Source organism: Sorex fumeus, unplaced genomic scaffold (assembly GCF_029834395.1).
Source record: "Sorex fumeus unplaced genomic scaffold, SorFum_2.1 ptg000061l, whole genome shotgun sequence".
Taxonomy (NCBI): domain Eukaryota; kingdom Metazoa; phylum Chordata; class Mammalia; order Eulipotyphla; family Soricidae; genus Sorex; species Sorex fumeus.
The window spans coordinates 4,253,783-4,394,307 of NW_026606118.1; the positions used below are offsets into that span (position 1 = coordinate 4,253,783).

Below are 140,525 nucleotides of genomic sequence, written 5' to 3' on the forward strand. Positions count from 1 at the left end.
CAATTATGGACTCTCAGCGGGTTTCCAGGTCCAGCGTCACCGACTGAGGATGATGCCAAGCTCACAGCGCCCCTTTCCCCATGGCAACCCGGCAGGCGAGCTGTGAGAAGCCCTCCCTGCCCCCGTGCCTCCCTCACACTGGGACCCCAGTGGGCAACAGGGGATCTGGCACCTGAATTTCTGCTCTCCGATTTGCAAATCTAAGACCCCCCAATGAATGCCTCACTTGGTTTTAGCCTCGTGTTTTTCTTGGCTGACATCCTCGGTCTGATGTTTGTTTCCAAACACACTTTTCCCAAAGAAACCTCTTTTTGGAATTGCCAGGAAGCAAATCCTTGGTGCCGTCTAGCTGGGCACAAAGCCCAGTCACGACGGTGATGACCCAACCCTTTCCAGCAGGGCACGAGCAAAGGGGTGGGCGTCACCCACTTCCCCGAGACCCCTAAATGCTCCTGCCTCATCTCCTCAGGAATAAAGCCTCTGGGGTCTCAGACATCCCTTGTGATCTTGGCCTTTGTGTCCACACTGGCCAAAGACGGGAGATGTGGCCCATTTCACGGGGCAGGGGGAGGGTCTAGGGGAGTGGGGTGCCGTGGCCAAGGGAAGGAACCTGCAGCCGGGGCTGACACAGTATCTCCGGGTCCCTGCTGCCCAGCCAGCCCTTCCGTGAGGAGTGCAGCTCCCATGCCCCCGATTTTAACAAATCTGAGAGACCTGGGTGTGGACTCAGGCAGAGAGGGAGGCCCCTGCTCCCGAGGTGCGTTTTGGAATCTTCCCTCCTGCACCCTGGACATGAGTGCATCCGAGGGGGCCCTGCGAGGCGACCCACTTGCTCCAGCTGCCTGGGGCCCTTCTCATCCGCCCCCCCAGAACCCAAGTTCCATGAAGCAAGAACGTCCCTGCACTGCCCTCTGCTGGCGTGGAGGGCCCGGGCAGTGCAGGTGCGCGAAGGCACCAGCAAAGTTCCCTGGCGGGGAATGAACGCTCCTCCTCCAAGCTGAGGTGGGTGGCTGAAGGCCAGAGCAGCCGAGCCCTGGGGTGCACGTCCCTCTGTCCAGGGAAGAGCTCAGGCCTGCTCAGCCATCGTGCTGCCCCCTGCTGGTCCCGCCTGTGTGTGGCAGCAGAGAGTCCCCAGACAGGCAGGTGGGAGGAAGCCAGGGAGACCTTGGCTCAAAGGCCCCGCCCGAGCCCCTGCCTCTCCCCGTCCTTAGTCCTTGTCCCCCAAAGTCCGGCTTCCTTGCCCGCCCTGACTCAGTCCCCTGCTGCTCAGCATAGCCTGGGCACTGAGAGTCCAGCCTCCAGAAAGGCTCCCCCAGCTTGTGCCCCGCGGCCTCAGTGACAGGCCAAACCTGCCTCCTGCCCATTCTCCCCATTTCTCTTTCTGTTTTTGTTTTGGGGCCACAGCCCGCGGTGCTCAGGGCTGACTCCTGGCTCTGCTCTCTCTGGAATCACGCCTGCAGGCTCAAGGGACCGTATGGGATGTTGGGGGCCGAGCGCGGGTCAGCTGCATACAAGGCAAGCGCTCTACCCACTGTATTATCTCTCCGGCCCCTGTACATCCCCATTTCTGACGCGGTGGAGGATCCCAGAAAGAAAGAAAGAAAGAAAGAAAGAAAGAAAGAAAGAAAGAAAGAAAGAAAGAAAGAAGGGAGGGAGGGAGGGAGGGAGGGAGGGAGGGAGGGAGGGGAAGAAGGAAGGAAGAAAGAAAGAGAAAGAAAGAGAAGGAAAGAGAGAGAAGGAAAGAAAGAAAGAAAGAAAGAAAGAGAGAGAGAGAAGGAAAGAAAGAAAGAAAGAAAGAAAGAGAGAAGGAATGAAAGAAAGAAAGAAAGAAAGAAAGAGAGAGAGAAGGAAGGAAAGAAAGAAAGAAAGAAGGAAGGAAGGAAGGGAAAGAAAGAAGGAAGGAAGGAAGAAAGAAAGAGAAGGAAAGAGAGAGAAGGAAAGAAAGAAAGAAAGAGAGAGAGAAGGAAGGAAAGAAAGAAAGAAAGAAAGAAAGAAAGAAAGAAAGAAAAAGAGAGAGAAGGAAAGAAAGAGAAGAAAAGAAAGAAAGAAAGAAAAAAAGAAAGAGAAGGAAAGAAAGAGAAGAAAAGAAAGAAAGAAAGAAAAAAAGAAAGAGAAGGAAAGAAAGAAAGAAAGAGAGAGAAGGAAGGAAAGAAGGAAGGAAGGAAGGAAGGAAGGAAAGAGAGAGAAGAAATAAAGAGAGGGAAGAAATGAAAGAAGAAAGAAACCCTGTGAAAAGGTCACCCCGCAGGGCTATTTCCATAGCCTTGAAATCAGTTTTGCAAAGGAGCGTGAGAGGAGCTTCTTTAAGGACAAGACAGACTTCTCAGCACGTTGCCATAGAGAATGACACACACTCATATATATGGCTGCCCTGCAGTAGAAGAGAGAGGTCTGTTTATGCCTAACTAGCTGTAGCACTGTCCTCCCATTGTTCATTGATCTGCTCGAGCAGGCTCGAGTAACGTCTCCATTGTGAGACTTGTTACTGTTTTTGGCATATCAAATACGCCATGGGGAGCTTGCCAGGCTCGGCCATGCGGGCGGGATACCCTCTGTAGCTTGCCGGGCTCTCCGAGAGGGACAAAGGAATCGAACCTGGGTTGGCCATGTGCAAGGTAAACGCCCTACCCACTGTGCTATTGCTCTGCCCTAACTTGCTAGAAGATTTTATACTTTTTTAATAATGAACTAATGTTTCATTAAATTGGGATGCTTTGTGTCTATTCAGGTGTTTTTTTACACCTATAGGGATTTATTGTAATCTTTCGCTTATTAATGCAGATACTTAAATATCTATAGCACAGCGGGTAGGGCGTTCGCCTTACAAGCGGCCAACATGGCCGACCCGAGTTCGATTCCTCCGCCCCTCTCGGAGAGCCCAGCAAGCTACCGAGAGTATTGGATATGCCAGACACAGTAACAACAAAGTCTCCAATGGAGACGTTACTGGGCCCGCTCGAGCAAATCGACGATCAACGGGAGGGCCTTTACCTTTTTTTTACCTTTACCTTTTCTAATGAATTGGCACGTGGTGAATTCACCGTCCAGCCCTCACAGCCACGGGAAGTCACAGTGGCTCAGTACCCCCGCCCTGCAGGTGCAAGCCCTCGAGTCTGACTCCGGGTGTCCCACGTATCCTGATCATGGTCCTGACAATGCGATCAATGCAGCCACTCCCTGCCAACTTCAGCAAGTCCCATGGCCACGCGTGCAGACTCTGTGCCAGCTGTGAGCCCAGAGAGAACCACGCAACATGCAAGCCCCACAGTGGGGGTGAGAGCTGTAAAGGAAGGAGGAAAAAAGTCCTAAAGAATTCCACATTGCAGGGCTGGAGAGATAGCACAACGGGTAGGGCATTTGCCTTGCACGTGGCCGACCCAGGTCCGATTCCCAGCATCCCATATGGCCCCCTGAGCACTGCCAGGAGTAACTCCTGAGTGCAGAGCCAGGAGCAACCCCTGTGCATTGCCGGGTGTGACCCCCCCTCCCGCAAAAAAAAAGCAAAAAAAAAAAAAAAGAATTCTCATTGCAGGGAACCAGAGAGGTAGCACAGTGGCCAGGGCACTTGCCCTGCCCACAGCCAACCTCGATGCCATCCCCAGCTCCCCCGATGGTCCCTCGGTTCCACCAGGAGTGACCCCTGAGCGCAGAGCCAGGAATAAGCCCTGAGCACCACCCGCTGTGGCCCCCACACCAGCCAAAAAGACTTCATGCCGTAAATTACGTGTCTGTGACATCTCAGCTTGGTGTCTTCAAGTCCCATCTGTGGAGACTCGGCGACAGGCACGGGTCACTCACCGTGGGCGAGCACCATGAAGAAGCAGGCAGCGCCGGACACCAGGCTGCAGCCGGCCAGCAGGTGGCGGCGGCCCACGCGGTCGATGACCCCCAGGATGATGAAGCTGGCGGGGAACTCCACGAGCGCCGAGTAGAGGAAGTCCAGGTAGAGGTGGCCGCCCGTGGCGCCCACGTGCATGATGACACCCTGGTAGAGCACGGAGCTGGTGAACCTGCCGAGAGACACAGGCCTGGTGACGGGCGCGCTCTGCAGCATCACAGCCCACGGCGCCTGCTCTCACAGGGAGCACTGCGCCCGTCCTCCCTCCCCAGCAGGTGGGGGGTCGGGGGGGCATCTGCTGGGCGAGCTGGGTGACCTTCAGCCAGTGAACGACCTCCCTGGGCCCCGAGCTTCTCCTCAGGCCTCCCAGCACTCTGGTTTGTCTCAGGGAGTATTTGAATGCCTGCACAGAGCTCTGACTGTCGTCGGCGCGAGTCAAGGGGAGCAGACGAGCAGAGTGGGTGCAATTGCTGGCCAGTCTCTGCAAGGCTGCATCGCGGTTCCCCAACTCCCCACGGCACAGCCCAGCACTGGCCGTCCACCCTGTCCCAGGAATAACAGCAACACGGCCAGGGCCCAGGTGGGTTCCTACTGGGCCCACTTAGGTGTCACTGGTGAGAAACGATCTCACACTGAAGGCCAGAACCCATACTGATACTGACCCTGGAGGAGAGAGTCCATTCCCCAGGAACCCCTGCCCTATCCCGGAACCCCAGCCCTGTCCTGAGACCCCTGCCCTGTCCCGGAACCCTGCCCTATCCCAGAACCCTGCCTATCACAGAATCCCTGCCCTGTTCCAGAACCCTGTCCTATCACAGAACCCCTGTCCTATCCCAAAACCCGGCCCTATCCTGAAACCCTGCCCCGGCCCGGAACCCTGCCTATCACAGAACCCCTGCCCTGTCCCAGAACCCTGCCCTGTCCTGGAATCCATGCCCTGACCTGGAGCCACTGCCTCGCCCTGAGGGGAGCATGGGGACTCACAGTGCAGCCCCCCAGGGGAGCTGCGAGTTGGGTTTCTAGAATCAAAGTATTCTTGGAGGGGCAGCAAGGTGGCATTGGTGAGTTGAGACCAGCCAGGGGGCCCCCTCCTTGTGCTTTGACGCTATGGGGGGAACTGTGGATGGATTTGTCCTTACTGCTGTGGCCACCCCGGCCGGCCTGTCCAGTGTTAACCCACGCCGTGCTGCCACCTGCTGGCAGATCCTATGAATTGCATGGACCGTGAGCCCAGTGTTCACTGGGGCCCCTTCTGAGCCCCTTAAAGCACATACTCCATCTTTAATGCCCCTGAGCCTTACAATGTAGGCATTTCATTACCCGCCACTTGCTGACGAAGAGATCAAGTCACGGAAGAGGTGAGGAGGTGGGTAGGAGGAGGGAGCACCCCCTCCCCAGCACTCACTGCAGTGAAATAGGGAGTTGCCAACAGATGTGCCGGCCACATGGGGGGGTTGAAGGGGGCCCTTCTGGGACCGGTGTGGGATTCCCAGCCAGGCACAGTGATGTGGAGGAATCGGTGAGCGAGGAAAGCCGGCTCTGGCGCCCTGGGCAGTGAGGAGTCACTCAGCCTGCCCCCCATGAGCTCCTATGTGCCCGTGCAGGCCCACTCCTCCGTGCCCTTCATCCCCAAAGCACACAAACCAGGGAGTGATTCCAACCCCACTGCGGGAGCTTCATGGCTTTCCCTGGCCAGGAGCTGAGCCCGCGACCCACACCTCCTTTTGAGGACTGCCAGGCCGGAGGACACATGCCAGCTTCCCCATCCCGGGCAGTGCCTGCCGCAGGCAGCCCCCAGGGAAGCCCGGCAGCCCCTGAACTCTCGCTTCTCCAGGCGGAGATGAAGGCAGAGGTGCAGGTGGCGAGCAGAGACCCTTTAGCTCAGGGCAGAAAAGGCTGTTTCTGCTGAAAGGTGCTTCTCTGATGCCAAGGGGAAATAGGGTCTTTTAGAGTTAGAGACTGTTAGATTTTGACCTCTGGAAAACCCAGTTAAATATATTTCCCTACTTGGGCTGGAGCGACAGCACAGCGGGTAGGGCATCTGCCTTGCACACGGCTGACCATGTTCAATTCCTCCGCCCCTCTCAGAGAGCCCGGCAAGCTACCAAGAGTATCTTGCCCACACGGCAAAGCCTGGCAAGCTCCCCGTGGCGTACTCGATATGTCAAACACAGTAACAACAAGTCTCACAAGTTACTGGGCCCGCTCAAGCAAATCGATGAACAACGGGAGGACAGTGCTACCGTGCTATAAAAGATGAAATTAGATTCAAGGCGGCAGTGGGGGGTGGGTCAGGGACTGCAGTGGGGGGTCAGGGGCCAGGGGCCGCAGTGGGTGTGGGTCAGGGGTCAGGGGCCGCAGTGGGGGTGGGTCAGGGGTCAGGGGTCAGGGACCGCAGTGGGGGTGGGTCAGGGACTGCAGTGAGGATGGGTTGGGGCCCACAGTGTCAGGGGCGAGTCAGGGCAGAGGTGGGAGCCTGGCGGTGGGTGTAGACACATTGGGGACTCAGTTCTGGACCAACAATGAAATCATAAACCTAGGTGTTTCCCTGGCACAGAGCCAGGAGTGAGCCCTGAGCACAGCTGGGGGTACGGCTCTCCCACAAAACAGTAAAATTTTAAAAACCACGTGTTTGGGGGCTGGGTGGCGTACGTCAGTTTGGAGGCCACCGCCTGGTCCCCAGGGGTCACTCGTAGCTCTGCTCAGGGGCCCGTGCAGGGCTAAGCCTGAGCCCACGAAGCGGCCCTGTCCCGGCGCTGTGCCCGTCTGCGGGGCCTTACCACAGGTACATGAGGATGAGGCTGTGTCGCCGCAGACGCCCCGTGCGAAACAGGTCCATGCAGGACGGCCGTGGCGCCTCTGCGTCCCCATCCCGGTCCAGGGACAGGAGCTGAGAGGGGGAGGAAATCAGCCACAGGGAGCGGGCAGGGACCACCTTGGGGCCCTCCCCGCCTCCGCCAGCCTCTCCCCGTACCCCAGCTCCACCAGCTGTGCAGCCCCAGAGTCACGTGCAGGCCCCCAGAGCCACCCGTGCAGTGACATGTCCTGCACCCCCACCCCAACCAGGCACCTTGAAGCCTGCAGGAAGCAGCTTCCCATTCTTCTGGGCGATGTGTTCCAGAACCTTCCGGGCTTGAGAGTTTTTCTTCTGGGACAGCAGCCACCGCGGAGACTCAGGCAGACGCCTGCAGACACACCACCCCACTGGGCATCGCCCCAGAGCTTGGGGGGAGGGGGCTCACTCCCGAGCCGAGTGGCGCAGAGGCTCAGGGATGCCCACCCTCAGCCGGGGCTCCCGGTTCTGAAGCAGAGATCTGGGGGTGCACAGGCCCAGGGAGGAAGCACATGGGAGCTCCATGGGCCCCTCACACTCAGCACCTCAGGGCCTTCCTCACGGGCAACAGGCTGCCCTGTCCTGTGGCCGGCCATGCCTCCCCACACCCAGCCCCTGCATTCTGGAGAGATGTCGGCATGCAACACCGGAATGAGTCTGCTTGCCCCTATCTTCCGCAGACACCCCGCTGTCCGTGCCAGGGAAGACCCCCATTCTGGGAAGCTCTGGCAGAAGACCCGAGGCTGCTTGAACCACCAAACCCAGACGGAACCCCCCAGTCCTGGAGGCCCTGTCTCACCCTGATGAGGGGAGCCCAGCAGGGCCCAATGTTGGGGTCGAGACGGAGACACCGCCCTCCCCTTGAGGCACTGGAGCAGCAAGAGGAAGCCCTAGTCAGTGCCCACTAGGGTGATTACCAACGTGAAGGGGGAGTAGGAGGAACTTCTGCTTTTAAAGGGGCCACGCCCTGGTGTTTGGGGAGCCCAGGGTCATCCTGAGGTGCACAGCCCAGCAGCCGAGGCTTACAATGGGTGCTCAGGGCCAGTGGCATCGGGACCCAGGACCTCACACACGCATGCCGGCTGCCTCCACTCCAGCCTGGTAGAGGGGCTACAGGTGGCAGGGGGACCCTGACACGTTGGTGGCGGGTGCAGGGACTCCTAAGGGATAGGTGGGTGTTCAGCTCTATCTCTGATGCTCTGTAGGGATGGAAGCCAGTAGAGACCAACTTTTCATGGGAAAATGATGTCTTTGTTTCTCTTTGCTTAAACAAAGAGGCGACCTCTTTGTTTGATCTCTGCAGGCATGGGGCTTCTTGGGGCTTCTCTGCCCCACACCACTCCCACAGTGCAAAGGACTGTCTGGCCGCCACATGCTCACATCCGCCATCAGACTTGGTTCCGTTTCCTAATGGCTCAGTGTGCATCCCCTGGGAATGTCCACTCACTCATTCTAGCAGGGCAGTGGCCACACGAGCCCTACTGCTGAGTTGGACCCACCATATTGTGTCCAGAAGGACATCCATCCCTTTTAGGGGCTCTGTCAATGAGGACCTCTGCGCTCATAGGGAGGGCCGGCTTGTGATGTCATAACACCCCGAAGCAGTGAGGGTGGCCAGGCCGGGGTGCTGAAGCAGCCTTACACCGAAACCTCGCCACAGGGAAGAAGTGACCAAGGTCTGCTCGGTGGGCGTGGTCCCAGAGGGATGGGGAGAAGCCTCGGCTTGAGGTGGAGGGGGTGTGGTCTAGGGAGGGGCACTGGCGGTGGGCGTGGTCATGGGAGGGGCCTGTTGAAGGGCGTGGTCAGAGCCGGGATTCGGCGAAGGCGTGCTCAGCCCGAGGGGGCGTGGTCAGATGACAAGGCGGGTGTGGGCGTGGCCAGGGGAGGGGCCTGATGAAGGGCGTGGACAGGGCCAGGGTTCCGTGAAGGCGGACTCAGCCCACGGGGGCGTGGTCAGATGAAGAGGGAGGGGCGGTGTGGGCGTGGCCGCGGGAGGGGCCTATTCTGGTGGGCGGGGCGGGGCCCTGGGTGGGCGGGGCCTTGGGTGGGGCCGGCCGCGGGCGCTCCCTACCAGCAGCAGAGCAGGAAGAGCAGCGCGGGCAGGGACACGGCCAGCTGCAGCCACCGCCAGTGCGGAAGGACGTAGGCCAGGCCGGGCAGCAGCACCAGCCCCACGGTGAAGGCCGCCTGGTACAGGATGGCCACGGTCCTTCTGTAGCCCGAGCCCACGAACTCTGTGACTGAGACGGGAGACGGGTCGCTTCTGGGGTTCCCGGGGGGGAAACGGGGCACGCCACCCCTGCCTCGCCCCCTGGGGACCCCCCAACCTCCTGGGCCCCCAGCTGGCAGCCGTGACCCGGGTGCCTGCTGTCCCCACTGGTCTTGAGGCGGGCCGGGCACGTGGGGAGATGCGCCAGCCGGGGAACCGCCACAGGCAGGGGAGCAGGGACCCCGGCCAGACGCAAGGACCTGGGGTCTGGGGTCTGATCAGCCATCAGGGACCCGACCCAGGGTATGCCCGGTGCTCGGGGACCCGACCCAGGGTGTGCCCGGCCCTTGGGACCCCGACCCAGGGTGTGGCAGGCCCTCGGGGACCCGACCCAGGGTGTGCCCTGCACTTACTCAGGGTGTAGCCGGCCGTCCAACTCCCCTTGCTCACCAGTCCCTGCAGCAGGCGGAGGAGCAGCAGGGACGGGTAGTTGGGGACCCCGGCCATGAGCGCGCCCGCCACAGCCGCCACCAGGGAGGTGATCAGGAGACAGAACTTGCGGCCGAACCTGTGGAACAGAGAGGAAGGGGGTGAGACCAGGCCCTGCAGGCCACAGGGCTGCCTTCCGGGAGGCCAGGGGTCCTCGGACAGCACCGGCACCTCTCAGCCCCACCTCAGCCCATAGCGACCCTCCTGGACTCAAGGGGTCACACAAAGGGGTGTTCCCACAGTGTCCTGAGGCAGCATCTGTCACCCCCATACCCTGAGTGACCGCGCATGACAGGCCCTGGCGCCAGGCTCTGCGTCTCGTTCCCCAACGTCTGCAGCACCTGGTATGAAGCCAAGGCCTGTCCCACGCGTAAGGCTCGAAGGCCCCCAAACAGGGTTTCCTCAGCCCCACTGAGAAGCTCTGGAACCGCTCAGGCCAGAGGTGAGCTGGCAAAGGATGGCAACGGACCCCAGACCCGGGACCCCACGCCTGAGGTCATATCTGGAACCCCACAAAAGGCCACACCTCACCCCACACCCAAGACAACAGACTCCAACCCACACCCAGGACCCCACACCGCACCCACTCCTCACCCGCATGTCACCCCACTCTCAGGATATCATCCCCAGGCCACCCTCCACCATGAAGCCCAACCCATGACCCCAGCCTTTCTCTGAGCCCAGCCCTCACCCGCACCCCCAGCCACCCCGGCCCCTAGCATTGTCCTTGCAGGCCCCAGAGGCCCACACTGGTGTCTGTTCGCCTCTGCCGTGAGCGCCCCAAGCATCCTCCAGAGACGTACCTGTCCGCGACGTAGCCGACAGCCAGGGAGCCCAGGAGGAAGCCCACGTTAACGCTGGCCTGGAACAGGTCCAGCTTCCAGGCTGTGTCACACACCAGGTCGAACTGCGGGGACGTGGGGAGGCAGGTGAGACGGCAGCCTGTGGCATCTGGGGCGGGGGCGGGGGACCTGTGGGCCGGCATGGGGCACCCGCGGGTGAATGAGGGTCTGGGGTGAAGGTGGGGTCCTGGGTAGGGGGCAGGGTCCGGGGTGGGGGTACGGCTGCCTGCGACCTGCCTGGCTGCCTCCTGCCACCTCCTCTGCCCTCACAGCCTCCTCCTTCCAGAATCGGGCAGGTCCCTTCCCCGTCGGGGGGGCCTCTCTCGGGGTGACAGCTGGGGGCGGGAGGCCAGGCCGGCGACAGCAGCGCAGGGGCCCAGACAGCGTGTCCGGGTCGGGGTCATGCACAGCCCCAGCCGGGGGCCACGGGTGGCCTCTCTCAGCCCCCGTCAGCAAGTTCCTGGGCACGGTTAAAGGTCGCCTGTGCAGCATGACAGCTAAGGGATTCCAGAGAGAGCACTGGGGTGGGGAGCCCCAACACCCGGCTCTTCTTTCCCAGGAGGCTTCCGCGGGGCTGTGCAGATGCCCCCTCCCCAGAACCTCCTCCCACAGTGCTCAGGACCCAGCGCCCCCTTGGGCTCCCCCGTGCCCCACCCCCCCTGAGGCCGGCGCTTCTGGGGAGGGAGGGGCCACCCAGCTGCTCTTCCCAGCCAGAACCTACAGTGTCACCAGGGAGCCAGGTTGGCACTAAAGAGGATAGGGCTCAGGGTGGTGGCGCTTGCGGCCGACGTGTACCACGCAGAGAACCTGAGCACTGTCGGGACGTCGGGGGGTGCCGCACCCCATCCCTGTCAGCTGAGAATCAGCACAGGGGCTCTGGGCCCCCACAACAGCTTACTATGAATAAAAAATTGTAACTAAACATGGCACCGGAAAGAGAGTTTGGGGCTGATGGCACTTGCTTTGCCTGTGGCCAGCCCCAGTTTCATCCCCAGCACCAAGGGCCCTGAGCACCTCAGGGAGGAAGTCCTGAGCACAGCTAAATGTGGGATAAAGAAATAAAAAGAATAATCATTGTAAGTTTTAAAAAGTCCCTCTCGGAGACCCCAGCAAGCTACCAAGAGTGTCCTGCCCACACAGCAGAGCCTGGCAAGCTCCCCATGGCATATTTGATATGCCAAACACAGTAACAACAAGTCTCACAATGGAGACGTTACTGGGCCTGCTCGAGAAAAATGATGAACAAAACGGGAGGACAGTGCTACAGTGCTCAGTTTAAAAAAAGAGAAAACCCAGATAGAGAAGGGAGCACCAAATAAAGGGTGTTTGGAGGATCCTCCCAGGATGGGAGATGCATGCTGAAAGTAGACTATAGACCAAACAAGATTGCCACTCAATGCCTCTTTTTCAAATCTCAGCACCCAAAAGGAGAGAGAGAACAAAAGGGAGTGCCATGCCACAGAGGCAGGGTGGGGTGGGAGGATGGGGGGTGGGAGGGATGCTGGGATCCATGGTGGTAGAAAATGGGCACTGGTGGAGGGATGGGTATTTGATCATTGTATAATCGAAACCCAAGCACAAAAATTTGTAAGTCTACAACTGTACCTCATGGTGTTTCACTAATAAAAATTAATTTAAAAAAATAGAGAAAGAAAAGAAAAAAAGAGAAAACCAAGGGGCTGGAGCAATAGCACAGTGGGGAGGGCACTTGCCTGGCATGCTGCTGACCTGGGTTTGATCCCTGACAGCCCACACGGTTCCCCGAGCCCCACCAGGAATGATCCCTGAGCACAAAGCCAGGAGTCAGCCCTGAGCACAGCGGGGTGCGGTCCCCAAACAAAACAGATGAAACAAAACTGGACCTAGCGCCATGGAAGGCGGCTGTCGGATCTCAGACGCGTCCCGGCCCTTCCTCCGGCGCGTGCCAAGGAGCTCAGCGTCAGCATCCCCGTCCCTGGAAGCTGTTGTTTGTCCAGGATGAGACCTGACCAGAGTCCAGGTCAAAATCTGCAACTGAGTGTGAGCACCCCTGCCGGCCAACCACGTCCTCCCCGCCTTTCCCTGTCCCTGTGTGGCCCCGGTCCACGCAGAAGGGACCCTGACTAGCAGATCTTGAGGTCCCAGCCACGTGACCGGGAAGGGACGCCTCTGTGCCCTTGGAGGTCTGGCCGCCTTTGACAGCCCGTGATCAAGGCGCACCCCAGCCGCTTCTCTGCACCCCAGCACCCCAACTCATTGGTCAGGAGCAGAGAGGTCCTCGGGCTCTGAACACTGACCCCAGACCATCAGCCACCTCTGGCTTCCGGTGAGCAGTGCCCTCACCCAAGACCCTCCAGCAGGGGGTGGCGCTGATGCCAGCCCAGCAGCTGTGACCCAACCCTTCCAAAAGGGACGGGGGCATATTTGGCGGCGTCTTACTCAGGTCTCCGTTCAGCGCCCACTCGTCCACCCGGGAAGAAGCCACAGCACGACCTGTCACTCACTTCCCTGCCACGCTGGAGGCGCCGACGAACTGAATCCCTTGGTGGTGTGCGGTCAGGGCTGATCGACCCCAGACCAGGCAGGGCCGAGACCCGGGCCCAGGACACACCGGGGGGCAGGTGCGGGGGTGCGGGGTCGCGGGGGATGGGGGCTGGGGGGAGGGAAGGGGACACGTCTCACTTGTGATGGTGGAGAAAAGGGTCCCCAGATGAGTTGTGCGGGGGGCAGACAGCAGGGAGGAGGGGGGAGGGTTCACGGGCAGGAGAGGGGGACCGCGGGCAGAGTCCAACTCGGCCATGCCTGTCCTCTGGGTCCGCCACCCCCCACCGCATCTCCGAGTCACTGCAAAGGGGAGAACGGTGAGCCCCAAGCCAGTCTGCCAGGCATCGAAGAGAACCCTGACTGCCCCCAGGAAGGAGACTCCGGGGACTCACTGTCCCCTCCTGCCCCCCACGCTGTGTCCACTCTACCTCGGTGACGATGGACGAGCCGGGCGTGTCATACTCCCAGCCGTGCATGCAGGGCCCCAGCGGCAGCTGGCTCCTGTTGGGGGCCAGGCCGGCCAGCGGGTCCACGCAGCCCAGGCTGCTGCGGTTCCAGTCCACGAGGAAACTGAGGCACTGGCGGGGGTAGGGATCCCCCGTGGGCCCCAGGCCCGGCACGGTGAAGTTGAGCACCTCGGCCGGGCTCCATCCACAGCGGGCGCTCAGCTCGGCCGCCCCGGGACTCCGGCAGTGGTGGTCGGGGGTGAAGCCCAGGAAGACGACGCCCACGTAGATGGGGGCGAAGGTGGCCGAGAGCAGAGACAGGGTCGTGAAGGCCTCTTTCTGGAAGCGGCCAAAGGCCCCCGCCTGCTCCAGGAGCTGGTCCAGGGAGGGCATCTCCGGGCAGCGGCCAGGCCAGACGCCGTCTGGATTCACACGGCCCACACATAGCACCGCTGGGAGCTGACCAGCTCAGCGACCTTTCCCCCCCAGGTGCTGACGCAGGGTGAGGAGGGCGGCACAGGGCTTCGCCGGGCGGGGGCCAACCCGGACAGGGACAGTGGGGCCCCAGCCTCTCCAGCGGTACACACTTCCCGCAAAGGTTCGCTGCGGGCGGGCGCACACCTGGGTGCCACCAGGGCCACGTCCTGGAGCTCACTGAGCCCCGCAGTGGCGGCTCCAACCCAGGACCTCAGCCACCCGGCCTGGGCCATGCTGCAGCGATCACACCACTGTCCCCAGGGTGCCCTGTGTCCCCTCTGACCCTGGCCCAGACGCCAGCACCTGAACGCTTCCAGACCCCACTTCTCGTCACATGGGGGCAGGAAAAGGGATCCAGAGGGGCTCAGAACAGAGAGAGGCCAAGGTTCAGGGGACAGGAGACCACGGGGGGGCAGCGGGGTCCGAGGTCAGAGCCACGACCAACAGCTTTGTCGGCTGACAGATGGCCCCGGGACGCCTCGCAGGGAGGAGTGCGGGTCACATACGGAGACCCCAAGTTCTATCCCCAACACCGCATGCCCTCACGCCCGTCGGCCGTGGCCGTGGTCCCCGCCCCACTGAGCACCGAGGGCTGAGCATAGCTCTGGAAGCATCTATAAGAGAAAATGAATTGGAAGTCAGTGTCCTCTCAGGAACTGCAGCTCACCTCACCCGGACACACACACACACACACACACATGCACACATGCATGTTCAATGTGCACACATGAATACATGCACACTTATACATGTGCATGCTCACATGTGCACACATTTACAGGCTCACACATGTGTATGCACACATGCACCCGCATAAATATACATGCACACACTCACATGTACACACACACACGCACACACACACACACACACACCGTGTGTCCCTCTGGATCTGAGGGCCTATTGGCCTGGATGCTGGCTGGGGTGAAGGCCCGTCCCCTGTGCGCAGAGAAGCCATGCGAGACTGGGTGCGGGCCCCCGACTCTGGCCGGAAGCCCTGGACACCAGCCCTCCGAGGCCAGGAGCCGAACTGTGGCTCCCCGCGCCCCCCAGGAATCTGCGATGGCTCCCCAGAAGCCTCTGCTGCGGGCCTGGGACCCAGACCCAGACCCCGCCACTCTGCGCCCAGCTTGCAGGCCTCAGCAGGGGGCAAGAAGCACAGTGCAGGCACTGTGTAGGGGAGAGACGTGCCCGCTGCCCTCATACTGCCCCCCCATGCTGCCCCCTGCACCTCTCCCAGACTGAGTGCATTTGCCAGGGGAAAACGTGGGGGGGAACCAAGGCAGCCAGCCCTGGGAAGGGACGCAGGACCCTGGGCTGCGGCTGGGCAGCGACTTGAAGGTGCTCAGACCCGAGCAAGTCCCCACGGGTGATGCACTGGCCCTGGGTGGGGGCCCAGGCTCACAGGGGTACCCCCTGATACTGAGTGTTCCTAGAAGCCTGACCCGAACAGACACCTGGACCCAGCACCTCATCCATCCCTGCATGAACTATGCCCCTGAACCCAGGCGCCCCGAGTGCCCTTACTGGGAGGTGGGGTGTGAGCAGGGACCCACGGGGAGCCGGACTCAGCAGCGTCTCAGCGAGGCCCACCCCGTCCCCGCCCCGCCAGGTGCTCTGGGGGCCACCAGCACCAGGGACCAACTCAGACCCTCCACATGCTGCCCATGTGCCCGACTCCTCAGCGGGAGCCTGGGACTCACCAGCCCACCAGCCGTGTCCCAAGGCCTTGGGGACACACACAAGAAGCCTCCTGCCAGCACAGGCAGGGCACTGGCGCCCACTACCAGCCTTGCCCTCGAGGCATGAGAAAGGGCATTTCTGTGTGCACCCCGGGTGGCCTTTGTCCAGGATCTCAGCAGATTACTGGGTCCCCGAAGGCCCTTGTCCTGTGCCCTGGCTGGAGCGGGGGGCTCAGCCTCTCTTCCAGGGGTCCCACGGTAGCCCCTGAGTGCAGACCCCACCCAGTTGACCCCCTCCACGCCCAGCCTTGCCTCCCAGGACACTGCAGGGGGTGCTGGACTGTGAGAACCCGACCCCTGGGTGGGGGCAGTGAGGAGATAAGGGGGCACAGGCAAGGGCTAAGTACACAGCACCCAGGGCAGCACCAGGGAGCCCCACAACCAGCTCACACAGCTTCGTGGTGCTGAGGACAGGCAGGCAGCTGATGGCCAGTACAGCAGCTGCCCCGAGCGTTGGCGGAGGGGATGCGGCACCCCTATAACCCGGGGTGGCCCCAGAGTGCCAGTCACGACAGAGCCAGAGGGGACCTTAGGTATCGAGGTTGCCATGGATCTTTCCAGATGGAAACTACAGAAATGGCAATAATGCCCACCGTGACTGGGATCGGGCCCTTTGTCTGAGCACTGGGGACCCCTGGGTCCCTGCTGGCACTAGGCCGTGGGCACCTCCAGTTCGCGAGCTCCATCTGGACTCTGGGGAACAAGGCCCTGGGGACATTGTCACTTGCTGTCCCATTGTCAGTGGGTGTGACCCGGCTTGCCCCAGGGCTGTGCCCACTGTCGCCCACAGTACCAGGCTCCACTTGGTGCTCTGGGCAATGCCCAGGGTGTCGGGAGCCAGCACTGCCCTGGCTGAAAGCAGGCGAGAGCTCAGCTCAGTGCTGCCAGGGAAACGGAAGACAGCCCCGCCAATCCTCATCCACCCGCTTCCACTGGAATCCTGTGCAACCTGGTTGAAACAGGAAACTGTGGAAGAGGTACTGGGTGCCGAGAGGGCCCGGGACGTGCCCCAGCTTCTGCGCCAGGAACTATGCGATCCTTGAGGGCTGAACCGGCGTTAATGAGGAATTGGGAGAGACCTCCAGGCCAAGTGCCCGAGGCTTACACCAGGACCTGGACAGACACACACAGACACACACATGTACACACACACAAACACACTGACACACACACAGAGACACAGATACACACACATAGACACACATAGACACACAGAACCAGAAAAGCATACAGACAGACCCACAAACACAGATACATACAGACACACAGAGATATACACACAAAACACACAGACACAGACACACACATATAGACACACACATAGACACACAGAGATGCACAGAGACACACAGACACAAACACAGACACACACACAGACACATCGACAGACACACAAACACAGACATACACACACCACACAAACATATAGACAGAGAGCACACACTCATACAGACGCACACAGATACACACATATACACAGACACAAACACATACACAGACACACAGCACAGATACACACACAGACACACAAAAACACATAGACACACAGACACAGACGCACACACATAGACACAGAGACACACAAACACAGATGCACACAGACAGACCCACAGACACATAGACACAGACACACAGAGACATACACACAAAACACAGACACATAGAGACACACAGACACACAGAGATGCACAAAGACAGACACACTGCCACACACAGACACATCGACAGAGACACACAAAGATACACACGACAGACATATAGACACACAGAGAGCACATAGACACACATACAGACGCACACACAAATACACACACAGCAGACACACACACACATACAGACACAGACACACACACACACACACACACACGCGCGCGCGCGCACGCGTAACTCAGTCTGAAGCAACGCACTTTCCCAGGCCACCGTGAGCACAGTGGGTGGAGTCGAGAGCTTGCTGGTGCCCACAAGCGGCGATGGCCTTGGTGGGCACCTCCCCCCCGTCCCGTCCCACCTCATCCCCATCAGCAGAGAACAGTGATCGGGGCTGGGCAGGACCTAGGGCAGTCAGTCAAGGTGACGCATCGGAGCCCGCCCGCATTTCAAATAGGCGGACGACAGGGGGCTGGGGCTGGGGCGAGTGTGATGTCCTCCCGTCTCAAGGTGCGCTGCTCGGTGCTCAGTGACCCGCGCTCTCGCCCACCCGCCGCCCAGCCCTGGGCCCGCGAGTGTGATGTCCTCATGCTGCTTGGTGCTCCCCGGCTCTCGATGGGAATTCCCACCATGGCCAGGAAAGGGCAGCAAGGCTACGTGCCAAGGGGCTCTGACACCAGGCGCTGTCAGACGGGCACAGCGGCCGGACCCATGCACTACCTTCCAGAGAGCACGTCAGAATACTCTAGAACTCTGCGTCAGCTTAGTTTGCCTATTTTTTTTCTGCCTGGCATCCCTGACCGTAACTCATGTACACAGTTGTTCACTTTCACGCAATTATCATTTTACACGTAAAAAACAGCTGGCAAGGGCCCTTGCTGATTTCCTTTTTTAGGTTTCAGGGTCGAGATAAGGAGAGCAGAGGCAAAGCAACTGCGCATGACATGCACACATGTGTACAAGCATGTATGTATCACTGGGCTGTGTTCTGAGTACTCGAGGCCTGAAGACCAAGTGCCCAGAATGGAGCCGCCCCGGGAGCACCCAGAGAGCCGCATAGGAGAAAGTGTCTGATGGGATGCGGCGACGGGCTGAAGGGCATCGACTTTCTGCTCTTACTCCAGAAAGCTCTAGCGCCCAGGCAGGCTGCATACCCAGGGCACTGGGCGTCCTGGGGACTTAGGGCAGCCCCAACACAGGGCCCGAGGCTTTGGGAGACGCTCGTGTTCATGGGACCCGTCAAACAGGGGCCCGCCCAGCCCCCCACCCCCGCCCCCGTGCTGCGCCGCCCGGCGGGGAACAAAATGCACACCGAATCTATAATTTATTTATTTTTTATTGAAATTGTTGAATACTTCATAATACAGTAAATTTGATTGGAAAAAAAATGAGGAAAGAAATCAATTTTTAAAAATACACTCATGTTGAAAATCGAGTATGCTGAACCGAGCGCGAACCCGGGTATCTGTAGGAGGGTCGCGACTCAGGTCTATGTACAAGTCTATAATGCGAGAAGGAACCACCGCCGCCGGGTGGGCAGGACCTCGGTCCCACCTCCCTGCACGGCTGTGCCCGGCCCGCCCCCTGCCCCCCCCATAGGGCGTGGGGACCGAGTCCGGGGCGCGGGTGGCCCACCTGCGGCCACAGCGCCTGTACGCGCGCGCTGTGCAAATTAAGGCTTCTTATAGGTCACGCGGTTGATAAACACAGTAAAAGTTGGTATGGCGAGAAGCATGAGAGAGAGCACCTGGTTCCAGGGCCGGCGTAGGCGCCGCCAGGACGGGACTCACCTCCGTTCTCTGATACACACAGATTAAAAAAAATTCAAAAAACGATAAAAGAGGAACAATAACAATCAAAAAAAAAAAAGACTCAATCTTTGGGTGGATCGTATGAGTTCACCGCCTGGTGAGGAAATACTGATACATGTGCTCTGGGCACGTAGGGTCGGAAGAGGTCATGCAAAAGGCGCAGCCGTTAACTCACTAAAGGCAAGGAGCAGGTGAGCCCTGGCCCCCCCACGCCCCCCCGCGGGGCCTGAGCCATGGGCGGGACCAGGTGCGGCAGGCCGCGCGCTCCCTGCGAAAGAAAGCGAAAGAGGAAAAAAAAAAAGAGACAGAACCGAGTATTCTAACTTAGAGGCTACATTATTGACCAGGTCCGAACTTCATATGCTCGTCGGAATCCATCCTGGCAACCCCAGCTCCCTCTCCTGCCCGTGGACGAACGGTACCTCCCCCTGCTGCTGTAGGCAGAGCCTGGTGTGTCTGTGCGTGCGTCTGTCTGTGTGTGTGTGTGTGTGCGCGCGTGCACGTCGTGTATGTCTGGGTGTATGTCTGGGTGTGTGTATGTCTGGGTGTGTGTGTGTGCACGTGTGTGTAGGTGTGTGTGCACGCGTCGTTTGTGTGCATGTGCGTTTCCTTTTCTGCAGACCTGAGTAATTGACAACGTCGGTTGGCGGGAGGGCGGGAAACGCGGCCACTTTCGAGGTCAGAGGCCGCCAAGCAAGAGGCCGTCGAAGGGCCTTGGCTCTGAGGGCAGCCCCCAGCCGGGGGCGATGCCTCACCTGATGGTCACGCTCGGGGCGCACCCGAGCGGCATTGGCCTCCCCCTGTCCCCTCCCCGCACGAAAGCTCTTCCCTTTGGAGACGGTTTCTGTTAAAGGCAAAAAACTGATGGGCGTCGCGGTGAAAGTCTTATTTGGTTGGAGGTGCCTGGCGCGGGGTGGCGAGGCCGGCCGGCCGGGCGGAGGCGCGGGGCTTAGATGTGCAGGAGATCTTCGTCGCTGTCGTCGTGGAAGGCGGCGGCCGGGTGGGCGCTGCGGGGCCGGGCCCGGCGCACCCGCTCGCCCTGCACCAGGCCCAGGCGGTCGGACGCCGGCACCGGGCGGGGTGGCATGGCCTCGGCGCCGGCCGCGGGCCCGCGGACCACCGCATGCACCTTCACCTCAGGGATGGTCAGCACCTCGTCCTCGCTGTCCTGGTCGTCCCCGCGCAGGGAGGAGAGCGCCGCGGCCGTCACGGGCTTGGCGGTGATGTGGCCATTCTCCGGGGCGTCGCGGGCGGGCTGGGGGGTGGTCACCTGGATCTCTTCCATCAGCCATTCGGTCTCGTTCTCGTCGGCCTCCTCCTCCTTGTTCACCTGCACGGCCCGAAGTCGACCCCATGGGAGCCTCCCCTGCGCCCAGGCGCCCCCTCCACCCGCACAACCCCCACCCCCCCACTCCAGCCCCGTCAGCCCCATGCTCACGGGCCGCCCCCCCAACCACACCGCCCAGCCGTGGCCGCAGGGGCGGGCAGGCTCCCAGCTCAGGCCGCATGGAAAGTTCTAGAAACAGTCCAGACCGGCCCAGCCACACGGCTCTGCCCGCGTCAGGCCGGGCACCATGCTGCCTCCACTCGGGCCGAGGGCCACCACGCGGACGCAGAAGCCCCTGACATGCCCAACGTTCCCAGGCCAGGTGGCACCGCCCACGGGGAGCCCAGAGGCGGTTAAAAACTCCAAACGACGGCAACCGAGACGGGAGGGAAAAAAACTGAAACCCCAAACGCAAAAGGCGCGGCAGGAGGAGAGGCCAGGCCCCTCTGTCTGCACGACTCGCTCCCGGCGGCGTCTTCTGCCCCACGGCCCCGTGACACGCCAACAGCGACAGAGCCCTACCTGGGGGACGGGAGGCGGCCACCCCGAGGCGTCGGCGCCGAGCTTTACCTTGGAGTATTTGTAGGACACGTTTGTGCTTCTCCGGCAGCAGGCCGCCAGCTTGCTGATCACCGTTTCCCTACAGGGGGAATCCCGTTACCCGGCGTGGCGGCGCGGGGCACCCAGGCACCCGCGCCCCACGACCACGCAGACCCCACGCGGCCGCGAGCCACTTCCAGGAGGGCCTGGCTGGCGGCTCGGGGACAGCAGCCAGCAGGGGGGTCTCCGTTGGGCGCTACTCACCACCAGTCCGCGGGGAAAGAAGTGGGCCTGGCAGGGCCGGGGAGCTAAGGGGACCCCCGGGGCGGGGATGGCCCCTGGCTCTGTCTGCCTCCCCCAGGCACTGGGCCTGCCACAGCCACGCGGGAGATGGCAAGGGCACGGCGGGGGCAGCTGGTGCTGGGGCACTCAGACTCGTGTTCATGGGACCGAACATGGCCAGACTCACACGAGGGGATGGGGCCTGGGCAGCAAGTGCCCATAGGTGTGTGGGAGGGGCCCGGGCGGGCATGCAAGTAGGTGCCCATATGTGTGGGACAGGCTCGGGCGGGCACACAGATGCCCATAGATGCATGGGAGGGGCCCAGGCGGACACAGAGGTGCCCATAGGTGTGCGGGAGGGGTCCGGGCGGGCACGCAGGTAGGTGCCCATATGTGTGGGACAGGCTCGGGCGGGCATACAGGTGCCCATAGATGTATGGGAGGGGCCCGACGGGCACACAGGTGCCCACACTGCATGGGACGGGTCCACAGGCGCTGGCCAGCATGCACTTCTGCCCGGGCGGGCATGGGTAACTGGACTCTGTCCATCTGAGGGGCAGCAGGGGCAGAAGGGCTAGACCTGGGCGGCCGCCCCCGGCCCGTCAGGCCACTGTGGAAACACAGACGCCAACACGGGGGCCGCAGGGAGCTGGAATAAAGGGGCCGGGCACAGGGGCCCAGCAGAGGGGGAAGCCGGGCAGAGACGGGGCCCGGGTCAGGCCCGCCCGGGGTGCGGGGTGCAGGCCCGAGGCTCCACTCTCACCGGCGCTCCTTCTTGTAGAGCAGCAGGCCCAGCAGGCAGGCGGTGAGCGCCACGAGCAGCAGGCTGAGCACGGCGCCCACGGCCTGGCTGCGCTCCGACAGCCCCCGGCGCTGCGGCTCCTCCCCTGCCGCGCTGCCGTCGATGGCGCCCCTGGAAGGCAGCAGAGCGGGCGAGTGAGCCGTGGCTCCCCAAGCGGGTGGGAGGGGGTGGGGGCAGCGGGAGCCCAGGAAGGGGCCGCCCCCAGGGCCCTAGAAGGGCGCGTAGAGCCGCAGCACGTCCCCGACGGGGCAGGTTCTAGCTTTCCGGCTCTGCGCTCAGGGGCCACTCCTGGCAGTGCCCGGGGGACCCCTATGGGACGCCGGGGACTGAACCTGGGTCGGCCACATGCGAGGCCAATGCCCTGCCCGCTGCACTATTGCTCCAGCCAGAGGGGCTTCTAGTTTTCAGCCCCGCACGCGGCCGACAGTGCAAGGGGGTGCAGGTAACCCGGGAGCACAGAGAGCCCCGAGGCCGAACCCGGCACTTCCTGGACTCCTGCTCATTTCCCGGGCGCCCGGGAACACCCCCAGAACACCACCCCCAGAGCACTGGTGAACGAGTCGGGGGATCTGGACTGAAAGCCGAGCCTGGTGCCCAGCAAAGCACCAGGCACGGCAGGCCTACACATCACAGATGACCTGGTCCTAGCCAAGGTCATAGCCTGGGTCTGGGAAGCACCCCCGCAGCTGGTCAAGGGCCGCCATGGCCATGCATGGCCCTCACGCACTACACCCAAGACTCTGAGACGACTCCCACAGTGGGACAGAAAAAAGCGTTAGAGCGAGCCACTCACCCTAGGGGGCACACGGCAGAGGTGTACCAGGAGAAGAGGTACTGGCAATCGGCAGTCTCGTGGCTGAACTCGGGGGTCCCCTCCTTCACCAGGGGGTCACAGTGGAAGAAGATGGTGGAGGAGACAGACTTGCTCCGGTCTTTGCCGCACTTGGAGTTGGAGGTAAACACAGCATCGAGATCGCCATCTGTGGAGAAGGGGACGGGGCTCAGGACACACCCACCACTCCCCCAAGCCTGGGGTCCAGTCCCACACCCCAGGAAGTCAGCACGGACTGACCCCTGGTGAGACATTCCCAGTGTGAGCGTGCGGGAGAGAAGGAAGACCAGCCCAGATGGGGCCTGGTCTCTGCCCCGGCTGGTAATGCGATCCGGAAGGAGAGTGAGCTGCCTGGGATTGACCCACAGGAGACCAAGACTGACCACATCCACAGCCAAGCAGGCAGACGACCAGCCAAGCTATGATCTGATGGACCAATCAATCAACCAAGCCATCAGCTGATGAGCCAATCAATCAACAAACCCATCAGTCTGAACCAGTCAATCAATCCACCCATCAGCTGATGAGCAAACCAACCAACCAGCTGATGCACTGATTAACCCATCACCAACCAATCAACTGAAGAGCAATCAGCCCACTGAGGCATCACTCATCAACTGCACCGCCCAGCCAGCCTGCATAATGGCACCCAGTGACCCCACGGCCCGGGGTGCAGGAGAGCTCCCCGGTCACGGCTCTGTGTGGTCGCTAACTGTGGCCAGGACCATCATGTGACCTGGTTCCACAGACAAGGGCCAAGGTGGCTGCTGCCCCTTCCAGGCTCTGGCACTCGGCACTGCAGGTTCCGCAAGCTCATGCCTCAGGGTCAGGGCAGGGACTCACCGCACCCTTCACTGCCAGGGTGCCACAGAGTTGGGGAGAGGCCTGTGCTCTCACGTGCACCGGCCATGGCTACAGCCACGCAAGGATGTGGCACCTTTGTGGGAGCCAACGGCAGCTCCGCGCTCAGCCCCAGGCGGGCCCCAGCTTTCTGGTCCCGGCTATCCAGGGAAGGAAAGGCCCCAGGAACCTCAGAGAAAGCTGGAACAGCATCTCTGAAGGGAACTGACCACTGGGGCTGGTGAGTGAAGGGGCCTCGGGGACATGATGGAGCAGAGTAAGATCTGTCCACTGTGCGCATGCACCAACACACACACTAGGTCAGACATGCACACACACGCCAACACACACTCACACTACAACAGACGTGCCCTCACATACCAACACACACACAACAGACATGCACTCACACGCCAACAAACACTAGCAGACATGCACATTCCAACGCACACACACATACACACTCGCCCCACACACACTCACAGATGTAGACTTACATCAACGTGTGCACACGCTCAACTCCCACACACACTGGCACACAATCACCCACCACCCACACAACACACACGCGCACACTAAACCTGACAAGCGTCTGGTTGGCCGTGGACGGCACTGGCAGAACCTGGGTACGAGTGGGCCGTGCTTGTCCGAGGAGGAACCCCAGGGCTAGGTTCTCGGGGAGCAGTGGGTGTCAGTGGCTCCCAGGACTGGCCTAAGCCCAGCGTCACCACGTCCAGAAGGGGACAGGAAAGGCCCGAGCACTTGGGGCTGCCCTGGCCACGTCTGCCCGACAGCAGCGGCCTCACCCTGCCAGCCCACAGGCGGCAGGTGTGTGTGGCTCCACGGGCCGTGGGGCTGCATCTCCTCCCACATACACTCCGCTTTTTGTGTAAATGACACATTTTTTTCTCACAACGTCAAGGCCTTGTCCACGGGCAGCATTTGCCGAGCGAGTGGTTTAAAATCGAAGCACGCCAGCTCAGGTAGGACTGGAGGTGCCCATCTGAGCCAGGAGACCCCACGGGCCAGCACGGGCCCAGGCCGTCCTCCACTAGAGGCCCAGCCGGCAGTGCTCGGGGCTGCTCCTGGCACAGTGCTCATGGAACATGTGGTGCCAGAGAGCACACAGGTCCCCCTAGGCTCAAGGTCAGTTCCTTGGGTGTCCCGGTGGATTGGTGCACCCACCCATTCCGGGCACGATCCCCCGCCCCCCGCCGGCCCAGAGAAGGTTGGGGAGAAGCCGGGGGCCGTGAAGTACACAGGCACCTTGGAGGTAGTACTTGGTGTTGGCGGGCAGCCCCACTTTGCGGCTGAAGCGCTTCTCGCCCAGCTTCAACTGGCACACGCTGGCCCCCACACAGTCAGGGCTGGAGGAGTTCTGGATGGTGGACAGCTGGATCTCGTACAGGTACTTGTCCCCGTTGGGCCGGATGTCGCCAGAGGCACTGAAGGGCCTGCAGGGTGGGAGGGAAGGGGGGCTCAGTCCTGCACCCCAAGGATGGCCTTGGTTCCTCAGACCCCGCATCCCCCCACTGCCCAGGTGGCCGCTGAGATGGGCCTTCCCGGGGCCGCCACGCCACCACGGCACAGGTCTGGGGGCTTCCAGCCCAGGGGAGGGCCGGGGGAAGGGGGGAGGAGGCAGCGCCCCGGCGCTCACTTGAAGTAGATGTCCTCAAGGCTGACAGTCTTGCCAGTGCTCGGGTGGGTCAGGGTCCCATTGGTCATGGTCACCTCCCGCGGCTTCACGGCGCAGGCCGCACGCGAGTCCCAACTGAAGTGGTAGGTGCAGTTATCCGCGTCGAACCTGTGGGGGAGAGGATGGGGAACCCCTCAGCGGCCACCGCCTACGCCACCACCGGCCAGAGACGTGGCTGCAAAGCCAGGGCTGGCCCGGTGCCCTGTGGACCCCCACTGAGGCCCTTTCACTCCACGATGTCCACTCAGCCCGTGGCCGCTATGGCTGTGCACAGCAAGAGACCCCGGGACACTCAGTACCCGCCCATTCCACGCACGGCCTACCCCCCCCCACCGGCCCCCCGGGATGCCCCAACCCCCAACTCTCACCTCTTAAAGGCCGGCTTGCCCACTGTGCCCGCACAGGCCAGCTCGATGACGGTGGACGCCGTCCTGTTCTCACCACACGGGTGACCCCGCGAGTAAGTCACCATGATCTTGTCGTCTGAAAGCAGCGAGGACGCCGCCCATGTCACGGGCAGCCCCGCAGCCCCTGATCACACGCAGAGAACCGGGTGCCCCAGCGAAGGCGTGACCCCAGAACCCCAACCGGGAGAAGCATCTGCCAAACGTAGGGCAGCCCGCCTGGCATCCCGCCCCCGGCCCGGGCCTCACCCACGACGTCCAGCCTCTGGGTGTGAATGAGCCCCAGGACCTCTACGCGCCCCACGGGGGTCTTCCTGCACACACTGGCCCGCTCCGAGCAGCCCGGGGGGCCCCGGAACACCTCGCGGCACAGGTTGACGTAGTATCTGGGAGAGAGTGGGCACGGGCGGCGGTCAGGCTGGTCACAGGGCAGCACCCCCCTCCCCCGACCCCAAGGACCCAGGCAGGGCAGCCAAAACAGACTTTCAGGGAGAGCAGGGCCCGAGTGTGGCGGCTGGCGGAGGGGGCAGCGCGGACCGCGCCCCATGGCAGCGCCCCAGGGCTGGCACCACAGGACCTGGCCCCAAGCCCTGGACGCCGCCGCTCGGGCCAACGGCGGGCACTGGGCACGCGGACGCGGGACTCACGCGGTGCCCTCGTAGTTGAAGAGCCAGGAGCCGGTGAGCGAGGACAGCGGGCGCAGGTCGTAGGTGTGGTGCTGCAGCGCGAACTGGCACTCCATCTTGCGCGGCGGGCACACCACCTTGGTCTTCCACTCGAACGTCACCTCGCAGCCACGCGTCTCGCTCATTACCTGCGGCCGCCCGATGTCCTCGTCCTCGTCGCACTTGAAGATGATGGCCGACGTGCGGTGGCTGGTGACTGGGGGGGGGGGGGGGGGGGGGGGGTGTCAGTGTGGGCCACACAGACAGCCAGGACCGCCCCCCCAGCCCCGGGCAGTCCCTCCCAGCCCACTCACGGTGTCTGCAGAAGCCCCATTCGCGGTCGCGGTCGTAGTTGGCGGTGGTGGCGCACCAGAGCTTGGCCCGGCCCTCCACCACGCACTGGTCGTAGCTCTTCCCGTTGAAGATGAAGGGGAACACACACGGCTCCCCGTCTTCCGTCTCTGCGGGCGGAGGGCGCAGTCACGTGACCCCGGCGCCCAGGGCCCCCCCCGCCCCCGCCACCCCGATATCGGGCACCGCTGCCAGGCGGTCCCCCGCAGCCCCGCGCAGCATGCTACCTGGGGGGCAGGTGTCCCCGTTGACGTAGCTCAGAATGACCGCCTCGTCCTGGTGCCGGTAGTCCAGCCGCATGGACGCCAGGCGCCCGAAGGACGCGCCCTTGTTCCCCGAGAGCAGGCACACACCGCCATCCTTGCAGCCCCCCTGCTCGGGGCCAGCCGCTGCCGTGCACACCCCCACGCTGTACGTGCGCGAGTCCCGCGTCACCTGCAGGGACACCTGCGTCACTGGCTGGCTGGGGGTCCCCTGGGCGCCTCTGCACCCTTCCCCGCCTCAGCTCCTGCGCCCCCTCCTGGTGGCAGCACATACTGCAGCGTCCAGGGGACTTCAGCAGCCCAGGAGTCAAGCCCCACCTGTATCTTGGTCCCCCGGGCCGCCCAGCGGGTAGCCCAGGAGAGGTGAGGAGGGGGCGGCCAGCGGGCACTGGAGGACTCCGGACACCACCATGGCCCCTCCCTGTGCTGCAGGGTTCATGCCCTGCACCTATCAGGAGCTGGGATGGGCTCTCCCAGCTGTGCCCATGAGCCCCAGTCAGTGGACATAGCCCTGGGGGCTCTGGGGGCTTCTGTCCAGCTCTGACCTCAAGACACCTCACCCGTCCAAAGTGCTGAGAGCCAGGGGCACAGCGCGGGTGACCCCAGAAACAGGGAACACGACCCCCCAGCATGGTGCAGGGGTGCCCCCTGGTGGCCTCCCAGCACAGTGCAGCAGCGGCCCCTGGTGGCCCCCTAGTGCAGTGCAGCAGTGTCCCTGGTGGCCCCCAGCACAGTATATAGCACCACCCCCTGGTGGCCTCCCAGCACAGTGCAGCAGCGCCACTGGTGGTCGCACACGGGCACACACCTTGAAGATGTTCTTGGACAGGCTGCTCAGGTTGAAGCTGTAGAAGAGCTGCTCGTCCGTCAGGGCACAGCCATCTGTCCTCACCTCGTCGGGGCATACCAGCGGCGTGTCCCACTGGAACACGAAGTCGCAGTCGCTGTTTCTCAGCAGCTTTGGGGTGCCCTGCGGAAGGAACACGGAGGTCTGGGCGGGCGTCTCCCGCTCCGCTCCCAGGCTCTCAGGAGCCACCAGGAGCTCCAGGCAACGTCCAGGGGGGCACCCAACACCATCCTCCAGCTCGTCGGTGGTCCCTTCCCGGCTGGGAAGGAGCCGGCTACAGTACAGCAGGGCACCACCCTGACAGGCGACGTGGGGCAGGAAGCCACGTCCTGCGGTGGCTGTGAGACTCTGGGACGCTGAGTCCCACAGTGCCAGGTAGACGGGCCCGCAGTAAGGAGGGTAGCAGCAGGGCAGCCGGAGCCCCTGGCAGGGCAGGGCCAGGCCCCAGCCCACCCACCCCCACCCCAGCAGGGCAGCTGCCTGGTGGTCCCCGAGTTCTACGAGCCAAGGAAAAGCGCTTCCCCCAAAGCCAGAAAAGGCCAAGCCAAGTGTCTGCCCACCTGCGTGTCTGCCTGACTTAACCTGACCACACCAGGGCCACCAGAGCCCGTCATGCGCTCCAGTCATGGGCTTACCAGAGAAGCCTTTAAAGGAACTTTCTGGAAAAGAAGCCACGTACAGACCAAGTCCCGGGGCCGATCAGCGACTGTGTGAGTGTGCAGACGGAGGGCGGGGCAGATACAGCACCCCTTCTGGCTGGAGCACACCGGGGCTCTGTCACCCTCATCACACTCTGTCACGTTGGGCCAGCAGCTGCCGGCCCACCCTTGAGGGCAGGGATCGCAGAGGGCCGGCGGCACTACGTTTTCTCTCCCTCCCATTCGGCACTCACCCCCACAGGCACCCCTGACCGCAGCAGGACACCCTGTTTCAGCTCCCAGTGGGCGCCACGACCACTTACCATGCTCACACCCCGCTTACAGTGGAAGGCGATGAGGGAGGTGTAGTTGGAGGAGGGGTCCGCGGCACAGGGCGTGCTGCTCTCGAAGTTCAGGTAGACCTCGTTGGCTATGGGGTTGAGGATTGGGGGGCCTGTGACACGGCCGATATCCTGAAAGACAGGCAAAAAGCCAACGGCGTTTTGGGGACAGACTGCTCCTGAGGACAGACAGCAGGGCTCGGGAGCTCCGAAGGGGAGCAGCAGCAGCTACGGAAACGGGGTCGCCTGAGCACAGACACGAATGCCATGCACACGCACACACACGCGCACACACGCGCGCGCGCGCGCACACTCACACACAGACACAAGCACACAGCAGCTTGTACGTCAACAGTGAGCAGCTCTAAGCCTTCTGAAAAGGGACAAAGTTCTATTTCAAACACAAAGCCCGGAACTCAGAGCACCACAAATTTCTCTCCAATCGTGTCGAGAAGGTTCTAGGGTCTTCCTCTCAGCTGGGCCCATGTGACATGCCCTGTCAGCCCTAGTCTCGGCCCAGGACATGAACTCTCATTCAAGAACTCAGCAGACGAGGGTGGGAACGCGGCAGCACGGACACTCACGATGGGGTCACCGTCCACGGGCACTTTGCAGATGGCGGAGCCGGCGGGACACGCCACGCGGTGCATGGGATTGAGCGGCTGGCAGATGTTGATGTAGAAGTCGGGGTACCCCTCGGAGTGCTCCTCATCCTCGCTTTCATCGTACGCCTCGTAGCCCCCGGTGCGGTGGATGAGGGGGGTCAGGTCGATGATGGAGCTGCCGTTCCGCACGAAACACTCGGTCTGCGGAAAGCAGGAGTCTGTGGGGAGCGGCTCCCGGGCCCGCGGGCTCCCCGAACAGCGGGTGACGGGGGGCCCGGCAGGGGCTCCCACGGCTGAGCACAGGCACTGTACGTGCAGCTCCAGGACTCGCCCCCGTGACCATCATCAAGGAAAGGCAGCGAGGGCGGCTGCGCATCCCCGGACGCTCCCAGCATGCAGGTGGCCAAGGTCGGCAGGACGCGGAGACTCGGGGTCTCGCCAGGTGAGGCCGGGCCGACTCACCACCTGCTCGCAGGCCAGGGGCGTATGCCAAGAGAAGAAGAGCGTGCACGTCTGCTTGTCCAGCGAGATGAGCATGGGCCGGTTGGTGGGCCCCGCCTCGGGCCGGCACACGAAGCTGATGATGCTCTTGTAGGTCTGGCCTGTCTTGGACGGGCACGGGGAGCCGCCCTCGTACGTCAACTGCAGCACCTGGTCTGAGTAGGTCAGCCGCTGGTTGGCCTTGCCCACGCTGATCCGGGTCTGCCCAAAGCAGGCGCCTGTGGCATGTGGAGGGGACGGGGACCGTGGTTAGGGCACCAGCCACCCAGCGACTCGTGGCCCAGAACTTTCTGGAGCACCAGCCTTGCAAAAAAGAGGCGCGCTGTGTGTGTGTGTGTGTGTGTGTGTGTGTGTGTGTGTGTGTGTGTGTGTTCTCTCCACCATACATGTCCACATCTGCCCCAGCCCACCCAGGCCCTGCCCACTTTCCCTGTCACAGACCACAGCCAGCTGGGACAGGCTGGGACTGACTGGGACAGGCTGAGACCAGAACGGGTTGAGGTTGGCTAGGACCAGCAAAGAGACTCGTTGGGACTGGCTGAGACACTAGCTGATACTAACCAGTACTGGCTAAGACTAGCTGGAACTGGCTGAGACTAGCTGAGAATAGCTGGGACCGGCAGGGACTAGCTGGGGCGAGTTTAGACCAGTTGGGATCGGCTGAGAGCAAGTGAAAGCGACCAAAACCGGCTGGTAATGCTTGAGATTAGCGGAGACTAGCTGGGACCAGTTGAGGCTAGCTGGGACCGGCTGAGACCAGCTGGGTGTGTGGGTTCCGGGTAGCACTCACCCACGCCGGGGGCGCAGTTCTCGTTCTCCCCACAGATGCTGAGATACACGAGCCCCTTCTCGCTGTAGGCAGCCGTGTGGCCCGCTTTCCCGCTGAGGGAGGTCAGGTCAAATAGATGTCCTGTGGAGACAGACTGGGTGACTCCAGGGCGACACGTGTCGCACGGGAACGTGGCCACCATCGAGGCCTCACGCAGCCTCTTGACCATGCACGCGGGTCACAGCACCAGAGTGGCCGGCTGGGTGCAGGTTGAGTGTCCCCACAAGAATGGCCACAGTGCCCCCAGGCCCAGAAGGCTCCTGTCCCATTGGAGGACCCACGTGAATGCAGGAGAATGTGTCACCAATGCCACCACCAGTCAGAGCAGCAGGACAGCACAGAAATGGGCGTCACCACCAGCCTGGGGAGGCCAAGTGTCTCCTACAGGGACAGCCTGGCCAGGCCAGTGTGAGAGGTCAGCGCCCGCACTGTGGGGCCAGGGTGGCTGTGTCCCCGAGAGTGTGTCAGGCGTCACTGACAGTCGGTTGGAGTCTCTGTGGGTGTTGGTTGTCATGGGTGTTGTCAGGTGTCAGCATGAGTGTGCAGGGCGTCGCTATGGGTGATTTCAGTGTCACCTGTCACCTTGGTTGTGTCGGTGAGTCTCTGTGGGTCCTGTGGATAAGTCAGGTATCACTGTGTGTGTGTCCTCATGGCGTCAGTGTCACCTGGGTGTGTGTGTCCTGTGGGCAGGTTGGGTGTCACCCGGGTGTGTATCCCTGTGGGCCTGTCAGGGTTACCAAGTGTGTGTGTTCCGTAGACGTGTCAGGTATCACTGTCTGTGTGTGTGTGTGTGTCGGGGTCATCTGGTGTATCCAGTGGACATGTCAACTATCAACCTCTGCTTGAGTGTGTGTGTAGGTGTCCCATGGGCATGTCAGGTATCACCGTGTGTGTGTGTCAGAGAGTCTCCCCGTGGGCATGGCACAGCACAGGTCGGCCGTGCGGCTCACCTGTGATGGGGTTGGAGACCTGGCAGTTGTCGTGCACGTTGCTCCTGACGGGGCAGGCGACGGGCGTGGGCCAGGAGAAGGTGTACTCGCAGTCCTCCACGGCGCTGATGAACAGGGGCCTGGAGCTCTGCAAGCAGAGGCGTGTGGCTGCAGCCCCAGGTCCCCAACGCCCCCGGGGAAGGTGAGGGCTGGACACGCCTAGAGCTGGGGCGGGACCAGCAGGGTCTGCCCACGAACGGGCAGGGAGAAGGTTCTGGAGACAAACAGACTAGACCCGGGGCTGGGAGACAGAGTGTTGGGGGTCCCCCTCCCCCCTGCCGGGAGCACCTCTGGGCACACCCCTGGGTCCCGGCAGCTGCACAGTGGCAGGAGATGCTGGGGAGTGGCGGCTCCAGCCTGGCACTGCCCTGAACGGATCCGGACCCCTGAAACTACTCAGACCAGGGGTGGAGGGGGGAGGGGGAGGACCCCTGGCATTCAGGAGCTCAGAGCAGCCCAGAGGCTGGGGGAAGGTGCTACGTGGACCCAGGCAGAGGGCGCTCACCACGGGGCCATTGGTGCAAGTGAAGCGGATGATGGTGGACTTCTTCCGGATCTTGTCTGGACACAGGTCGCCGTCCACGTACTTGATGATCGTGGCGCCATTGTCCCACTGTGGCCCGTCCCGCACCCGGCCCAGGTTCACGGGCCGCGAGTCGCTGATGAGGCAGGCGGCGGCTTCAGGTGGGCAGGGCTCTGCAGAGGAAGGGTTGAGCAGCTGCTCAGAGCAGCTGTGGACGGGGGTCACCCCAGACCCGGGCCCTTCCTGAGCCCCCGACAGACCCAAGACCGTGCATTAAGCCCATTTCCACGAGCCGGCATTTGTGCAGGGGTGGAGTTGGAAGATTCCAGAAGCCAGTTTCTGGCCCACTGTGCACTTGCTCAGGCAGTCTGGACCAGCTGGGTGGCCACGGGCACCCCACAGGGAGGAGAACCCCAACTGTAGGTGGCTGAGGACAAAACTTGTCTCTGTAGGGGCCGCACTAAGAGTCCAGCGGACAGGGCATTTGCCTTGCACGATGCCGACCTAGGTTCGATCCCCGTATGGTTCCCCGAGCACCGCCAGGATTAATTCCTGAGTGTAGAGGCAGGAGGAACCCCTGAGCATCGCTGGGTGTAACCCAAAATGAAAAAAATAAAAATAAAAAGTTGTCTCTGCATCTGCAGCCGAAAGCCAGAACCCTAAAGCCACCCCGCCGGCACATGGGGGAGGGGGGTGCTGCTTGGAAGGCCACCAGAACCCAAGGCTTCCTCCCACGGCCTGGGGCCAGAGCAGGGGTCCCCGCCCGCCCGGGCACCCGCACCAGAGCCGGCCTGTGGAGACAGGGACTTGCAGACGTTGATGAGGTAGTGCTCGGTGGAGCCCGTCCCCGTCACGGCCTCCCAGTTGTCGCTGTACTTGGATAGGGACGAGAGGTCGTAGGTGCTGCCGTCCTTGTCCCTGCAGGAGAGGTGACAGGACGGGGTCAGGGCCGGCACACGACAGCCCCCTCAGGAGGCCTCCCCACACTTACGGGCGCCCCCTGCGGCAAGGGTGGGGGACACAGGGCCCTGCAGGACAAGTGTCATCCCCCTGGGAGCAGGCCAGGTGACGAGCAGAGCTCACTCCTTCACAAGGGGCAGGAGAAGGAGAGGGACCACGAAAACCAGACACAGACACAGCCAGGCTGGGCAGAGCACCGGCCCGTAGACAGCGCGGGCCATGAGCAGGACGCGGGGGTCGGGGCCACAGGGCCACACCCCATGGGGTTCAAGGGACACACACGACAACATGGCACAGGGGAAAAGCATTGCTGGAAGCTAACAGCCCTCGCGCATGCCCCAGGTCCCGAGCTGTACCGGCCCCGGCTCGGGACTCCCTAACAACGTCCGGCAACTTACTTGAAGGAGCACTGGGTGAGGTCGAAGGGCGGGCAGGCGTACTGCGTGCGCCACTCGAACAGGTAGGAGCAGTCGGTCGTCTCCCTGAGGAACATGGGCTGCGGGGCCAGGGGCGTGGGGTCAGAGCTGGGCAGGCGGTGCCCGCCCCCCCCCCACCACCACCCTCCCCTTCCCCGGCGGGCAGGCCGTGGGCTCACCCGCTGAGTGGTGCGGTCGCAGTGGAAGTAGATGGCTGTGGAGCGCCGGTACACCTTGTGGCACGGCTCGCCCCCGGTCAGGTTCATCTTCAACAGCCCGTTCTCGTAGGTCAGCTTCTGCGAGACGAGGCCTGCGCACGGGCCAGCTGGTCAGCCGGACCCGCCTCGTGCCCACGGCAGCGGCAGCATTGGCACAGAGTGGCCGCACGAGAGAAGGCCCCGGGCACCTCCCCAGGCAGCCCCCACCCAGCCTGAGGGTCTTCCCCAAAGGGGGGAGAGGTGTGAGCAGACGGGGGAGCCGGCTCTGGGTGGGCGCACGGCTTCCTGCTCCGTTCTAGAAAGGGGGAAGGAAGAGGGGGCCCAGCTCCTGGGCGTGGGGAGGCCACCCACCTGCCACCTTGTGGAAGCCCAGTGGGCCCGGCTTCTCCTGGCAGGAGGCGATGGCCTTGGACGTGTCCCTGTCCGTGTCGGAGCCATCCACGGGGCACAGGCCGGGGCTCAGCTGCCCGCACACGCGGAAGTAGTAGTTGTACTCGCCGGCGCGCACCATGGTGTCATTGAGGGACAGCGGGCGAAGGCTGTACAGGTTCCCGTGCCGCGGGTCGCGCACCTCACAGTTGTCACCTGGGGAGCGGCAGAGCAAGCGGGCGCCTGGCTCAGCATGGGAGAGCCCCCGGGTCCAGCGGAACTGGTTCCCACTGGACCGGGCCATTTCCGGTCTGGGCTCTCGGGGAGCCCCGGGAAACGTCTCAGGGTCTCCGCAACAACCAGCGGGTTTATGTCTGCATCTGCAGAACCGCTCCCCTTTACGGGCACAGGGGTGGGGGCGTGGGGGGCGAGGCAGCCTCTCACCTTCCGCCCTGACCACGGGGCAGGCCTCCACCGTCCTCCAGACAAAGACGTACTCGCACTCGTCCCGCATCTGGAACGTGGGTGAGCCCTGCAGAGAGAAGGGGCCTGAGTGAGCACGGCCGGGCCAGGGGACCCTCGGAGGGGGGAGCCGGATGGGCCATGCTGAGGGGCTCCCACATCCGTCCCCGGCCCCGTCTGGCTCCCCAAGACCACCAGGAGCCACCGGCCCAGGACTTTCTCTTCTGGCTTTGGGGCCACCCTGACAGCACACTCAGGGATCACCCGGGGGCCTGCGGACCACCAGTGGTGTCAGGGATGGAACTGGGGCTGGCCACCGCTGTGGCTGGGGGGAAGGGGGCTGCGAGGGGCCATGGGGGGGGGGCGGGGGGGCGCTCACCGAGATCTGCGAGCACTCCAGCGTCAGCCGGGTGGAGAAGCGCTGGTTCCCGCACTTGTCCCCGTTGACATAGACAAGGCTCAGGGAGCCGTTGGCCGTGACCTGGGGGCTGACCTGGACCACGCCAAGGTTCCAGCTGCTCTCATCCGACACCAGGCACGAGCCCACGGCACTACCTGCAAGGAACGGCGAGACGTGGCTCGTGGGCGCACAGGGGTGCAGGGGAGGAGGGGAGCAGGAGCACGGGGGGAGGGGAGGCCCTCGCACCGTGGCAGCCGGGGATGTAGGGCAGAGGGTTGCACACGCTGAGGTAGAACGTCCGCCTTCCCGAGCCGTCCGAGGTGTCCACGGCCGTCCAGGGCTTCCTCACTCTGCTCAGGCCACTGAGGTCATACTCGTTCCCCGCCGAGTCTAGGGCGCGGGAAAAAGGGGCTCAGGGCCTGCCGGGCTGCACTGGAGGCCGCCACGGACCCAGGCTGGGGTGAGCCTACAGCACGGTGCGGGGCGCGGGGCCCGGCCTGCAGGTTGCCTTCCTCGGGCACGGGGGGCTCAGGGCTGCACCCGGGGTGGGCGGAGGCCTGCAGGACACTGTCGGGCCTTTGAAGGCTCATGTCAGGGGGCTGGAGCGATACCACAGCAGGGAGGGCGTTTGCCTTGCATGTGGCCGACCCGGGTTCGATTCCCAGCATCCCATATGGTCCCCCGAGCACGGCCAGGAGTAATTCCTGAGTGCAGAGTCGGGGTGACCCCTGAGCATCACCGGGTGTAACCCAAAAAGAAAAAAAAAAAAGAACACACATGATGTCAGGGCGGCTGTCCCGTGGCCCCGAGAAAACCCTGCTCAGCAAGGCCCGAGTGCACCTGCATGAAGGGCGCCAGTCTCCTGTGCAGACGGACCCCCACCCCGCTAGTTCCCTGCACCCCTCCCGCCTGACCCTGCCCTCAGCGCCCGCCTGGGCAGTGCCCCAAAACCTGCTGCCCCCCAGACCCGCCTTCAGAGAAAGGCAGCGTGCACGTGGCTGGCAGAGCATGTGGGCCTGTGACCCGCCCGCACACACAGCGGACGTCCCCTCCTGCCCGCACCTGTGACCTGACAGTCCACCGGGGACGGGACGCAGGCCAGCGCCGTCTCGAACTCAAAGTAGGTGTTGCGCATCTCCAGGTGGGAGTCGATGTCCTGGTGCAGGAACTTGGGGCTGCCCGGGTAGACGTCGGGGTTGCACACGAAGCGGATGACGAAGGTGTCAGAGGTCCCTGCGGGGCGAGGGGCGGGACAGGGGGTTAGAACCGTGCGCCCGGAAGGGGGGGGCGGTGATTTCCACGACCGTGTTCACAGGGATGAGCGGGTGAGCGAGCGCCCTCCGAGAGCGTCAGGACCAGCTCGGGAGTCTCCGTGGCAGAGACGGGAGGGCGAGGGGCCACGTCCTTCTGGGTGCAGACGGGGCCTGAGAGGCAGCTCATGCCAACTGAGGCGAGGCGGGCTGCAGCAAGCAGGGCGCCGGCCAGTGCAAGTGGCCAACACGGGTTCACTCCCCAGCACCAGGCGGCCCCGGAGTGAGCCCTGGGCACTGCTGGGTGTGGCCTCCTGCCAGAAAAAAATTTTAAAAGGCTGCCAAGGGCACGCTCCACGGACGCCACAGCCGTGTGCCTGAGTCTGTCCCAGGGGCCGCCCCTGCAGGGGGCCACAGCCTCCAGCCCCGGGTCTTGGGACCACAGTCCACAGGACGCCACCAGGGCACTGTCCCTGCCCTACCCGCCCTCTGGCTTGCGGGGAGGATGCAGGGTGGAGTGTCCACTCGGAGACGAACCATGCCGATGCCCCTTGCTCCCTAGGGAGCCTGGGTCAGGGGGACGCAGGGGCTCACCTTGGCCAGGGTGGGGGGGCCCCGTGTAGGTGAGGGACAGGAAGCCCTCGGGGGACAGCTGCAGACTCTTCTCCTGCCCCACAGGCCGCACGGGCTTCAGGTTCTTCAGCTCGTCCGTGGGCGTCTCGGCCTCGCAGCCGGAGGCCGGCTTGCCGTCAAAGGAGCCGCACACGGCCATGGTACCGCACACATTGAGCTGTGGGCGAACGGGGCGCTCAGGCCGGGCACCTGCACCCACCCCGCCACCCCCTGCCAGGCACACGGCACCCTGGGTAAGCGACTACGGTCACGAGGCCACCAGCCGCGGCTCTCAGTGCCCACCTGAGGCTCCACGGGTGGGTGGTGGCGAGGGCAGGGGACACAGAGCTCCCAGAGAGCAGAGGCGTCAGGCCATGTGTCCCTCCCCCAGCTGCTGTCCACAGGGCTCCGCGTCCTCCTCTCCGTCTCCCCACTCCCCCCACATGGGGCGGCCACCCAGACGCCACCCCGGGCTGTGACAATGCTGCCTGGCATCGCCGTTCACAGGGCAACGAGGATGCTACTTCCTCACCAGTGGTCCTCAAGGACCCAGAGACATTGCTCTAGCTAGAGGACTTGTTAAGGACACTACTGGCCGGACCCCCCAACCCTGCCTTCCTCTTCCCAGGCACCTCCCCCACCCCGCCCTTCCCGAACCGCAGTCTCGACCCACACAGCTCCCCTGGGTCACCAGCTGCCACCCGCCCAGCCAAGTCTCACCAGAAACGTCTTCCCGATGCCCGAGACGACGTATCCCTGGGTGTTGTTGAGGGGATTCAGGTCAAACACGAACCCGCTGCTGGGGTCCCTGATGGAGCAGGCCTGCGGGGAGCAGAGGGGCCGGAAGCACCGTCACGCAGGCGCCCCGGGGGAAGCCGGCCCGTGTGACAGTGCCACCACCAGACCCATCCACGGTGCCCCGAGCAAGGTCATGTCGGACCCCAGAGGGGGCGCCACAGCCGCCAAGGCTGCTGCTAGGCCGCCCTGCTTCCCGCATCCAGAGCAGCCGAGCCAGGGCAGAGGGAACCGAAGGCCACGGAGGGCACACGGGTGTGTGTAGCCAGCACTGAGCGGACAGGCGCTCAGAGCATGGGCTCAACCCGCATGCTAAAGCCCGTCCCCGTGTCCACAGATGGTGTCACCCTGGAACACGGGACCTGCTAGGACACACGTGAGCCCATCCACATGGGACGCACTAGGACATACATGGGCCCAGCTACACGGGACCGGCTAGGACATAAACGGGGGCTGGTGCACACGGTCCCTACCCTAGAAACACTGGCCAACGCGCCTTAGGGCGGCAGCAATGCCAGGGCTCAGCCAGACTGGACAGAGACAGAGCGGGCCACCACCCACAGAGCCATGGCCACGTCGGAAGACTCGGGTGAAAGCTCCATGGGCGGGCTGGGCAGCACGGCACAGAACGTCCACGAGGTGGGTGCCCAGGGACAGGCTGGGAGGCAGAGCAGGGAGCGAAGGGAGCCCCAAGACGTGCACGCCCGCCCCAGCCCCACACACGCACCTGGTCGATGTCTGTGGCGACCTGGATGGGGCAGGCGGCCTCCGTGTGCCACAGGAAGCTGACCACGCACTCCCAATTGAGGGAGAAGATGGGGTGAGTGACCTGAAGCGTGAGGACAGGGCAGCGAGCGTCAGCAGACCGCGGGGATGGACGGGACCCGGGGCCTCTGCACGGAGGAGGGGCCTAAGGCCATCATCTGCTCACGGCTGGTGCGCCCACGGCCACATGGATGACGCCTGCTCACAGCTCTGGCCACAGAGGGCCACAGGAAGTGGACAAAGGGATTCAAGAGAATTCCCAGAACTATCCAGAACATCCACAGCAACAGGCAGAGGGAACATGGGGGGGCTAGGAGCGCCCTGGGCATGCTGGAGCCCCGCCCAGGGAGCAGGGGCAAAAGCAGCCAGCCGCACTTACCGGGCCGCCCCGGGAGCAGACGAGGTGGATGCGGGTGGTGTAGGTGGTGAGCCTCCCGTCACTGGTGATGCAGGCCGAGCCGTTGACGTACTCTAGCAGGAGGCTGCCGCTCTCCTCCACCAAGGGCCCCTCTGAGGCCGAGCCCAGGTTGCTGATGGACGCCACCTCCGTGTACGTGCCCTGCGCACACACATATCGTCAGCGCCACCCGCTGGAGCTCGCTGCACATACCCAGACAGCTCCATCCCGGGGACCCCACGTCACGGGGACGCGCGCCCATAGAGCCTGGTCTTTCTCCACTTCAAATTTACGAAAGGAAAAGACAGGACCCAGAGTTGTGGCCCGGGGCGGGGGGGGGGGGTGTCGTGGGGAGACCAGGATAACGTGTCCTCCCGTCACCCACGGCCTGGGGGGTCCCGGATGGCAGCGGGTTTGCAGACAGAACCAGGAGTCAGGAGAGCCGGTTCTGCCCTGGGCTTCCGGCACCCGCCCACTGGCTCGGGAAGGGCACTGTCCACCAGGGGGCGCGCGCCGGCCTGCCGCGGCCACCTCAAGCCCAGTCCTGACTTGCTGTGTGAGACACAGGGAAAACGCTAAGACCCTCCCCACAGGGCCCAGAGCAGGGGGAGACCCCAAGGCCTGGGCAGTGGAGCGCTCAGTCGTCGGATGACGGGACACGCTCGGCGACGAGGTCACCGGTGCTGGGCCTTTCTCAGTCCAGTCACAGGGGCTTCCCCAGCGGGGACGGCCGGGCTGGGTGTCTGCGGGGCTCACCTGCTCGATGACGTATTTCATCTGGCACACGGCGGCGTAGCGGTCGCAGCCGGGCACGGGGTTGAGGGGCCTGCACACGTTGATGTAGTACTTCCTCCAGGAGCTGTGGGAGCCCGCGCTGTCCATGGCGAACCAGTTGCCCGCGGCGCCACCCTCGGACTTCGCCAGGCTGCAGGCACAGGGGCGGCGCTGAGAGGCCGGGAACGGGGCCAGGTGGGAGCCCCTGACCCCACATGGGTGCGCCTCGGGGTCCATCCCCGAGCAAGGTGAAAGGGGCAACGAGGGGACACACGTCACGCCTGTTTCTGTGTCATCAGAGAAACACGGACGTCCCGGGAAGGAGCCACCCCTGAGCCCCGTGCACTCGGTCAGTCCCAGGGTGAGCAGCCAGCACAAAACCGGGGCACTGGCCCATCCGGAACTGGCCCTGCAGCTCTACTAGTCCCAGTGGCTTCAAATCAGCGGTGCCCACGTGACGGCCCACAGACCCCCACACGCCAGATGCCAGGATGACCAAGAGGCACCAGAGACGCAAATATTCCTATTACAGACTCTGCCTTTTGTTTGGGGGCCATACCCAGCGATGCTGGACTCTGTGCCCAGGACCACTCCTGGCGGTGCTCAGGGGGCCACGTGGGCTTGGCGGAGACGGAACCCGGGTCCACCCTAAGCAAGGCCAGTGCCCTCCCTGCTGTGCTGTTGCTCCCAACACTGTCTCTCGCTTCTGCCCCAGAGGCTCAAGAACTAACTTCCCGGACACCCCTGCTCTGTGGGAGCTAAAGAAGGGGGGGAGCCAGAACTAGCCTCGGCCCAGACGGGGCTCCCACCGACACGGCCCCCTCATGAGGCCTGCGCACTCAGCCAGGCTCACCTAGACAGATCGTACTGCTCCATCGTGGTGGGGTCGGTCACCAGGCACTCCATGGGCTCCTCGGGGCACGCGAAACTGGTGTACCAGCGGAAGTTGTAGGCAGAGTCGTCCTCATCCTGGGGGACATGGGAGAGGTGGGGGGTGGGAGAGACCGAAAGGGCTTGCTGAGAAGGTAGGAGGCGGCCCGCTGCCCAGCACTCAACGAGGAAACCCACGGCCTGTGCCCCCCGACTCCTGACAAGCCGACGGGGTCCAGAGCTGCCCCTAAGCCGGGCACTGAGCCCAGGACAGGCCTGCACCAGGCACAGCATACGGGGAGGGGAGGATGCGCCGGGAAGGCCAGCGGAACAGCGGCTGTATGCCCCGGTGCCCGACCCACCGGGGTATTGGCCCCCCTCGCCCTTCCTCCCGGCCCACCTGGTACTCGGGGGCACCCACGCCCACGTCCCGGTCGCACAGGAAGGTGATGAGCGTGCTGCGTGCCGCGGCCCGGCCGTCGCTGTAGGGCGTGCCGTTCTTGTAGCTGAGCTGGATCATGCCGTCGTAGTAGGACAGCTTGGAGTTGCTCATGCCCAGGTTCCACACCTTCTTCTCACTGCAAAGCCACAGGCGCTCGGCACGGGCCCCACGCGGAGAGGGAAGAGGCCCGCCCCACCGACACCCCGACCCTCGGCAGCCCCATAAACCGGCCCCGCGCCCAGACAGACGCAAAGTCAGTGGCAGCAGGGCGGAGGGCGGTGCCAACCCTTGTCTGAGACACCCTCCGCTCCCCCCGCCCCCCGCCCACCACCCTCCCCGAGAGGCGGCTCGGCCAGAGACACCCCGCTGTCCCGCCCCACCCCCGGGCCTCCTGAAAGGCGGCTCAGCCCCGGGCAGCGCCACTTACTTCTTTGCGACCTGGCAGGCGCCCCAGCCGGCCTGGCAGGCCCCGGCGGTCACCGGCCCACACACGTTGATGTAGAAGTCGTACTTGGACGTTTCTACTTTGTAGCTGCCATTCTTCTTCTTGAGGGAGGACAAGTCGAAAGAAAAACCTGCCAGGGAGAGGTGAGGCCGGCGGCACGGTCAGGGCGGGGACCCGGGAGCTGCCCGGCCGGAGCCTCCATGGACACGGCCCCAGCAGCGGGTGGGGAGCAGGGGCCACGCCTGCCCCCAGCACTCTAGGGCAAATGACCAAAGAAGGCCACTCCAAAGGCCATTTCCAGCCGCACGCCGTTCCCCACCCCGGCCGCTGCAGAGCCCAGGGCTGCCCCACCCATCTCAGACCCCTGAGAAGACACATCCACGTTGCAGGGCTGAGGCCGAGCACCCACCTGCCTCGGGGTCAAAGACGGTGCAGTTGTCCCCCTGGGTGCGGGACAGTACGCAGGCCGCGGCCGTGTGCCACTCGAACTCGTAGAAGCAGCCGTCCTCCTCGACGGAGCGCAGCACGGGGGCGCTCTCCAGCTCTCCTGCGGGGAGACGGTGCCGTTACATGCCATTACACACGTGCACGGGCCTTAGGGCCCCAGCAGGACGCTGGCGGGCAGCCTCGTGCCAGGACGAGGGAGCCTTTCAGACTCTGGCACGCACCGGCCCTCCCGTTCGGTGGCCTGCTTTCTACTGTATCCCAAAATGGGAGCCTTAACGTTGAAGTTTTAATAACACCCTCAACTGTGCTGGGGCTTTCTCCAGAGCCAACAGCCCGGGCAGAGGGGCGAGGGGGCAGGAGGCAGTGGACACACCCCCTCCACACGCTATCCAGAAAGGGTCGTGGGCCAGTTTCTGAGCCCTGATGGAGGCCAAGGAACGGGGGACCCACTCCCACCCCCAGCTGCGTCCGGAGGGGCAGGGACACAGGGACCCTCTGAGAACCAGAGTCTATAAGGTGAGGTCACGGGACCCCCATCTGGCCCCCAAGTCCAGCACGGCTACCCACCACGCCCTCCCCGACTCTGAAGCCCGGAGCCTGGCGGCCGTGGACACAGCCGAGTGTCCGCCTGCCCCCGCCCTGCACGGCCACTCTACCTGGCTTGCACACGAGGGTGATGTTGGAGCTGATGGTCCTGCCCTGCCCGCAGCTGTCCCCGTCCGAGTAGGAGAGGACGATGTTCCTCTTCTCCTTTATGGGAGAGGACAGGAATCGGCCCAGATTCTTACTTCCAGTTTTATCTGGGAAAGAGAAACGGAGAAGAATGAGGGCAAGGGACAGGGGGCCAGGAGATGGCGCCTGATCACCAACGGTCAACACCCCCCGCAAGGGACACAAACACATAAACTCGGCCTCCCGCAAGCCCTTTCCTAAGGGTGGGGGGCAAGCGGGTAGCCCCAAGAACTCCCAGAGGATGCGTCAAAGAAGAAAAAAAGCAGAGGGGTGCTGGGGAACGCATGCAGTGGGCAGAACTCTTGCCTTACTTACACATGGTGGGCTGGGGCTCAACCCCCAGCACCCCAGAGCCCCCCCAGCCCCGCCAGGAGTGATCCCTGGGCACCGCCAAGTGTGGCTCAAAAACCAAAAAATGAAGCAAAACAGAAAAACCATGGGCGGGTGGACACAGTGACAAGGGCCGTCAGGACACCCGGCGGCCCAGTCCTCCGGACACCAGGAAGAAGCTGGTCTCTCTGGGGGAGAAGGAAGCTCCTGGCTGAGGTCAGACCCCCAGGGCTATTCCCTTAGTGGATGGGAGCCGGGGAGATGGTGCCAGGCAGCGCCCCGGCCTCTGCACCCCCCCGGGCCTGTCTCTCCGGTCACCTCCAGCCAAGGGCACGAGGACACGGGCCTTTGAAAGCTCATGTCGGGGCGGCTGTCCCGGGACCCCGAGGAAACCCTGTTCGGCACGCCCCGTCTGTGAGGTGGTCCCAATGTCCTGTGCAGACCCCACCCTGCTAGCTCCCCATGTCCCTCCCGCCTGACCCTGCAGAAGGCCGGGCTCCGTCTGCTGCACACCCCAGCAGGACGGGGACTCAAGCAGACTCAGTGCGTCCCGGGAGTCACCCGCCTCAGGGACCCCCACACTGTCCCCAGGAGGCACCAAGCCGATGGCCTCCGGGCTTTTCTTTACTCCCGACTCAAGCATGGCTCGGAAAATGTGCTCCTGGATCTGGGGTCGGAGGCCAGCGCGGGCCATGCGCCCACCCCATCCCTGAGATGACCAGGTGACCGGCCCCACCTGAGCCCCACCCGAGCCCCACCCATCTGATTTCAGAGGTTCCGGCACCCAGACTCCTCCCGGGCTGGGCCCCGGCAGGGAGGGCAGGGAGCCCCAAGCGCCTGTCTGGCCACTCACCCACAGAACACGCAGCCGCCTCGCCAGGACAGCCCCTGGCCTTGCCCCGCTGCAGCACCCGGTGACAGATATTCACGAAGTAATGCTTCTTCTCGGCCTCCCGCTGGCTGTCGTCCACGGCCTCCCAATTCTGCTCGGGATCTGCGTGTTGGAAGGGAGAGGAAGCAGCTCCGTCAGCCCCGGGGCCGGGATTGCTCCTGCGTGAGTCACCCACGGCCGCGGCACGAGCCCTGGCACGGAGTGGCGCTCCTCCGCCACGGCGACGGCGACCGGGAGCAGGGCGGGTGGTGGGAGGGGGGAGGCAGAGCCAACAGCAGGACTCTCCCAGCCCCAAACCCAGGGGGCAGCCGGACCTCACGGCCCGCCCCCGGGCGTGGGCAGCCTGCCGGGCCTGGAGGGGGCACGCAGCTGAGAGCCAAGGGAAGGGCGGGAGGGGCACGGGAGTGGGAAAAACACCCCGACCCGGGGCCAGGGGCTGAGGGAACCACAGGAGACGCCAGCTCTCACCCGGGGTTCACAGCACAGCAGCACAGCTGGGCCCCCCCCAAATCGAAAGACAGCTGCCCTGGGCACCAACACCCCTCTGGCCCCACAGAGCCCAACAGACAAACGTCTGGATGGCGTCTCGCATCCCCCACGCCCCCACCTGGCGCCAGGCGCACCCCCAGTCTCCCCACCTGCAGGGCAGCCGCACCCCCAGTGCTCAGACCTGCACGCCAGCTGCACCCCGTCTCCCCACCTGCATGCCAGACCACACCCTCGGCTCCCCCTGGTGCCAGACCATGCCCCCTGCTCCCCACCTGCGTGCCCGACCACGCCCCTGGGTCCCCGGGAGTGCCAGACCACGCCCCCGACCCCACCCCCAGTGTTAGGCCACACCCCCGGCTCCACCCCCAGTGCCAAACCACGCCCCCAGCTCCCCACCTGCATTCCGAACCAAGGCAGACAGGTCAAAGCGCTGCTTCTTGCCGTCGCTGACGCTGCACGGCAGCTCCTCCTTCTCCTTGACGCAGGCGTGCTTGGTCTCCCAGGTGAAGAAGTAGGTGCAGTCCACCTCACCCGTGTACACAGGGGCACCTCGCCCGTTGTTGCCTGCACCGTCGGGGAAGAACAGGAGAAACGCCATTTAGGTGCGCAGGGAGAGAGGCGGAGGGTCCCAGCACACCCCAAGCCCGCCCCTTCCGTGCATTCTAGTGAAGCTCTGGGAGCCACAGCTGGAGGGGTGACATCAGGGCCGCAGAGGGCTGGCGCAGGGGCGGGCAGGGCTCCAGGCACGGTCAGCCCAGGCTCTGGCCAGAAGGTGGATGGGGACCAGGCCAGGGTGCCCACCCCACAGGTCAGCTCCGAGTGGGCCCCTTCCCTGGGCGCCACCAGCCTCCACTGACTTCCCCTTTGTGGAAACACTATCCTGCTCACAGCGGGCTGGCGCGCTCTGGCTGCCAGCGCCTGTTTCCACCCCTGGATGGTTTCACAGTCCTTGGGAGGGACTTCCCCAGCTTCCCTTTCTTGCGGTCGCGTGTCCCCGAATTGCACAATGTTCACAGGGAAAGGGAAATGATACTTTTGTATCAAAGGCAAGTGATGTTTCAACTGCAATGTCCATTAAACCCTTCAGATCCCAGACCTTCCAAGTGCCAGCGCAGCAGCACAACTGGCCCAGCGCCCACCGGCCCGGAGCCCTGGAACCAGAGGCGCTTCTCGGGCTGGCTGGCAGCAAAGGCAGACCGGGGAGACTGTGCGGGACAGGGACACTCAGCGCCCCGTGGCACGGGCAAGACTTGGCCCCTCTGGTCTCTCCCAGGGTGGAGGGAGAGTCTGCTCAAAGATTCTTTGCAAGGAAGGAGAGCGCGTGCCAGGCCCCTCCCTGGGTACCCTTTCTCCCTTGCCTTTGTGAGAGCCTCTCCTCAGGGCTGCTCCTTGCATCGGGGGCAGAGCTGCCAGCAACCTAGGGTACCACCAAGGGCTCACCCTCCACACACCAGCCGCCGGCTCCTCTGCCTCTTTCCAAGCACATACTCACACACACGCACGCTCGAATGCACAAACAGACGCACACACGAACACACATGTGGACACACACAAGGACGGACGCACACATGGATGGACACACAATGACAGGCACACACATACCACAAGCACAGACAGCCACACACGGGCATGAACACATGGATAGATGCACACATGGAAGGACGCACACACACACAGCCAGTAACACACACGCAGAAATGCACATACATCACACGCACAGACAAAACACGCACACACAGACACGCATGCACGGGCAGATACACACACGGACAAGCACTCATGCACACAATGGCAGACATACACAAACCAGCAGACGTGCGCGCGCGCACACACACACACACACACACACACAGAGACGCATGCACACACTGCCAGGCAAAAGCACATACACATCAACAGACACACGCATGCACACACTGGCAGATACACACACACAAACACATGCACACACACAGAGGCAGGCAGACACACACACGCACACATGCGCACACACAGGCAGGAAGGTACACGCACACACATACACACACAGGCAAGCAGACACAGGCGCACGCACACACACACAGGCAGGCAGACATACACACACAGGCAGGCAGGCAGACATGCACACACACACACAGGCAGGCAGGCAGACATATGCAGGCACACACACACACACACACAAAGGCAGGCAGACACACGCACGCACACACACACGCACGCACGCAGGCACGGATAGACAAGCACACGCACATACAGACAGGCGCACGCACTGATGGACACTCAGACAGAAGGCCATCCACATACATGCACACGCTCGTCTCCAGTCCCAGCCCCGGGTCACGTTCACCAGCAGGGCCAGGTGACCCAGGGGCCCCTGCCAGCTCCCAGCGCCGGCCGGGGGCTGCACTGCTCCCAAGGTCCCACGTGCCCGCCTGTACCCCGACATCCAAGGGGCTCCCGGGCCTGTCGGGGCCAAGGTGCAACCCACCCTTCTCTGGGCCTCACTCGGGGCGGCGCCTCAGTAACAGTCCGGCTAGCGGGTGACACTGGCGACCCAACAGTCAGCCTGGGAACCAGCGTGAGGGCCGCACCCGCCCACCAGCTCCCCGGGATGGAATCACGGCCTGTTGGGTTTCACCAAGAATGGAGCGAGCCTGTTAGCACCAATTAACCTTTTTTTTTAAACTGCTTACCTCAACTTCCTCTTTTTCCCTCCATAAAAAACCCTATATTTTGTCCCTCCCGAGGGAGCATTTTGGGTTTCTACCCGATTCTCTGCTCTCGGAACTCTGAACTCTGGTCCCAGCAAACGTGCTCTGCCTTTCAATTGCCTCCCTAGTTTTCGGTTAACAGCCTTGAAAATGCATGAGCTCCAGATTCACAACCCTCAATAATTCCTTGAGAGGTGAGTTAAACTACAAACCACACAAGCCCTGGTTACTGTAACACCCACCCGGGCACGAAAGCCCGCCTCTGCGTCCATCTGACCAGCACTGACCCACGTAGGGCAGCCTCCGAGAATCTCGGCCTCAAACCTTAAGCCCAGGTGCGATCAGGCGGAGTGTGGACGGCAACAGAGTGCGGGAAGTCCACTTCAAGTGACCGCAGGGCGCTCGACACCCCCACCCCCCACCCCAGCATTTTTTGAGCCTGTCTCTGCCCTCACCCGATGACAGACCCGCATGGGAAAGAGACACCTGGGGCTCACTGGGACGGACCCTAACAAGGGGCCTGACCCTGGCTCAGGCCGTGGACACCCTGCTGGACAAGAGGCAAGGGCATGGGAAAGGTTTGGAAGGAGGCAGACCGGGCAGGCCTTGAACTGCATGAAACCCAAGTGGGAACGGCACGTGCATTTTCACAGCACATGGAATGCTCCTCCCGCTTATGTGCCTGGGGGAAAAAAAATGTAGAAGGAAGGAAAGGGGAGGGCGTGAGAGGGAACGGCCTTGAGGAAATTCTGCAGGCTGCAGCTCATCTGGGCTTTCGCTCTCCAGAACTCTTGGCTGTGCCACGCACGTCTTCCCTGAGTCCCTGCCTCACAGCCCTTCCCAGGATCCTCCTGGTCTGCTGGGATCTTTCTGGAATGTTCCATCTCCCAGCATGCCCAAATGAGATCAGCACACTTGCGAAGGTCTCGGCCAAGTCGTTCGCGGAAAGCCCAGAGCAGAGTGGGGCCCGGGGAGGTAACGACAGGGTCGGGGGGGAGGCCAGCCGCCCAGCTGCACTTCTGGGAGAGGGTGGGGCGGGCAGAGGGGTCGCCTGGAGGCGCCCCGAAAGTGGGCTGGGAGGGGTGAGGCAGGAAGGGCGGTCAGCAGAGGGGGCCAACGGCCTCGCCCCTCGCCTTCGCTGCCCGCGGCTGCTGCTCCCACTCCAGCCCAGGCCCCTGCAGGGTGCCCTGCTGGACCCGCTCTGCCCTGCCCCGTGTGCGCCCCCCGCCCCCGGTCCAGGAAACGCCTCTTCTCCCCTCAACTGCCTCGATCCCACCACCCACCCCAAGAGCGCAGCCCAGACGCGGCGCATGATGGCCGCCAGTCTCGCTCCGTGTCAGCACTGCCCCCTCTCCTCACGAGTGTCGGCCTCGGGGGGTCTGGTCCACGTGCACACGGGGGCAGAGAACAGACATGGGGACAGTCTGGTCTCAGGCTCACTGGCACAGACAGCAGAGGGTCCCGCCGCCCCCCGGCCACACACACTCCGGGCAGCAACAGGCACTGGGTGTCCACTCCTTTCCCTGCCCGGGGTGACCAGAGCACACCGCCCCCACCGAGCCCGGACGGGAGACCCAGCACACAGAAGGGACTGTGACACTCACCCCAGCGGCCAGCCTGCACCCGTCTCTGGGGCGGGCGAACTCTGAATCCCCCCTTCCCATTTTGAGTCTGAGGACCCACCATTAGAACCAAGTCGACGCAGAACCCAACGGGGCTGGGGGTGACCCCCGGGATGGGAGGGGGCATAGGTCTGGGGGTCACAGTCCCCCCTGGAGCCACATGACTCACTCAGCAGCTTCCCCAGAATAGGTGCTCAGGGTTCGGCCCTAGCAACTCACCCAACAAATGGCGAAGGGGAGGGGGACCTGGGGGTGTCGGGTAGGGGGGGTCATGGCGACAGGGATAGGAGCCGAGCCCCTCCCCCCAGAAGCCAAGGGCCCCCCAGGAAAGGCTGGAGCCACAGAATAACAGAGGGACATCCCTTCTCACTCGGGCCAGCGAGCACCCCACTCCAGCCCGCCCTCTGACCCACTGAGACGCATGTCCCCCACCCGCTTCGAGCCCGGGGCTGCACAAATGACCTCCCGAAAGGATGTGCCGGCCGCAGCCCAGTGGGTGAACAGTGCCGGCCTGGCGGGGCCGGACGCAAGACAGAAACTCATTCCCAGCCAGCCCGGGACTGGGCCCCTGCCCAAAACAAACAGGCCAGCAGAGGAAAATGGAAACAGGATGTGGCGTCACCGGCAGCCCGGTGGGCTGGGGGCGGAGGGGTCCCCTACCCGCCCCACAGCCAGAGCCAGCCAGGCCCGAGGGAGGGCACCTCCCCCCTCCGTCCCACGACCCGAGCCCCAGGCGCCCCCGGGCCCCCCCGCTCACCCGCAGTCTTGTTGCACTCCAGGTTGATGACGGTCATGCGCTGAAAGCCCGAGCTGCACTCGTCGCCCCCGCGGTAGATCAGGGTGAGGTCCCCGTCCGAGTAGCTGCGGGCGAAGAAGGCAGAGGCGGCCCACGGGTCAGCGGGCCAGGAGAGGAACGGGCTTGCAACCACAACGGACAACGCGAGCGAGCCCTTGGGCGGCTCATCGACGAATCGGCCATCACGCGAGAGCAGCAGCAGCTCTCCAGCCAGCTCGGGGGTGGCCGGGGGGGCGGGGGGCGCAGGGCATCGTGACACAAGACCCCACCGGCCGGGAGGGGTCTTCAGAGTCAGACCTGGCAGGGGTGCGGGGCACATTCCCCCGGACGCAGGAAGACCCTCGTGTGTGGAGTCTCGCATCGCGTACAGAACAAATAAGGCTGGAGGGGCCCAAGAAGCACCCCAACAGATCTTAGCAGGGTAGTCTGGAACGTCTGGGGCGCTGACAAAACTTCCAGAATCTCCGACTACAAGGGGTTGGGGGATCAACACCCTCCCTGCAAAATGCGACTGCAAACACTGGAAACCTCATCCACGGTGTGCCCACTTAAGGGCTTTGCCCAGCAGGGGTGGGGGCAGCCTCTGAAACATCATGCAGAGCAGAGTGCCCGGCCCACCTCAGACTCCAGCACCCCGGGCGCAACCCACAGTGACGGGGCAGGAGAGGCCGGTGCGGGCGGCTACCCACCGGAGCGTCTGGTTCTGGAATCTGCCGGCGATCTTGGTTTGCTTGCGGTCGGCATTTTTCACCTGGCAGACGGCGGCGTCCTTCTTGCCACAGACCCCCACGCTGGTGTCCCCGCAGACGCTCAGGAAGAAGGTGTACTCCCTGCCGCCGGGGGCCGAGTAGAACGGGAGGGGGACCGCTAAGGGGGAAGGAGCAGAGGGCCCGTCACTCCCACGCACGCCGTCCCTGCAGCCCTCGGGAGCACCCGAGTCACCCTCATGACAGACACGCGTGCGGCCCCCCTCCCAAGCCCCAGGCCCAAGGGGCGTGCCGTCCCCGCCCGCACCGCCATGCTGGCTGAGGGGCCGCAGGTCCACACTGATGTCGTGCTGCTCGCTGTTGAGGGTGCAGCCGTCACTCTGCAGGTAGTCCCGCGTGCAGGCGTACTCGGTGAGCCACTCCACCTCATAGCGGCAGTTGGATTTCGCTGTCAGCCTAGGGGTGGTGCCCTGCGGGGGGTGGGGGGGCGGTCACAACGTGACATCTGTCACTGCCCAGACGCACAGCCGAGCTCACGCAGGCTGCCGTGTTTCCCGCAGTCTCCCACTGCGTGCGTGCGGCTCTTAGGCTTCCCACGCCATGCCCCACGGTCCCCGTCCCGGCCTGCGGGGGCTGGGGTTGCTCCTCTCGGCCCCGGGGAGCCAGGAGTGCGTGGGCATCCCGGCCCACGCCAGGAGGGGCCCCCTCCCTGCCGGGTGAAGCTCAGAGTCCACCAACGGCAACGCCGGCTGCCTCTTGCGCAGACGCACACGCCCTTTACAAACAGGGCTCCTGGCGCGCGCAGGCTCGCGGCCGCGGCTGTCGGCAGCAGGAGAAACTCGGTGTCATTTTTTCCCTCTTAGAGGAGACGTGGGGGAGCTGTGGCGGGTAATGGGGGAAGCTGTAGGTACAGGGGCGGCCAGGGGACCCCCCAGGTCCCACCGCCCCTGCAGATGTTGGCCGGATGCGCTCGACGTCCCGTGGGAGCACATCACATGGCCCCAAGGTGCCAAGCGGGTCAGAACCCACGTTTCTCGTGACTGGGCTCGGGTGCCCACGGGCTGAGTGCAGGGGAAGGAGCTGACACACAGGATTCACTCGGGAAACTGCGAGCAGCGGGAGAAGGGCAAAGCCACGGAGCTGGAGAGACACGCCATGGCTGGGGTGAGGTGTGGCGTGGGCAGTGCGCGAGGCCGCCCATGCCGCTGCTGCTTCCCCACGCACACCGGGGGCCCCTGAGCCACAGGCCACGGCCATGGCACACCAGCGCAGAGATGCGCACCTGGGAGCACGTTCCGCAGCCCCCCCGCCCCCCCACCCCCGGCAGCCACCAAGCCGTGCCCCACCGGACACGAGCCACACATGGACACGCGCCAGCAACAGACTTAGCCAGAAGAAACGACAGTCACTGGTCAGTCTGGGGACCCCAGGAGGGAGAAGCCGTGAGGAGGGGGCCAGCGTCCTGACCACGCAGCCTGAGGAGGGGAGGGGAGGCCCCTGGCCGCAGCCAGGACTCCCAGGGCCGTGAGCGGACAGAGAACTGTGGGGTCGGGAAGCCGCTCCCACCACGTGGCAGTCCAGGCTGCAGACAGGAGCGGGGGGTGGGTGGGAGAAAGAGTCGATGGCACTCTTGTCTCCCGGCTACACACACACACACACACACACACACACACACACACACACACACGCACACGCACACGCGCGCGCATACACACACGCACACGCACACACACGCAGTCACTCACTCTCTCACACTCTCTCTTACACGCACACACTCACTCACTCTCTCTCACACTCACACACAAAACGGGCCCACTGCCAGCCCCAAACAGAGCACAGAGCACATTCCGAGCTGGTTTGGAGGAAGGGGAGGGCTGCCTGGCAAAGGAATTCGGCTCCTCCTCCTTCATTCTAGTAGAAGAAGGCGAGGGGGGGACCCCAAAGGAAAACCCTACGCCCTCCCCCCAGCACCCCCCTGCAGCAGCACCCCACACCTGCTAAAACACGTAACCAGCACGGGACACGTGCAGGGCCCGGGCAGGGGCCCAAGGACAAAGAAAACTGCAAGCTTAGACCCTGCCCTCCAGGAGTTTATGACTCTGCGGAGCAGCGAATAAATAGCCAGAGGCCAGAGCAATAAATCAGGGGAGTGGGGAGGGGGAGGCGGCAGGGAGGGGCCCCCTCCCCCACCAGCCATAATTCTCCCAGCCTTTCCCCACCCCCCCTGCCCGGCCCGCCAGGCCTGCACACCATCTGCAGACTCACTCCTTCCTCGCCCTGCACCAATTAGCTCTGGGCTACCTTGTCCCCTTCCACCAAACTGAGCAATCAAGGGACCCGGGGCTTGACACAGGGTGCCCACGGTTGCTGCTTTAATATTCCTTCTAACCAGCGACACCCTAGAAAACTTTCTGGAATCTGCCCGTGGAGTTCGGGCCTCGGTCCCTCCCCGCCCAGCTCCCCAAAGCCTACCTCTCTCCTCTCCGAGGGACACAGGAAAGTGACGGTCACCGCCGGGCTGCGGCCATTGCAGAAGTCTGGCTTCCCGGCCCCTTCTTTCACGTAGGTCAGGGTAAGCCTGGACGAGCCACTAAGCGCGCAGCGAAAGGGGGAGAGAGACGGGCGGGCGGGTGAGCCGGCCACCTCACACAGGGAGCACCCGCCTGCTCTGCTCTCAACGTGCTCTCTCGGGGTGCGGAAGAGACAAAGGCCACCGCACCCGCCCACCCGCAGAAACCGATTCCCGCCATCAGAAAGAAGGGAAAAAACATTTAAGTCAACTCCAATGAGTGTCCTTCCTTAAAAAAGGGTAAAATAAATAAAGCCGACCAACATGTAAATTCGAAACGCTAACAAGAACTGCTGGAGTAAAACAAACAAAAAAACAATTATAAAGGATCTAACAAAACAAACGCCGCACAGCTGGGCAGCAGCTTCTGGGGGCCAGGCGCCACTTCCTGCCCCCAGGGAGCCCGCGGGGGTGGGGGTGCCTGCTCCAGGCAGGAGAGGAGAAGGGTGCCCCCAGCACACACACTCCTCAGCAACCTGCCCGTAGGAAGGGGCAGCTGCCTCACGCACCCCGAATTCCTCCTCCCCAGAACCCCCAAACTAGGCTCTCGAAAGAGGAGATGAAGTGGAAGGGGGGCAGCTCGGGTGGGGGGTTGGGGGGGCAGCAGACAAGCCCTCGGGGCTCCCTCCCCCCAGGAGGGCGCTGCTGCCGGACAGTAACCAGGACACAGCAATGACCAGAACACCAGTGAGTGGCCACCAGCCCCGACCCGGGTGTCCGGGACGTGTCATGGTGCCGACTGGTGGGGCCCGATCCCCCATTTCACAAAGAGCGTCTGGGATGGGGCTCCCGCCACGCACACCCACCTGTCCTTGCCCCAGAATCTCAGGCCATCCTTGGGCTGGCCCACGTCGAACGCCTGGTCCCCACGCAGCAGGCAGGCGGCGGTGCCCGTGGGGCAGGCGCGCAGCTGAGGGCTGGGGTCCCGCAGGGCATCTGGAAGGGGCGGGCAACAGTCAGGCCCGGCTGCCTTCCTCGGCAGCAGGCAGCACCCGTCGGCCTCGCTCTGGTTTGTTTCTGTGTCTGGTTTTTTGGTGTTTTTTTTTCCCCGTCTCGTTTTGTTTCTACATCTCCTTAAGGAACATGAAGTAGGATGACTCTGGGGCCGGGGTTGCCCTGCAGGAGGCAGGCTGGCAGCACACCCTAGAGCCCCGCGAGGCTATTCATAGAGGAGAATGTCCCCCTGCTCCGTGCTCCCCTCCAGGACTATAAATAGCTGGGAAAGAGGGCTGCTCCCTGCTGGGAGGTGGTGGCACTCTGGGGGCGGCCCCCAACCCTGCTGGTCTGCCTCCATACCGGTTGGCTCTGATGACCCAACTGAACCCACTGGCTGCCTGCAAGTCAGTCTTGGGGAAGCAGAAAAGGCACGAAATGTGCCCGCCAGCCCGGTCACCACACGGCTGAAACGGACTTGGTGAGAGTCGGCAGCCTGAGTGCCTGGCCGGCTCCGGGGCTCTCCAGGGCGCCCCTCCTGGCCGGCTGTGGGACTCGCCAGGGCGCGCCTCCTGCCCTGGGCTTCTCTGAGAGCCTTCTCAGTGGGGGCAGGGTGAGCAGGCACCAGAGTACCAGGCGGGTGGGGCCCTGCCTCCCCGGGATGAAAAGGCAGAGCACCTTCACACCACAGAAGGGGCTTCCGGCCCCCAGCAGCCTCTGCCCTGCGTCTGCGGGGCTTGGGGAAGAGGCAAGCAGTCAGGGCTGAAGCCAGGAGCTCTGGCTCCAAACTGGGTCTGAGGCTCCCGCGGGGAGCAGAGGGTGTGGGCACGAAACACAGTCCCGGGGCGCAGATGCCCCGGAGCCCGACTCCGGCTACCAGAGGGGCAGAGGAAACAGTTCCGTGAAAACATACCCGAGAATTCGGGTCGTCTTCGAAACAACTTGGAAAAAAGGAAAATAAATTAAGGGAACCATGGTTTCCCCAACCAACAGGGTCTTTTCATTTCCGAAGCCGTTCCTTCTCTACGTGTCCTCAAGTTAGAGCGACGGCGTAAAACTAAGCTGCGGACCCACGAGGGTCAAAGACTGTCTGCTCACCTTTCTCCCAAAAGAATGTTAAAAGCTGTTCTGGAGAATAAAGGAACATGTTCCTTTGTCAATAACAGTCTGAATTTTCTTTTTCTTTTTTAAATATGAAATTATCACGGGTCACTTGTAGCTGAACACGTAGGTGGGATATTCACTTTATAAAATGAATAAATTTTTTAAATGAATAAACTGAAACAAAACTCGTAGCAAAATGCCAGTGACCCCTCCCCCCCACCCCGGGGAAGAATATCCACACGGCTGGATGGGGGCCTGGAGCCACTCACCGGCTGCCCAGGAAAATTCTCCCACCCTGATATATTCTTTTCTTTCTTTTTTTTTTTGCTTTTTGGGTCATACTCAGTGATGCTCAGGGGTTACTCCTGGCTCATGCACTCAGAAATCACTCCTGGCGGTGCTCGGGGGACCATATGGGATGCTGGGAATTGAACCCAGGTCAGCCGTGTGCAAGGCAAATGCCCTTACCGCCGTGCTATCGTGGTAAGATTTGAGATTTTCTTTCTTTCCCTTTGGGGTAGATGGGAACTGAAGGTCTCATTTGGAGAGAGCCTTGCTCGACCACTGAGCCACACCCTCAAGACTTGAGAGTGGGATAGAGTGGGGGATTTTAAAAAAAAAAAAATTCCCAAACTGTGTCAGACCAAACTCCTATGTAGCAAGTGGGAAAGGGAAGCTGAGCGGGTGGGGAGAACCACCACTAAAAAAAAACGCTCTTAGTAGACGATCACTGCAGAACGCTCTGGGGGTGCTGGCTGTTAAGGGCAGAGGGAAGGGCCTGGCTTGACGATTCCCAGATCTCAGGGGGAGGGAGGGAGGCGGGAAGGTGTCAGCGACCCGTGATAAACCCACAGGCGCAGCTAGACTTGCGAGGGGCTTCGAGTCGGGCAGCCTCTGGCCTCCACGGTCCCTTCAACAAAGAGGCCGGAATCACGGCGGCCCCGCCCTCTCACAGAGACCGAGATGGAGAGACGGAGAGACCGACCCTCGTCACTGGGACCCTCCCAGAGACCAGGAGGCAGCATCCCGCTACTCCTGTGGGCCCAGTCAGTGCCACAGACGTGCAGACGACAAAGATCGGGCGGGTGAGGGGTACGGGCTCCCCAACAACCCCCACGCTCCCACTGACCGATATCTCTGCACACATTGATGATCAGGGAGGTGTCAGGGTCCGAGTCGTCCACCAGGTAGCCGCCACTCAACTTAATAAGCGGGTTCAAGTCGTGCTTCTTGTACTCGCTGTCGAATGCGTAACATGGCACCTACGGCGACAAGTGGGCGGTGAGTCCCCGGCCGGCGCCCCCACACTGCTCTCTGCTGCCCGTGACGGCCCCCGAGATAGGATGGCGCCAGGCCGCTCTCGCTTCCTCTCCCCAGCTGCTCCGGGTCTGGTCCCTGCACCCCGGCCAGCCAGTGCTCCTTCCCCGCCTGAGTCGCTCCGTGCAGGGCTCTGCAACTACCCCCGGGCCTCTCGCCTCCTGCTCCAGCCACCTGGGTCCTGCCGCTGGACGCCCCCAGAGCCTCCAACCTTGCTCTCTCCCCTGTGTGCCATTCCCAGGAACCCACCGCCGGGGCCGGGGTCAGGCCAGGCCTTCCTTCCTTCCTGCCACACTGGCCTGGGACTTGCTACCCACGCACCTTCCCGGCACAAGCTTCCCTGGTCTGTCAGAAGCCCCTGAACAAAAGCTGGAGGGCTTCGCTTTCGACTTCCGGCTCTTTTTCAGAAAAGAAAGGTCTGGGGAGCAGGGGAGATGGCGCGAAGGGCAGGCGTGCATGCCGGACCCGTGAGCCCTGGGGTCCATCCCTGGCACCGCGGAGGCAGCCCCCACCCCCAGAAGAAAAAAAAAAAAGATGATGTAGGACGCACAGGAATGCGCCGCGTCCCTCTTCTTCCGCCCCGTCCTGGCCGGTTTCCTCTTTTTCCCCTCGGAGATTCCACAGAGCTTCTGGATTAACTCAGGCACCAGCCCTCCTCGGAGCCCGGGGGCAACACGCTCGGCCGAGCACGCCTGCCTTTGTCTACACGGCTGACCGGCCTCCCCGCTGGTGTGTGTGGACACCGGGGCATGGGAACTCGGGATGACGATGGGAGACATCGCCCGAGGCGGGTTCAGGCGGGTCCCCCTCAGAAAAACAGAGCCAGAGCACAGAACGACTGTGGCTTGGGGGCTGAAGAAGTGACCGCGGCGTCCAAAGCCTGTCCACACAGCCTGAAACTCAGGCAGCGAGGGATCGATAGCACAGAGCCGGGTGGGAAGATTCTGAGGACCCCGGGAAGGGGAGAGGCGCGTGGAGGGGAGTGGGAGGGCCGGGACACGGCAAGAGTGAGGAAGACGGGGTACACCTGAAGAACCCGAGGGCCGAAACCGGCTCGGGGAGTCACGCCAACCAACCGGGAGAGCGGCGAGCGCCTGGCCGCGTCCCCCCTGCAGGAAGGACAGGAAGACACACCTCACACAGCATCCCCCCCAACCCCAGCGCCCACCAAATTGGAGCGTGCATGGGAAAAAAACAGTCCAGGCTCCTGGGGAAAATCTCCCACTTCCTGCTCCGCCGGCCGAGCAATGGAGACATTCATAAGGGCAGGAATGCGGCGGCGGGAGGGGGAGGGCGGCCACGGCCCCACACCACACACTGAATCAACCTTGGCAGGGGGAATGCGCCGAGCGCCGAGGAGCCCTGGGCGGCGCAGGGCAGCGTGGGGCCCTGCGCTCGCAGCCCCCCGAGAAGCAGCGGGGGGGGGGGGGGGGGCAAGGAAGGAAAAGCGGGGCGGGAGTGTCGAGGAATGCGGGTCCTCTCCCCACAGAGGCTGGGGGTCAGACCCCCCACCGAGCCCAGCAAAATTAGCACCAGGAGGCGGAGAGAGGATGAGGTGTGGGAAGCGGGAAACAGGGCCCATGGACACACGTGGGGGGCTGGGGGGCAGCGGCTGATGTCTGGCCGGGAAACCAGGGGACTTCGGGAGCTGCACCGCGGGCAGTGCGGACAAAGGAAGGCGTGTGCTGGGGGGGCGGGCAGGAGGTGCCGGGGCGCCCCTCCTTGCTGGGCAGCCATCACACCACACTCCCTGCGTGCCCGGGGACCCAGGTCTCGGGCCTCTTCCACTCACGCGTGGGGGCTTCCCTGGCACGGAAACGCTTTCCGATCCCAGCGGCATCCTCAGTGCTCACCCCGCAGCCCCAAATCCCGGGTGAGAGAGAAACGGGATGAGCGGAGTCCCGGCCGCCAACCGTCCCCGGAGAGATCGGGGCTGACGGCACACTGCAAACGTTTCTCAGGCAGCTTCAGCTCGGCCCCAAAAGGGGTGCTGGTACCCGGGTCCCCCTCCACCGCCCCGGCCCCGAGCCCCCCCCTTCGTCCAAACTGAGGCTGAACTGCAGTTTCAAGCCCTCCCAGGAATGTTATCTTAACCAGTCAGTCAGAAATTTCTCAACTACACTAGCCAGGCACGCAAAAACCCACCCGCCCCCCACCTCCCCCAAAGGGGGCCTCCCAGGAACAAGCCTCTCTCTTATCTGCAGGCCCTCCTGTCAACTTTCTTCTCTCCTGCCCCAGGGAGCGCCTCTCCACTCGCTGGCGGGGGGCGGCGGGGCACGAGCCCCCGCAGGAAAGGCTAGGGCCCACGCAAAGCACGGCCTCTGCAAAGCACGAAGGCTGCGGCAGCTCTGCGGGTCTATTTTTCCTGTTCTCGTTGGCCATGATTTAAAATAAAAATGGGGGGAAAAAAAAAACATGGAAACCCAGGTTTCAGTTCGAGGGGCTACACTCGGAGGCCCAGGCAGGGGCTGGTCCCTGCATTTCTTTACACAGGAAAGTGAAATGTCTCTGGTCAAACTGGGGGAAAAGGACAGAGGAGCAAAGACCCTTCCAGGTGGACCATCGAAGACCCTGAGAGGACGAGGGTGTGCTGGAGTCTAGGAGGGACTCAGTGCTGTCCGTTGCCCATGAGGCCCAGCGTGTCCCCAGCCCCGGCCACCCCCACCCTCGGCGGCGCACACGGGCTCTTTCTGGGGGGACAGCCTTCTGCCTCTCCCCCTGGCCCGACGTGCTGTCTTTCCTTTCGCAGACTGTCATGTTTGAAAACTCGGCGATCATTTATCACGCGTAACTTCATCTGGCTGCGTTTCTTAAACACAAACATCTCTCCCTGCCCTTCTGGAAGGGCCCGGCCCTCCCTCTCGGGGGAAAGTGACTGATTACGGCCATTTGTCAGGTCCCAGCACCTGAGAGGGGCTTTGAACTCAATCCTTCCAAACAGAAAACTAATGGAGAAAAGTGAGACTAATCCGCCATGAGGCCGCTGTCTCGGGGAACACAGAAAACCAGACGTGGAGAGCGGGCAGGGGCAGGGGGCCCGCGGGAGGGGGGCAGAGTGAGGCGGGGTGGGCTCCTGGGGGCCGGCCGCGGGGAGAAGTCCAGCTCTGAGCCCTGAGCCCGGGCTCCAGGCTCCGAAGGGGATGCCTCATTAATCACCAGGCAAGATTTGACCCAGATAACGGAGAAAGAGCAGAAGCATGAAGCACGGGCCACGTAGGCGCTGAGGTGCGCCAGCAAGGAATGTCGCGGCGGGAACACTCAGGGGCCCGCAGCCACGCGGCGCCTGCCGGCCACGGCGGCGATGGGAACTGCGGGCAGCGACGGCCGGAGGCGTTAGGTGCTGGGGCTCCAGAAACCGTGACCTGATATGCTTGGCGGGGTGACCATGTAAGGGCAATCGCACCCGCCGCTATTTTGAATGTGCGGTCCTAAAAATAGGAACCGCTTAAGCCGCACTTTCAACAATGAAGCCACGTGGCTCCCGGCGTGGCGCGACTGGGACTCCGAAAAGGAAGGGGGGGGGGACATTTCACCCCAATAGGTTGAATGTCCTTCTTTCCGCTCAATCTTCAAGAAGCAGGAAACGCACCTATTTTTGCAAAAGGGTTTTCCAAACAACAACCTGTTACCTCTTTGTTAGCTTTAAAAATATCCTTCTTGCAGGCAGCCGAAGTCCTCCACTCAAAGTAATGGACGCAGCCTGTGGTCATGACAAACTCCGGGGTTCCCTGTGAAAAAACACAGCGGTCACCCGAGCAGCGGGGGGGGGGGTGTGGGGGGGGAGTGACACATGTTCATTGTTTCACGGTGACAGTGAAGGCGAGTGTGAAATTTGAAGGGAGCAAAAGGAAGCTGGGGTGGGAGCCCAGTGGTTTTGTTAAACAAGGTCATCGAGAAACTCTCCACCCCAGAAGTTCAGAGACAAAAGCTTCATGAAATCATGCTGGAATCTGGGGGAATGACCGATCCAAACTGTTCTACTGCCCCAGCTATGCGAACACAGTGAGCTCATGGGAAGGGTTCCTCCGAGCCGCTCTGCTCCCAAAACTCCAAATGTTCTCTCCACCCCATGCCAACAGAATCCCGCCAGAAAGGGTGACCTCATGCTTCCTGTAAGCCTGAGGGAGGAGGCCCATCTGGACCGATCGGGCTCGCTCCAGACGCCCCCACACGCCAGGGAAGCCCCTCCTGACCCAGGGCGGACTCCAAATGGGTCGCCCACAGGATCCCAGCAGGATTCTAACTCCTCGCGTCCAGGTGCAAATCCCAGGCTGCTTCTCCCCAGTTCCGCTTCTGGGGCGGGAGTGCAGAACAGCTGAAGGCATCCGGCACTGGGGGAAGGGGGCTGTGATGGCGAGTCCGTCCTGCAGACCTCCAGGATCCGGGGGGCTGAGCACGCCACCGGGGTGTTGGGGTCACGTACAGCCTCGCCTGGTGCCCAAGGAACCCTATGAAACCCATTTTTCGAGTTCTTCAGATGAGACAACACGAGCCCAAGGGCGGGTGCAGCACCAAAACAGTCTTTAGGAGCAATTTTTAAAACAGTCTTTGAAAGCAATCTGGGGCTTCCCCCGAAACTCAATTTTCCCCAACACTCAGTTTCTACCTTCCTCTGAACAGCGAAGATTCACAGGATCTACACAGCCGTGGCTTTTGCTGAAAGCTAACAGCTGCTTCCTAAAAGTCCTTTTCTAAATGCTAAAGATTAAAATTCCCCACAGAAAAAAATACACACACACCCCAAAAATAAAATCACGAAATTCACAGGGTGAGAACAAACGTGGGGTGCACTTTCAACACTTGTGTTTAATAGGGCTGGAAACCCCATTACCCTCACAATAAGCTTCCTCCTTACTTACCTCTACTTATGTCAGTTTCTCTGATTTAATGGGGAAAAATGAAGAGAACCATTAAAAACCCAAGCACTGACCTGAAAAGTATGGAAATGAAAAAGCTGCAAGAACCGGCTTTAGAACTACTGGGACGCGCACTTGCAACAGTGATTTAAAAAAATCTATCGAGACTTAAACTGCTTTGAGTTTACACACATCCATCACCTTGAGCTACGGTTTCACACAGATGCAGTTCAAGTTTCTCCCGAAACGTGTGACTTTAGGCTCAGGGCTTGTTTGCGGACGGTTCTTCGTGGCGACGGTGATTTAATGGGGCTTCTGTTTGTGTGTTCAAGACTGCGCTCACCCCGAATCCCCGGAGCCGTGCGCGAGCGAACAAAGCTGAGACCACGTGGGCTCTGCCCGACTCACCAGAGTTTTCCCGCACAGAAAGGCAATGCTACTCTGCAGCCTCAGATTGGGGTTCTGAACGCCGCAGCTCAGCGTGGTGTTGAACTCCATCAGCGATCTGGTTGCGCTCTTCAGAGTGGGGTCACCTGTTTGGAGAACGAACGCACGTGAGCCAGTGGGGAATAAAGCCAGACCTCTCCACACCCCTCTCTGCCGTGCACAACTCAAAATCCATTCAAGGGCAAATGTCCTTAAGCTCTTCCAAAGTCAGAGGTCTTTTTTTTTTTTTTATGTAGGAGTATTGCTATTTATTCAGCCATTGATTAGGCTGAACCTTTGAGATCTTAATACAGAAAAAAACTAGGATTTCTTAAAACTCAATAGCATTCATTACAAAAAGAAATTTTTTTTTTCAATTCATTCGACTTACTGAATTTTAAAGATTTCTATTTTGGGAAAAGATAAAATAGAAACGTGTGACACAATGGAAATACAGAATAAGGAAACAGGAGCAAAAAACAAGCATACTTGTATGTGTTACACATCCTCACAAATAAATAAGAATAAATTATTTTATGAAGCTTTGAAATTCAGGCCCTCTAGCTAGGAAAAAAAAAAAGACGCAAAGGACACAGTTACTTTATGGTGAATTTACTGTCAAAAGCAAAGAGAAAAACCCAAACGTTTCTAGAGAAAAAGAACAGGGCACGTGGAATGGAAAGTCAAGAGATAACAGCCACGGCCCAGTCAGACAGACAAACACGTGTCAATGAATTCAGGGGGAGATGTTCAACAGCTCTGGTGCTCAAGGCCTGCAAATCAAGGCTACCTACACGTGGATCACAGCCGTCCTGCTGACGAAAATGAGAGCTGGGCGAGAGGATTGCAGAGTGCCCACGTGCCAGGAGTATGGCTCCACTAAAGCCAGGTCCCCTCCGGAGACCCCGGAGGCTCCCGGTCCCCCTCCTGGCTATTCCACTCTCCAGACACCCACAGAACACAGCCCCCCGCATATGCACATTCTCAGGAGCCCACAGGGAAGAGAACATCCCCCGTTCATTACATTAGCAAGAACCCTGGAAACATCCCAAGAACGCCTGGATTAACTTTGATAGGGTCTGGATTTGAAGTTTTATCTGGGAGTTGTAACAACCCTGATGACCATCACAGTGAGGGTCTTTGAGCAACTGGGCAATTTGAGCAATTCGCTCACTCTTGTAGGTGCTGAAAGATCACCCCGAATGTGATACTTTCTACATATTTGTCCAGCACCATATATACCACGTGTAAAAAGACTCTGGGCCAAAATAATAGTTATTACTGTATATAATTATACGTATAATGATTAATATCTCCAGGTTGTAGAGTGATGATTATTTCCAACAAAGGGAAGGGAAACAGGGAAAGTAGGGAACACAGAGATCATGGTTACTGACTAGTTCTGAGATGAAGCTTATCACTTTTATTTCAAACAACTAATTAAAAAACAAAAAAGGTTAGCCCACGGCCTAAGGACAAGCGTGTATCCCGACCTGGGGCAGCCTTGCTCCAACCCACCATACGCCCTAGTGGTAGCTGCTGCGTTTGGGGGTTTTCATTTCTGTTTTGTTTTTTGTTTTTTTAATGGGGATGGGGAGGAAGGAATGGAGTGCAAGACGTTCCAGGGACCGGTGGGGAGTCGCGGCACTGCTACCGCAACGCCAGGCGGGCCACAGGATGGTTCTCCCGGCGGCCCGCCAGCGCAAAGGTCTTCGGGAACCGGGCACCTCCGCTGGAACGCAGCAGAGATTCTGGGACCGAGGACAGCAACGTGACCGGCGTCGTGGCCAGCGCCCGCGCTTTGCGCACCGAGGACAGCGACGTGGCCAGCGCCCGCGCTTTGCGCACCGAGGACAGCGACGTGGCCAGCGCCCGCGCTTTGCGCACCGAGGACAGCGATGTGGCCAGCGGACGCGCTTTGCGCACCGAGGACAGCGACGTGGCCAGTGCCCGCGCTTTGCGCACCGAGGACAGCGCCGTGGCCAGCGGACGCGCTTTGCGCACCGAGGACAGCGACGTGGCCAGCGCCCGCGCTTTGCGCACCGAGGACAGCGACGTGGCCAGCGATCGCGCTTTGCGCACCGAGGACAGCGACGTGGCCAGTGCCCGCGCTTTGCGCACCGAGGACAGCGCAGTGCCGTGGCCCGCGCCCACGGCTTTGCGCACCGTGGACAGCGCCGGAGGCCCAGCCTCACAGCAGGTGCAGCGGGAGTCGGGGCTGCACCCCCAATTGCGCGCTAAGGGGCGCTCGAGCGCACGCGCGCACCGGACCGGCGCAAGGCGGTGCGCTCGGCGACCGCAAGAGGGCGCGCACGGGCCACGCCCCCCCCCACGTCAAAGACCCTCCCCCAAGCGCGTCCCCCCCAAAAGGCGGCCACTTCCGGCCCGGTGCGGAGCGTTCCCGGGGGCTCGCCGCAACCGCGGACTCCGCGCGCGCGGCCGACCCCCGCCGCCGCCTGCACGGGCAGTTGCCATCGGCCTCGCGCCCACGATCCAGCGGCCCGTCCACCACCTCCGCCGGGCAGATCACCCCGGCCCCCGGCCACCGCGGGGCCGTGGCCAGCACGCCAGGCCGGCGGCCAGCTCCCGAGGACGGCGCCAAATGGGCCGGGCCGCGCTCGGCGGACCCGCCAGACCGCGCCGGGTCCTGCAGAGCGCGCGCCGCCGCCGCCGCCGCCGCCGCTGCTGCAGCCGCCGCCGCCGCCTCTGCTGCCGCCGCCGCCGCCGCCGCCAGGCCCGCCAGACCTCGCTCGCCGGGCGAGCTCCGCCAGCTCCGCCAGCCCTGAGCGCCCCGCCGGGGCCCCGGAACCTCCAGGCCGCGCTCGCCGGGCTGGGTGGTCCCGACCAGGCTGCGCGCGCCAGGCCCGCCCGCCCGAGCCGCAGTGCGCGCCGAGTCCGCCAGCCCAGGCCCGCCGCGCCCGCGCCGCGCCGGGCCCGCCAGCGCGCGCGCCCCAGACCGGGTTCGCCGGGCCGCGCTGGGTTCTGCAGACTGCGCGCTGGGCCCGCCGCACGGCACGCTGGGTCCGCCAGACCGCGCGCTGGGTCCGCCGCACCGCGCCGGGCCCGCCGTACCCGCCGGACCTCGGGCCCCAGGCCCTGCCGACCGCGCTCTCCAGGCCAGCTCCGCCTGACCGCGCCGCGTTCGCCGGGCCCGCCCGACTGGGCCGCGTTCGCCGAGCCCGCCAGATCGCGCCGAGTCCTCCGGACTGCGCCGCGCCGGGGTTGCCGGACCCGAATCGGCCGGCGGAGTCCTCCCGGCCAGACCTCGAGCACCGCGCCCAGCAGACGGCGCTCTCCAGGCCGGGGCCGCCAGACCGGGCCACACTCTCCGGGCCAGACCTGGCCGGGTCCTACAGACCCAGCGTGCCCGGCCAGCCCGGCCGCGTTCATCGGGCCCCTCCAGGCCCCGCCGTGTCCTCCAGACCGCGCTCTCCAGGCTGGGTCCGCAAGACCCGGCCGAGTTTGTACGCCCCCATCCGACGAGACCGCTCTGGCGGGACCCCACCAGACTAGACGGCACCGGGACCCTCTGGCCGCGCACGCCAAACCCGGTCACCCGGACCAGGCAGCGCGCGCCGAGTCCGCCTGACGCTCTCCAGGCTCGGCCCGTCCGGCCACACCGAGCTCGCCTGGGCCCGCTGGACCCTCCAGTGCTTCCCCGGCGGAGGCGCATCCGCCGGACCGCGGCATCCAGGCCAGGGCCACCCGCCCGCGCCGGGGCCGCCCAAGAGCGCTCGCCAGGCCACACCTTGTGGGCCGTGCTCGTCCGGGTCCGCCAGACCGGACCGCGCTCACCAGTACCCGCCCGTCCCGGCCGCACCGGGTCATCCCAAGCCTGCGTCCCCGAGGGGCGGCCCGGGTGCGCTCGCCCATCTCCAGCGGGCCCGGCCACGCTCTGCGGCTCCGGGCGCGCCGGGTCCTGCCGACCCTGCGCGTCCGACCCGCCAGGCCGCGCTCGCCCGTCCCCACTGGATCCAGCCACGCTGCTCCGCCGCTGCAGCCGCTGCGCCGGGTAGCGCAGACGCAGCGCGCTCACCCGAGCCCGCCTGAGCCCGCGCGAGCCCGCGCGAGCCCACCGCGCTCCGAGCCTAGCCGGCCTCGCCTGCCGCCCTCGGCGGACCCCGGCCGAGCCCAGCCGAGCTCGCGGCAACCCGACCTCGCCGAGGCTGCAGCGCCCGGCTCTCCCCGCGCCGCCCGCCGCCTCCGAGTCTCCGCCGGGCACAGGGGCCGCTCCGTGCAAGGCACCAGGGTGCCAGGCGGCCCCACCACCCACCCCGGACCGCATCGTGTGCTCCAGCCTGCCAGCACGTGCTGTGTCACCACGTTCCAACAGAAGCCTGTCGGCCTGATTTTTCCCTCCAGCTACTGCGTCCTCTTTCTGCTCCTCTTTATAGTAACACTCTATAAAAGAAATTTCTATTCTTGCTACCACCGGCTCCCCCGACCCCCGGAAAGGGACAACTCCCCCCCCCCCCCCAACCCAGCCCCGTGCTGCTCTAGAACTGCCTCAGCTCCAAGTCTTCGCTTTGGTGTCACTCTGCGAGGAGGTCGGGGGGAGAGGCTCTGACCCCCCCACCCGAACACACACCATGAAACCCCAGCACTCCTCACCCCACCCCCACACCCCTTCCCTGATTTTTCTACAGTGTTGGTCACGTCCTAACCCAACTACTATCCGCTGTTGTTTCTGTCTCCAGATGTTAAACTCCAGGAGAAAAGGGATTTTTTTTTCTTTTGGGTCTGTTTTGTGATTGATTCAAGTATTTGTTACAGATAAATAAATGGGCATTAAGTGTTAACTGTATCAAAACATAATTTATATCTTTTAAGAACTGGTTCAACCAAGTAAATGAGAACAAAAGCGTGCTACAATGTCTCGAACTACGCCCATGCAGTTAGATTTTCCAGCTTATGTGCTACAATGAGCCACGGCTGCCAAAGAAACATTTTTTCCTCTGCACAGAAATCTGTGCACGGTACTAATCTGTCTCTCAGTGAGATTTACCAAGGTAAGTTATGGGAAGAGAGACTTTGAGATTTAACAGGCCCTGCCAGAGTATCAGCAGAGACAATAAATGAGACAAAGACATGACTCATACCCCGAATTCAACCAGATCTCATCTTAAATATCCAACAGAAATATATGGCTTTAAGAAAATGAAAGACTAACAGGACTTAAGAAGAAAAGACTTTAAAAAAAAATCTTGAAGCCAGAGGCACAAAATGCAATCCAGGGAGCGGCTGGGATGGCAGCGGCCGATTGTGGGGGCTGCCCACAAGAGTGAGGGCCAGGCTCCTGCAGGCCAAAGAAGCCACTTGGCACAGCACCGGCCTTACAGTTCTCCTCATCCTCCCCAGGTCACCAACCGGAAGCCGCTCCAGTCCCAAGCGTTAGTGGGGACGGTAAGAAGCTCAACTCACACTGCTCCTGGTGGGAGGGCCCCGTGTCCATCCGCCTGGAAACAGGTTTCCCAAGGTGCACAGATTTTTAACCCTCTGACTCATTCCCTGGAAACCAGAGTATTCGTCAGGGCTGCCCAGAGGCACATGAACACGTTCAGTTATTTACACATATTCATGACACTTGAATTCAGAAAGCTGTAACTGACCATCTGATCTCGGCTCAGGACAAAATTAGAACAAGGCAACTACAGGCTTACTACATTTATAAGTTTAATATTAAATTTGTTAAAAAAAATATTGTTGTACTTAAGTTTTCAATGTGAGATCAGACAGCTGAAATACTTAAAAAAGGAAATCAAGTACATAAAATGTATAAATCATTTTAAAACGCAGGGATACTTCCACTAGGTTGTAAATGGAACCAAATGTTGTTCCCAGGCCCCGTAAAAATGTTCAACTCTGCTACATTTACATATGGAACAGCCTCATTTCCCTAAGGAAGAACCAGTGTTGTTGTTGTTGTTGTTTTGTGTGTGTGTGTGTGTGTGTAAGTCAAAATGATGCAATACGGCTTGAACCAAAGCTGACGTCTGAAAAATCATTTCTAAGTGTGAAAATGGCCCTTGGGCACTATGAAACTCACATCAACAATTATCTTCCCAAAGGGTTCTCTAGAAAACCATCTTCCTTTTTGTAAGCAACAGACAAATGCGCCCGTTTCCAGGCTCCTTGCTGGCACTCTATGATTCAACCATTTCCACTTCTGCTGATTTGATGAAAGAGAAATGAGATGGCACATTTCTTAGGCGTTGCGCCTGGGTACTGCCGGCGTAGCAACGGCCATCTGGATCACCTCCTCTGTGACCTTTAACCTATTCCTCCTGTGCTGTTTGTCTTTCTTATCATTTATTCAGAGACACTCTCAGCTCTCCCGAATCCAGTTATATATTTTACTTGCTAGGGTCCTCCCCCACCCAATGTTCTATTATCTTTTTTGGCTCTTTTCTGTTTGCTATTTGGGGGTTGGGGGGGCCTGACCCCCAATAGTGCAGTTGCGCCTGGAGGACTAACTTGGTGCCCTGACTTCGGCCTATGCTCCAGGCCTCTGCGCACTCTCTGGGCCTTAGAGTTCCTCTTGAACTCGAATTGCTCCCCAAGTTCTGTGTTAGGCTTCCACAGGGAGGGCTAACCTTGTTTCTTACTAAAGGGTCTAATTACAACCAGTTTTTGTCGTTTTTCCTCCACGTTCACTGTCACGTATTTTGAGATCTCTGTTCGATCCTCAGTTCCCCTCTTCTGCTAAGAGTCTGTTCTTTGTGAATGTTCTCAGAACACACCCCACCCTACCCTTCCCCCCCCCCACACACACACCCGTCTTTCTAGCAAGTTCATGAGAAGTTTCAGCTGCCTTCTCAGAATCAGGAGTTCAGATTTCCCATCTCAGTTCCCATTTTAGCTCTGCCCCGTCTGGTGTGACCCAGTGACTCACAACACACAGCCCTGGAGAAGAACCCGGACTCTGGAGTCGGCACCTCAGTACCCAAAGCCTTAACCACGCCACCGCCCCTGGCAAAGCCGCAGACCCTCGGAAGACAAGGGGAAATGGGATCTCCGAGTTCCGAAGTGGCTGAATGAATTTAAACAGCGCCAAAGCAGAACACCTGGCACAGAAGTGCATGACAAATCTCGTTATTAAGTTACAAAACTAAATTTACAGTAACAAATTTGGTGCTTTTGCTGGAGAGCAGAAACCGGCCCAAGTAGGGGACCCAGGCAGGCTCTCAGTGTGATGCTGATGTCTGGCTCTTGCGGGCTTTGCTGCTCTCCTGAGTGACAGCGGAAGGTCAGAGGTCAGAGCGCGTTCTCGCAGACCACCCTTCTCTCCCCATTCGGGAGGTCGGATGCTTGGGGGAAGTATCCGCCACATGCATCTTTGAGTAAAAATCAGACTGGACTGACAGTGCTGGCTTCCAGCCTCACCCAGGACTCAGCCCGTGACTTGGCGTTTAACTCCTCTGGTTAGCTCTCTGCCTCTACCCTTTCTCCATCCTCTCCCGACCCACCCGCGGGACTCAGGCTTCCAGAAACCAGTCTGGACACGCAATGACCCTCCCAGGACCTATCAAGCATGAACCCCTGAAGGGTGACCCACGTCCATCAACTCCACGAACTGGCTTTCCACGCCGACTGGTTGGTCCCCGCAACTGTCTGTCTGGGGGGCCCTGGGGGCCTCACCGCCCAGGCTCCACAACCCCACACCGGCCACTCCCGGCACCCACAAGAAGACTCGCTTTTCATCAGAAAATATTATCAAAGTCGACAAGGAAACCAAGGAGAAAATGACTTTTCCTTTTCCTGAAAACCGGAGTGAAGACTGCCAACAAGCCTCTTGCGGCCTCGCTCTGAGGATTGTCGAAAAGATCCCAACCAGGAAACTGGCGATCTCATTTGCAAAGTTTCTCAGAATCATAAAACATGTCTGAGCCGAGAGTTCAGCGCACCTGCCGCTTCCTCGGATGGCTACCCGGGGCCTCAAATCCGTCTGGCCACCTTCACCCGTCTAGACAGGGCTCTCTCGGGGCGGGCGGAAAACCAAACAGGAGTTCGGCCCGCAGACCTCCCGGGCCCGACTCCGAGGAGGCGAAACCCGACTTTTCTAAAAAGCCCTTTGAACCGTGAGCTCAGGAATTCCCACTCGGAACTGTGGCCTCGCTGCCCATCGGCGGCTGCTGAGCCCCTGGGCTCCCTGTATGCCCTCCCAGCGCCATGCCATTGGCCTGGCCGTGGGGGGGTGGGGGGGAACGGCCCGCAGCCGCCCTGCTGCTCCCTTGCAGGCCTAGAGGTAACACTGAGCAGAGCTGCGGGGGGAACGGGGCCCAAGTGGGGGTGAACATGAGAGCAACACACAGGGAGGGCTGAAGAGCCACGGGAGAAGAACACAGCCCTGTGGGGTTGTACCCTGCCGAAACTTCCAGAGCCCCAGAAATGGGAGGAATGGTTCTGGGGCTGCCGGGGGCGGCCTGAGCACCCCTGTTCCGGAGGTCTTCCAGGGAGGTGGGTTCAGACCTCACGTGGGATATTTTGAAATATTTCCAGGTGCACCAACGTGTCTCGGGGACCTTGCGCCAGACACGTCCCTGTCCACAGAGCCAGGGGGTCACGGGGCGAAGCCGGGCTGCCTGGGTACTCTGACTCACCCACGGAGCGGTAGGTCTTTGTCTTCCAGTTATACATACAAATGGCACTGGAGGAGCCGCACTGGGCAATGTTCACATTTCCGCAGACGCTGATCTTATAAAGTATGTTATTTTTGGTATCAACAGCTTCCCACGTAGCACTAGAAAGGAAGAAAAACAATTTGTCACTGTCATTGATCCGCCAATAATTAAGCTTCTCTCCAGTTTTACATTCGAGCCACATTAGCTTAAGACTCCCACAGCCTAGAAGACACACGCTCATCAGCCAAAAATACTAAAGTCGAAGGATGTTACGTGGGATGGGGGCCAGGACCGCCAAACCACTAAATACCGCCTCACTCTGGTTCAATCCGCCCCGAAGCCGCCTCGGGACTCCATGGTCATCAAAATACTTATAAGTCCATGGTGAAGGTTAAGAATATCAATTCAGATAAGTAACTGCCCGGGAGCCATGTTGAAGAGCGGACACCTTCCTCAGTGAAGGTGAGGGACGACCTTCCCATCACACTGGACGCTCCAATGCCAGGGAACTGCTTTCAACCTGGGGAGTGTGTTTTAGAAACTTTGAAATATTTTGAAACCATGGTTCGAAAGAAAGTTCCGCTTCCCACTTTCACCTCCAAAGAGACAGTTCAGAGGCCCAGGAGTCAAATACCTGATTCAACATCCGACGGACTTGAAACGGACCCGCTACCCGGAGCCTCTCGCAGGCCTCGCAACCCACTGCCCGCTCAGACCTTTGGCAAGGCAGACCCGGATTACTCATTAATGGGCCGAACTGCGAGCTTGGGGTAGAATAATGGCCCCTCCTGACCAAACAATGATTCCCAATTCCTCCTTTTTCCCAGGGAGCAATGTGTCTGGTCTGGTTTTACAAACAAAATGGGGCTCGCTTCCTCCTCGGCAAGGGCAGAGACTTTGAAAAAGGAGGCGAGAGGCTCAAAAGAGCCATTTGCGAGACGCGAAGCCGATGGCGTATCAATTCCACAGTCTTGCTGAAAGGAAGATTGATTGAATGAGAATTGCGGGGGTGAGCTCCACCCGGCCTTGTGGGGAGTCTGGGGAGCAAGGGGAGGCCCTGGAGTCTCTAAGCCCTGAGACAAAGCACATGTTTCAAGGGTCCATCTGTAGAAGCAACAGCGCACATCCCAGAGCCACATGGACAAGCCCACCCCCTCCTTGTCCGGAACAATCTCCTGCAGTCGCCCCCAGGAGTGGAGGGGTCGCAGACAAGGAGCTGGAGTCTAGGGCGGCAAATCCCCCCTGCTGAAGCTGAGCACAGAGCAGCAGGACAGAATGCTCCCCGGGGAGAAACCTGAAAAACAGGCCGGCCGGGGCCACTTCCTGACCGTGGGGTGACTCCAGGCTCACCCCAGGCTGAAGGCAGCTGCCACGGAACCCACTGCCTCCTCCCCCTCCCGTAACACCTTCGCCTTCTCCCCCAGGGCTGGTCAGGAGGGGTAATGAGCTGAGAAAAGCGGGGAGTGGATTAGCGGGCACGGGCAGGGGTGAGGGTCTGGCTCCCGGACCTTCATTAACCTTTCCTTCGGGCCTCCAGTCTCCAGCGTTTCCGCCAGCCGGGGCACAAAGGGGCCTGGGGGGGTGGGGCGGGGAGGGCTGTTTTCTCCCGGGCAGGTGAGGAAACCTGCAGGCAAACAAATCCCCAGACAGCCCTCCTCCCGAGCGGGGCGCTGACAAAGCAGAAACAGCTGCCGCAGACAGAGATAGGAAATGAAGGGGACTCATCGCACTCTTGAATGACAAAAAAAAAAAAAAAAAGAGGACGGACGGGCGGGAAAGCAATCCCAGCAGGGCAGGCCCTCGGCGGCACCCCATGGAAAGGGAGCGGGCTGGAATGTGAGCAGGGAGGCCCACTCGGCCAGTCCCGAGGTCCACCCGGCAGGCTGAGTGGGGGGCAGGGTGGGACACTCGCCATGTGCCTTTCTTAAAACTTTGATGCAAGCGCCTTTTTTTTGTTTGTTTTTTACTTGCAGACTACTTAGCGAGGCTCTTCTATTAATTACCGCTCATTAGAGGGGCATACTCATCCCGTGTTCAGGAGCTAGGACTAATTTTTTGTCCTTTTTTTTTTCCCCCAGGATATGGAGGCATCAAATGGAAAACCTCGGCATTGCATGTTCCAGTTCTAAGCAGAGAGAGTCGGATGGAAAGGGATCGGCTGAGAACAGGGCAGCGGGGAAGGATCCACTGTGAGCAGCTGTGCAGTACCTGACGCTAAGCTTGCCTACAGCAAAGGAAGGAAGGAAGGAAGGGAGGGAGGGAGGGAGGGAGGAAGGAAGGAAGGAAGGAAGGAAGGAAGGAAGGAAGGAAGGAAGGAAGGAAGGAAGGGCGGGCCCGGGGAAGTGGAGGACCACGGGGAAAGTGTGTGTGAGGGGAGCAGGAAACAGAGATGGGGGAGACGGGGGACACGCTGTCCTGATTTTCTTTCTGTTAATCAGAAAGGCCCTGCGGGGAGGAAATCTGGCTTGATGCGAGAGTGTATTCCTCTTCTTTCCTGACATTTCATATTCTGTTGTCAAGATTGATCCAGGTGGCCCCGGAGAAGGAAGGGCTCGGGGGCCCGCGCCTGCCTTGCAAGCACCTGGGCCTGAGTTCCAATCCCCTGTGTCTCTCGTGTGTTCAGTGTGAGCCTGCCGGCAATGAAAACCATTTCCTGCCGCACCACGGGGTGCGAGGGGCCCTGTGTGAGGGAGCCCCGCGACTAAAGCCTGGTGAACCCTGTGAACCCTCCTGAACACCATGACGGCAGTGACCGTGATGGGAAGGGAAAGGAAGGGCAGGGCAGGGAAGGGGGATGAGGGAGTTAAAGAAACAAAACTGAAAAGCCTCGGCGGGGCGACGAGGGCCCTGGAGTCGGGGCCGCGCTCCTCCTCAAGAGGGCTGATCCCGGCCTTCATTGTCACTCACAAAAGCGAATGCTGCTGAGCAGCTGGGGGACGGGACCAGAGTCACATTTTCAAACAGAAGAGCCGGTCGCCTGTTTCCGGACGCCTCTCCCGAGACATCTGCAGGCCATCCACACTTGAGACATTCAGATTCCAACGGACACGGGGCGGCTTTGAAACAAAGAAAAGGGCCTGACGGCTGGATCACCAGGCACCCAGGAATCCGTGTTCAGCTGAAATCATCTTTTTTGATTATTCATGAAGACTTGCGAGCACAAGGCCCTTAGCTCCCGCCGTTCCCGGCATCAGCCAGGCACACTTACACTCGCAAATATATATATATTTTTTTAAGCAAAAAAAAAAAAACTTTTTAAAGGCGACTCCATCATAAACTTGAAAGTCACGTCAAATATCGGAGAGTACCCTTTCAGAAAATTACACATTCACAGGGAGCCGACTCCAGGCTCTCCCAGATGAAAGGACAGGCCACCAGCGAGGCCTCGGCTGAAATCACTCGCTCCCGACTGACAGTGCCGTTTAACAGCGCCGTGATCACATGAGGCAACCAGAGAACGGTTGCAGAAGCGATGAAAGTATTATAAACGGAATAAATTTCATTATATCTTTGAGGAATAATAAATTTTTGCCCAAAAGCTTGTCCACCAGAAAATCCTCTACCCACCCAAAGCAAGCAAGCCTGGTCAAACGCAGGAAACCCCCCAACAGTGGCCCGCAGAACAACTAAGCGGAGAAGCCTGCTGTTCTAGAAGGCTTGCTCTGACCCTGGGAAAGATAGAGGAGGGGGAAACAGGAGGGGAGAGAGACCTAGAGAGAGAGAGAGGGAGAGAGGGAGAGACAAGAGCGGGAGAGAGGAGAGACAGAGAGGAGAGGGGGGGAGGCCGAGGGAGGGAGGGAGAGACCGCATAGCCTCTCAAAGAGCCAACTCAGCTTTTTAATAGTCAAGTTTTTAACTTTACCAAGAAACAAACCTCCAAGAGGGGCTATTTGCAAGCTATGTGGAAATGTAGACTCCACAAACACACACGTGTTTCACATAAATTTCCTGACAGACACGTCCTGCGGCCAGGCAGGTGGGAGCCCAAAGGCCATTTCCCTGGAGCTCTCCCGGGGCCTTTCCAGAGCCAAAGGGCCTGGGTCCCAGCCCGCCCCACCTGTGGGAAGAGCCAGGGCCCAGGACGCAGATGGACAAAGAGAAGCCTGGCCGGAAACCCTGCCCAGGGTCCCAGTCCTGCAACCCTCACTCAACAGCCCCCCCTCCACCCCCCCCCCACCCCAGCTGCTCCCCTGCACAGCCCAGGGTGAGAACTCCCAGGCTCTGAAATGAGCCAAAAGCATGCACCCGCCCCCCCCCACCCCTGCCCTCCGTCCTTGAGGGCCGAGTGCCCGCCCACTCCCAAACAAAGCAACCCCAGCCCGACCCCAGCGAGCAGGCCCGCCAAGTCCTCTGGGCCATGTGGGTGGTCCCGCTGAGCCCCTAACTCTGCCGCCACCCTGCAGGGGTCCTTCCCATCCTGGGTGCTGCATCCGCTTCACGTCTATTGCCCCCTGGACAGGAGGCACCCCTGTCTCGAGAACAAGGCCCGTGGGCACCGAGGGGCGGGCGCCACTGCCAAAGAGAGGCTGGGTTAGCAGGGTGCGGGGGTTCAGGGCTGAGGGGTCGAAGATGTCTGGGCCCCACGCCACCCATCGCAGGGACAAGGCCAGGGGCAAGGCCAGGCCGACAGGGCCCCAAGGGCAACTGCCTCATTGATTTTCAATCCTTAAGTTTCTTTTTAACTTTTCAGAAAATATTTGGTTTCCACTACAGTCCTGAAACTTAACTCTCTCTCTCTCTCTCTCTCTCTCTCTCTCTCTCTCTCTCTCTCTCTCTCTCTCTCTCTCAGCGGGCCCTCCCATCAGGAGCTGTGTGGCAGAAAGAACTCAGAGCAGATGGGGGTGCAGCAGCCTCAGCGGCCTCCTCCCCAGCCCCCAATCTCACCCTCTGGTGGCCCCTCGCCTCCCCAGTTCTGCATTCTCTCTCATGCAGTGTGAGAGGCACCCCTCCGGCATGGCCGCCCCACCCCACAGAGCCACTGCTGCTCCCGTCTCTCTCCGCTCCCACCCACACCACCCCCAAAAGGGCTCCTTGCCTCGGCACTGCCTTCTGGAACCCCCTTGTCGAGAGGGACCTCACAAGGGGGGGGGGGGAGCGCCACGTGGCACCCTTGCACCCTGCAGGCGGGGGCAGGAGCCCAGCGTGGGGGCCCCCAGGAGCCCGGGATGCCAGAGGCTAGAGGCGGCCCAGCACTGAGCAGGCCCGAGACCCCCGTGGCTGCTCTGGGGAGCAGGGCTGGGTGCAGGCCCACATCTGTCCGGGGCACACGGCTCCCATTTTAACCTCCCTGGGCTTAAATTTCATAATCTCCTGAAAGGTGTTGGCAGATGACCAGCAGGAGGAGGCAGGCACACAAGTAGTGTTCTGTGAGCCACCCTGCGGGGACCCCACATTCTCAGCCCCCACAGCCCGGGGAGCGGGGCCCGGGGGCCACACCCCGGCCCTCGGAGCCTGGAAGAGGAACAGCAGTGGCAGCCCTGGAGTCTGCTCCAGAAAGGGAGAAGTTAGGAGCGGGGGAGGAAGCGCTTGCTGGCCTCCCTGACACCTCCGAGCCGGACCCACAAGCCCCATGGCCTTTTGCGAAACCGCTCAGGGAGTTTCTTCAGGGCTAACTCCACACACATCTGGGGCCGAGGGGCAGAGCACGTGCTTTGTGTGTGCCAAGCCCTGGGTTCCATCCTGGCTCCGCGGTAGACACCATGGACAGGAAGGGGAGGGGGGGCGAGTAGCGAGACCCGACAGTGGATGTCCACACCAGGGCTGACTTTAACGCTCAACGTGGGATGGACCGTCCGCCCAGTCTCTCAGAGGAAAAAGCCCAACTCGAAAAACCAGGCTTCTTCCCGCCAAGACAAAGGGTTCCAGGAACCCTCGCTGAGTCCCCCACACCCTCTCCCCCTGGGCCACGTCACTTTCCTCTCTTTAATTTCATCTCTGCTCCCCCCTTCCCCAGGAGTCTGGGGGTTCCGGCCCTGGCCGCGAGCTGGGAGAGATTATTATTCCGCTGGCCTTCACTCATGGGGCCACGTAGCAAGATGGGGGTGGGGGGAACAATGGACTCGGTAATAAAATAAGCAGATGTGAGTCTATCATTTGGCTTCCTTTAAAAAAAAAAGAAAGAAAAAGAAAACCCACCCGGTTGGTGATATACGAGCTGAAATCGCAGAGCAAGATACAGCTCACGGTCACTGGCTCGAGGAATGTTTTTCTGAACCTAGAGTGAGCCCCAAATCGAAGCTTTGGAGACGAGGGAGATGCAAAGTCTTTCCAGCCTGCGCATCAGAAACGGTTTTCCTGCCTTCGGCCGGCCTCCAAGTCCTCTCACGGAATGTTAAAGCAATCACTTGGCGCACGGCTACCCCTTGTCATTATCAGACAGTTTCTCAACTCCTACATCCAGCCCACTAACCTTCCAAACTCTGCAACGGTCTCAGAAATGAGCGGGGGCAGAGGAGGGGGGTGCGGGGACCGGGGGGAGGGGGGGTGGGAAGGGGCCGCATCCAAAGTGGACGTTTGCAGCAGAGTCACGCACAAGACACGAAGCCTGGGTCTAGCCCGGGCCGATCCCCAAGCCCCGTGCCCGGCCAGGGGTCACTGGCGTTTGGCATGGCCCAGCCCAGCCTATAGAGGAAGCACTTCACTTCCGACGCTAACAGTTCTGCCAGGCTGTGGACAGAGATAAAGGCACCCGGGGGAAGGGGGCAGAGGAGAGGAGGACTATGAGCCAGAGGACGGCCGGGGCAGGGGGATGCTAGAGACTCCCTATCAGCCACCTCTGGGCTGGCCAAGGTCCCCTCAAGGCTGTTCTACCCAGCTCTCTATGTGGAAGTGAAGTCGGGGGAGGGGGGTGGCCCTGACCCCCTCCCCACGCTGACCAGCTGTGCAGGGCACAATCTCTCTGAGCCCCCACTTCCTCATCCCCGAAACACAGCCCCCCCCATGAGGTCAGCGTGTGGAAAATCAAGGCAGGAACAGTGTGCGAGCAACGTGGCAGAGGCTTCCTGGGGCCCTCAGGGGGGGATTCGGCCAGCACAGCCGCAGGGTCTCGGAGAGGGCCACCACAGGGTGAGGGAGGAGAGAGGAGAAAGGGGCGTGAGCATGGAGCTGGAGCCTGGAGAAAAGTCAAAGCTGGGGGCCCAGGGCACGTGCACACACGTGCACACACGCACACACAACACACACACCCCTGCCTCCAGGCCTGAAATCTGACAGCCAGAAGCTGCGGGCAGGGGCAGGAAGGGAAGGACATCGCCTCGGGAGGGGACACAGAGCCCCAGGGCGCGTGGCTTGCACACCACCCAGCTTCTGCCTGGGCTGGGCGGGTGCACCCAGGGCGAGCCCCTCTCCTTTCCGCCCCGAGGCCCTGTTCTGTTGCTTTCTTTCCAAACCAGGCTTCTTCTCACCATCTTCAAGTCAGGGTCAGACAAGCCACCCCCCCCACCCCACCCCACACCAAGATCCCACTTGCAGGCTGTGGCTCCCCTGGAGGGTCTTTCTTTCGAGGTCTGGGAAGATGCAGGTCTCGGCAGAAGGTCCTGGTGCCACCGCGGGGCCGTGCCAGGCGCCCCCACACTTACCTGCGCCACTGACAAACCCGGTGCCCCAACCTCTAGCCAGCCCTGGGCCCGGTGCCGCCCTGCCCCGCCCAAAAGGGCCGGTCCCGCCTCCCCAGGGGCTGAGTAACACCTCAGAGGCAGGCAGGTGGGGTGACTCAGAGGGACACGCCCATGTCGCTTCGAGGAACCCACTCCTCCAGCACCTCCACTCCACCGGGTGGCTTTCCCCGGCTGCCTGCCGGGGGCGTGGGGAAGAGCTCTTGCTTTCAGTACTGCATGGGGCTTCCAAACGGCTAAGTGGCTGACAGGAAGGCTTCTAGAGAGAAGGCGGCCATCAGCCTCACACCTCCAGAGCCGCGGGAGGGGAGGGCTTTCAGGGGCAGAGTGGGCACCCACGGGCTCACATGTGTATGGGTGTGTGTGTGCGCACCTCCAGAGCCGGGTTGGCGGGGGGGTTGTTTCAGGGGCAGAGTGGGCGCCCGCGGGCTCACATGTGTTTGAGCACAGCTCTGTGTGTGTGTCTGTGTGAAATGTGTGTGCGCGGGTGTGCAGCTCACACACATTTGACACAGCTCACTTGTGGGCTACCTTTGCGGCTAGCAGAGGTTTGAAACAGCCTGTCTGCTTCTGTTACTCTTGCCACTCCCAGCTCATGTGTCTGTTCTGTGTGTTACTGTTGCAGCTACATGTGTGTCTACTTTTGCGCCCAGAGGCACGAAGACTCAAAGGGAGGGGACAGCTCTTTAACCTTCCTCCCCATCTGCCGGCGGACCACAGATTCCCAGGGCCATGGTCCCCGCTGCCACTCTCCGCCCCCCCCCCAGCCCGCCCCCGAAGCGCGGCTGAGAGGGGCGCCACAGCACCCTCCGGAGACCGGGGTGCCTCTGGGAAGACCCAGGGCAGGGCCGCTGGGGATGGGGACAGTGTTCTCAGGAACTGCAGGAAGACTGGGAGGAGGGTTCCCACCCGGAGACCCCCACCCCCACTCTGGCTCACACAAAGACAAAAATAGGTCTCTGACGCACTGCTCAGGGCACCTCCAAACCCAGCCGCAGCTGCGCCTTCAAGGCCCAGCACAGGAGACCAAGGGAAGAAGAGGCACGTCCCTCCCCGGGCTGCAGGCCTGGCCCTGGCCCCAGAGCCAGCCCCAGGCCCCCCTTCCAGGAAGCCTGTGAGGTCTGAGCAGGGCCGGGGGCCCCTGCTGGCGCCCACACCCCTGCCGAAGCCCGCTGAGCTCCCACAGGAAGACACAAGGAGGTTCTCTGCTCCTCGGGACGGCGGGGCCGCCACAGCCACCGCAGGGAGGAGGGCGAAGCCAAGAAAATCGCAGGAAAGGGCGCAGGGCCCAGGCCCGCCCTGACATATGGCACCTGGCGCCCGCCCAAATCCCACACCTCCTGTCATCAAGCTCCTCGTTGTTTCAGGGGGTTTCAGTTGGGCTTTTCTGCTGCTCACAACTGAAGGAATCCTGAAGGATTCATACCTCAGAACCACAGGCTTCTGGATGAAAAATGGACCAGAGAACCAAGAGTCCAGCGGTTTTCAAACTTTTTTTTTTGTTAACGATCGCAAACGTTGCTTTTCTCCAAAGGGCTCTTGGGAGGAGGGGGCGGGGGGCAGGAGCCGGAGGAAGGAGAAATGTGCCAGGGAGGAGGGCTGGCTCCCAAGGGGCTCACGGCGGCACCCAGGGTGAAGAGGGGCAGGTTCGAGGCCCTGGGGCTGCTCGCAGGCAGACGCGGGTGCCTACGTGCGGCCGCCTCTCCCCGAGCACATGCTGAGCACACAGGAACCAGGACCCGGGGGTCAGCAACGTGCCTGGGCCCCCACCACTCGGACAGACTCCAAGCTGGACAGGATTCCAACGCTCTCCTGAGGAGGAATGTGAGATCCCCAGGAAAGGCGGGAATCCGCCCGGAGCCCGCTGGAGAAGGCGCCCCATGCCTCCAGCTGCAGCCTGAGCGGCCGCCCGTCCCAGGGGTCAGCAGCTGCCCCCAGCAGGAGGAGGGGGGAGAGGAGGACAGTTGGGAGACAGGAAGGCACCTAAGACTCAGAGGCCAGCCAGCCCACCTCCAGCCCACCCTCACCCCCCCCAAAAAAGGGGGAAAAAATTCCTGCCAAGTGCCAACAACTGTGTAGCAGCCCAGCACAGATGCACAACTGCAGCAAACGCCCCGGAGGCCCTGCCCCGTGCTGGGCAATCAGGCACCAAGGGGCACCCGCCCCGTGAAAACGAGATGGGCCCCAGCCAAGAGGGGCCCTGGGCCAGAGGAAGAGACCGTGGGAGCAGGGTGTTGCTCCCCGTCTTCCGAGGCCCCCCGACAGCTGGGGTCCACCCAGAACAGACAGCTGTGCGGAGGCACCAGGCGAGAGCTGGGGGAACGCAACAGAGACGTGGACGGGCTTGGGAACGATGGAATTGCACAACTGGGGGGCGGGGGGGGCACCGCATTCTCCCAGAGCCCCCTCCACGGCAGCAGCCGAGACAATGCAGGCGGCGTCAAGAGCACATTTCCACCAAGAACAGCTGCCGCTCACAGACAAAGACACGACGCAGAACCGCTCCCTGGGTGCCAGGCCCTGTGGCGGGTGGGGCCCTGGCCCGTCCCCCATGCCCCGCGGCGAGAAGACATCCACTCACTGGGGGAGCACTGAGATAGGGGCTGCCAGTCCCACCCCCACCCCAAGAAACAGAAACCAAGGGGTCAGGAGTTGAAAGAACGTGAAGGGCCTAAGAAGGCAAATATTTAGATTGCGAGGCTGAGGGGCCAAACGCGTGGAGAGGGCGGGAAGCCAGGCGCAGGGAACCGGGGCACAAACGTGCCCCACAGGCCAGGATGCCGGAAGTCAGTGTTTGAGACCAATGCTGCGCCCCCTGAAAAGAACGCGCCAAAGCCAAGAGTGGCGTCGACTCAGGAGAAAGAAACCCGCAGCTTCAAATCCATCCCGCCACTGTGCAAAAACCATTTTTCAAAAATCTGAGCTTTCCACTCAAAGCTAGAAAGAGAAGAGTAAGCACTAATAATCACGAAATTAATCACACGTAAGTGGTGACAGAGATGGACGGGCTGTCCAGATCACAAGGGCAGTTCTTTTGAAAAGACTCAAAGAGGCAAACAGCCCCTTAAGAAACGGGACTACGGGGGAAATGCACCCCAAAAACCTCAGAAATTTTTCTTTCCTACATACTGCTACAGAAAATAGGTCTGAAAGTATCCACGTGGCATGCTACATGTTTATATGTAAGTGTATAGTACAAGGGACAACTTTCTACTACAGACAGATTTTGAAAACTGGCTTAAGAAAAAGCCTGAGTAAAGAAGATAAAACTAAAACTGGCATCAAAATTCCTGCTGTACCCTACCTCCTCAAAGGCACCAGGCCAGGCAGTTTTACTGGTGCATCCTGCCTAAAATGAAAGAAGGAAAATGTTCCTCGTATGCAAAAACCCACACAAAGCAAACAATCCTCAGTACCAATCAAGCATGGCCTTCTCACAACAGCAAATATCCTATACACCCTATACAAAATGTGAGTGAATAGATTACATTCATGACAAAAAGATAACCTCTCAGCAGAGAATCACAAAAATAGGCATGAAAAAAATGGACCCGATGATTACTGAATACAAGCTATAGAACATCAGGGAAAACTGTTTCGACTCTGGAGCGGCCCTCAGCTGTGGTTCTCAGCTGAGGGAACTGAAGAACCAATTAAACTGACAACAAGGAGCCAGAGCAACAGTACAGTGAGGAGGGGGCTTGCTTTGCACACAGCCAACCGAGGTTTGATCCCCGGAACCCCATATGGTCCTCTGAGCCCACCAGGAGTGATCCGTGAGTTCAGAACCTACTGGGTGTGGCTGCCCAAAAATTAACCGTAAGAAATATTGGGAGAAGAAAAATAAAAGAGAACTACTGGGAGACATGTTTGCCCTAATTGGTGTCTCCTGGATATGGTGGGTGGAAACCAGGCGTGCTACTGAGTATGTGCCCAGCCAACGTGTGTCTCTGCACGCCCCCCCACCCCCGCCCAACAAAGAACAAGTCAACCTAAATGCCCAGTATGCTGCGGCTAGAAAACCCCAAAGAAACAATGAATTCTTAGCCGACAAAGAGGGTAAACCTTAAAGAAGAAACTAGGCAAACTGAAATGTTCACAGAAAGGTGCTTCAGAGCTGACTCTTTCAAAGCTACCCCAATGAGATGGCAACACAAGAACTCGGGGATATGTTCCCAATACACATCACACGTAGCTAAGGATGGACTTGCAGAGGGCATATGCTTCTTGAAACCCTTGAAGGGCTCAGTGAGATGCCCCTGCTCTCAAATATTTAAGGCACAGAAGACAAGAATGCTTCTAAGTCAGAAAAAGATACCAAACAAAAGATGGCCCTAAAAGACGGCCAAGGGCCCTGGGCAACAAAGTGGACGGGCCGGGGAGAGACCACAGTGGCAAAGCAAAGCACTGGCCTCGCATGCAGCCGCCCCAGGTTCCATCCTGGCACCCCACATGGTCCCCCAAGCATCACCAGGAGTGATTCCTCAGGGCAGAGCCAGGAGCAGCCCCAAGTGTTGCTGGGTGTATGCGCCCCCACCCAAAAAAAAAAAAAAAATCAAAGTGGCTCTGAGACAGCTCCACAAAGTCAAGGACGGGGACCCCCAGCAATTGGAATCGGGGGCGTTCCATACACACCCTCCTTCACCATGGTGTAAATTAGCCCTGGGAGGGGTCGGCTGTGAAGCTAGGGATAAACACACCCGACAGAGCCCTGGACACGCTGCCTTTATTCCTCGAAACTCTGAGCAGGCACTTCGGAGCTACTCTTGGAGCAAAGAGAAAAATCCCAGCACGAGGGATTCACCCACCTCCCTGTGGGGGTCTTCCTGGGGAGGGGGGAGGGTGGTGCCCAGGCCACTAAGTGAGCCGGGTGCCTGTGCCAGCCGTGCCTCTCCCTCCTCTGAGTGAATATTGGGACACATCCTCGTAATTCACACATGGGGGTGTGGGGGAGACCTTCCCAGCACTAGGAGGGAAGGACTCCCACTCTCCCCCCACCCCGGTCTCAGCTACTTCCACCTCTCCAGAAACTCCCCAAGCCCGGCGGGGGTCGATCCAGAGAAGGGAGAGCTGGGAGATAAGGAAGATCTTTTTCCAATAAAAAGGTGTTGGGGGGGTGAGGGGGGGAGCAATTCCTGCAAAGAAATGAGCTCATTTCTGCCCCAGCCCCGCTCGTGGGGCCCAGACTGTTTCCTATACCAACGACCAAGCAAATTCTTTTTCTCAAGCCCCTCTTTTTTTTTTTCTTTCTTAAAATTTCCCTCTTGAACCCCTGATAAAAGACAAAGTGCAAGCAGGAATTCATTTCCTGGGAATGGGTCAGAATGCTGCTGTGAGCAGGAGGCAGGCCATCCAAGGGCCCGTAATTAGCCATCTCGGCGTTTCTACACATTTATTGTTGCAAGAAATGTATACACACAAATGGATGGGGGCCAGGCTTCACATGTGGCCCAAATTAGGCATCTGAGCAATGTTCCCTCGGAAAAAAAAAAAATCTCAGGGAAGGGAAAAAAAAAATCCATGGAGAGAGCAACTAACGGCCTCACCTCCCAGCTGGATTCTTTATTCTCTTGTCCTCGACATACTAAAAAAAAAAAAAGGAAAGAAAAAGAAAAACTTTGCAGCATTTGTACCCTAACAGTTTGGAGGGGAAAGGGAAAAGTTTTGGAGAACAATCTGCAGCGTCTCGGCCGGTCCCGGGGGCCGGCCCGCAAGCATCTCCGCATGCATCTCCCGCAGGCGGCTCCTTAAGGATGTTAACACCTCGGTGGGGTGGCGGGGGGCGGCACTCTGGGAGTCCGCGCGGCCTCTGCCCCCGACCCCCGCCCTGGGGCCCCTCGCGGGTCCCAGCCCGGCGACCTTCGGCCGCTGTCCCCCGCTGTCCCCGCAGCCCCCGCGCGCCCCGGCCTGGCTCCCCGCCGCCCCCAGAAGGCGCGGGGCGGGGGGATGGGGGTGGGGGGCACTGCCAGGCCAGGGCCATCGGGTCCAGCAAAGCCCCCGGCTGCCACGATGGCGGCCTCGACTCCCGCCCGGCCCTCGGCGAAGCCGCCTTTGTCCCCGCCGCGGCCTTCGACGACGGGCAGGGCCGCGCCGTCCCCCGGCGGCGCGCACCGGGGTTCGAGCGACCCCCAAGAAGAAACTGCACCCCAGGAATGCATGCGGGGCGCCGAAGCCCGGCCGACGGGCACCCCGCAAGCGGCCCCGAGGAGGCCGCGGAGAAACAATACTGGCCCCCGGTTCTCGAGAGCGGGCCGGGCGGGGGGTCTTCTCGGGAGGGGGGGCCCCCGCCCCGCAAGGCGAATCCCCCTTTTGGAAACGGGGAGGCCACGCAGCCGGGGCTCGGCGCCCAGCAGCACATTGTCTGCCCCACCCCCACCCGCTGCCTCGTGGTCTGGCGGGCGGATTCCTGGGGCCCAGGCAGCAAGGCCAATGACCACGACGGTTTTCCACGGGAAAACGGGGGTTGGGGACACATGATCGATTTACGAGCTTCGGTTCTGTGATCCCTGCGTCTGGGTGGGGCGGGGGTGGTGGTGAGAGTCGGGGCTGGGGGGTAGGGGCGGCGGCTGGGCGACCCAGGGGCTAAAAACAAACAGTACCACTTGCAAAAAAAAAAAAAAAAAAAGGCAGCTATTACAGACTCGAGGGCAGAGAACCGGGTGGGCTATTTACATTTCAGCCCAACAGACGCCAAGGCAGGGAATAAAAAAAGGCCACTTAGCGCAGTCTGCTCTGGCCATCCTCGGAGGGGCTTTTCAAAGCTGGGCTGGGCCGAAGGCCTCGAAAGGCCCCTGCTTCTCAAATATGTGCTCAAGTTGAGGGACTCTCAGCCACTGTTACCTCATAAACGTACACGATTTTTTTTTCACACCTCTTTCTGCCCACCTAGCACCCTACCCCCCCACCAAAAAAAAAAAAAGAAATCTTAGCAAAAAAAAAAAAAAAAGAGATTTAAGCCAAGGCACCCACTTAAAACGGGAACAAATAAAAAAAAATTTAAAAAAAAAACCCTTCACTTGGCAGGTATTGGGTTTCAAGCAGAGATGACACGTGGCTCTGGAGAAGTCTCAATGCGAAACCACAGGGCAGTTAACAGGTGGGCACAAAGGCGCCCACGCCCAGCGCCCTTGACTGCCAGTTTGCTGGCCAAAAACTACCTGGCCGCAGGAGTAAACCCCAAGGGGCTGCAGAGAACCTCTGGTTCCCTGACAATGCCTATCACGGCAGGGCAACACTGGCCATAAGATAGGATCGCCATTTCCTGCTGGGCCCTAGACGCCTGCTTCCAGCTGCAGATGACGTTAATGAACAGCCAGTTCAAGGCACTGCAAAAAATGAAGGCCCCCGGGCATGGGCCACGGGCTGGGACGCTGCCCCCAAGGCCAAATCTAAGTGTGGCGACAAAGAAATCATTTTCCAGTCGCCAACTTTTTTTTAAGGATGTGGTGGGGACACGCAGCCATTATCCCACGTTCCTGCTGGTCCAGTGTCAGTCTCCGCCTGACCTTGCTCCCTTTTCTGCCTATCACGCGGCCTCCCTTGAGTAACTAAGTATCTGAGGGCAGCTAACTGGGCCTCTGCTTGGAAACAAAAGTCCACTCTTCCTCTCTTCCAAACACCAGGCGGGAGAAAATTAAAAGTGTGCCCCTGCGCGGGTGCAGTCCATTGTGGACTTAGCCTGGCTCCCCGGGGAAAAATTAATTCCGCCAGGTCTGAGCTCAGGGATGCTAGCAAGACCGTCTCTGATACCAGGAGCCCCCAAGAAACTTAGCAATGCCCACCCCACCTCAGCGCCCCCCCCCCAAAAAAAAAAGTTAAAGGGTCTTCAACTTTACTCGGAGTTGTAACTCGCTTGGGTCAGAAAAAAAAAAGGTGGGGGAGGGGGCACTAGTGGCCTCGGCCGTTGAGCCCCAGAACTTTCCATTCCTCCTTTCGACTGAAGCTTCCAAACACTCAATAAAAGCTGGATTTTCCACCAGCCGAAAGCGTCGGCGAGGCCGCCGGTGAGAAATTTCTCGGGATTGGCCGCTCCCCAGCCCCGGGAGCTCGAGCCACGGCTGGGATTTCGCGGTCCTCGACCGGGCTCACGATTATACAACCACGCTTCCCGCGCCGAGGGTCCACGAGCATAATCCACCCGGAGACAATGACATCATGTGAGCTACCAGACAGGAAACTGGGCTCGGAGGAGCGAAGGGTAAAGTCGCGAAAGCCCGTTCAGAACGTGCAACCCCCACCCCGCCAGATCAAAAATGAAAAGGCGAGGGCGGGGGGGGGGGGAAGTCACCTTCTGCAGGGGGAAAGAAAAACCAAACTACTTGAAAGATAAAATGAAAAATCCACTTGCAGGAAATCGATCCGCAAATGAAACAAACCGCCCGACCCTCCTCCAACTTCAAGGCCACTGGCGCGGAGGAGTCGTTCCCCGCCGAGGGGCCGCCCCGAGGCGCAGCCGGCCCCGCAGAACTCGCAGGAAAACGTGGGGTGGGAACAAAGCCGAGCGGCGGTGCCTGCGCCCGGCAACTTTGGCAGGCGCCCGGCGCGCGGGTGCCCGAGTGTCAACCCGCTCGGGTCGGGGCGGCCGGCCGCTGGCACAACAAAGCCGCCCGGGACCTTCGTGACAGCCACAAGTGGCCCGACGGCCGCCCCCACCCCCCCACGGGCCGCCGATCGCCCCGCGCGCGTCCCGGGCCCCCCCAGCCCGCGCGCGCGACCCCGGGGTCTCCCCCGCACCCGTGCCCCGCGCGTCGGCAACTTTCCCTCGGTGGGACGGGGCGCTCCAAAGCCAGCCCCGAGAGCGCTCCGCGCACCCCCCACGCCGCCGTTTCCCTCCGGCGCCCCAGTCCCCCCACCCACCCCCACCCAACCCCGCGGCGCGCCTCGGGCGGCGCGGGCGAAGCCGGCGCCCGGCGAGCCACCCACCTGCACAGCTCGGGGAAGTCGGCGCCCTGCGCGCGCGCGGCCCCGGCGGCCCAGGCGAGCAGCAGCAGCAGCTGCAGCGCGAGCCGGGAGCGCAGCGGGCGGCCGGGGCGCTCGGGCCCCAGGTGGGCGCTCCGGGCGGCGACGGCCCCCATCGTGCCGGGCCCGGACGGCGCGGCGCGGCGGGGCGAAGGGCGCGCGGCGGCGAGGGGCCGCGGCCGAGGCACGGTCTGGCCGCCGGGACGGGGCGCAGCGGCGCGGGCGCAGCGGCGCGGGAGCCGAGCGAGAGCCGAGCGAGTGCCCGAGGGGAGCGCGGCTCGGCTGGGCTCGGCAGCAGCCGCGGCGGCGGCGGCACCCCGTCACGTGACCCCGGCCGGCACCGCCCCCGCCCCCGCCCCGCTCACGTGACTCCCTTGTTCAGGTGATCCCCGCCCGCCGTGGCCCCGCCCCGCCCCGGTCACGTGAGCGCGGCGGGCGCGGGGCTGCGAGCGAGGCGCGCGCGGGCGCAGGTGTGGGGGCCCGGGGCGGGGGGCGCTCGACGCCCCCTCCCCCGCCTTCGGGGGTCGGTTCCCCGTCCCCCCGGCGCGACGCGGCGCTCGGCGGGCGCGGGAACTCGGGCGCCAGCTCGCGGCCGCCAGTGCCCGCGCGCGGCCGCGGAGCTTCGGGGCCGCGAGCCTGGCGGGGGACACGCGCGTTCCCCCGCCCGGGGGTGCAGGGTGGGGGTGGGGGCCGATCTCCCGGGACACGACCTCCCCGCGCTCCCCGCCCCCACCCCCGGGAGCCGGCGGCGCCCGGCGCGGGCTTGCCCCCGCAGGAAGGCGGCCCCGGGGAGGGGCACGTGTCGTGCAGAAACGTCCCTATGGAGAGCGGCCACGCAGCCGAGCTGAGCGAATGTCTCTGCAGCTCCGGGGTGGCTGCCACGTCGCGTGGCGTGCCGCTGAGCCAAAGCACAAAAGCTCGCTCTGAACACACGGGACACTGAGCAGTCTCGCCTCCGCCTCGGAGCGAATGAAAGAAAGGCTGGAAGAGCAGAGCGGGCGAGCCCTGTCCGTGGCGGGGCCGCCTTCACAGGCGGGAACCGGGACACCAGCGCGGGGTGGGGGAAGGTGCGGGGAGGATCTTGTTGCAGGTGAGGAGCCGGTGATGAAATTCACTAATTTACCCAAAGACACTTTCGGCAGGCCAGGCTGGGATTTGCACCAATCATGATAAGGTAGTAGGTAACATTTGAGCAGGTAATTATGTGCCAACCAGCGTTCTGGTGTTTGAGCTCATTTAATCCTAACAATCCTTGTTAGGGGGAGGTCTCTTTACAAATAAGGAAATTGAGGTGCAGAGATTAAGTAACTTGACAGGTCATGCAGCTAATAAGTGAAAAGGCCAGGCTTTGAGCGCAAGCCAAACGGAGAGCCTGCGGGTCAGACACTGTGCAGTAATTGTAGCCAACGCTGCGGAAAGGAAATACAGCCTAAGACAGAAAAGTGGTATGGAGTCCGTGAAAATGCTTAGATGCGTGTAGTGTAGGCATCAAGAAAGGGTTTTTATTTTCAACCCCGATGTTAGTAACTATGCAAAGATCTTCAACAGACACTAAAACTATCAGGTGAAAATTTATTGCAACCCAGAACATTCCCCATCTCCAAGGGGAAAAAATATATCATAATGGAAAGGGCTGGTAGAACCAACTTCATCAAATGATTAGAATGAGTATCGCCTAATATTTGGAAAAGCTAGCTTTTTCTGTTTCCTAAAGTGATGCAATGAAAAATATTGCCTTAGGGTAATATCTTAAAAGAGGGTATAATCATGACTCAGATGCAGATGTAAAATGAACATGTGTCGAGATACTACTTAACTCATTAAATAATGTAAGAGCCAGCAACATGTTGCAACTGGTAAGGAAAATCCAAAGTGAATCCAAAGCATATAGCAGTCAAGAATGCTGAGTTCAGTTGCCTAATGGAAAATTGGTCAATATCCATAGATAATAAATCAGCTGAAGGACCTGAGATATAGCACAGGGGTTAAGTCATTTACTTTGCATGTGGCCATTCTCAATTAGATCCCCAGTACTGCATTTGGTCCCCCAAGCTCCTTCAGGCATGCGTTCTGGCCACAGAGCCAGGAGCAGGAGTAAGCTCTGAAGACCAGCAGGTGTGGCCCAAAATCTTAAAAAAAAAAAAAAAAAAAAACTGAAGGGCACTCAATAGTAGAACATTGTTTCAATATATGAGATCTGGGTCTGTCCCCCATACTGGAGGTTGGGGGTGAAGGAGATAGAGCAAGGAGATAACTCAGAGGGTTGGAGCACAATCTTTGTACGGGTTCTTCCTGGGTTCAATTTCTAGCCCTTGTGGTCCCTTGACCATCAAGTTGCTAAGAGTAGGTCACATTCAGACACTCCGAATGTGGTTTCAGAAGCTAACAGCAACAGCAACTGCATACCAAGAAACACAACTTGCATCTGGAGACAAGTCTCATAGATACCTCTGTCAGGGCTCCGAGATTTGGAGTTGTAAGACAGTCACAAAACCCTCATCAAAACTGTTCAAAGAAAAGTGACAACAGGTTCAACATGGAGGCACTTGTGCTAAGCCTTGTGTCACCAAACAAAGGCGTAATACCTAATGGGATAATGGTTTCAATCTCTCCCAGGAAAAGAATTTTAAATCAGTCAATCTGGAATTACTTAACACTAAGGAAGTAATCTTCCCAATAGACCCTTGCAGTCCATGGAAGAAAAATGGCCGAGTCCCTGCCAATTTGTTCTCTGCGGCTCTCTCCTCCCTGGTCCACTCCCTTTTGTTTTTCTGTCTGCTCCTCAGAACTCCTTTCTATCTGCTAGATCCGGTGCTGCCCAGTGCGTGGATCCTTGAAAGAAAGCCAATGGGATCTTTAAAGTGTGTTCAGTTGAATTTAATTGTTTATCACATCAGCCCAGAAGAATGTCCTCGACAATGCCTGGCTTTCCCAGTAGTGTTGTCATCCATGTCAACATCCTACACAGTCCTCCCTGTAGAACTCAAAAGCATTCACGTGGCGTTCTTGCCAAGATGTTTAAATTGAACTAGAAGAAGACAATCATCTCCAGGCTGAAACATTCTAAGAGAAAACTGAACTGGATTACACCAAAATGTCCTTGCTTTGAGGAGCCCACCAACAACAACCCTAATTCCCACACCCTCACCCAACAAAAGGGGGAAAAAAGATGAGCGTTTTTTCTAGTTCAGGGTACCCCACCAGAGTCTGAGGGAGCAAATCTGGCCACTTGCTGTTCTGTAAATAAAGCTTGACTGGGAGAGAGCAGCGCCTCTGTCTGCCTTCTCGGATTGCATTTCCTGCAAGAGTCAGATTTGCTTGGAGTGGCTGCAGAGCCTGAACTCCTTGACCACCTGGTGCTCTGTGCTGTACCAAACCCTGTTCCAGCAACTTCGGCCCAACTGAGTTTTTTTTTTTTATCACCACCTGCAAATTTGTTAGAAATGCCAATGTGTGGGCCCACTCTTAACTGATTCAAAGTCTGCTGGTTTTGAACCAACTCTGAGAGATTTCCACATGCATGAATGTTTGTGAGCCACTGTACTGAATTAATGGAGAATAAAGAGACAAGACAACAAATTAAATGCATGGTCCTTTACGGGTCCAGGACAGGAAGATATAAAGGACACTAGGGGATGGATGAATAGGAAAATGGATATCAGCTCTGCGCTCAAGTCACATTCGAGAGAGGACAGAGCTGCTCTTTGCTTTAAATTTTACAGCACACCTTTGAAAAAAACAGAGACGGAGATGAGAGCCCAGGGCCCCACGCTATGGGGTGAATTATGTCCCTCCAAAAAGATATGTTGCAATCCTAACCCCCATTACTTTAGAATGTGACCTTATTGGAAAATGCAGTCATTGCAGATGGAATGAGTTAGCATCGGAACATTCCTGCGCAGGGTGCGCTGTGCGTTGAACGGGACTAGGGTCTTTAGAAGAAGTTGTCGGGGCTCAGGGCAGGCTGCCCCAGAAGAGCCGAAGTGGCATATTTATTATTTTCAATTAGGGTTGCTTGGGAAACAGCCAATAAAGAAATGATAGTCTGAACCTCCCTGTCTCCTAAAAGTAGGTAATAAATCTCGGCGGTGAGCAGCCCCCCCACCCCAACTCTGGGGAAAGCACCCTCTTACTCCCCCACCCCACCAGGAGAGACTTGCAGGGTCTCTTTCTTCGAGTGAATGAGCCCTGCTTAGTTCACAAAATCAGTGTTCAAACCTCAGCGTCCTTTGTCCCACCAGTTCTTCAGGACTGTCTTGCTTCTTTGTCTGAGAGACAGACAAGCAGCCCATGCTAGTTGTTCCTTTGCACCCTGGGATGTCTCCTGTGTGCAAATTAAATGGAGATGTATTTCCCCTCCTGTTCATGCCTCTTTCACTGACAGGGTTCTCTGCTAAGAGTCTAGAGGAGAAGATGAAAATGTTCATTCCCAGCAAAGTGTAGAATCACAGAAATAAGATAGCCATATGGAGAAGGCCAGGGGAACCTTGGCCAGCTCAGCTCCGGAGAGTCTCAGCATCTACCAAAGCTAGAAAGGGCAGTGACAGAGCCTGCTCTGAGTCCACTGGCTCTGGGGTCCAAGCTCTGGCCTCCAGGCTTGTGAGAAGTTTCTGTCACAGCTCAGTACCCTGGAGCCTCAATCCTCATTGATTGTCTTGGAAACTCTGACTGCAAGCTCAGAAACGTCTAATAGAACCAGACCCTTGAATGACATCTCTATTCCACATGAGCTGGACCTATCTTCCTTCCTTCCTTCCTTCCTTCCTTCCTTCCTTCCTTCCTTCCTTCCTTCCTTTCTTCCTCCGTTCCTTCCACCTTCCCACCTTCCTTCTTTCCTTCCTTCCTTCCACTTTCCTTCCTTCCTTCTTTCTACCTTCCTTCCTTCCACCTTCCTTCCTTCCTCTTTTTTCCTTGCTCCTTCCGTCCTTCCTTCCTTCCTTCCTTGCTTCCTTCCTTCCTTCCACCTTCCTGCCTTCCTTCCTTCCACTTTTTTCCTTCCTCCCTCCTTTCTTTCTTTCTTCCTTCCTTTCCCTCCCCCCGCCCCCTCTTCTTTCCTTGGGAGTGGTGCAGTTACTCCTGGCTATGATTATGGGAACATGCATTACTGGGGAGGCGAGCTCCTACTGACAAGGCTCCATCTCCCGCCCCCAACACTCATCCCGGCTTTACAAACACAGCTCAGACAACAGACCACACACACACAGACACCAGCTACTGCTGTAGGAGATGCAATATGCTACCAGGTGCCACTCTGCAGCCCAAACACAAGCTCTCAAACAGATGCTCACAGATTTTGGCCTTCTCTCTCTCTCTCTTTCTCTCCCCCTTTATCTCTCTCATACATGTGCAGAGAAGTATATCATGAAGTTCTAGAAACTTAAACGCTCTGGGGAAAGCACCATTCTACCTTTAAAGCACTTTGCCATCTCTTTTGGTGCATTCATTGATCTCTGTGATGATAAATAAAAGTGTCTGCCCAGAAGACAGGACTGTAGATAATACTCCCAAATGAGAGTTGATTTCTTGGGTGAGATCACACCATTATCATGGTGTAGGAGAATGCCCTTGTTCTTTGGTGCTGGCTGTAAAGTACTTTCAAGTGGTCCAGAAAGGAATGTCCATCTGGGCCGATAGCAGATGTCAAAAATAGAAGCGGCTGGGAAATGCAAAGAAAGAGTCTATCAGTGTTTTTGTAATATTCTTAGATTTGGTTGGGGGTGGGGAGGTTGAAATTTCTCTCGCTCTCTTTTTTTTTAATGTTGGAGACATTTTGTGTGATTATTGGTTACTCATAAATGTTCAAGTCGTTAGCCTGTTTCCGAGCGCTGGATTCTGCCTTTTTTCCTGCCGGTTTCTGAAGTCAACATTAGAAGGCCTAATTAGGAGCAGCTCTGAGCTACTGTTTCTGTCCCTGGAGTCAATGGCGCAGAGCATGACACCGCAGTGAGTCCCCGACGCTGACCATCTCCCACCCGTCTCCAGCCCCTTCAGCCCTGCTCCCAGGTCATCTGAGTTCTATGATCAATGAGCACTAGTTTGTCTTCTTACCCTGTTGAATTTTACATTCTTCTACTGCACACATAGGTGGAATTGCCAATTGTCTTTATCCTTCTGGCTTATTTCACTTCCCGTCACCCTCTGGAGCTCCTTCCATTCTGTTATGAATGGCAAATTTTCATCTTTTTGTGTGTGTGTGTGACTGAATAGGATTCCATTGTGTAACTGTACCATGTCTTCTTTAATGAGTAGTCTGTCAACTGCTGGTTCCACCACTGCCATTTTGTAGTTTTTGTACACAAACTCCCAGAAACCAGGCAAATATAACTGTGGGTACTGGCATTTCTCTGTTCTCCAGAGAGGTACCCAAAGGTGTGATTGCGGGATCCTGCAGGAGTTGTTCTCTGTTCTGAAGGAAGGTCCATAGTCCATTTCCAAAGTGGCGGGGCATTTTTCAAATGAGTGCTGGGAGCACGACCCCATCGTGGAAAAGACTGTTTCTGAGCCCAAGGAAACTACTCAAAGGGCTGGAGCACTTCCCAGAATGATGCCACAGTCCCACCAAGTTGCACCCCTACCCTCCCCCTCAAAAAAGACTGTTTACACATTTCTAACCTCCCCCCTCCAAAAAAAAAGAGTGTTTGCAAGTTGATCCTGAAAGAACAGGGCTGGGGGGGTAGGGGAGAGTGATGGGTATAGAACAAGGTCAGAAGGAGCACAAGAACAGAGGCAGAGACAAAAAAGACAGCAGCTGTGTGGCTGGCACGGCCTTTCCGTGAGTTCCCAGCACATGAGAAAAACACTTTGGTCAAAGGTTGAGCCCGTTCCTGGTCTGGTTAGTAGGGGAGAAAGTTCCTTTTAATATGTGCTGGGTCAGCTCCAGCACAGTCGAAAATGACCACCTAAGAAATTTGGATGTAATTGCCTCTCGAGTGAGGAATGAGAACAGTGGACATAAGACCATAAGACTTATTGTGTGCCGAAGACCATTTGGGTATTACATCATTTTCTCTCCATAGTGATTCCATGAGACAAGTATTTTATTATCCTCATGGAAAAGATGAGAAATCCAGGCAGCAGGGAGAAATTAGAGATAATCAATAAAGATCATCTCTGGGAGGGAGAGAAAGCTCAAAGGGCCAGAGTTCATGCTCCCCACACAGGGGCCAAGGCACCGCATGGCACCCCAAGCATCAGCAGAAGTGACCCCCAAGCACAAAGCCAGGAGTAGCCCTGAGCACCAAAAGCCAAATCTAGCAACCATAAAGATCATGGGAGAATGACAGAGCTAAATGTGTTCAGCATGATCTGGTATAAAGACTGTAATTTTAATGGAGAAACGTGAGATGTTATTAGATTTTATGATTAAATGTCAGATCAGATGTTGAGAGAGTTGCAATGTGGAATAGAGATTGCCAGTTAGTGTCCAGAAAATGTCATCAGGATATAGGACAGACTGGAAGCCACTTTTCATTTTGTTTGTGTTGGCAGGCACACCCAGCAATGCTCAGGGCTTACCGGCTTACTCGTGGCTCTGTGCTCAGGGATCACTCCTGGGGCGGGGGCGGGCGGGGCGCAGGGAACCATATGGGGTACCAGGGATGGAACCCAGATCAGCTGCACGCCAGACCTTACCCATGGTACTATCTCGTCAGCCTCCACTTAATGAAAGTACGTGAAATTAAGGTGACCCAGAAATGTGTCCTTCCCCAGAAGACCCCCTCCCAGCTGGTCACTACCGGTCAAGTGTAGGGCTCAGTCCTCCAGCCCTCTAGGGAAGCGTGGAGGCCTGGGTATGAAGAGGGGGACCTTGCCAGGCCAGATCCAGCTGCTGCTTCCCAGGGGTCCCTGCCCAGATCTTTCTTCACTGGGGAAGACCAGCAGCCACCCAACAGGGTGAGGATATGAGCCTCCCCGCGGTCATGCTCATGCAGCTGCCTGTCCCCGCCCTGTCATGGGAAGGAAAGCCTCCTGGGACTTTCTTTCTAAGAAAAAGAAATGCAAAGAAGACATTTCCGCAGTGGGGAGGGTGCTTGCCTTGCACGCAGTTGACCTGGGTTCACTGCCCAGCATCCTGTAAGGGTCCCTGAGCACTGCCAGGAGTGATTCTGGAGAGCAGAGTCAAAAGTAACCCCTGACCATGGCCACGTGTGCCCCCCTCCCACTCAAAAAAAAGTCACTTCCTTCTCTAAGGGTGGGTGTGGGTTGTCTGTGTTAAGAGAATGTGGTGGCAGTCTTGGGAAAGTCAGGTCCTCCGATGGGACAGAGCTGGTGAGTGAGAGGGCCTCTGCTGGCTGTACCAACCACCCCAGGCCCCTAGGACTGGCCGTGTGTCTGATCGTGAGCGATGGACCATGTGGCGGTCAGGGTCAAGGCGAACCCGACACAGAGCGTCCTGCAGACACATTGCAGGAGAGAGCGCGGCAGGACGGAGGGAGACGTGGCAGGGAACGAGGCCCTCCTGCTGCTCCGGGCCCAGCCCACAGGCTGCCGCTCCCCTGCCTCCCCCCTCGCCCCCTCCCGCGCCGCATGCCAGGGCCCCCAGGAGGCTGCACACTAGTCGTGGCCACCCCAGAGAACTTGGCTCCCCGATTAGCTGAACCACACCTTCTCCAGTGACATCTGATCCCTTTCCCAACTTGTCCTGCCGGGGCCCCTCCCTCCTCTTGGTGCCCACACGTGCTTTATGACTCCACATTGCTTTCTGCTGAGTTCCTCATTGCCATTTGCTTCTCTCCCTCCTCTGCTTCCACCAGTTGCTGTTCTTGCACCTGTGGCCTGTGGTCATGCACCCTCAGTGAAGGGCAGGCACTGCATTACCCATAGCTGTGGGTTGAGTTTTTCTGTTTTTTTGTTTTGTTTTGTTTCGTTTGATTGTTTGTTCGTTTGGGTCACACCCAGTGAAGCTCAAGGGTTACTCCTGACTCGGTGCTCAGGGATCACTCCTGGTGGTGCTCAGGGGACAATAAGGGATGCCGGGGATCGAATCCCGGTTGGCCTCACGCAAGGCAAATGTCCTCCGCACCGTACTATCACTCCGGCCCTGTCTGGATGTGTTTGTTCTTTTCCCAGGGAGGTTGTTGGGCCACACCTGGTGGCGCTGAGAGCTTCTCCTGGTTCTGTCACTCCTGTTCCTGGTGTCCAGGGAACTACCTGTGGTGTGGAAGGCGTGGAAGGCAAGTGCCTTACCCTCGTCCTGTTTTCTGGCCCCTGCCCACACCTTTGCTGGCCAGAAGTTCCATTCCTGGCCGCAGTGCCCATCCACACCTGATTGTGACCAGAAGATCACATCAGGCAGTGCTGTGGGGATCACACTCAGCCCCGTGGCAGACAGTAGGAGTCAAACCCATGGCATCACACTTGTACAGGAGATGTTTTAGTCATGGAGCTACTCCCGGGCTCTACTAATTCTTGATATTAAACATGCCCTGTCGGCAGCAGAGATCACTCCAAGGACTGGAGCACATGCTTTGCCCGTGGGAGCCCTGCGATCAATCCCCTGAGCACTGTTGGGAGTGGCCCCAAACCCCAAAACCATAGTAAACATCTCCCATTTTCACATCGAGTTGGAACCAGCTGGGCTCCTCTTGTTCCATTGACTTTTGTATTTCCTGCACCCTTCCCCCCCCCACCCCACCCCAAAAAAAGCAAGAAAGCACAGTAGCTGACCTAAGCACACAGAGCAATGAGTGGGAAAGGACAGCAGGGAAGGCGTCTGGGGATTCAAGCTCAGGGACTGGAAAGCAGAAGCAGCCAAGGAACAGGGAGAGGGAGAGGAGAAGCGAGAGAAAGGGCCAGGGGAGAGGCCGAGGGATGGAGTCTGAGGAATACCCCGGAGGCATCACCAGGAAAGAACTGGCCTGAGCTGCTGGCCACGGCCCCGAGGTCAGAACTGGACGCAGCTGCAGGGGAGACACTTGCGGCCAGGAGAGCGGGGAAGGGAGGGAAGCTGGACGTTAGCAATGGGAACCAAATCGCCGAGGGAGAAAGCAAAGGAGGGAAGAGATTCCTGGTGTATTAGTGATCCCTAGGAGTGTAATAAATTACTCTCGAATTCAGTAACTTAGAATAACAATCACTGATGAATTCTCACAAGTTTCTGTGGGTCAGGAATGCAGACGGGGCCAGTAAGGGGGAGGTGGGGGGGGGGGCTCCTTTCTGCTCCATGACTTCTGGCCCTCAGCTGGAAAATTTGAGGGTTTGGGGTTGGAATCATCTGAAAGCTCATTCTCTCCCACGTTTGATGGTTGGTGCTGGTTGCCAGCTGAGACCTTTGTGGAATGCCTGCGTGTGGCCTCCACATGTGGCCTGAGCGCCTTCAAACATGGTGGCCAGGCTCCAAGTCAAGCAAAGAGGAAAGAGGGTGGGGAGGCAGAGGGGGAAGGAGAGGGAGCGGGGGGTGGGGGGGCGAAGGGGTGGCCTCCGAGGAATAGGCCCATCACCCGTGTGTGGCCGTGTGCGGTGGGTCAGGGCAGTCCTGGTCCCTGCCTCTGGAAGGGGGTGAGGCTGGAGCCCAGCTTTCAGTGGGAGGCGGTGCAGGGAGAGAATACGGAAGGAGCCTCGTGTGGTCACTGTTGCAACCCACAATTGGCACCCTTGGAGGCGTCCCCTCAATGAGTTTGCTGCCACTGGAGGCCTCGCTGCCGTCCCTGGGTGCCTCACCTAAGTCTCCCGCCAGCCAGCAGCCAGGAAGCTGAGGGAGAAGCTGCAGTGGTCTCAGGACAAAGCTTCAGAGCCACAGACGTTGGCCACAGTCTACTGGTCACCCCAACGAACCCTCAACTGATGTGGGAGGGAATGACTCTGAAGTGAGATTGAAGATGGGGAGAATGCTAGGAGTGGTTCTTTTCTTTTATGTTATGTTGGGTGACATCAGGGATGAAACCCGGGGACTCACCTACGAGGCAAGCGCTCGATTGCTCCACCTCTGAGCTTCCAGTGGCTACTGAGATGTTCTAATCCCATTGAATGCCTGTGTATATTTTTAGTAGGGTGTCAAGCTTAGGGGGGCTGAGTTATAAAAAGCCCCTTCAGTTTTCTTCTGCCCTCAGCCTGCCTTTCTATCATAGTAGCAAATGAACTCATTGTTCCTGAGAATTGGAATGGGAGTCATAAGTAGCAGAAGTGGGTCAGTGTTGCTACAGCCAAAAGGTCTACTGGCACGGGGCCCAAAGTGTGAGCCCGACCCAGGAACATGTCCTGGTGGAGCTGGTGAGGGAAGAGAGCTTGAGCTTGGCCAGCTAATCTCGGTGTTCCCCCAATTTTGGACAGAACACGGGTCGAAAACTCCCTATTAAAGAACAGATGGTAACTTTTCGGGGGAGGAAGGGGGTGTTTGGGTCATGCCCTGCAGTGCTCAGAGCTCATTCCTGGCTCTGCTCAGGCATCACTTCTGGTGGTGCTCAGGAGACCATATGCAGTGATGGGCAACAAGCCAGGGTCAGCCACGTGCAAGGCCAGCGTCTTCTCCTGTTCTATCACTCCTGCCCCAGAGAGTAACTATTTTAAGCCTTAGGGACCATCCAATCTCTGTCACAATGATCCCAGTTTCTGTTTTGGGATGGAGGTGGTTATAAATTCCGGGCACATGAGCTCATGTTTATTATGTAGGGTCCTAATACAAATGCAGTTACCAAACGGGCAAGAGGCAATTAGATTGTGTTCAAAGTGCATGGTCTTTTTTTGATCCTTAAGATTGTGTTCAGAGTCTAGAGAGATAGCACAGCGGGTAGGGCATTTGCCTTGCACGTGGCCAACCCGGGTTCGATTCCCAGCATCCCATATGGTCTCCTGAGCACCATCAGGGGTAACTCCTGAGTGCAGAGCCAGGTATGACCCAAAAAAGCAAAAAAAAAAAAAAAAAAAAAAAAGATTGTGTTCAAAGTGCATGGTCTTCTAGTCCTAAGTCTGGAAAGCAGACTCTTTGGGGTCCCAAAACAAATTCTGGTATGTGTTGGAGAGGGAAGGTGTTAAGTCCACACAGTCAGCCAGTACACAATGGCTGGTGTCCTGTGGCTTAAGACGGCTCAAACAGGAGCTGGAATAAGTCTTGGGTACACAGAGTCAGGGCTCATGCATACGGGGTCACATCCCTCCTCCACTGCCTTCAGATATGAAACACAAACCCACAAGGCATCTGTGTTTCTGATCCTTGTCTCTGAGTTTGAGGCTTTCCCCCACCACTTCCAGGCCTTGAGGTTTTTTGCTAGAGTAGCTCACAGATAGATCTTCCCGGATGAGCACTTTCACCAAAGGAGGCCTTTTGAGAAGAGTCGGAGCAAAATGCGTAGGGGAAAGGACAACTAAGGGCCCAGGTCCCCAGCCCTCACCCTGCACTCCCAGTTCTCCAACATGGTTCTCTTGGGTTCTGGAGGCGGTTTCATGACATCTGTGCCATTGACAGTTGACTCCACCTTCAGCCTTTCCCTCCAGATGCCAGAAACCAGGGACCCAAACGTGCTCCAGCAGGAGGCCACCATCCTGGCGGGCCCACAAGAGGCCCAGCCACCCCGCCCCAGGGCCCCCACACCCTCCTTCAGTCCACGGCCCAATGACATAGCACATCCACCTCTACGTGAACCCTCAATGTCATATCATTCACAAGAACAACAGATGCCTCAATCACTCTTAACACTTAGGAACCTCAAGAGTCAGGAAGAGGCAAGAGCAAATAAATAGATTTCCCCATGGACAAGGACAGAGGACTCAGCGGTAGATTGTTCAGTGACTGTGTCAACCCAGATCATTGGTCTAAGCCATCCCCAAAAGTCTATCCCCTGGACTGGACTTGTCAGGCATGGACAGCCACGGGGCACCCAAGAAACACAAGAGACCAGTATTGGAGACTCATTGACGTCTCTATGCCAGGCATGGGACAAGGGACCTCCTAAGTCTCTTGACAAGAGCATTGGAAGAGCTTTGAGCCTGTGGGTGACAGAAAAAGCCTTTCCCTGCACTTACTTTCATGTGAGCTAAAACCAACAGACAAGAGCCCAACTTCTCTTTATTAACTCTGAATAAGATCTTTGGTTCTTCTAGATCACAGTATCCTAAATGGAAACCCATCCAGAGGGTAGCTCAGAAATCTAACTAGGATGCTGCCGGTGACCAGGCGAAGGAAACCATCACTGCTATGAAGGCCAACCTTTGACCAACATGGATAGTGTGATCATCCCCTAACGCTCCCCACCCCAGATCGTAATCACATTGATTCCATCTAGCCTGGCCTTGGACCATCCCCATCCCAGTCAAAATGAAAAATTCCTGCCCTCTCTTTCATCATTTTTTTTTAAAAAGTTTGCAAACTATCTCTTCTCTTAGCTTGAGATTCCCCAGGTCACGTAAGAAAAAACTCAGTCGAAAGAAGCCAGCAGTAATCATTAGCACGGCAAAGTGGAGCAGCGCAGAGTGGTCCCGAGACCACAGCCGGCGGGAGACTCTTACCCAGCAGTTTCTCCCTCCTGCACTCCCCCTTGCCCCCCTCCCTCGCTCTCTTCTCTTTCTTTCTTCTCTGGAAAAGAGCAAGACTGAAATTTGAGTTTGAGGGGTGTGGGAGTCCAAAAAAAAATCCATCTTCTCCCATCCAACTTCTGCCCCTGAGTAAATCATTATGCGCTCGCCATTACTAGTCCCCGTAAGTAATATTCTCTAGTACCAAGGGATATAAATAGGGACTTGTGGTTATTTATTAAAATCAAAAAGTGCTGAGTTTCTTAGGAAGTTAAAACTCTCACAATCTCATGCTCTCCACACCCGCCCCCCGTCCCCCACCCCTCTTGACTCCTGGGGGAGGCTTAGCCCAACCAGTGGTAATATTTTTTTTTTCCGATTTCTTTTTTTTATCTTTCCATGATGGCCCAGTTCCGTAATGATCTCAAATTTGAAACAAAGAAAGAAGTGGGTCCAACTCGCACTTCAGGACTTGCATGGCTAGCAGCTTTGTCTCCAGTTCAGTGTCTCGGAGAGGCGAAAGAGCCCTCCCATTTATGGGCCCCTCAATGTGCCAAGGATCACATGGGGTGACTGGTAGTCATTAACCCTAACCACCACCCGGTAAGGTCTTATTAGCTTCATTTTACACTTGAGCAGTTGGGGTTCACTAGAGGTCACGGCCGGAGGTGGAAGGACCAGGAAGTGGAGGGGGGCCCCCGGAGCTGGCTGGGGTCCGGGGGATTTCAAAGGACGTGCAGGGAAGGAGAGAGCTCAGTTCGGAAACTATGAAACGTGTGCTCCGGCCAGAAGCTCATGTTTATGTAGCACGGCTGGCGGCGAGGCGGCCCCCAGGGCGGGACGTGCCACCCGAGGGTGGCAGGAGGGCGGGTGTGCACCGGGTCACGAGGGAGGGAAGGGGCAGCGGGCCGTCTCCAGGGTGGGACCCGTGAACTCCAACTGGCACCCGAGTGTCACAGCTGCGCCTCGGCCCTCCGCCCTGTGAGGCTTTGCGGGGAGCTCAAGTTCACACGTTTGATTGATTACAGAACAGGGACCGCAGCTGAAGCCTAGTTTCTGATCCCAATTCCATGCTTTTTTCCTGTAAACCGACATCTTTCCTTTAAGCCCCACAGACCTCCCCCCCTTCTCCAGGAAACCTTGGTTGACCCCTCTGGCGTCAGTGGTCGCCCCGTTTTCCATGCCAAGGACACTCCTTAACTCGGCCTCTTGTTTGGCATTTACCATATACGCACTGACTTGTATCGTTAGCTAACTTTCCATCTTTGTGCATTTATTTTGGCAAACTCAAAGGCAGGGGCTATATTTTATATGATTTTTTGAGCACACATAATATTATTTTGTGTGCCTTCGGCAGGATCTTAGTACAGCACCGAGTGAGTTGCAGCGCCCACGGAGAGGTGGATGTGCCACGTCAATGGGCCGTGCAATGAAGGAGGGGTGTGGCGGCGCAGGGCTGGGTGGCTGAGCCCCCTCGCCTTTCAGGAAGGGAGCCCGGGCATGAAAGCCTGCTCTCGGGCATGGTAGCCAGGCCATCTGGATGCTCCCCACGCCCTTCCTCAGCTAGAATTTTCCAATCTGAGAAATGGGACCCATGAGGAAGTTTCCCAGAGCAGCCGGGGCCCGTCTCGGCTGGGCAGAGCAGTCCCTGCAACCAAGAGCTTCCACAGGTTCCGAACCTCACCATGGGACAAGTGTGCTGACCGCTGGGCAATATTCGTGCCCAAGCCCCCTCTTTTGTGTTCATCAAAAAGGGGGTTCAGGATAAGAAGGAGCAACTTTGGCATCTCACTGGGGAGCATGAGGTGGTGTGGTCTCGGCATCTCACTTGGCAGCAGTTACAGAACTGCTGAAATGGGTGGGAGGAGGCAGCTCCCGGGTGACCCTCTTAAGGTGGGAACATGCCGTGTGGCTCTCACCCTATGCAGCCCTCACTGAGTGGCCCCCTCTCTGGGCAGATCCAGTGCCACTGACAGTTCCAAACCGTGAGGTCAAAACAGAGACCACTCCTGACCCAGTGCTGGAGTGTAACTCCCAGCAGAGCTTGGGGGACCATGCAGTAGTGGGATCAAATCCATGATTCCTGCACGAAAAGCGTGTGCTCAGTTCATCGCCCTAGATTGAGTCCTCTCCCTGGCCCCAAATAACTAATCTTCCTTCCTTCCTTCCTTCCTTCCTTCCTTCCTTCCCTCCCCATCCTTCCTTCTCCTTCCTTCCATCCATCCTTTTTTCTTTCTCTTCTCTCTTTTTCTTTTCTTCTTTTCTTCAACATTTCTTTTTACCTTTTTCTTTCTCTTCCTTTCTTCCTCCCTCTTTTTTCCTCCTTTCATTTTTCTTTCCTCTTCTCTCCATGTTTCCTCCCTCCCTTCTTTTCTTGACTTCTTTCTTTCTTTCTTTCTTTTTCATTTTTGTTTTGGACCACACCCAGCTCTGCTCAGGGCTTACTCCTGGTTTTGACATAGGGGTCACTCCTGGCAGGCTCCAGGGACCATATAGGGTGCCAGGGATAGAACTTGTGTCAGCCATGTGCAAGGCAAATGTCTGCCCCTGCTACACTACCACTCTAGCCCCAGGTCTGTCTTTCTTTCTTTCTTTCTTTCTTTCTTTCTTTCTTTCTTTCTTTCTTTCTTCTTCCTCCCTTCCTTCCTTCCCTTCTTCCTTCCTTCCTTCCTTCCTTCCTTCCTTCCTTTCTTTCTTTCTTCCTTCCTTTCTTTCTTTTTTTCTTTCTTTCTTTCTTTCTTTCTTTCTTTCTTTCTTTCTTTCTTTCTTCCTCCCTTCCTTCCCTTCTTTCTTTCTTTCTTCCTTCCTTCCTTCCTTCCTTTCTTTCTTTCTTTCTTTCTCCTCTTCTTCCTATCTTTGTTTTTTTTTCTGGTACCCAGGATCGAACCCAGGACCTAGATGCTCTACCACCAAAGACCCCAACCAAAGCCATTTTATGAAAATCCTAAGGTGTCCTGTGTCCTTCCACTGGTCCACATGTATAACACAGTTTCCGCCTTGCTGATGTGGCGGGCGGCTTCTCTTCCAACTGCTTAGGAGGAGGGCGGGGGGTTTCTTGGAGATCTTGGGTTTTGTTTTTCTTTATTTGTCTTTCTTTCTTTTTTTTTCTAGCTAGATACCATGATTTACAATAGTGTTTATGTTAATGTTTTAGGAACATGAATTGTGTCACTGCACCACACCCGTCACCAGAAATTCCTATTTTTTAAACCTTTCCAGTTGTTTTTTTTTTTTTCTCCAGATTTGGAAACGTTTTTGAATTTTTTTTGGCAGTGAGGGGGATTGAACCCAGGGCCTCATACATGCAGAGCAAGTACTCTATTGCTGAGCCACACCCCCGGCCCAGATTTGTTTCATTTATTTAGAATTTTTGCAGTACTGGCAACTGGACCCAGATCCCATGATGCAAGGCACGTCCTTTCCTGCTGAGCCACGTCCACAGCCCCCTGGCCCCTTTGTGAATTTTTTAGGCATTGCCTGCACCCTTTCTATACAGTTTCAGGGAGTGGAAGAGGGTGTATTGCACACAGTACACGGTCAGAATGCAGGAAACTCGCCGTGGAAAGTCCAGTTCCATCCTCACCAGATGACTTCCCCCACCGTTCCCCCCGCCCCGACACCCCATTGTGTTCCCTTTCTCCCTCTCCTTCTGCTAGCCACCAACTTGATCTCAGAGTGTAAGCATTTATTTTTGTTCCATGTAGTTGTTCACTTGCTCGGGTTCTCAATGCACCACGTATGAGTGAAATCCCAGTGATTGTCTTTCTCTGACTGATTTCACTCAGCACAACACCCTCTGGGAGCCTCCTGTTGCTGCACAGGGCAGGATTCCATCTTTTGTGTATGACTGAGTTGGGATCCCATCGTGTGTATAAACCGCATCTTCTTTATTCGTTTCCTCACAGAGCACGGGATCGAGTCTGGGGCCTCGCCGCATAAGGCGGGGGCTCCTACCGACAGACTACATTCCTGACTTCTGAATCACATCTTTACCTACTTACTCGTTGTCCATGATCTTAAATAACCTAACTTGTAATTTTTCACTCTTCATTTTGATTTGGGTTTGAGTTTGGGAAATGTCCACAGATACCGCCACATTAAGAAGAAAAAAGTTTGGGGAATCACAAGAACTGACAGGAATGCAAAGGAATTCTGAAAACAGAATTCCTTTTCTGAGAAAAGCAAGTCTGAAGACCCGCAGCTCCAGGGACACGGGATAGCAGCTTTGCCTGGACATTCCTGCTGTCCCCACCCGTCCTCACGAGCTTAGAAAGCCGTGAGAGCAAGGCAAGCCGCCTGCAACTTCGCAGTACTAGTTCTGGTGGGTCTGTTTAAACCCGTCCTGCCTGTGCCCTTGACTACAATTACGCTTGAGAAACCAGCCCACCCGGCTGGCTGTCTCACCCAACCCCCCCGGGGGCCGCTAGCCACTCTCGGGCCACAACCAGTCTTCCTTTCAGGTCGGAAAAATTCCCGGTTCAGGCTGCTTGTCCCGAAGGCGGTCCCTGACACCCCGCTGTTTCTAACGGGCCTCTTTGTTCTGCATTTGATGCTTCACCTTGAACTCTGGGCTTTGCTTTGAAGCAGCCCTAGGCCCGCGTTTGTGAAACAGTTTCACCGAGCACTTCCGAGCCGGCGTTTTTGTGTTTCCCCGTCCCCGAGAGTTTGCTGCAGAGTGCGGGAGGGAAGGCGGGTCGGGCTGGCCCCCTTCGCCCTGGATTATTGCTTTACCTTTCTTTTCCTGTCCCGCAGACTCGATGCAGATGGCGCGATTGTTCACACAGCAGGGCCAGATCTGCCACCAAAGAGACAGGAAATCTCAGCGGGAGGCACACAAGCGCCAGTGGGGGGGTGGGGGGGTGTCCTCCCACTGGCCTTGGCTTCCCGCCAGCCAATCTTTCCCTGTTGGTGGAGGAGGAGGGAGACAGCTTGCGGGGGCTCTGGCCAGGCTAATGGGACTCTAATGTTTCCCGAACTCTGGAACTTGCCAGCTTCAGGTTCAAGACAGAAATCAGACACGTTGGGGAGTGAACAGCAAAATGCACAGTTCCCTTTAATTGCACAGGCTTTGTTAACCGTCTAATCACTTAGAAGCAGGGCGCTTCCTGGCGGTATTCCCCCAGGAGAGGGGGGAGTCAGGGGCCAGCGCAGATCCTGAGTATCTTACAAAAGACATCTGCTTCCTCTGGCTAGCTGTTACCATTAATCAAAATTTATATGGAATGGTCAGTCCTTGGAAGAACCAGAATATAATCAAGATGATCCGGAATGTTTGAACAAAGGTTGGGGGGGACCGAAATAGAATTTTAGAAATGTCGCATATAAGCAAAAGTTGTCCCGGGGAAAGAGGAAATCGGGTCTCTGATTTAGAGGCATTTGCGGCTCAGCGGGGCTCTGCACACACAAAAGAAATCATTGGCGCTCTGCGCTCTCTGCACTCGCTGGACCCGGTCACCTCCGGACCGGCCTTTCTCCCTCCTCCGCAGCAATTCAGCAGCCGCTTCAAGGTTTGAGGATGTTTAGAAGGTTCTAGAATCAGATTTCAAAGCCGTTGCCGAGGAGGGCATACCCCACCCCCACCTGAAAGTCCTTCTCTGCTAACTGGGGGCCCTCTCTACCCTGGGCCTGATCTTCCACTTCAGAGCAAAGTTTGCAAATACTTGGCCTCAGGGCCAGACTGCAAGATTCAGATGCAAATGTTCAGAGCCGGGGCTTCCAGGATAAAAAGTGCGGAAGCCGGGGGAGCCGAGGGGCGAGGGAGGGTGGGCTCCCTCCGCTTCTAGCTGAGGAGAGGGAGCGGGGCACCGAGAAAGGACTCGAACTCCAACCGGGTGGCTAGACCGGCCCGGGGCCGCCACCACGCACGACGAGAAGGCGCGGCCGACGGCGCGCGCGAGCCCGCCGGGGGCAGTCGGGACCCTTCGGGGCCCCTGGAACGGAGGTGCTCAAGGGCAGGGGCCAGTAGGGAATGAAGAACTACGTCCCTGTAGACCAGCTCTGCCCCTGAACCACCGCTCCCCGACGGAACGTGTGCGGCAAGGACCCCAAAGCTAACCGAGATGGTTCCAGTCCCACCTCCTCGAGGTCGGAACTGAAACCGATCGACCTGCAGTTTCCGATCAGCCGCTCGCCAATCAGCCGTCTGCGGCGGGGTCATCTGCATAAGACCCTTCTCCCGCCTTGCCCGGCGGAACCAATCGGAACCACCTTGACGCACCCGCTTTCTGACTCTAAAAACTGCCTTCGGGTACCGCCCTTGTAGATCTCTTACCACCCGGCCTAAGCCGTGCTCCCCGCGGATGAGTCAATTAGATCTCGGGTGGAAGTCTAGTTTTTAACAGATGGACTGGGTTTTACCCTCTTTCCTACACTGCTCAGAATCTACAGACTCTGGGTAGCATCCCGGAGAGGGCACCCTGTCTGCAGAAGCACCCCCTGAAAGACTAAACTCAATCTAATCGTGAGGAAAAGAAGACCACACTCCTTAATGGGTTAGCTGTGGGGCTTCCCCACTGAGAAGGGGTCCCAAATCCTGCCCCGGGGGGAGCACAGAACCTGGGGCTGAAAGGTCACATCTGCTGGGGAGCTGGTTCAAATATTGGAGCACATACTCTGCACACAAGAATGCCGAGTTCACTCCCCGCCACCACATAGAGTCCTGAGCACCACCAGGAGTGACCCAAGCCTCACTTGCTGTGACTCAAAACAAACAGCAAACCAAACCGAGCAAGTGAGAGTCACATCAAGTGGAGAAAGCAGGGCCCTGGTGCCAAAGGGAACTCCTGTCCCAGAGGGCGGCCGAGTGACTGCGGAGCAAGACCAAAGTGCTAAGACGGGAGGCTAGAGAGAATCTTCCAGTGGTCAAGCAAGGAAGCAAGGAAACAGCCTGACTCATTCATTAGGGCACTCCAAGGGGGCTCTCTTGTTTGGGCCACAGACCGGTCGAGTCAGCTCGGTAAAGGTGGTAGGATTCCTTGTCAGTGGGCGGAAAATGACAAAGCACATGTCCAGAGTAGGCTGAGTGGGAGCAGCCCCTCGAGCCGCCTGGCCCTGGGAGAACAGAGAAGGCAGAAAGGGCGGCAGAAGATGCCCTGCTCACTTCAAGGTCTCCCCAAGGAGCCTGCCATGAGCCAGAGGCAGCGAGCAAGCGAGGGCCCGATGTTCCCTTCCTGACGAGGACGCAGAAGGCCGCCGGGGAAAGTGGAGGCCATTGTACAGTCACGTTTCTGCACACCCGAGCTGGCGGCGGCAGGGAGGGATGTCTTTTCTGGGGTCGTGGCCATCTCCCACTAACATATTATAATAGTTTCCCTTTGCACTTGTAAATTAATCCAAGCTCTGGAACCCGTCCTTCCTCCTCCGTTTCCACCTCCCATTCCCTCACGGTCTCCTCTGCGAGTGCACACTCGCCAAGTTCTTTCCTGACAAGGCTGATGTGTTCCAGATTCTTCTGCCAGGAACACTTTCCCACACCGGCAGAGGAAGCCGGGCAGCCTGGAATGGGGGGAGGCCAGCTGCAACTGACCCCGGTGGTTGTCCGCTCAGGGCTGCACTCCCCATCTCAGCCCGCCTTTTCTTGTTTTGTTTCAGAGCCTTTCACACCTCAAAAGCCTGGACGGTCTAAGCAGCTCCCAGTAGACTCCCAGCTCCATCCGGGGGTCTGCCTGGGGAGGGGGCCCTCTGAGATGGGACATTATGTCCTAGGGCCGCACCTGCGTGCAATGGGCACCTGCCAAGTATCTGCTGAGCACATGGAAAGACAAATTAACCAGGCAACATAATTAAGGCCTCCAGAAAGCTCACTAGGAGCTTCCCACTAGGAATGACTAACTCGGACGAGTGGAGGGTGAGCGGGCTGCCTAGAAAGAGGCCAGGGGGACCAGCTCTGAGAGCAACCCAAGCTGTGGTCAAGAGAGGCGAGTGGGCAGGGCACACGAATACCAGGGGGAGGAATACAGACGCCAATACTTTCTAGTGTGGTTGAGTATTTTTCCATATTAGAAAAAAAAGAGCAGGGGCTGGGATTTGGAGGCCAGTAGGGCTCCAGAGAAGCAGCAGAGACCACTTTGCAAGACTGTTTCTCTCTAAGATTGGGCGCCGAAAGCTCTCCTTCCCAGCACCCCCTCCCCTGCCTGCCTTTTGAGTTTCTAGGTAGAACCATGCACCCAGATGGGAGCAGAATCTGATGAATGTGGAGAATTTGCCTAAGCAGACCTGTAGAATGCGGGCTGGGCAGACAGTGTCTGAGCAAACAGAGCTGATGATCTTTTTCTCTTCCTCTTCTCTTCTTTTTCTCCCCCTCCTCCACCTCCTTCTCCTCCTCCTCCTTTTTGGGGTCACACCCGGCCTTATCTGTGACTCTGCACTCAGGATCACTCTGGGAACCATTTGGGTTGCAGGGATCAAATCCAGGTTGGCCGCATACAAGGCAAACCTCATACCTGCTGTACTATCGCTTTGTTCTCTCTTCTCTCCACCTTCCTGCCCATTCCAGTCTACAGCAAGGACATCCAGAGAGGGTGGACTGACAAGTCCCTGGAAACAAGGAGAGAATACTGCAGAGATTTGTAGAATAACATTGCCACAGGGAGCTTAGGTTGATTGGGTTACACCCATCACAGTGCTCCCTAGTCACTCCCTTTCCTCTGTTTATCTGTAAACTCTTCTCTGTGCTCTCCTCCCCAGCCAGTTAATCACCTTTTCTCCCTAATCAGATTCTGTTAGCTTATGAGATCAGATCCTTCTAAGAACACTGAACTTGTAAGTTATGTCCTGTGTAAACTCAAGAAGGACAACAGTGGCAGCAGCTCTGTCTCTCCTGCCGCCGCGTTCGGTAGTCTCACGCTGGTTCCCCCAACCGGGGAAGGTCGATGGTGATGGGCAGCTGAAGGAAGGAAACGAGGGCCGGGGCTGGGTGGTCTTAGTTGCAGTTTATTCCAATGCTCTCTCCATTCATTCCTGTCTCTGTCCTCTGCCTCCCTATGCAATTCTCATGGTCTCATTATATCCCCCAGCATCAGGGATTGGGGTAACAATTACACATAGGTGTGATCACAATCAATAGGGGTAGAATTCTTTCCCTCTTTCCCTCGGTGACATCCGCTCCTAGGAACATATCCTCATTATCAGATCAATCCACCCTAGAGCAGATTTCCCTGGGTGTGTTTCTCCTCTCTTTGTCTAGCAAACATATAAACATATATAATATAAATCATTTTGCATGCCCATCATTTGTAAGAAATACCTTAAACTTATAGAATTGCCCCCCTAGGGCCATCTCGATCTCAGACTTACAGTGCTCAGGCCAGATAGTCTTTCCTACCACTAGCAGGATCCTAGTCTCATTGTTACTTTTGGATCATGACAGCATTTGTCTATGATCAAACTCTTAACTCATAGTTAAGAATCGTGGCACTTTGGCCTGGCCCATTTCGATGCCAGGGTAGCTCACCGCTTGCCCTGGGTCCATTCAGTCCCTCGTCAGGACCCTGCTTTTGGGGTGTTAGGAACTAAGGGCAACTGAGGCTTAAGTCGAGAAAGCAGATGCCTCGGAGTGAATAATACTTAAAGCCAGTTAAATCCTAAGTTACAAAACATAATGTTAACAATCTTCCTGTATCTACACAAAAAGGATATTGCATTAAAGTAAACTATTCAAAAGACATAAGGAGAGGAGAAAGGCAATATTTCACTATACATATAAAATCATAGATTTCTGAGGAATCTGACCTACAAGTAAACAGGGTCTGATTAGGGAAAAAGCTGATTAACAGGTTGGGGAGGAGCATAGGGAAGAATTTACAGATAAACACAATGGAATGGAAGTGCTTCAGGAGCACTGTTGATAAACCTGAGTTCCTCGTGGCAAGGAGGAAAGGGCAAATCAATGTTGAGCCTAAAATATTTGGAGCTGTATTCCAACAATGTCCTTTGCATAGTTTACCTTAAAGCAATGTCCTTTTTGTATGAACACAGGAAGATAGCTATATTATGCTTTGTAACTTGGGAGTTGATTGACTCCGAATAATATTTACTCCCGGGCATCTGCTTTCTTGACTCCATTGCCCTTAGTTCCTAGCACCCCAAAAGCAGGGTCCCAACAAGGGACTGAATGGACCCAGGGCAAGCTGTGAGCTACCCTGGCATTGAAATGGACCAGGTCAAAGCGCCAAAATATTCAACTGTAAGTTGAGGGCAGGATCATGGACAAATGCTGTAATGATCCAAAAGCAAGTAACTACGAGACTAGGACCCTGCTGGGGCTAGGAAGACTAACCTAACCCGAGGACTGTAATATATATATTACATGTGGGTCCCGGGGCTGAGATCTCCAAGCCTGCTCGGATTGGGACTGGGCCTTCTCCACCCAGACCCACCATCTTCCAGTAGGTAGGCGTCACACCCACCAGCTGCCCCAGCGCCAGGTTGGTCCCATCAATGGCCAAGATGCAGAGACTATAAAACCCAGCTCCCAGAAGCGCGCAGCCACAAATGCGGCCACATGACATATTTATTATCTCTTTTTTCCTTTGGAGAACCTGGCAGGCTACCAAAAGTATCTTGCCTGCATGGGAGAGTCTGGCAAACTCCCCGTGGGCGTACCCAATATGCCAAATACCAGTAACAATGATGGGTCTCATTCTCCTAACCCTGAAAGAGCATTGAAATGGCTCTTTTAAATTCTCAGGGCTAGTAAGAAGGAGACGTTACTGATGCCTGCTCGAAGCAATCGACAAACAACAGGATGATCGTGATATATATATGTGTGTGTGTGTATATATATATATGTATATATATATATATCTGAATATGTAGTGAGATGTCCTCAGGAAGAACCAAACCTTAAGTTTATATCTCTTACTGTGCTCATACAGAATAACATTGTTGGAAATATTGGAAGTAGATTTACTACAACTATTAAAGTAGATTGCTAGCTGAGGAAAGAATACACCCTTGTTGGGATCCCACCCTTGAGCAGATCTCCTAGTAATCTGGAATAATCTCTTTAGATGAGATTTTATCCTTAAATTAATCTCCTCGAGGAGTGGTCTTACCTCTCTTTGAGGTTTTGTTAATGTTCAACCCACCTTTGTGTCACCACCCTGCGTGATTGCTATATAAAGTAAGACGTAAGCTCGGAGGGGGCTTGGGCTCGAGGCAGAGAGAAGGCTCAGGCTGAGGAGGAGGCTGAGGCTCAGACTCAGGCTCAGGCTCAGGCTTGGGCTCGAGAGAGCAGAGACTGAGGCTCAGGCAGAGGCTCAGGCTGAGGCGCGGGCTCAGGCTCTGGAGTTTGGGCTCCAGAGGGCAGAGTCAGAGGTGAGAGTGAAGATTGGAATAAACTACAATTGATACCGACCCGCCTGGCCCTCATTCCTTCCTTTGCCTACCTTGCCGCCGACCTCCCCAGGGTGGGGGAAACGGCTCAAGACTACCGGCTCAAGACTACCGAATGCAGACGATGGGAGAGACAGAGCCCCTCTGGACTCTTGAAAACACACAGAGATTCTCTTTGTTTCTGTCATTTCTTCCTTTGAACATTTGCCTTTTGAGGCACTGCCTTGTGTGTGAATGCCTTTGATTTGTTGAGCAAGCTTGCAGCCTGGGACGTGTGCTAGTTGTTTGGGTCTTTAGTTTGTAGTGAAGCCTCATCAACTAAGTGTCAAGAGCTTCCCTACCTCTATGGGATGTAGGTGGACTTAATCTTCCCGTACTTGTCATATGAAAGTTTGTCACCCAGTGTCATGGTGGCACTCCATGATGTGGTCTGCCACGTGGCTGTATTTGTGCAGTGAGGGCTATTGGCACAGAGCAGTGCCAGCCTGGAGGCTAGTCCCTATGGCACAGTTCCCACACAGTGGTACTGCCACGAGGTGGCAGGATGGCACTGCTCTTGGAATTATTTACCAGCTTGGATTTGCCTCCAAAACATTGTTAACCTGGTAGCAAAGCTAGTTCAGAACATTTTAGGTATCCCGCATGCCCTAAGAAAAAGTTTCTATCATGGGGTCTCTTTTGCTGAGCTCTGGTCTTTACAAAGGCCCTGACACCTCAAGTCATAGTTCTCTCCTGACCCCAGATGACAAGGGGTTCTGACACCCATGTCCTGGTCTTCTGGGGTAGATGCCTATGGCAACCAGTTCCGCCTCATCACTTGTGGGGATTCCAGCAACCTTCCCTCCGCCCCTAGAGGACCAGCAGAGGCTAGCCTTTAATGATGTTGCTAAAGGGCGCCCCAGGGTGTCTTGCATTGCCATGGGGCCATCAACCATAGGCAGTGTTGTCCACTGGAGCTCTGTCCACTAGGGAGAAGGTAGCACTAGACTTTGGAGAATGCGCACAGGGGAGATCCAGTGTCCTGGTTACCTTCACCTTCCTCCTCAATGCAGAAGAGATTCTGGGAGGAGGGCAGAGGTGCTAGGAAGGGGTGTCTCGGGGGAGCAGGTGGTGTTGGGGGTCCCGCCAACACAACCTCTGATGACCTGGAGAGGTTAAGGCTTGTGTTCATGGAAAGAAGGTTCCAGACAACAGGTCAGAGCCTGGTGCTTTCTGACATGGCGTCCCGTCATTTGTAGGTGGGGAGTGGACATTCGGGGCCTCGGGGCCAGCTGGAGATGCTGCCACATGACGAAGAGCTGAGAGGTACCGGCGTGGGAAATGGGTTGGAGCGGGGCATGGCTCGGTGGTGGCAGCTCCCCTGCTGGGTTGCATCAGCCGGACCCCAGGGCGGGAACACAGGGAGAAAGAGAAAATTAAGCTTGAGCTGGCTCCCTCCGCCAACTTCAACCGTCCTCTGCAAGCCCCTCGTTAGGGTTCGCCCTAGAAGAACGAGGCGCCAACCCTCAGACCCTCAGGAGTCACAGCCCGACCTGGAAGCGGAAAATGGTGGGACATCCGCCCGCCCCCAGCGGGCCGCCATCTTGGCAGCGGCATTCAGAGTCTGGGAAGGGGCGGGGGCGGGAGGAAAAAAAATCACAGCCTGACCCGGAAGCGGAAGTCCATGTGCCCCTCACGAGGCCGCCATCTTGGGAGCCGCTCACGAAGTCCCGTCTCTCTCCTGGGACGCTAAACCCGGGCCTGTGCGTTGAGGGGACGAGCTGGAGGACAAGCGGGGCCGCCGGGCGCCTCCTCCTCCTCCTCCTCCTCCTCCTCCTCCTCCTCCTCCTCCTCCTCCTCCTCCTCCTCCTCCTCCTCCTCTCCTCGACTCGCCTGGGCGACCTGGAGCCCGCGCACACCGACCTACCTTACCCCAGCCTGCGCCCCCGTGAGCGACGCTGCTCAGACACCCACGGAGTCCCGGGCACCGTGGCGCCTGCCCGGGCGTGTCTGCTCCTACCCCTGCCCCCGGGAGCTTGGAGTCGGATGCCCCCGCCGAAGCCCGGAATTCAGGTGAGAGCGCCAAGTCCCTGCCCTCGCCAGAAATGGCGTTTGTGGCTTCGCCTTCCCGCCCCGCTCGCCTCCCACTGTCAGGCCCGAAGCACCCCACCCCCACCCGTCCCCCGCTCCGCGGAGGGGCTGGGGGGAGGGTCTCCTCCCAGGTGGAGGCCAGGACGAGGGGACCCAGGCTTGCTTGCGGGGACCTCCCGCGAGGCACAGAGGGGTCGTGTGTCTTGTGACACGCACTCACGCGCACACACACACACACACACACACACACACACACACACACGTGTCCGTGTGAGCAGAGCCCCCGCTTCCACCAAGGCCCCCCCATAAATCCTCCACAGGGTAAACATGTCTCCGAGAAAATGGGCAGCTCTTCCGGCCCCGGTGGAAGTGGGGCCGAAGGCAGAGCCGGAATCCAGCCCACCCGAGGCTGGTCCCCCCCCCCCCCCCACTGTGAGGAGGAAGAGGAGGAGGAGGAGGCGGCGGCGGCGAAGGCAGAGTGCCCGTCTAGCCCAGACGTGGACGTCCCTGTCCTCTCTCCCCACCGCACCGCCCAGGGCCAGAGGTCAAGGGCCACCTCCACGTGCGAGGGGCATTCCTGTCCAGCCCGTCTCGGACCCGGAAGCCTCGGCCCTGGAAGACCGCGGGTCCCAGGCTGCCGTGCGTGGGGAGGAAACCAGGGGTGAATTGAAGGTTCTTGAGCAAGACAGCCAGGGGGGTGGGGGCCCCCCTCTCGCCCCACACCCCGTCCCTCAGGGCCATCCCTCCCAGACGCTGGGGCCCAGGCTCCCTCCTCTTGGCTCGCAGCTTTTTGGCACCACCTTATCTCTGATTTTGATAAAGGGAGCTTTGCTGAAAAGCTCTTGGCAGTGACTCAGCAGAGGAATTCAATTTTTTTTTTAAAGTATATATCTTTATTGAGGTATTATCGGCATGCCATAAAGTGCATATTGACATGCAATAAACATTTAGAACTGCAGGACTTGATAAGTTTTGCTATGTGCAAGCCATGTGTGACCGTGAGGCACCAGGGAGATGCTCAAAATCTCCCTCCCAGAGTGTCCTTGTACCCCCCCACCTCAGGCTCCCATTTTCCTCGGTCCCCACCCAAGCTAGGGCTGATCTGCCGTTGATCACCAGATCACTCCTCTATCAGTGCCGGGCCTTAACCTTGTTCACTGCAGATTAGTGGCTGTGTTCTGACTAACATACATGTGATCATGAGGCAGGCACTCCTTTGGGTCTGGGCACTGCACTGGAGAGCGATTGTCCTGAGCCTCATCCATGTCGGGTGTGTATCGGTTGTGCCTTCCTTTTTTGTTGCCACCCTTTGCACTACCATGTTTCTCTTGCCTGTTTGCAAGTAGTCGGGCTGTCTGCAGTGAATGTTTCTATATGTCTGTCATTGTGTACAGACCTTCTTTGCTCCTAGGAGAATATCTAGGAGTGAAAGCATCAATGGGGTAGGGATAAGTCGTCACATATGTGTGTTGCTAAAGACTGAACCCAGGGTCTCACACATATTAGACATGTGTTCTACGGCAGAGCCACACCACTGGCTTTATGTCTGACTTGTCTTTAGTTTATAGTGTGTTTATTCTTTCCTACTACTTTTGTTTATTAAGAACCATAGTTTACAAAACTGTCAATGGCAGGGTTTCATGCATAAAACTTTCCAGCACCGCACCCTCCGCCAGAGCGTCCACTTCCCCCCTACCCTATGTCTAACTTTTCAAGATACTGTTTTACAGGGTTTACACCATTTCACATTTGCACCAAAATTAAGAGTTCTAGTTTTCCACCTTCCCTATCAACACTCGGGATGGCGAGTGATTAGTTTTTCTAACTTGAGCAATTTGACAGGTTTGTAGTGTTTTTGTCTCTCTCTCTTTTTTTGTTTTTGAGGGGCTGGGAGGGGGGTCCACACCTGGTGGTGTTCAAGGGCCATTCCTGGCTCTTCTCAGGGTTTACTTGCATGGTGCTCAGGAGACTCATATGCAGTTCTGGGAATCAAAGGAAGCGCCTTTCCATTGTGCCATCTCTCCAGCCTCTGTCTCATCGGGGTTTAATTTGTATTTCCTTATTTGCATCCTCTTATCTTCTTCGGTGAAGTAACTGTTCAAATAGTTACCTGTTTTTCTGTTGCACTGTTTGCTTATTGCTAAGTTTTGGGAGATCTTTAAGCTAGATACAAGTCATTTCCATACTTTCATACTTTCTATGGTTTGCAAAGATTTACTCTCTCTATGGCCCCCTCTCTGTCTCTCTCCCTCTCTCTCTCCCTTTTCCCCCCTCCCCTCTCCTCTCTTCTCTCTCTCTCTCTCTCTCTCTCTCTCTCTCTCTCTCTCTCTCTCTCTCTCTCTCACACACACACACACACACACACACTCCTCTATCAGTGCTGGGGTTTAAACTGAGACTCCAATCCTTTAAGCTATTTCCACAGTCCTTAGAATCTTGTTCTTCTTGTTGTTTTTAGGCCACACACAGCTGTGCTCAGGGCTTACTCCTGACTCTGCACTCAGGAATTATCCTGGTAGGGCTTGGGAGACCATATGGGATCCTGGGATATGAAACCCGGGTCGGCCGCATGCAAAGCAAACGCCCTACCCACTGTAATGTTGCTCCAAGCCCTGCCCTTAGAATTTTTTGAGGAGAAGTTTTACATTTTGATGAAGTATAATTTATCATCCTTTCACACTCCTATTCCCTATGCACGTTTGTCACGAACTGAAGATGGTTTCCAAAAGAAAATCGGGTTTCTGGTATCAGAAAGGAAAAAAGAAACAGGAGGTGAGAATCTAAAAAATAATTTCTGAACTGGGCCCGTGTTATGAGACTCTGGGGTTTGATTTCTGACAACAGACACACACGTACAGACACTCACACGGAGCCCATCCCAGTCTGACAGGGAAGAACTAGACCCTGAGAAGATCCACAAGACCCCCTCCTCATGGGGTCAGAGGTAACGCTGTTTATCTGGAGTCTGGGACAGTCACCTCTGGAACAGGGCTGGTTAATGTTTCTGGGTGATCTGATTTCTCCTTTAACCTATTAGTAATGTTTGTTTAGCGAAAAGCTTTAAAATCAGAGTTAAATAGTAAAGCGAAAAGTTTTTCTTAAAAAGTCAATGGTGGCTCAAACTTGTGATTTGGAAGAGAAATGCTTACCGTTGGCAGCCCTTTTAAAACATTTCTGACTGGTTTCTGCATGCTTGGGACTTTGTATTACTCCCCAAATCAAAAACAACAGAAGAGCAAATGGAAGCCTGTGAAAGAAATCGTTGAAAATTAAGTGTGGCTGAGCATTTGCCTTGAGTGTGTGAAGCCTTTGATTTGATCCCTAGCAACACACACACACACACACACACACACACACACACACACACACACACAGAGAGTGTGGGATTTCTGTCCCCACTTTCCTGACATGAAAGGGAAGATGGCACAGTGCTGGCTGAGGGGCTAGACTCAGATCACCCTGAGCTACCCAAGATTTTGTGTCAAGTCTGAGTCTCACCCACACTGGGAAGAGCAGTCTGCCTCACCGACTCACACATACTCTGTTCCATAAACACCCGTTCCCCAAACACCCAGAATACCCTAGAATCCACATGCCTCAGGACCCAGTCACCCTGACAGATGAGCTGCAATTCCTACCCACCCCAAACTGCTTCTCCCCTTGAGAACTCTCGGACCCTGTCTCCTTATCCTAGAGCTGGAAGGCCCCTCCCTCATTTCTTCTCCTCTGTTCCCGCTTCGATTTCCCCGGGAGGGTCTCCTCATGGCCCTGAAGAGTCCCCTGCATGGGCGAAACCTCACAATAGCCCAGTCAGGCAGCTCCAGTAAGGCTTGTTGTACAACACTGCCACCTGGTGGTTCCATTACATCCTTGTTCTGTTTGAAAGCGATTCCATCTCGTGGATGAACTTTCTAGAACACTTCCTGCTCCAAACTTGCACTGTACCACTGTCCTCCGGCCATTGTTCATCCATTTGCTCAAGTGGACACCAGTAACGTCTCCATTGTGAGACTTGTTATTGTTTTTGGCATATGGAATACTCCACTTTGAGCTGCCAGTCTCTGCCATGCGGGCGGGATATTCTAGGTAGCTTGCCGGGCTCTCGAGAGGTGCAGAGAAATCGAACCTGGGTCAGCCGTGTGCAAGGCAAACGCCCTACCTGCTGTGCTATAGCTCCAGCCCGTCCAAACCATAGTCTCTTCAAAAGGAGCTGTTGCCTCAAATCAGCTTCTGTCTGCATCAGATCTGTTCCCAAGTTCCTTGTTTGTTTTATCCTTAGCACAAGGAATTCTGGAATCCGTTGGAGAAGAGAAACAGGAAAGAAAATGAAGTGTCCCTCCATCTTATAAGTTTTTTTGCAAAGTTTGAGCTTAAACTCCTTTGAGAACTTTCATGATCCCAAGTACTGTAAAGGTGCCTCCATCTGCCCTCTTTGAATTTCAGAGTAAGAACAAAGCTTACCTTAACCATAAGACACAGTTCTTATATGAGAACTTGCAAGCAAAAGAACTTCTAGATTTTTTTTCTGAATGCAAAATGCTAAGGAAGTTTATGGAAAATAAGATTTCATTAAAAAATGTTTTCTTTACCTTTTTTCCCCTCTGTTTTTTTGGGTCACATCCTGCAAAGCTCAGGGGTTACTCCTGTTTCTGTACTAAGAAATTACTCCTGGCGGTGCTCAGGGAACCATATGGGATGCCAGGGATTGAACTCAGGTAGGCTGTGTGCAAGGTAAATAACCTATCTGCTGTACTGTTGCTTCGGCCCTACCTTTGTTTGTGAAGTGTGATTTATTGGGGCACTTAGCCTATGGAATAATCCTATTCTGCTAACTTATTTTTTAAAAAGACGTGTTGTTGGATCACAGTGAGATACAGCTACTAACTTGCATGGTTGCATTTCAGTCAAACAATGCTCAAGCACCCTCTCTCCATCAGTGCATATTTTCCACCACCGTTGTTCCCACCCCCCACCCTATTCTGCTAACTTTTCATTATGGTATAAAACACAGAATTCCTAAGCTGGAACATTAGAATAGCCCATGGCTATTGTTATTTCTGATTTTAATAAAATTTTTTTTAATTCAAAAGAGTGAATTTTTGGGTGGGTCTACATATAATATTATGTCATACGAAATAGAGATTTTCACTTCCCCTCCTTAAATTCAAATGTCTTTTATTTCTCTTGTCTCAAGATAATTTCTCTGGCTAGGACTTTGAGAATTATATTAGATAAAAGTGACAAGGGTGAACATCTTTGCCTTGTTACTGATATTACAGGATAAGTTTTCAGCTTTCAGCCACTGAGCACGATGTTGACTGTGGGTTGATCATAGCACACCTAAATTGGGTTGGGCTATGTTCCTTCTGTCACCAATATGTTGAGAGTTTTCTAGTTTTGACCAGTGCTTTTTCTGCATCTATTGATATGATCATATGTTGTTATTTTTAAAGAAATTGGGAGGATGGCCAATACCCAGTGGTGCTTGGGACTTAGACCTGACTCAGTGTTCAGGGAGCATTTTTGGCAGGGTTCAGGGGATCTTATGTGATGCCGGGAATTAAAACCGGTTGTGTGCAAGGCAAGTGCCCTGCATGCTGTACTATCTTTATGGCCCTATGATCATATCCTTTTATCCTCTGTTTTACTATTGATTAGGGTCAACATTGATAAGCAGTTGCAGAACTATCCTTATATTCCTGGGATAAGTCTTGTTTGATCGCGGTATATGATCCTTTTATGCAATACTGTTGAATTGAATTTGCTACTGTGGCATTTTTGCACCTGTTTTCATCAAGGATGTTAGTCTTAGTTTTTGTTTATTGTGGTATTCTTTTCTACTTTTTGTCATCAAAGTTATGCTGGCCTTATAAAATGACCTTGGCAGTGCTCCCTCTGTTGTTATTTTTTGCAAGAGTTTGAAGATTGGTACTCTTTCTTCTTTAAATGTGTGGTAGTGTTGACCAGTGAAAACATTTAGCCCTAGAAGCTGAAGAGTGAGTCCTTCTATGCAGACACCCCAGGTTTAATTCCCAGCACCACATTTGGTTTCCCAAGTAATCCCAGAGCACACAGCTGGGAGTAAGTCCTGAACACAGCTGGGTATGGTCCCTAAACAAAACACAAAACAACCACATCTAATCCTCGACTTTTCTTTGTTGGAAGGCTTTTGACTACTGACTCAAGCTCCTTATGCGTGGTTGGTTTGTTCAGATTGGTTTTATCTATATGATTCTGTCTTGGTAGCCAAGTTAATTCTAGAAATTTTTCTATTTCTTCTAGTGCGTTCATTTTGTTGGCTTATAATTATTTACAGTAGTTTCCTGTGGTCATTAGCCATTTCAGGGACCATCAGTTATAATTCTTCTTGTTTCATTTATAATTTTATTTGAATCTCTTTCTTGGTTAACCTAGCTAAAAATTTGTATTCTTTGCTTACCTTTTCAAAAGCCAGCTCTTAGGGTTGGTGTTTTTTTTCTTTCTTTTGTTTGTTTGTGTTGGATTTGGGGACCACACCAGACAGTGCTAATGGATCCATATGTAGTGCTGGAATAAAACCAGGGTCTGACCTGGCAAAGTAAGTGCCTTAACTCTTGTCCTATCTCGCTGTCCCCTGCTGCTGATTTTTACTTGGGGGTCTCTTTAGCAGCACTAAAGACCACCAGGGCTGTCCTGGGGAGTGCTCGGGGGGTTGTGCAGTGCTGGGGGCTTAGGCTGGCCCGCGCATGCCAGCCTGCACTCTAGCTCTCTCAGCAATTTCTCCTGCCCCCACCCCTTAGTTTTCTTGCTTTCTGTGGTCTTATTAGTCTTTTTTATTTATTTATTCTCTGATATTTTCTGCGTTGTTTTATTTTGGGGCCTGACCTGGTGGTGTTCAGGGCTTACTCCTGGAGGGGCTCAGGGAACCATGTGGGGTACTGGGGATCGAACCTGTGTTGGTCGCATGCAAGGCAAGGGCCCTCCCAGCTCTACTATCATTCTGGCTCCTCTGCTCTGATCTTCGTTCTTTCCTTTGGTTATCTTGGAGCTTAGCTTGTTATTTTTATATTCTTTGGTTGTTTAGGTCTTTCTTTTTCCTTGGTGTTTATTTTGTTTATTGGCTTTTAGGGTCACACCTGGCGATGCTCAGGGGTTATTCCTGGCTCTGCACTCAGGAATTACTCCTGGTGGTGCTCGGGGGCCTATAGGGGATGCCGGGGATTGGACCCAGATTGGCTGCATGCCAGGCAAACTCCCTACCTGCTGTACTATTACTCCAGATCCTTGGTGTTGATTTTAAATCACTATAAGTGTGCTTCTTAGAAAGTCTTTTGCAGCATCAAAAATATCTTTTAATAGCTTGTGTTTCTGTTTCGTTTGTCCTAAATTCTTCTCTTTTCATTTTTTAACTTCTCTTCTGATTTTTTCTCTGGTCCACGGTCACGAGCATGGTGTTCAATCTCCATGTATGTGTGAATTTTCCGGTTTTCTACTGATAAGTGATTTCTGGTGTCAGATACCGTCGTTGTGGGTAAAGAGACTTGATAGGATTTCAGTTTTCTTCAATTTTGTGGTCTAACAAAGATCCATCATTGATAACGCTCCTTGTGCTCTTAAGAACATAGCCTCCAAATAGTAAAATATCTGAAAACAAAAATAAAAAGTATTTTTGGCCTGACTCATTAAAGAAATCTTGGAGGCACCGAGAAGCTAACACAAGAGGTAGAGTACGTGCCAGACATGTGTAAGGCTGTACTGAATCCTTGACACTGCGTGGCCCCCAACCCCAGCCAGCCAGCTCTTCTGACCTACCTTGCATGACCAGATGTGGTCCACTAGCCCTAGCAACACTGCATCGTTGGGTCTGCACTGCCAAGAGTGGTCCTGGGTCCCCTAAGGGTTGCTAAGGGTGCCCCGTAAAGAATCCAAAAGCTGTACTTTATTAAAATGAAAAATCTCTGCTGTGTGAAGGACGATGTCAAGAGAACAAGATGTCAAGAGTGGTCAAGACTGAGAAAAAAAATTGTAGAAGACACATCTGATAAAAGAACTATAGTCCCAAACATGTAGACAACTCTTAATGCGAACTACAGTAAGAAAGTAATCTTGAGAGAACAAAAAGGGGATGCCCTGCCACAGAGACAGGGTGGGGAGGGAGAAGAGGTGAGGGTGGGTGGGAGGGATATTGGGATCATTGGTGGTGGAGAATGGGCACTGGTGGAGGGATGGGTACCCGACCATTGTATGACTGAGACACAAACACGGTATTTTGTAAGTATATAACAGTAGCTTACGGTGATTTACTAATAAAAAATAAATAAAACAAAATAATTGTATACATCTAAAAAAAAGTCATCTTATTGGTGGGTGGAGGGTGGGGGTGGAGGGTGGGGGAGTGGGTGTTGGGACAAACCTGTCAGTGCTCAGGGTCTCTTCCTGGCTCTGTGCTCAGAAGTGACCCCTGAGTATGACCATGTGGTTCTGGGGTTCAAATCAAGTTCAAGTCACATGCAAGACAAGTGCCTTAACACCTGTACTATTTCTCCAGCTCACAGTTGGTTTTCTTTGGTTTTGTTTGGGGGCCACACGTGGTGGTGCGCAGGGCTTACTCCTGACTCTGCACTCATGGATCACCCCTGGCAGGCTTGGGGTATGAGGTTCTAGGGATCAAACCCAGGCAAACCACTCCAGCCCCTCCACATCTGATTTGTTAAAGGATCAAAGACCCTTTCCAAAGAAGAAATGATGAAACAATGCACCACATCACACAGCAACAGGGAAATGCATATTCCAGGAACAATGAGCTCCCACTACACATCCTACAAAAGGCCAGAATACAGGCCGTGGGCAGCAGGTTATTTGCACATTGCTAGTGGGAGTGAAAAAACAGCCATTTTGAGAGACACTCTGGCAATTACTTTCTTTTTTCTTTATTTATTGTAAGTTCTCAGAGTTTACTTTCAAATAGAACTGAACACGAATTGCAATGATTTGCCCGCGACATTGGGGATTGCACCAGGGAATTGCCTGGTACTCAAGGGGCAGGAAGCAGCTTCCTGCTACCACTGACTCGACTCTGATGGCAGGGGATGTGGGTGGCCGAGTAACTGGAACCGCAGGGCCACAACGCTTGGGACGCGGATGAACGTCTCGCACGGGGTTACTTTCTTTTTTAAAACAATTTTTGAGGCACTTGAGAGGTAGTACAGCAGGGAGGGCGCTTGATTTGCATGCGGCCGACCAGGGTTTGATTTCTGGCTTCCTGAAACCCCGCCATTAGTAATAACCAAGTGCAGAGCCTGGAGTAACTCCTGATATGGCCCCAAAACAAACAAAATTATTTTTGAGGGCCATTTCCGACTGTGCTCAAGGGACCACGTGGGGTCGAAGGGCTCACTGGGGTGCCCACAGGCAAAGCCTGTGCTGCAGTCCTTTGCGCCCCAACCCCAGTCCCAGCCAGGCATTTTCTCAAAGACCCAAGACTCAGGATGAGCCATGCCCCTGTCCTTGCTTTTTTTCAAAGGAGGTGACACTGAAGTGTACGTGAAACTGCCCCAGCTGTTTACGAACAGATGCTTGTTCAGAATGGCCATGGGGGAAGGGACTTAGAGGCCCCCCCTGGAGGTAACTCATACTGACAAAAGGATACTAGTCAGCGCTAAAAGCTGCCATGCTGAGAGCAGGTGCAGAGGACCCAGACAGTCACAGGACTAAGAAAGAAGCCAGCTCAGTGACATTCCCAGCAGGCAGGACAGAGGACAGTGACAAAAGGGAGCAGCTGTCGGGGCTGGGGGCAGGGTAGGACAGAGAGAGGGTACATTTTTAGGGTAAACAAAGATCTGAGTCCTGGCTGATGATGCCAGTGCCAGCTCATTTCTGGTAACTGTGCATTAATGGGGAACAGGGAAGTGTGAGGGGGCACAAGGGTGGGGCAGGGCCCTAGAGATGGCCTTATTTGGGGGAGGTGACTTCGGGTGGCACGCAGGGGATTGAACTCGGGTTGGCCGCAAGCAGGGCAGGTGCAATGGTCCCTGTGTTGTCTCCTTGGTTCCTCCCTTCCATTTTGTCATGAATCCAAAACAGGTTTTGTCGCAAGCACAAAAATGTGTTAAGTCTGCAACTGTACCTCATGATGTCTCACTATTAAAAATTAAAAAAAAAACAGATTTTGAAAAAGTTTCTTCCTAGCCAAACATTCAGTATTCCTAAATTTAAATAGCTTTCTAAAAACTCAGATCTTGATTGGATGGAAGGCACGGTTTTTATCGAATCCTTTCTGTTGTTGACATACATGTAAATCAGCTCAAAGGGCAGAAGTGCGAATTGAAATGATCTTATCCGATTCTTTTTCTTTTTGAGCCCTGTAAGAAAGGACAGAAGGCGACTGACCTCTGCTCTTTGTGTGTCTTGTTATTTGGTAATGAAACATATTTTGAGATCCTCTTTCCTTCACAGAAACAGGAGAGCGAATGTTCCTCATAAAAAGACGGCAGACAGAACTTGTAAAGTGCTCTTTACAGCATTTTCAACAGAAGACTACAGCATAATTTATCTGGTTTATTAAGCTCTGACTAGCTGAGAAAGCCAAGACAACTCCAATCCCCCAACTTCTTAAATGTCAGAACCCTGTGATTAAATGTCTTGATATCTACAATCTGTCTCAAGCTATTATCTGCAGAAATGTTTTTGCTTCTGCCAAATCCATCATCTCTGAGATTCTGCGTGGTTGGGACTTCCTCTTTATTGGAACTTTGAGATGGCTAGAAGACCCTGTCTGGAACTTCTGGGAGGGACAGTCCCCAGCAGGGGTGGAGACCAGAGATAGAATTTTCCAGAACAGCCCAACAGTCTCAAATTAGCCCAGCCAGAGGCTGGTTAGGTGACCAAGTGCCACTCTATCTGATCCACCAACATTTGTGGTGAAAGTTGTCTGGGACAGATAACGCCTTCCATACGGAAGAGAGCCTAAGAGGTACAGTCCCCAACACCATGTGAGCCCAGAGCATCACTAGGTACAGCTCTCTGGAGGCTGTGCGATGGGGGTGACCTGGGTAGTCCTTAACTCTCATCCCGTATCTTTGCCTTGAGTCACTGATTGATTGGCCACGAACTGCCAGAAGTGGGTCCCTGGCCCCCTGAGCACACCTTGGGAGGCTTTCTCCCAAATAAAAGGGAAAGCAGCCTCCAGAACTTGGTCAGCGTCTTAGCTGGGAGTCTGAGTATCCCTAAGAAATACCCAGAGAGTTGAAATTCACACTAGAAGACCCAGGAGACCAGGGAACGCTTTGGAAGCCCAAAGCACCTGCCTTGCAAGCATGAAGCTGGGAGTTGGGTTCCTGGGGCCGCCCACACGTGAAGAACACAGGTCCAGGACTCCTGCTATGCCTCACGAATTTGAGCTCCTGCTTGCTGCCAAGGGACACCACCACGCTGCCATGGTGCATGTGACAGCACCACAGTGAACTCCAGAGTCTTGAAGCATGTGAGCACCACAATCAAATGAGTGCGACCCCAGCACGCAGCTCCACAAGCCCCAGAACCCAAGTCAGAGACCCCCAGTGGGCACCACGACGGCCTAGGGTGAAGTGCACAACCAAACACATGGAGCTCATGCTCACTGTGACCTAACAGTGACAAAGAAAGGAAAGAGGAATGAAATGGAATTTTCTTGAATCATTTTGTTTGTAATCCTGGGTATTTAATTTTTTGGCATTGGCAGCATCCTGTAAAGAATATGAAGATAATCCAGGCTGGCAAGAGGGCCCCAGACATCTTTCCTGTAACAATGCTTAGAATTCCAAATTACTAAGTTGACCCAAAATTGGAGGCACACCAAAAGCAGGGGTTCCAGAGTAAAAATCTTGCATTTCTCCTTGCAAGCAATAGTTAGGAAGGAAAAGTACAATACACATTAAAACTCCCAGCATATACCACCACGACTGAAACTATCAGGTGTATAAAAATACAGCTAGCTCAGTAAATCATAAGATATCTGCTGAAAGTTATTCAATGGAAAGATATCCCATGTATGTGTAAACATTTTCCCCGTCATACAGACATAACTCAACCCAAAACCGATCTGTTTATTATATACAATTCCAAACATAATCTCAACAAGATTTTTCACATGACCCTACGATATTCTAAAATGTGAGGTCAGAGAGATTGTACGGAGGTTAAGGAGCTGCTTTGCACACAGCCAAACCTGGTTATATCCCGGAACTGTATGTGGTATCCCAATACCAACCAGCCAGGAGTGATTTCTGACCACAGAGCCAGGACTAAGCCCTGAGCACAGCTGCGTGTGACCCTCAAAAAAAGAGTGTGAGAGAGTGAACGAGCAATTCACCAAGACAAATTCGCAATACCAAGGCTTTAACATAGTTCTCCAGAGACACCAGGCAGGAGTCTGCAGTGGCACGTGATGGCGAGAACTGCTCCGCAGTGTTTTCCTCGCAGGTCTTCCCAGGAAACCCAGCTGGCGGTGGCGAAGAGGAAAAATGCAAAGGGAGGTGGGTGGACGTGGTAGCAATCACTACAAGTTCTTCCCTCAATACAAGAAAAAGGGATTCCTAGGAGACATCAAAACTTTATAAGCCTAGAAATAATTAAAGAAATTCAAGTAATAAATGCAAATTAAGACTTGCCTTGCCATAAAGTCTGTCCTTCCTTCCTATCTTCCTTCCTTTTCTCTCTCTCTCTCTCTCTCTCTCTCTCTCTCTCTCTCTCTCTCTCTCTCATAATAAATTATTGTGAACAACTTTATAAAATTAAAAAAAAGCAAAAAATCATTTTTTACTTTACTGTGACTGTCATTTGTAGACAGAGATCCTGCTTCCAGCTACAGGGTCCAGGAGGCCTGGGCAGGCAGCTCTGCAGTGACAAGGCTCCCAGTGAAAGGAGCCAGCAAATGCCACAGCCGTGCCACCGGACCCCGCACCAGGCTGTTTTACTCGGGGCAACCAGTTTTCCTCCCCGCCCCAACAGAGCCAGCCCCGGCAGCCCAAAAACCTCCAGAAATCAACCGTTGCCAGGCTCATGGCTGCTCTTCACATGCTTGGACGAGCCTGAGTCAATCTACCCCTGAACCGCGCGACCACATTGTCAACCGCTACATCTCTTATTTTATACCACCAATATACGAAGAGTAGCGCACCACATTTGATTAGGTTTAAAGTAGAAAGCAACCAGTCTTAAGGGGAAATATATTTATACAGCTATAGATGCTATAGATAGAAGCACACAAGGCTCAAACTTTAACATGTTTCTAATCTCTTATAAAGGGCTTAATGGCTCCTGGGTGAAATTCAATAATCTTCAATACTTTTCCTCTAAGAAACCTTTTTTTTGTCTCATTTTTAGTGGATTGTTCATAACAAGCAATATAAAATAATTTCAGTTCTGCTTGGGGGTAAGGGTTTGGGGATTCGGGATGGAAATGTGGGAAGGTGCAATGGTGGTGGGATTGGTGTTTGAATATTAAATGCAATCAAATATTGTGAATATAAGTATTTATTTATAAAAATGAAGTTTTAAATTAAAAAAGGGGCCAACAATCAGAAACTCAGGCTGCAGAGCAGGCGGTCACCCCCAGAGAAGCACATTCCACTCGCCGGTTGGACTGTGTCTAACTCAACCTGGTGCAGCCTCACCATCTTGCTAAAGGAAAAGTCACGTTACAGAGACCAGAGAGATAGTTCAGTGGGCAGGGCACTTGCCTTACACACAGCCCACCCTGGGTTCCATCTCTGGTCCACAAATGGCCCCTTGAGCCGGGAGTGATCCCTGAGTCCAGAGCCAAGAGTAAGCTTTGAGTACCTCCATGTGTAGCCCAAAAACAAGGAAAGAAAGGAAGGAAGAAAGAGGGATAGAGAGATAATCCAGCAGATAGGGCTTGTCTTGCACGTGGCCAACCCAGATTCAATCCCCAGTATCCCATATGGTTTTCCAAGCACCACCAGGAGTAAATCCTGAGTGCAGAGCCAGGAGTAAGCCCCCTGAGTACTGCCAAGTGTAGCCCCCTAAAAAAAAACACAAGAAATTGACAGAACATGTGGCATAGCACACAAGCATGGCTATGTGTGATCTAAATGAATGCTCATGAATGGCAAGCACATGAGGCCATGGAGGCAGCGGTGCAGACAGTTGTGGGTAGAGGGAAACCCATGGACTGTTGTCATTGAAGAAGCACAAATGGGAGGCAAGAAAGGGCAAAGGGCAAAGTCCTGAGCCGTCCTTCATCTTTTATGTGGAAGCTGCTTTAGTTCAATCATGCAAATCACTAATTATGTAATTCACGTGTAGTCCTAAGTTTGTGTACAGTTCACTCTCGAGCCCACTCCACTTTTGCCCACCCGTTGCCCCAGGATCTCGCCGTGTGCCCCATCTCCCGGGTTTCCCTTCTCCTCTCAAGACGCCCCGAGAGTCAGTCCTTCCTGTCTCCAGCCCATCTGTCATGCTTCTACTCTGTACCCGCCAACCTGCCAGGCTCTGCCGAGAACATTTGTGTCTTGACTTCCTGTGAGATACAGAGCCCGGGCTCCACCTGCATCAGCCACAGGGAGAATAGCCACCAAGTGGAGAGGGCCCTGGGGTGGGAGTTTTCAGATTCTCCCTCTGGGAAGAGTCTTCAGGCACACAGGCTATGTTCACTGCCCTGTAGTGGCAGCGCAGTTTCAAGGAGAGCCTTGCACGGAACCCCCAAAAGGGAATTCCTGTAAGGGGCCCCATTCCACCCCCTCCAAAGAGTTTAACCGTAACAGTCCAATCCAGTCCAATTGACAGCAGCTGGGCTGGAGGAGGAAGGCGGGGGTGGGGGAGGTAATTAGGAGGCAGAACATGAAGACTGTTTTCTTTCTTTCTTTTTTCTTTTTTTTATTGAATCACTGTGAGATACAATTACAAACTTTCATGATTAAGTTTCAGTCATACAATGATTGAGCACCCATCCCTCCACCAGTGCACATTTTCCACCACCGATATTCCCAGTATTCCTCCCGCCACCCTGGGATTACGTTTTCTTAAGAGCTCCACTCCGCACCCCTTACCTCCATTAAAAATATTGGGCTTGGAGGAACCTCTTAGTCTCTCCTCCCCCATAAATCCTCGTGTCATCTACCTGGTGTGTCAGACCCCCCCCCCCCCCCCCCCCCGCCCCGCTCCCTTCTCGGGAGTAACAGCCAAAGCAATCTCGGACGAATTGGAGAAGGAATAATATTGGTGTGAGATGAAGCAGAGCTGTTCCGAGGTCACACGGTCAGAGTTTGCATTCTGGTTCCATCATTAATTCCTGTTGGCATGCCCACCTATTGGCTGGGCACTGGCGTCTGCTTCCAAGGCTGGGACGAGACCTGGGAAGGCCTGGTGGGGCCACACAACCAGGAAAGAGATGCATGAACCGCTACTACCCAGCCCTCACAGCTCCCCAGCTTGGCCTCCCAACCACATTCACGTACCTTCCAGAACATTGCTACAGAAAGGATGGCTCTCGGGACATTCCCTGCACCCCATCTACTCTCCGCCTTCTGTTTAAGCCAAAGGCGTCTTCATGCACAATCAAGCCTACAGCTGTCCTGGGCTCTAGAAGTAATACAGAAATGTGTCTCCTCCCTTGCTCATGGGAAATAATGAAATCCAAAAACATTCAGAAAGCAGGTCAAGATGGGGTCTGCTGTCATGGGGCCCCGGAGTTCCAACGGTCTTGGATGTGTGAGTTGGGTGTGGGCCTAATGTGAATGGAATGGAGAAATGTCTTGATTTTTCTTTTTCTTTTCTTTTTTGATTTTTGGACCACACCCAGTGGTGCTCAGGGGTTATTCCTGGTTCTGGGATCACTCTTGGTTCAGGGGACCATCCGGAGTGCTGGAGACAGAAACCAGGTCAGCCGTGTGCAAGGCAAGCGTCCTTCATGTTCTAGCTCCCCGGCCATTTTGGGGAAAATTTTCAGAGGCAAATTACCCAGATGCTGAACACTGTTTTCCCTTATCTTTTAGGGTTCTCTATTTTGTTGTTTCTATGAGAAACCAGGAAAGCGTTCCAGGGCGAGAAAGGGGTCACAGGAAGGACAACAGGCACAACCCTGGGGCCAGCGCCATGCCCGAGCCAGTGCTGCTCTGAGCTGGGGATGGGCTTGGGGGTACCTACTGAAGGGTGGGGAACCTTGCAGAAGGGAGGGGTGGGTCGCTCCCCAAGGCGGGGAGCACAGCGGGTTGGCTAGTTTAGCGCACCCCAACACCCAACGAACAGAGGAGTTCTGGGATGTAGAGGCCAAGTTTCTCTCAGAAGGGCAGGAGCATCCCGGGTGAGCTGGCGTTTTCGATCACACTCTGCTCCAGTACTTTGGGGGAGCAGTAAGCATGTGATCACTGTGGGGTAACAGGGTAGCCTTGGGGGAGACCGTGGTGGAATAAGGTGGTGTCAGCAGTAGCAGACCACACTAAACACGTCTCTTTGCGTGTGTGTGGTGGGAGTAGGGGTGGGGTTGCCCTACACCAAGCAGTGCTCAGCGGTCAGTCCTGTTAGGCCCAGGGGACCACATTGGTGATGGGGATTAAACTGGAGTCAGCCATGTGCAAGACAAGCACCCTACCTGCTGTGCTGTCTCTCAACATTTTTCAATCTTATTTGTATCTTCTTTGGGTCTTGGGCCCAAACTTAGCAGTGCTTGGGGACTACTCCTGACTCAGTGCTCGAGGTGGTCCCAGAAGACCAGCTGGCGCTGGGGAACAAACTCAGTACTCTTCCATGCAAAGTGCTCTGGTCCCTTAAGTCATCTTTCTGGACCTCAATGACTTCCATTCTTTAGGTTATTGATGACTGTTGATCTTAAAAAAAAAAAAGGCACTGTAGCACTGTCCTGTCCTCCCGTTGTTCATCGATTTGCTTGAGTGGTAATGTCTCCATTGTGAGACTTGTTGTTACTTGTGTTTGGCATATTGGATATGTCACAGGTAGCTTAATATGTCATGGGTAGCTTAAAAAAAAAAACTGGAGGTTGTCACGCTTAGTTGTGTTCAGCCCTTATTCCTGACTTCATGCTCAGGGATCATTCCTGGTGGTCCTCAGGGATAGAATTGAATCAGGATTTGCCACGTGTAAGGCAAGAGCCTTTACCCCTGTCCTCTCTCTCTAGCTATAAGAATGCTTTCCTTTAGAGTCAGCATGACATAGCACAATGCCACACAACACCATGTGACACAACATGATGCTATAAGAGGCAATTCAACACAAAACAGTAGAGCACAGCACAACGCAATTCAGTCATCTTAATACAGCACCAACAACCACAACATAATACACACAAGTGCCCGCAAGACCACACTTCCCAGTGAGCACGACTCACCAGAGAGAAAAGAGCACCAATACTGGGCTGGGCAGGGCTGGGTACATTCGAAGCTGGCTTCCGATCCACACTTTTGAAAAATATAATTAAAATCAACGAATAAAAATCTAAGTGTCGTATAAAATATAAATCCTTGAGAAGAGATATGGAGGCGACTATTTAGGGAAGTGGGCTGGAGTGATAGCACAGTGGTAGGGCGTTTGCCTTGCATGCATCCAACATGGCCGACTCGAGTTCGATTCCTCCGCCCCTCTCAGAGACCCCAGCAAGCTACCGAGAGTTTCTCACCCGCACAGCAGAGCCTGGCAAGTTCCCCGTGACGTATTCGATATGCCAAACACAGTAACAAGAAGTCTCATGATGGAGACGTTACTGGGCCCGCTCAAGCAAATTGATGAATAATGGGAAGACCGTGATTTAGGGAAACTGGCCCTACAAAAACAGGATGAGAACACTATTCCGGAGGAATCAAAAGAGCTATGCTTGGAGTATCATGTTTCACTCAAATGAGAGAAAGAATCCAGAGTTCCGACCTCTGTCAATGGTCAAGAATCAGGGACGCTGTCTTGTTTGCTAAGGCGTCGAAAATCAGATGAGCTGGACACGTAATGAGATTTGGAGATGACCGCTGGACTAGAGCCATTACCGACTGGATTCCATGGGACGTCAAAAGACCGCATGGCTGCCCACCTACAAGATGGTCAGACTTCTTCGTCAAGACCCTGAATGATTGGTTTGAGGCTCTTCGTGTTCCTAGAATGAATAGACGCCATTGGGCTACACTAGCATGCAACAGGGATGAATGGAGACGCTACTGGCGCCCACTTGAGCAAATCGATGATTAAAGGGAAGTCAAGTGATCAAGTGATTTAGGGAAACAATGAAGAGGGTCTTCCAAAAAATATACATCAAAACACCAAAGTCGAAGTTCCTGGCATCGAGCGATCTTGCAGCTGCTTTGACAAGCTGGTGACCCTCTCCCGCGTGTGTGTCCACCCTCCCAAACCGAAACTCAGCTGGTCTATAAAAATGAAGGGACCAGAGCAATAGGACAGTGGGGAGGACGTTTGCCTGGCATGTGGCTGACCGGAGTTCAATTCCCAGCATCACATATGGTCTCCCAAGCACTGCCAGGAGTGATTCCTGAGCACTGCTGGGTGTGGCCCAAGAACTAAAGGAGGGAACAGAAAAGAAATGAAATGAAGGGCGAGATTGGGGAGGGGCTGAAATCCTCCCAAGTTCCCAGAAGCCCTGCCATTCCCTCTGCGAAGTGGTGGGGTGCCCGGCCGCCTGAGCCCCTCCCGCGGGAGTGCCAGTGCTCAGCTGTCCGCTTTCCCTGTCGACCGCCAAACGGCTCCCAGGAGCTAATGAGCCTGCAGGGTTTTTAATGATCTTTTCTTGTTCCATTCTTGTTTAATGGGGTTTAGGACTGTTTTGAGCTTTCTGCCCAGGTCTAAAGGGCACACTCAGATCAAAAGCACACATCAGGAAGTCAGCATGACCATGGCGTTTGCATTAACACAATCCTGAAATATTTATGCCACACCTTCACATCGGCTTATGCTCCTGGTTTCCGACAGAGATACACAGAGCTCGCAAGTGCTAATCAACCCAGCAGTAGGAACATTTCTGGGCTTTTTTTTTTTTTAATTTTAAGCTTATTTAAAAATTTTTTTTTTAATTTTAAGCAAGTAGAGTTTATTCGTGCTGTACTCAGAAGCCATATGTGAGAATTTATCCTCAAAATCTAACAAGAATCTTCAGGTATGAACATTTCACTCCTGGTCTCAGAAACTCCAGAAAAATCCCCTGGAATCCAGTTCCCGACACCAGAGTGCGAAGGAATGGCGTTTCCAAGGAGCAGTTTCTCACAAGACTGTAGCCTGGGGGCCATTTCTAAATCTCTACTGAGCAGAAGGGGTCCCAAACAGATTTTACTACCACAGAGCGCTCTGAGACTAGCCTGGGGGGTGGTGAGGGGGGGTGAGCTGCAGGAGTCACTCTTCAGGGGTCTTCCTGTGCCTCTGCCTCGTCACCACATGATCAACCTTCAAGACGGAGGACCCACAGGAGCCATGCATGTACCCGCACCGGGAAATGCAAACCAGAACTGGGTAGTCCGTATCCCATATCAGGGAGCGACAAAAGACATTTATTCAACATTGACACATGCCAACGGCTTCTGTGTCCCCTCCGGACAAATGGGTGGGGGTACCTCACAGCCACCATCAAAAGTGAGGACGTGAGATTCCACATATGGGGTCCTGGAGGTGATCCCAAACCTTCATTGTTGGCACTACATCACACCTCCTCACACTTCCGGGACACACCCGGAAGCCTTCCTATTGGAGGTGGTGTGCTTGTCCATGGGAAAGCAAGCTGGAAGAGTCAGTGAGGCACAGGCAGGGTTTTGTGATTGGTCCAGAAGCCAGCCAGGGGTCCGGGCATGCAGCACTGTCTGGGGACACAGTGCACCAAGAGACCCATGGCGGGATTCAGGTCACATGCGTGTGGGATGAGGTATCTGGCCCTGGGGTGAGAAAAACCTCCCTGCTCCTCTCAGCACCGGTCTGGAGTGCTCGGGGTTCCTGATCCAAACTCCTGGTTCTCTTCCTCAGGCTCAGAGGATGGTCTCGATCATGGCCACATGGCTTCTGTCCGCCTGGCGCTGGGGCTGGGTCTCGTCCTTGAAAGCCCGGGTCAGGACCACCTTTAAGGACTCCTGGAACCGCCTCTTCCTGCTGCTGCCCACGAAGAAGTAGATGAAAGGGTTGGCGCTGCTGTTAATGGTGGAGAAGAGCAGGGAGATGTGGTGCAAATACCCGAACATGGACCAATCCTGGAAATTGAGCAGGTACAGAAGCCTCATGGGCAAGGCGAAGATGAGGAAGACGATGATGGAGACAATGATGATGATGTAGAGCTTGGAGGTGTGGGGCGCCCGCGCGTTCTTGCGGATCTTCACTACCAGAATGAGGCTGGACACCAACATGAGTGGCACAAAGACCAAGAAGTTGAGGATGACGATGAAGATGATCACAGCCTGGCAGTGCCCAGAGAAGTCCCTCTGCGAGTGGGTGATGCACACCGCGTACTCTGTGACAGTCACTAGGCAAGAGAGTGCCCACAGGAGGGCACAGACGCAGGCCGACTGGTGCTTGGGGCGATGGCACCGATACCAAATGGGGTATAGGACAGAGAGGCACCTCTCCACGCTGATGGCTGTCAGCAGGTAGAGGCCAGAGTTGTAGCCAAACAGGAAAGTGACCGACAAGGGGATGGTCGTGTAGTAATAGCTGGGAGTGAGCTCGAAATCCAAAATGTAGTCCACTGACAGAACGAAGATGCAGAAGAGCAGGGAGATATCGGCGATGGAGAGGTGCGTGATGTAGACCGTAAAGGGGTTCCTTCTCATCCGGAAGCAGAGGAACCAGAGGAGAACCCCATTTTCCACAAATCCCAGTGGGGAGACGCCTAGGATCACACCGTGCACAATCGGGATTTCCCAGTGGAGGCTTCCCTGAGATGCGTTCCTGCCGCTGGAAGCGTTGAGGGGCTCCCCTCCAGGGTACGACGTAACATTTGCTCCCTCCATGAGGCAGTCTTGGCCTGGGGTTCTGCAGGGGACTTCCTGCAAATAAGGTGACAAAAAATATGAAAATTGCGGGGCTGGAGCGGTAGCACAGCGGGTAGGGCCTTCGCCTTGCACGCAGCCAACATGACCGACACAGGTTCGAGTCCCAGCACCCCATATGGTCCCCTGAGCACCGCCAGGAGCAATTCCTGAGTGCATGAGCCAGGAGTAACCCCTGAGCACCGCCGGGTGTGACCCAAAAAAAAGCAAAAAAAAAAAATATGAAAATTGGGTCATGGCGATGCGGTGTGTACACACAAGGGAATACTATGCAGCTGGAATCGTACAACTCGGCTAGAACTGGGGATGATCCCATGGAGTGAAGTGAGCCAGGGACATGTACTGATGGCATCATGGCTTCACAGCATGGAGAGAAGCCTCAGGAGGGTTGCGTGGGTGCAATCCGATAGTGCCCAGATCACCCTGGGTCCCTGGTGATAGAGTTGAAAAGACCAGGGAAAGAAAGAAACAGCGGGGATGTCTTCACCTCCAGCAACTCAGAGAGAGCCCCAGCAGCCAAAAACCTCCAGAACCCAACTGCTGCCATGCTCACGATCACTTTCCACAGGCTCAGATCAACCTGACCTACAAGGGAATCTGCAGAAAAACCCAGGCATGCAGGACCCAGGACTGAAATCTCCACGCTCGCTCGGAGCAGGATTGGGCCTCCCCCCACCTCCCAAGTTTACCAGTAGCCTGGCAGTCACACCCACAAACTGCCCCTGGTGCCATATAATCTCATCAATGGCCGTGATCCAGAGACTCAGAAATAAAGCTCCCAGAAGAAAGTGACATAGACCTCACCCATGAGTGAATCTGCTCTATAATTGTATTCTAAATTTTAGATTTCCTGGAGTGAGCATCGTCACATTCTCGGCTGTGCGACCTCTCATACTGTACACCACTGATGTAGCAAGCTTTGGGGGGCATAATTTGGGGCATGGGGTGGAAACATTGGAAATGTGGTGGTGAGAAGGTGCAGTGGTGGTGGGATTGGGATTTGAATATTAAATGTAATGAATTATTGTGAACAGCTTTATAAAAATAAAATTAAATTTAGGAGAAAAAGAAAGAAACAGCAGGGAGAGTACGAAGAGTCGGGTGGGAGGGAATGGTGAGCCCGGTGCCTGGAGCTCAGCGGAGGCCTACAGGTGTTATACAGGCTAAGACACGGACATCTGTGGCAGACGTGTACCTGTACATATATAAACCACATATAAACCATCGAGCCAACAATACTGCAAGCATGAGGTCTAAGTTGCAATAACCAAACTTAAAAATATGGCTCCCATGGGGGCAGACTGGGGGTTGGGAGGGAAACTGAAAACACTGGTGGAAGAAAGTTGGTGCCGGCGGTGGGTTTGGGGTGGGTTTGGTCTTGGAACATTATACCCCTGAAACTCAACTATAGATAACTATGTGAGTCACAAAGTCTTAATATCTATTTTTTAAATTTTCAATCAATTCTTTTAAATTTTTTCCTGGTCAAGATTTGCAGACTATGTCCTTAATTTCTGCTTCTTCAGGAACCCACTAATATACCACTGTTTGGGGTCTATTTGTTCAAAATTACTCATCTTGAAAGAAGAATCCATCTATTTTATAGAATATATTTTCTGAAATTACATAAAAAAAGAGAGTATGAATGGTGGAACTTGAGTTAGAAATTCAAGACTAGAAATCGTGGGTAAGGGCCTGAACTATGCTGTCATGCTAATAAAATTAGATGTTTTGCCATGAGAGAAAATGGATTTAAGAGCTTTTTTGATTCCCACTAGTACTGAAATCTGTATCATTATAGGCTTGTCACTTAGCACCAAGGAGCTCGTCTCCGTCTGCCCAGGGTTCTGAATGGGACCAGGAATATGCTCCTATTTTCTGCACCTCCATTTCCTGGTCTGAGGGACCAGGCTAATGGCATTAAAATCTGATGATTAAATTCATGCTGTCATTTTTTTTTAAAGGGGCGGAAGAGAAGCAGAATATGGGCACCCGGTGAGAGAGAATGTTGGTGGGCATAAGAACAATGAAGCGTGGGGGGGCACCCAGCCAGGGATCCAGGGCCCCCAACTCTAAAGTGAAAGCTGAGCCACTTCAAAAAGAATGACTAGGGCTGGGGAGACAGAACAGGAGTTGAGGCGTTTGTCTCCCAGGTGGCTGATTCCCATTCAAATCCTGACCCCACATTTGGTACCCTGAGCACACCAGGGATTACTCCTGAGCACAGAGTCAAGAACAGCCTCTGAGCATCACCCAGTGTGACCCTGAAATAAAAACAACAGAGAAACAAGAGTGACCAGAAGCCCCTGTCTACTCCAGCCTTCGGATGGGAGTTGGAGAGATGAGCCCAGAAACTCTCCTCACTGCTCCTCCCAGACCCCAGAGCTCCAACTCTATGTCAGGAACCAAGGTGAAGGTCATCCCTGAAATATGGGCCCTCGGCACTCTGTACTGGGGCAAGGACTCACGCTGCTGGGCTTGTTTATTTTCTGCTTCATCTTCACAAATTAGAAGCAATTTTTGTGGAGGGGCATACTCTGTGGTTCTCAGGGCATACGCCTAACTCTGCACCCAGAGATCATCCCTGGTGGGACTCAGGGAGCCCTAAGTGGTGCCAGGGATCAAACCCAAGTCTTCTGTGCACAAGAGAGGTGCCTTATTCAAAATTTTTTAATTAAAATTTTTTTCTTTAATTTTGGGCCACACCCGGTGGTGTTCAGGGCACACTCCTGGTTCTGCACTCTGGCATCACTCCTGGAGGGGCTCGAGGGGCCATATGAGGTATGCCCATAACCGAACCCAGATCAGTGGCATGCAAAAGAAGAGCTCTACCTGCTGTGTTATCGCTCTATCCGGTACTATCGTACTATCCTCTTGCCTTTCTTAAAATTGTAAGACAGTATGTGTCCATTGAAAACAGTGAAGGAAATTCAGTGGTGGAAAAAGTCTCACATGAAATCACTACTCAAAATTAACCAGACTTAAAACACAGCAAACCTTTCTGAGAAACATTCACCAGCAAAACTATCTTAGGACCTGGAGAGCTAGTGTAGTGGGTAAGACTTTTGCCTTGCAGGTGGCTGACCCGATTCCTGGCACCTATATGGTCCCTGAGCATCCCAGGAGTAATCCCAGAGAATAAATTCAGGAATAAGCCCTGAGCATCGCGGGATGTGGCGCAGCCCCCCACCCCCCACTGTCACGATCACCCATTGTTCATCGATTTGCTCGAGCGGGTGCCAGTAACATCCCATTCATCCCTGCCATGTGCTAGTGTAGTCCGATGGCATATTGGGGGCTCTTTCAGGGTCAGGGGAATGAGGACCATCATTGTTACTGTTTTTGGCATATCGAGTATGCCATGGGTAGCTTGCCAGGCTCTGCCGTGCGGGCAGGATACTCTCAGTAGCTTTCCGGGCTCTCTGAGAGGGATGGAGGCTTTTGGGGCAGCCTCTAATCACCTTTACAGGTGTTCCCAGTCAGGCATATATGCTGGCAGGATACTCTCAGTAGCCTGTGGGGTTCTCCGAGAGTGAAAACTAGACAATAAGAGGCTGAGAGGCCGCAAATGCAGCTGTGCACTTCCAGGAGCTTGGTTTTATAGTCTCTGGATCTTGGCCATTGATGGGGTTACACGGCTGTTAGTAGGTGTAACTGTCTAGCTACTGGAAGATGAGGGATCTGGGTGGAGGAGGCCCAGCCCCGAACCGAGCAGACTTGGAGATCTCAGCCCCGGGTCCTACACACACACACCTGGGTGTCTCTGCCGGTTCCTTCATGTGTGAGGCTCATCCTAGTGTGTGGAGAGTGGTCTCAGCATGACTGTGGCTGGGTCCCAGAGGTCTTCAGCTGCCCCCCAACCCCCACCACTAGCGAACAAAAAAGCCCACTAAGATTTATATAGTGTCACAAGCTTATGGAAAGCCAATAACATTTTGCTAAAAGAATTAATGTGGTGTCACATTATGAATTATTTCCTTTGACTCTTTTTGCAGTGTCTCAGCTAAAGTTGAGGATGTATTTCCACCCACAGTGCCAGAGATTGAACTCTGCCCTCCTGCATGTGAGATGCATGTTCCACTCTTGAGGCTCATCCCATCCCCTCATCCAGAAAACCTTTAATCTGTGACTATTAGTAGCATTATTTGGAGGGTCTATAATTTATCATTAGTGTTTCCCTAATCTTGAACAACACCAGTTGCTTCTAAATTTTCAAGATTGTTTAAAAACAAAACAAACCTTTGTAATGAATTTTCCTGCATGTAAATTTTGTGCACATCTTTAATTATTTCCCTGGGACATATTTCTCAAAGCAGATTGCCAGATCAGAGTATAAACATTTTCAAGATTTTACCCAACTGTCTTCCCCCAAACTGTACCAATTACACTGACATTCACACTATATGAAAGCCTCCCCCACCCGCACAATCGTTCCATTTTTAAATTTTTTCCAAATTTAGAGGGGAATTTAAAAAGGAGCCTGGCTTTCATGTGCATTTTCTGACTGGTAATGAGCTTAGCTCTCCTCCCACCAGGGGCAATGCTGCTGTGTGTTCGTTCCTTGAGGGGGCAGTTGTTTTCATGTTCTGTGCTTTTCTTTTATCAAGTTGCAAGATTTCTTCCTAAATATAACTTGCTGTCCTGTGTTTTACTAGCTCCCTTTCCCTGGAAATTGGGATATTTTAAAGGAGACTGAAGCAGAAGCTGTGACGTCTTTCCCACAATCTGCCCTCGCCATCAGAGGTCTGAAGTGCTCTCAGATCACTGAGATGGCCAGAGGCTGGGGGAACTTCCTGATTCTGCAACCCTCCTGGGTTTTTTTTTTCATTTTCATTTTTGTTTCAGAGTCACATCCAACTGCAGTCATACCTTACTCCAGGCTCTGCTTAGGGATCATTCCTGACAGTGCTCAGGGGACCATATGCAGTACCAGGGATTGAACTGGGGTCACCCTCACCCCCCTCGCTCTCAATGGGCCTGAGACTTCTTGGTCACTGAACAGTAGAACAGACCAGCCTGGAGCCTGAACGGGCCGGCCCAGCTTCACAGCCCACACCAGAACTTGGTCAAGGTCATATCCCCTGTTGCCTGTCTCTAGAAGAAGCATGGAGGGGCTGGAGTGAAAAGACAGTGGGGAGGGCACTTGCCTTGCATGCAGCTGACCCAGGTTTGATCTCTGGCATCCCATATGGTCCCCTGAGCACCACCAGGAGTAATTCCTGAATGCGGAGCCAGGAGTAATCCCTGAACATCACCAGGTGTGACCGCCCCCCCCCCAAAAAACAAGAGAACCATAGGAATATTTTATCATGGTCTTTACCTGGCCAGCAGTGAGCAGCATAGACCCTCTGATTAATAGGGATGATCTTTGCTACAAGTTTCCAGAGATTTGGAGAGGCTGTGAAAGGTGTCAAAGGCTAATACACCAGATAATGGACTAATATCCAATATATGCAAAGTACTCACAAAGATGAATGTCAATAAACCCAACAATCCATTAAAAAATGAGGAGAGACACACAGAGAGACTGACACACATCCAAGTGAACAAGAACAACCAGTGTCGGCGCAGATGCGGGGAGAAAGGGACTCTCATTCGTTGCTGATGGGAACGCTGACTAGTCCAGCCTTTGTGGAGAACAATAAAGAAAACAAACCTTGTTTTGGACATTCTTCAAAAAACTAGAAATTGAGCTCCCATTTGACCCAGCAATATCACTTCTGGGAATAAACCCTGAGGGTCCGAAAATACACAGCAGAAACACCACCTGCACTCCTATGTTCATTGCAGCACTATTCACAATAGAGAATCTGGAAACAACCCAAGCGCCTGAGAACAACACTGAAGCACTGTAGCACTGTCTTCCTGTTGTTCATCGATTTGCTCGAGGGGGCACCAGTAACATCTCACAACAAATTGTGAGATTTGTTACTGGTTTTTTTTAAATTTTTTAATATTTTTATTAATGAAACACCATGAGGTACAGTTGTAGACTTACAAATTTTTGTGCTTGGGTTTCAATTATACAATGATCAAATACCCATCCCTCCGTCAGTGCCCATTTTCCACCACCATGGATCCCAGTATCCCTCCCACCCCCATCCTGTTACTGTTTTTGGCATATTGAATATGTCACAGGTAGCCTTCCAGGCTTTGCCATGCGGGCAAAGCTTGCTGGGCTCAGTAGCTTTCTGGGCTCTCTGAGAAGGGCAGAGGAATCGAACCCAGGTCGACCACATACAAGGCAAACGCTCTACCCGCTGTGCTATCACTCCAGCCCCTAAGAACAGATGACTGGATAAAGAAACTATG

General features: G+C 57.0%; 3 protein-coding genes across 8 annotated transcripts in view; all 3 read right to left on the reverse strand.

Annotated features, from left to right (window-relative positions):
• Window positions 1–13,573, reverse strand: part of LOC130034641 (solute carrier family 22 member 1-like) — an 18,614-nt gene extending 5,041 nt beyond the window's left edge. Inside the window, exons 1-7 of the mRNA XM_056126273.1 lie at window positions 13,163–13,573; window positions 10,173–10,276; window positions 9,294–9,448; window positions 8,743–8,911; window positions 6,909–7,023; window positions 6,619–6,728; window positions 3,799–4,010 (exon numbers count right to left, since the gene is read on the reverse strand). Coding sequence (XP_055982248.1) covers window positions 3,799–4,010; window positions 6,619–6,728; window positions 6,909–7,023; window positions 8,743–8,911; window positions 9,294–9,448; window positions 10,173–10,276; window positions 13,163–13,573 — 1,276 coding nt within the window. The remainder of the gene's footprint in view (window positions 1–3,798; window positions 4,011–6,618; window positions 6,729–6,908; window positions 7,024–8,742; window positions 8,912–9,293; window positions 9,449–10,172; window positions 10,277–13,162) is intronic.
• Window positions 13,574–18,365: 4,792 nt separating this feature from the next.
• IGF2R (insulin like growth factor 2 receptor) lies at window positions 18,366–86,540 on the reverse strand. Of its 6 annotated transcripts, none has more exons than XM_056126041.1 (48): window positions 86,374–86,540; window positions 69,818–69,957; window positions 61,200–61,324; window positions 59,565–59,663; window positions 55,748–55,880; window positions 53,388–53,517; window positions 52,485–52,590; window positions 50,320–50,482; window positions 49,995–50,172; window positions 49,267–49,370; window positions 44,594–44,761; window positions 43,670–43,810; window positions 42,411–42,554; window positions 41,717–41,854; window positions 41,290–41,437; window positions 40,821–40,998; window positions 40,404–40,519; window positions 39,533–39,701; window positions 38,759–38,938; window positions 38,342–38,443; window positions 37,540–37,641; window positions 36,802–36,997; window positions 36,020–36,190; window positions 35,204–35,347; window positions 34,937–35,112; window positions 34,540–34,627; window positions 34,078–34,311; window positions 33,688–33,818; window positions 33,491–33,588; window positions 32,914–33,050; window positions 32,115–32,305; window positions 31,571–31,697; window positions 30,582–30,701; window positions 29,753–30,009; window positions 29,270–29,491; window positions 28,668–28,817; window positions 27,668–27,829; window positions 26,824–27,031; window positions 26,560–26,706; window positions 26,228–26,462; window positions 25,830–25,966; window positions 25,545–25,659; window positions 25,138–25,284; window positions 24,747–24,934; window positions 22,602–22,788; window positions 21,770–21,919; window positions 20,755–20,824; window positions 18,366–20,187 (listed from the first exon to the last, which is right to left on the reverse strand). In XM_056126041.1, the coding sequence occupies exons 1-48, from the start codon at window positions 86,523–86,525 to the stop codon at window positions 19,807–19,809; spliced, it is 7,485 nt and encodes a 2,494-aa protein (XP_055982016.1). In that variant the 5' UTR covers window positions 86,526–86,540; the 3' UTR covers window positions 18,366–19,806. The 6 variants fall into 6 exon arrangements, with proteins under 6 accessions (XP_055982016.1, XP_055982013.1, XP_055982017.1 ...); XM_056126038.1 differs by having other exon boundaries at window positions 20,707–20,824; XM_056126042.1 differs by having other exon boundaries at window positions 20,755–20,809; window positions 52,485–52,602.
• A 46,315-nt stretch (window positions 86,541–132,855) lies between these two features.
• MAS1 (MAS1 proto-oncogene, G protein-coupled receptor) lies at window positions 132,856–134,174 on the reverse strand. Its single transcript, XM_056126049.1, has one exon. It carries the CDS (start codon window positions 134,172–134,174, stop codon window positions 133,200–133,202), a length of 975 nt encoding a protein of 324 aa, XP_055982024.1. The 3' UTR covers window positions 132,856–133,199.
• Between the last annotated feature and the right edge of the window lie 6,351 nt (window positions 134,175–140,525).

Excerpts from the sequence above, each read along its gene's own strand:
- MAS1 (XM_056126049.1), bottom strand. The coding sequence starts at position 134,174 with ATGGAGGGAGCAAATGTTACGTCGTACCCTGGAGGGGAGCCCCTCAAC.
- IGF2R (XM_056126037.1), bottom strand. The coding sequence starts at position 86,525 with ATGGGGGCCGTCGCCGCCCGGAGCGCCCACCTGGGGCCCGAGCGCCCC. Across the intron at positions 36,998-37,539 it reads GCATCGGGAAGACGTTTCTG|CTCAATGTGTGCGGTACCAT; the intron begins GTGAGACTTGGC and ends GTTCGCCCACAG. Across the intron at positions 35,348-36,019 it reads GGTGGACTGTCAGGTCACAG|ACTCGGCGGGGAACGAGTAT; the intron begins GTGCGGGCAGGA and ends CCCGCGCCCTAG.